The sequence below is a fragment of the Salmo salar genome, chromosome ssa16, assembly GCF_905237065.1.
Source record: "Salmo salar chromosome ssa16, Ssal_v3.1, whole genome shotgun sequence".
Classification (NCBI taxonomy): domain Eukaryota; kingdom Metazoa; phylum Chordata; class Actinopteri; order Salmoniformes; family Salmonidae; genus Salmo; species Salmo salar.
Window position 1 is genome coordinate 10,295,949 of NC_059457.1, and position 144,179 is coordinate 10,440,127.

Here is a 144,179-nt window from a genome sequence, read left to right on the forward strand (position 1 = left end):
GGAGCGGTGTACTGCCGCAATTTTTGTCACCTACTGAACATAAAAGAACAACACACTGACGAGATTAACTGTTCCCCTGAAAGAGAACGTGAGGGACTAAGTATTGAGTCATTTTCCCTTCAAAGATTACGTGAAGGACTAAGTATTGAGTCATTGTTTCAGAGTCTGTTATGTTGATGCAGTTGGTGCAGTATGCAGAATAAATAGTTACTTACCTTGAGTTCAAACTACAGAGCATGTATTGGTTGCATTCAACTGTCGTATCATACTGTGATATGATTGGTTAAGACCACCCAGGTCGTGAGGTCATTTCTTCCAGTTGATCTTGGCCAGAGACACATGAACATGCCAGTTATAGCTAGCTAATAAAGAGCTACGTTTAGTAAGGTCCTGTCAAACTGCATTTTATTATTTTGTACAAAGAGTGCAAAACACGACACAACACACCTGGTCTTCCAGGTTGGTTAAATCAAAAACATGAAGTGCCTGCGGCACTCCAGGACCAGGGTTGCCTATCCCTGAGCTAAACTGTCACACAGCAACAGGAGCACTTGACTGACAGGCCAAACGCCCATCCTCCCTCCCTCCCTACCTCGCCTCAATCTCATTGACTCTGAAAGACACAAAAAAGGGATTTGTAGAGGGGGGTCCTTGGCAGAGAGAGACCAGACTCATTATTCTCATTGGCCATATGGAAACATGCTTTTGTGTACAGAGAGAGTGTCTGAAGACAGCGACGCTGAGGGCCTGTGTGTCTGGGTGAATGGTACAGGCTGACTCTAAGCATATGGCTGTCTATACTGGCAGGAGGGTTCCACAAACAAGGCCTCTGACCTGGCACACCACCACAGGGATCCTGCAGATTTGGTCCCGAGTCCCAAATGCCACCCTATTCCCTATATAGTGCACTACTTCTGGCCAGGGCCTAGAGGAAGGGCCCATATGGCTCTGGTCAAAAGTAGTGCACTATATAGGGAATAGGGTACCATTTGCGACGCAAGCCTTGATCATGAATTGCTCCACTGGGCTTCATAGCTTGGTTAGACGCATTAGAGCCAATATGTACTTATTGGCCTCTCCTTTTGCGAGTTGGCTCGGCAGCGTCTAGCCGTGTCATCTGATGGAGGAGTTTGGTGCTTTGTTTCAGCTCTAACCAAGGTCATTTGGGATGCGGTATTCTTTAGATTGGCTTTCAGACAAGCCTTGAATGCATGATCTGCATCCAGCCTTCTCTCGCAGAGTCTGAACCCATATGTCATATCCTGTGTGCAATATGCATTTTAAACACTTTACAGCAGCTACAATGTAACATATGTGCAAGAACAGTAGTTGTAGGCAAACAGTTGTAGGAACGTGTTTCTGGTGTGTGTTTATAGTCTGATATGGTAAAGATATCAGAAAGATGTGCTGCATTATGATTAGAACAAAAGTAGAGTAAACGAGTCAGGTTGGTGTAATCACTTACTGTAGATGTTGATCAGGAGCTGGATGATGTGGTGGTGTCCGTGTATAGAGGCCAGGTGAAGCGCTGTGTAGCCCTACAGTCCCAAACAAAACAATCAGTGGTATGAACTCAAATCCCATTTTGCTCATGCTGTGTCATAAAATCCAAACATGTGTTACTATGAGTGGGGATCTTAGAGCACAAGGTCTGTGGGAAGTGCTTTGGAATATGGATTGTGAACGGCAGAGTAAAGTATTTGTAACCGGTATGTCTCTCATTCTGTCTATCTGCATCAGTCTGAATGGTTCTATCTGTACATTCTGATATCATCACTAACCAAATGACATTTCCTGCTTTGAAGTGTGAGGAATCTTTGTATTTACTCTGTCTAATGTGGGCTACTACACTTGACTCACATCGAGTCATTCTCTGGCATCATTATCATACAAACACAGTGCTCAGAAACTTGAAAGTTGTTTTCTTTGTCAGAGAGAAGTTAAGTGACAACAGGGTGAGAATTTGATGTCAGTATTGATAGAGTAATGGGTCTTTATGAGGCGCTGGAACACAGTCATGCTAAACTCTTATCACAACAGAGACTTATACTGGGCCCGGGGAGACTCTTTGATCCAGAGTACATCTAGAGAGCTATCAGACAAGCTGAAACACTGTACTGTCACTTTATTTCCTCTGTTTCTTTCTTGTCACTTTCTTTCCAAATGGGTCTTAAATACATTTATCCAATTGTCCACTGAAAATAAGTGTGGATGGATGACTGCAAAGTGATAGGATCGATTTTGAGCAGATTAATATGCTGTACATAAACTTAATGCACTTAACATACTGTACTGTATGAGTATGTATTGTGAGGTCTACATTTGTATGGGTATTAAAGACATGCTCCGGTACTTTGGCGACTAAGTATGTTTTACACCTCTGCTTTGGGCTGGATGTGTCAATGTGTAGTTCATACATGCAGAATTACTGTCTTAACTCAATTAGCCACAAAATCCCTAGTTTGAAAGCAACTGTTTTCATGAAGTTGTGCCGCGTCATTTTCCCTACATTTCCCCCCACATGGGCCAGCCCCCTAGCAATTCAAGTTCAAGCCAATGAGCTCCAGCCCCTCCCATTTGAGTGACAACTAGTTAGAGGCCTGCCCAGCTTTATCCAATGAGGTTGCAAGGTGGGCCCAACGGCTCAGTAGACCCAGCAGAGAGAGAAAGAGCAATGACGTGATGCACATATATGCACATATGTGACATGGTTAGAGCTGTTGCGGTGACTGTATTACCACCACACCAGCAGTCATGACCGCAGTAAAATTCTACGTGACCGTTGAGTCAAGGTAATCTCCTCTTATGCACTCTGGACATCATCAGGTCGCTAATGGCCTGGTACTCAGGGCTCTATTGTCCCTCTAAATGACTCAGTCATCAATGCAAATGCGATTGAAAATCACATCAAACACTTATCATCAAAACATTATGTACTGTTAAAAACTCACCTTACTGTGATTGATCAATTTGAAGAAAGATGTTCAATAACGGGTTAAAACTGAGTGGAAAACATGGTCGTTGTGGATGTTGTTGTAAAGCCTAACACAAGGAAATTGACAGCGCTTTCTAAGGTGATGATTCCTTCAAAACATCCATATTAGAGCTTATGGATAAAGCATAGGCCTATATACAGTGCATTTGGAAAGTATTCAGACCCCTTTACTTTTTCCACATTTTGTTACGGTACAGCTTAATTCTAATATGGATTAAATGTATTATTTTGTATTATAATGACAAAGCAAAAACTGTTTTTTTAGGAATTGTTGCTAATTAATTTAAAATAAAAATAGAAATACCTTATTTACATAAGTATTCAGAACCTTTGCTATGAGACTCGAAATTGAGCACAGGTGGAACCTGTTTCCCTTGATCATCTTTGAGATGTTTCTACAACTTGATTGTGGTCAATTAGATTGATTGGACATGATTTGGAAATGCACACACCTCGTCTATTTAAGGTCTCACAGTTGACAGTTCATCTGTGGAGATGGGAGAACATTCCAGAAGGACAACCATCTCTGCAGCACTCCACCAATCAGGCCTTTATGGTAGAGTGGCCGGACGGAAGCCACTCCTCAGTAAAAGGCCCATGACAGCCCACTTGGAGTTTACCAAAAGGCACCTAAAGACTCTCAGACCATGAGAAATACAATTCTCTGGTCTGATGAAACCAAGATTGAACTCTTAGGCTCGAATGCCAAGCATTACGTCTGGAGTAAACCTGGCACCATCCCTACGGTGAAGCATAGTGGTGGCAGCATCATGCTGCGGGGATGTTTTTCAGCGGCAGGGACTGGGAGACTAGTCAGGATCGAGGGAAAGATGAACGGAGCAAAGTACAGAGAGATCCTTGATGAAAACCTGCTCCAGAGCGCTCAGAATCTAAGACTGGAGCGAAGGTTCACCTTCCAACAGGACAACTACCCTAAGCACACAGCCAAGACAACACAGGAGTGGCTTTGGGTCAAGTCTCTGAATGTCCTTGAGTGGCCCAGCCAGAGCCCGGACTTGAACCCAATCTAACATCTCTGGAGAGAACTGAATAGCTGTGCTATTTTCAAAATGTGGAAAAAGTCAAGGGGTCTGAATACTTTTCGAATGCACTTTATATTCAATTGATTTATACAACTTTTTAAAATGTAGATGTTCCAAAGGCGCTCATCAGCGGCTTGTATTCGTTGAGGCCTGGCGATGCTAAACGTGTTTATGTTAATTAACTGTCAATTTAACATGAGATCGGCATTCTTTTGCATGACAATAATCGTCTGACAAAATGTCATGACCACCACAGCCCTAGACATAGCACGCAGTTTTCTGGGACCACTTTTGGCTCGTGAGTGCTACTTTCAGAACTACTGGCTAAAATGTATACAAAAGTATTGGAGAATCTCTTTAAGGTAGGTAAAAGAAAAACAGTAAATATATGTGTGGTGGAAGCTATAGTATGCAGAAGCATGTACTGTAGATACTGTATGCTGCTTTTTCAAGGTAAAGGAGACCACCCTTCACTTATACAATTTCCTGAAAGGTCAAAGCCCCTTTAGTGTGTACTTTGAGCTTTAGATTGGAGGTAAAGGGCATTTAACTAGAGGGTCGAGGGAGCAGGGTGAGATCAAGGCACAGTACATGAATTCAGTGGGAATCCAACTATGTCATTGGTTGGCTAGCTTGTTTTGTTACTTGTCCAAGACAACCCATAAGCTACTGATGTAAACACTGATGTAAGTCCACTGACAAACAGGGAGACGATCTAAACAGACACAGAATACCCTCTCCTTTCACTGATACATGCTGACTTTGCCATGTCAGTGAGTACAAGTTTCAGTTCATTCTGATTGAGGACACGAACCCTCCATGTATGATAACAGTTAATTCAACAACCCAATGTAACTTCACCCCTCTCCTACTCCTGTCTGTTGGATGCCTATGGTGGGCAGGCTGGTATTGACTTCCTTCTGTATGCCTGTTCGTATGAGTCCTCCAGTCCACACATCCTGTCTCCAAACACATGTGAGGAGGGGATATCGCTATAAGGCGTGACAGCTCTCCTTTACCATATTCATGACCACCATAGTATGGACTCATTTCAAATGTGTATTAGAATATTACAATATAACTTACCCCCTTCAGAGTAGAACACGTCGACAGTCAAATCGCCAGGCATGGGGAAGGCCAGAGGAATACGGGGAGAATTAGCAAACATCAAGAGACAGAGGCACAACCTCATTTTACACTACCAACACAGGTCATTTGACTTAGTAAATTGTTTGTCAATGCTCAATTCATATTTTGGTATTTTTGGTATTTTATTAAGATCCCCATTAGCTGTTGCAAAAGCAGCAACTAATCTTCCTGGGATCCGCACAAAACATGAAACATGACATAATACAGAACATAATACAGAACTACATAGATATAAAAAAAAAGGCAAATGTAGCCTACATATCAATGCATACACACAAACTATCTAGGTCGAATAGGGGAGAGGCGTTGTGCCGTGAGCTGTTGCTTTAACTGTTTTTTAAAACCAGGCTTGCTGATTATTTGAGCAATATCTGATGGAACAGAGGTCGATTGCAATAAATGCTCTATATAAAACTGTACACTTTCGTGAATTTGTTCTGGATTTGGGAACTGTGAATAGACCACTGGTGGCATGTCTGGTGGGGTAAGTGTGTGTGTCAGAGCAATGTATAAGTAGACTATGCAAACAATTTGGGATTTTCAACACATTAATGATTCATATAAAAATAAGAAGTGATGCATATGAAGTGCATATACAGTTGAAGTTGGAAGTTTACATACACCTTAGCCAAATACATTTAAACTCGGTTTTGACAATTCCTGTCATTTAATCGTCGTAAAAATTCCCTGTCTTAGGTCAGTTAGGATCACCACTTATTTTAAGAATGTGAAATGTCAGAATAATTCCCAGTGGGTCAACACATTCCCAGTGGGTCAGAAGTTTACATACACTCAATTAGTATTTGGTAGCATTGCATTTAAATTGTTTCACTTGGGTCAAACGTTTCAGGTTGCCTTCCACAAGCTTCCCACAATAAGTTGGGTGAATGTTGGCCCATTCCTCCTGACAGAGCTGGTGGAACTGAGTCAGGTTTGTAGGCCTCCTTGCTCGCACACGCTTTTTCAGTTCTGCTCACAAATCTTCTATAGGATTGAGGTCAGGGCTTTGTGATGGTCACTCCAATACCTTGACTTTGCTGTCCTTAAGCCATTTTGCCACAACTTTGGAAGTATGCTTGGGGTCATTGTCCATTTTGAAGACCCATTTGCGACCAAGCTTTAACTTCCTGACTGATGTCTTGAGATATTGCTTCAATATATCCACATAATCTTCCTACCTCATGATGCCATCTATTTTGTAAAGTGCACCAGTCCCTCCTCCAGCAAAGCACTCCACAACATGATGCTGCCACCCCCGTGCTTCACGGTTGGGATGGTGTTCTTCGGCTTGCAAGCATCCCCCTTTTTCCTCCAAACATGGGTCATTATGGCCAAACAGTTCTATTGATGTTTCATCAGACCAGAGGACATTTCTCCAAAAAGTACGATCTTTGTCCTCATGTGCAGTTGCAAACCGTAGTCTGGCATTTTTATAGAGGTTTTGGAGCAGTGGCTTCTTCCTTGCTGAGCGGCCTTTCAAGTTATGTCAATATAGGACTCGTTTTACTATGGATATAGATTCTTTTGTACCTGTTTCCTCCAGCATCTTCACAAGGTCCTTTGCTGTTGTTCTGGGATTGATTTGCAGATGTCCGACTTGCCAAAACTATAGCTGGTTAACAAGAAATTTGTGGAGTGGTTGAAAAACGGGTTTTAATGACTCCAACCTAAGTGTATGTAAACAAACGACTTCAACTGTAGCAGCCCTAGGGCTATTCATATTTCTAGCATTTGCATATACGTTTTGTGGTACTGGCCACAGTGAGGTAAGGGACTACTTACATGCTTTGTAGAGATGGTGAGGATTGTGTGTCATAGGAAGGGGCAGGAGGTAAGAGGAGAGCAAATTCGTTTTTAATCTTGTTCACAATGTCATTTTTCAAATAAATATATGTACAGTACCAGTCAAAGGTTTGGACACACCTACTCATTGAAGAGTTTTTTTGTTTGTTACCATTTTCTACATTGCAGAATAATAGTGAAGACATCAAAACTATGAAATAACACATATGGAACCATTTAGTAACCAAAATAGTCACCTGGAATGCTTTTCCAACAGTCTTGAAGAAGTTCCCACATATGCTGAGCACTTGTTGGCTGCTTTTCCTTCACTCTGTGGTCCAACTCATCCCAAACCATCTCAATTGGGTTGAGGTCGGGTGATTGTGGAGGCCAGGTCATCTGATGCAGCACTCCATCACTCTCCTTGGTCAAATAGCCCATACACAGCCTGGAGGTGTATTTTGGGTCATTGTCCTGTTAAAAAACAAATAATAGTCCTACTAAGCGCAGACCAGATGGGATGGCGTATCACTGCAGAATTCTGTGGAAGCCATGCTGGTTAAGTGTGCCTTGAATTCTAAAGAAATCACAGACAGTGTCACCAGCAAAGCACCATCACACCACCTCCTCCATGCTTCACAGTGGGAACCACACTTGCCGAGATCATCAGTTCAACCTTCTCTGTGTCTCACAAAGACACGGCGGTTGGAACCAAAAATCTCAAATTTGAACTCATCAGACCAAAAGGACAGATTTCCACCAGTCTATTGTCCATTGCTCGTGTTTCTTGGCCCAAGCAAGTCCCTTCTTATTATTAGTGTCCTTCAGTGGTGGTTTATTTGCAGCTATTCAACCACGAAGGCCTGATTCACGCAGTCTCCTGTGAACAGTTGATGTTGAGATGTGTCTGTTACTTGAACTCTGTGAAGCATTTATTTGGGCTGCAATCTGAGGTGCAGATATTCTAATGAACGTATCCTCTTCAGCAGAGGTAACTCTGGGTCTTCCTTTCCTGTGGCAGTCCTCATGATAGCCAGGTTCATCATAGCGCTTGATGGTTTTTGCGACTGCACTTGAAGAAACGTTCAAAATTCTTGAAATGTTGACTGACCTTAATGTCTTTAAGTAATGATGGACTGTCGTTTCTCTTTGCTTATTTGAGCTGTTCTTGCCATAATATGGACTTGGTTTTTTACCAAATAGGGCTAACTTCTGTATACCACCCCTACCTTGTCACAACACAACTGATTGACTCAAACGCATTAAGAAGGAAAGAAATTCCACAAATTAACACACCTATTAATTGAAATGCATTCCAGGTTAGGGTTAGGTCATGAAGCTGGTTGAGATAATGCCAAGAGTGTGCAAAGGTGTCATCAAGGCAAAGGGTGGCTACTTTGAAGAATTTCAAATTTGATTTGTTAAACACTTTTTTGGTTACTACATGATTCCGTATGTGTTATTTCATAGTTTTGATGTCTTCACTATTATTCTACAATGTTTGAAAATAGTACAAATAAAGCAAACCCCTTGAATAAGTAGGTGTGTGCAATGTTTGACTTGTACTGAATATATATATATATAATATAAAAAAATATATATATAATGGACTAAGGTGAACTGGGCAATACCATATCTATGTGATACATTGTGTGTCCTCCCTTTCGAGTTCAGCTGACAGTGATGGCTCTTTAATGTCAGATGAAAGCTGACTTGGGGGATAACACACACACATAGATACCCCCACATGAAATTCATCGGCAGCCAAAGAAAAAGCTACAAAACCCTCTAAACTGCCTCCAGTGACTGGAGTATGTTAAGTGAATCCAACGGTTTCACAGCTCTTAATGCCATTCTATGGATTATCGATTTTTTATTTGCTTTCTGCTTTGGCTGAAAAGCCGTTTTATCAGTGCCATTACCCCTGTAACGATTAGAGACAAAAAGTTAATTATGTAATTATAGAGCCAATAACTGACTTGTCTGGTGTACTTTGCTCTGGTAAGGATTAAACATTATCTCTCCTGTTTATTTGTATTTTTTTATTTCACCTTTATTTAACCAGGTAGGCTAGTTGAGAACAAGTTCTCATTTGCAACTGCGACCTGGCCAAGATAAAGCATAGCAATTTGACACATACAACAACACAGAGTTACGCATGGAATAAACAAAACATACAGTCAATAATACAGTAGAACAAAAGAAAACAAAAAGTCTTTATACAGTGAGTGCAAATGAGGTAAGATAAAGGAGTTAAGGCAATAAATAGGCCATGGTGGCGAAGTAACTACAATATAGCAATTAAACACTGGAATAGTAGAAGATGAATGTGCAAGTAGAGATACTGGGGTGCAAAGGAGCAAGATAAATAAATAAATACAGTATGGGGATGAGGTAGGTAGATAGATGGGCTGTTTACAGATGGGCTATGTACAGGTGCAGTGATCTGTGAGCTGCTCTGACAGATGGTGCTTAAAGCTAGTGAGGGAGATATGAGTCTCCAGCTTCAGAGATTTTTGCAGTTCGTTCCAGTCATTGGCAGCAGAGAACTGGAAGGAAAGACGACCAAAGGAGGAATTGGCTTTGGGGGTGACCAGTGAGATATACCTGCTGGAGCACGTGCTACGAGTGGGTGCTGCTATGGTGACGAGTGAGCTGAGATAAGGCAGGGCTTTACCTAGCAGAGACTTGTAGATAACCTGTAGCCAGTGGGTTTGGCGACGAGTATGAAGCGATGGCCAACCAACGCGAGCATACAGGTCTCAATGGTGGGTAGTGTATGGGGCTTTGGTGACAAAACGGATGGCACTGTGATAGACTGCATCCAGTTTGTTGAGTAGAGTGTTGGAGGCTATTTTATAGATGACATCACCGAAGTCGAGGATCGGTAGGATGGTCAGTTTTACGAGGGTATGTTTGGCAGCATGAGTGAAGGATGCTTTGTTGTGATATAGGAAGCCGATTCTAGATTTAATTTTGGATTGGATATGCTTAATGTGAGTCTGGAAGGAGAGTTTACAGTCTAACCAGGCACCTAGGTATTTGTAGTTGTCCACGTATTCTAAGTCAGAGCCGTCCAGAGTAGTGATGCTGGACGGGCGAGCAGGTGCGGGCAGTGATCGATTGAATAGCATGCATTTAGTTTTACTTGCATTTAAAAGCAGTTGGAGGCCACGGAAGGAGAGTTGTATGACATTGAAGCTCGTCTGGAGGTGTCCAAAGATGGGCCAGAAGTATACAGAATGGTGTCGTCTGCGTAGAGGTGGATCAGAGAATCACCAGCAGCAAGAGCAACATCATTGATGTATACAGAGAAGAGTCGGCCCGAGAATTGAACCCTTTGGCACACCCATAGAGACCGCCAGAGGTCCAGACAACAGGCCCTCCGATTTTACACACTGAACTATATCAGAGAAGTAGTTGGTAAACCAAGCGAGGAAATCATTTCAGAAACCAAGGCTGTTGAGTCTGCCAATAAGAATGTGGTGATTGACAGAGTCGAAAGCCTTGGCCAAGTAGATGAATACGGCTGCACAGTAATGTCTCTTATCGATGGCGGTTATGATGTCGTTTAGGACCTTGGGCGTGGCTGAGTTGCACCCATGACCACCTCTGAAACCAGATTGCATAGCGGAGAAGGTACGGTGGGATTCGAAATGGTCGGTAATCTGTTTGTTAACTTGGCTTTCGAAGACCTTAGAAAGACAGGGTAGGATAGATATAGGTCTGTAGCAGTTTGGGTCTAGAGTGTCACCCCCTTTGAAGAGGGGGATGACCGCGGCAGCTTTCCAATCTTTGGGAATCTCAGACAATACGAAAGAGAGGTTGAACAGGCTAGTAATAGGGGTTGCAACAATTTCTGCAAATCATTTTAGAAAAATAGGGTCCAGATTGTCTAGCCCGGCTGATTTGTATGGGTCCAGATTTTGCAGCTCTTTCAGAACATCAGCTATCTGGATATGGATGAAGGAGAAATGGTGGGGGCTTTGGCGGGTTGCTGTGGAGGGTGCCGGGCAGTTGACCGGGGTAGGGGTAGCCAGGTGGAAAGCATGGCCAGCCGTAGAGAAATGCTTATTGGAATTTTCAATTATAGTGGATTTATTGGTGGTAACAGTGTTTCCTAGCCTCAGAGCAGTGGGCAGCTGGGAGGTGCTGCTCTTATTCTCCATGGACTTTACAGTGTCCCAGAACTTTTTTGAGTTAGTACTACATGATGCAAATTTCTGTTTGAAAAAGCTAGCCTTAGCTTTTCTAACTATTTGTTCCTAACTTCCCTGAAAAGTTGCATATCATGGGGGCTATTCGATGCTAATGCAGAACGCCAAAGGATGTTTTTGTGCTGGTCAAGGGCAGACAGGTCTGGAGTGAACCAAGGACTATATCTATTCCTAGTTCTAAATTTTTTGAGTGGGGCATGCTTGATTAAGATGGTGAGGAAGGCACTTTTAAAGAATAGCCAGGCATCATCTACTGACGGGATGAGGTCAATGTCATTCCAGGATACCCCGGCCAGGTCGATTAGAAAGCCTGCTCGCAGAAGTGTTTTAGGGAGCATTTGACAGTGATGAGGGGTGGTCGTTTGGTTGCAGCCCCATTACAGATGCAGACAATGAGGCAGTGATCACTGAGATCTTGATTGAAAACAGCAGAGGTGTATTTGGAGGGTGAGTTAGTTAGGATGACATCTATGAGGGTGCCCGTGTTTACGGATTTGGGGTTGTACCTGGTAGATTCATTGATCATTTGTGTGAGATTGAGGGTATCAAGTTTAGATTGTAGGATGGCCGGGGTGTTAAGCATGTCCCAGTTTAGGTCACCTAGTAGCACGAGCTCAGAAGATAGATGGGGGGCAATCAATTCACATATGGTATCGAGGGCACAGGTGGGGGCAGAGGGAGGTCTATAGCAAGCGGCAACAGTGAGAGGCTTGTTTCTGGAAAGGTGAATTTTTAGAAGTAGAAGCTCGAATTGTTTGGGTACAGACTTGGATAGTAATACAGAACTCTGCAGGCTACCTTTGCAGTAGATTGCAACACCGCCCCCTTTGGCAGTTCTATCTTGGCGGAAAATGTTATAGTTAGCGATGGAGATTTCAGGGTTTTTGGTGGTTTTCCTAAGCCAGGATTCAGACACCCGGGTTGTCAGAGTGTGCTAAAGCAGTGAGTAAAACAAACTTAGGGAGTAGGCTTCTAATGTTAACGTCCATGAAACCAAGGCTTTTACGGTTACAGAAGTCAACAAATGAGAGCACCTGGGGAGTGGGAGTGGAGCTAGGCACTACAGGACCTGGAATAACCTCCACATCACCAGAGGAGAAGTAGGATAAGGGTACGGTTAAAGGCTATACGAACTGGTCGTCTAGCACGTTCGGAATAGAGAGTAAAAGGAGCAGGTTTCTGGGCACGATAGCGTAGATTCAAGGCATTGTGTACATACAAAGGTAAGGTAGGATGTGAGTACATTGGAGGTAAACCTAGGCATTGAGTAATGATGAGAGAGATATAGTCTCTAGAGACGTTTAAACCAGGTGATGTCATCGCATATGTAGGAGGTGGAACAACATGGTTGGTTAAGGCATATTGAGCAGGGCTAGAGGCTCTACAGTGAAATAAGACAGTAATCACTAACCAGGACAGTAATGCACGAGGCATATTGATATTAGAGAGAGGCATGGGTATGGGTCCAGTGAGTGGTTGGGTTGACTGGGGACACGGTGATTCAGACAGTTAGCAGGCCGATGCTAACAAGCTAACAGTTAGTAGGCCGGGGCTAAACAAGCTAGCAGTTAGCAGACCGGTGCTGGCAAACTAGCAGTTAGCAGACCGTGTTAGCAAGCAAGCTGTTGGCAGACCGGGGCTAGCAGTTAGCAGACCTGGGCAGGCAAATTTAGCAGTTAGCAGACCGGGGCTAGCAAGCTAGCAGTTAACAGACCAGGGCTAGCAAGTTAGCCTTTGTGGGACGTCGCGATGGGGGTAAGTCTGTTTTTGCCTCTTCGTGCGGTGACGTCGATAGACCAGTCGTGGAATTAGTAGGGTTCCAAGTAGCTCTTGGTAGCTAGTAGGCCGCGGTTAGCAGAATGGGCCTTCAGCGGACGTCGCGCCTGAGGAGCCTGTTGGAATCCTCGGGCAGGTTCCGTGCCCCGTACCGGCAGTAGAAGGGGTCCGGATATTGTAGTCCAGGAGTGGGCTTCGGTAGTAGAACAGGAGCCCTGACCGGGCTAGCTTTAGGCTAATTGGTGCTTGCTCCGGGATGGAAACGCTAGCCAGGAGTAGTCACCCGGGATTGCGGTTAGCTAGTTGCGAAGATCCAGATGAAAATGTTCAGAGTTTGCGGTAGGAATCCGGGGATATGGGGGGAAAAAAAGAATAATAGGTCCGTTATGCTCTGGTTTGAGTCACGTTGTTCTAACTGGCGAGAGTTTTCCGAGCTAAAGGTTAGCTGATGACCGCTAGCAGTGGTTTGCTGACTGATAGCTGGTAGGTAGTTAGCTGGCTAGCTTCAGTTGAGGGATTCCAGATCCAAAGTAAATAGAAATACTTTCGAAAAAAAACAGATCCACGCCACATTGGGTGAGGCGGGTTGCAGGAGAGTATTTAGAAGTTGAGGTTAAGGAAAATATTTTTAAAAGATATGTGAAGAAAAATATGTAAAAATATATATACAAGGGACACGACAGGACAAAGACGTCTGACTGCTACGCCATCTTGGATTATCACATCACATCATAACCAGGCAGCGGGCTGCGAGGACAGGAGATTAACACTTAGAGAGGCAGACGCTAAATTGAATTCTACAGGCCCATGGCTGTCTGAGAAGCCATTAAGTAATCACAACATTGCCCCTTCGAATAAATCCACCACCCACCTGCCTCTGCTGCCTCTCTACATACAAGACAGCAGGGTTTGTGTGTGTTTGTGTGTGGTATGGTTTTCATTTTTATTGACTGTGAAGGCAAACTTAGCCCCGGGCTGAGAAAATAACAAAGCTCTCAAATGTCTATATCTGCCCCGAAATGAATGACAAAAAGAGTATGATGTGACAGATAAAAGAGAAATTAGCATTTTTTAAATAACGAAATGACAGAAAACAAACAATGAATATTTTCACACTACTTAACCAGATAGGGAGGGATATGACATTGAGTGAAAATCCTCATGAGGTAATGCTTAACTGATATTTATTCAGTGCTGCACATTAGACAATGTCAACTGTCTTGGGGTGGAATGGGTTTAAGTGTAGCTAGAGATTGTACACCAGATAATGTATAATACAAACCACTGCCATAGATTTTTCAACTAACCTGTATTCGGCAATACCTTTTTAGTTGTCGATTCAGGCAAAGAAGTATATTATAAAAGTCTGTGTCCAGTTGCAGGTGGTTCATTTTGAATTTAGAAAATGCTCTGTTAGCAACCCTTTCCACTCACAGCCCCTGTCACCCCGTATACGGATTTTGTTATTGATAAGTGCCTAAAGTGGAATGCAGAGGCTGTACATTAACGTCAGAGTTCCTGTTCTCCGTTTCACAGCGCTGTATTGGTTTTGACTGACAGCCGTTATAAACTTGAGCACCGCGCGCGACAAGAAGATGCCCCCCCATCTCTACCGCTAATTGGGCTACTTTTGCATATTTGTTGTTGTCTGAGTGAACCAAAAATCTCTAGTTATATCAAATTATCTGGTGTTCAATCTGTAGCTAGTTTAAGTGGTGCGGTCCTTTATCAAACCAGCAGCCCAGAGTTGAGGAGAAGTTCCTTTGAAAGACTTTGGACTAAAACACCACAGGGAAACTGAAGTATAACCTCAGCAGGAATCTTAAAGAGTAGCCACACCTGTTCATGTGTGTGTGTGCGTCTGCATCTGTGGTGGACAATTGACGGACATAGCAAATGATAACTGCATGAGGAGATGTGGTAGCTGTGGTCTGTATGAGGTGCGAGTAAAGAGTCAGTGTGAACTGAAGTCATTGACCCTTCACAGCCCGACACCACCTGTCACCGCGGCGTCCGCTCACCGATTTGATGTTGACGTCCACGCCGGTGCGAGCCATCATGTCCACACCCTCCACGCTGCCTTGCTTGGCTGCCCAGTGAAGCGCCGTCTGAGAACACACACAGACAGAGAGGAGGGGCCAGTCATTCAACACTGAGACTGCTCCTACCATACGCACGTACTGACTGAGTGACTGACTGGGTGGAATCCTGACTAGGAACTAGGCTACGTAACATGTAAATAAAGCACTGATGTCAATGGGAGATTTGTGCAGAGGTTTGAGTTGAAGTTTGTTTTGTACATAACCAATAAGTAATTGTATGGTCACAGATACTATTCAATATCTTTAATGAAGGCATATTTCTTGAGTAAAATTTCAGTTAGGACTTACTACGTTTCAATGTTACAATAGAAGGGATAACCGCTCCTCACTCAGGCCAACTGTCAATTAATATAAGAAGAATTGTACATCTACACAGCCTCCACAACAGCAGTGACACAAAAAGAAAAAACATGAATGGCTCATTTAAATAAAATGTCCCTTTGAATTTAATTGATGCCTAATTTGCCTAAACAGATTTGGCTGTGAAGAATGGCCAGGCATTGTGTCTGCTCTGTAATAAGCTGGCTTAATTCGGCCCAATGTTGAGTTTATTGATGCCTCACTAAAGGGCCAGATTCAAGGACAGTTATCCAATTTCTATTGTGTAGAACTGAATGAGTCCAAATCAGATCATTTAATGTATTATAATGAATCGACTGGTAACTAGCTACACAATTAGGGAACACAACAGTCTTATGGGAGAGAAAGAGGAACACTTAGTACACACACCCACACAAACAGAGTCATTGAAGCCCATCTATAATATTGATGTTTATTCTATATACTTACAAACTTGATGTCCAATTTACGGGGATAGAAGAAAAACAAGACGAAAGGAAGGAAGGAGTGAAAGTTTATCGTATGAGCACTGCTCTAACCATTATAATCAATCACAATGTGATACATGGTGGGTATCATAACCTGTGCATCCCCTTTGTATTATGTCCGGATTCCATCCCTGTTCTGCCTTTTCTCCAGAGCAGCTATTCTAATTGTGCGCATGGACGTATTGATGTAGAGCCGGGACTTTAGCCATTCCCCTCCATCCACATTCCCAGTCGAAGCACATCAAAGTAGAGAGAGGTGAGAGGAGAGGCATGCTTTGATGGGTTCACTCTCTGACATGTCCATTCATTGACACCTTTGGTCCTATTCTGTTCAGATTTGGCATGGGTTCAAACTAAACCCTTCAATCAACAAGAGTTCCCCGTAATCTTCCTTTTAAGATTAAGATAGTCCCCATAGAGAACACAGGGAACTATAGTAACAGTAATCTTCTTGTCCTTCTGAACTGATTCTTTGTATCTTTTAACACAGAGACTGTTAAAACTCTGCACGTTTGTGCTTCCACCCCATCCCTTTCATAAGGACACACAGTGTCAACCCTGGCCTTTCCTACCCCGGCCCGCTCCCTACCAACCTCACACTGTCACTACCATGTTGCGGTACAGTAGATTAGATGAAACAAATAGAACAGTGTTTCCCACTGCTTTCCAAGCGTTTAATTATCTCTCGCCTATATATTTCATTCAGCCAACAACCGAGAGCGCGGAAATCTAGCAAAAACCAATGGCTGGGAGGAGGAAAAAAATGCTGTTTTGTCTGTCTGCGGGATAGCTAATGGGAGTTATTTTGGGTTCGGGAGCACATGCATGCGTGCGTGTGTTAATGTAGACTGACCACTGTGCCCGTCGAGGCGGGATGCTGCCAAGCTGCTTTAACCGGCCTGGTTTCATTACAAGGTGCTAACCGAGCTCTGTGATGCCTGTTGGGGTTCTTCCGTCACTCAGTCAGACTGTTTGGCCTCCCTAACGCTCCAGACACAAACTGATTAAAAACGCTTCTCCATCCAGGTCTGGAGCTACTGTCACTCACCATGTTATGATGAGCAACTGTGACCAGTATCTGACTGTCCACTTTACATCAGCTATTTAAAAAATGTAAATATGTTTTGCTGTTAAAGTTATAGGATTAGTAATGATGCACATAGTTGCTGAATACAATACAATCGAACAGTATCATATTGTGCTTCAACCAGTACCTACTGTTTACAAAATGTCCCATGTTAGTTAGCATTATAGCACACTATAATTGCATTAGATTTACTGTGGCCATAAGGTACAACCTTTCTTTTCAACAGGGTGTTTTAAATCCGGGCCCATGAATAGAGAGAAAAACCTTCTGGGAGGTATCTGCCATGCATCATGGGACAGTTTGACAACAGTGACCCTGTTCAAACTGGTAACTGCCATCCGACCGTCTGCTACCATCAGATTGGCATCTGTGGCCCTTTAGTGGGTGGTATTCTGGTACAGGGACGAACAACAAAACCAGTTCCCAATGCCCATCTGAAAGCAGCAGGAAAAAGAACATCAAAAAGGCGTAAATTCCACTTCTTCCATTTTGATCAAGTGAAGCATAGAAAGAAATGTAATAATCTCAAGTGGCAAGGGTTTACACCATTGATGTTGTTACTTCTGCATGGTGGGGCCCATGGAGCTGGTATCGGGGGGCTATACAAACCGACTGAAGGAGGGAGAGTTTTAGGAGAGGCCATATGGACGAGGTCTTTTGCTTTGGAGCCTTTCAATAGACAGCTTAGCGCTTGTTTATGCAGTCTCGCTCAATGCTGTGTGAAATTCCTGCTCTGGCTTCAGCAGTTGCCTTTCAAAGCCGGACTGTGGCAATAGGCTACCATATGCGCTGCTGTTCTCAACAGACATACCTCAACAACGTTTTCATAGCGCGTGAAATAATGCCTTTGTGTTGTAGCATACTGGTGTAGAGCCAGTTATAGAGAAAGTATTGGTTGGGGTTCAACTAAACCAAAGTAATGCTGAATTTCTGTACAATGACAGTGGCAGTGAAATTCCGTGTTTAAAACACACAAAATGTTCAAACAAAAAACCTATGTAAAAAAAAAAAAAACACTACAAAATTCATGGAATTGTTTCATTCTACGAAAAAATTATCAGTAGCTCTCATCTGGTGAGGACGGTATAGTGGTATAAATCTGCCTTCAGGCAGTGAAAGCTGTGTTTTTTCAACTATTAATTACCATTCAATTACAATATCATTACACACCATGATCATCTGGGCTCCGGCGTCATGTCTGCATCCCAAACGGCACCCTAGTCTCTAAATAGCTCTATGGGCCCTGATGAAAAGTAATGCATTATATAGGGAATAAGGTGTCATTTGGGACCTAGCCCATGACTACAGAGTGAGCTAAACTCAGTGGATACAGTCATTTGGATTCTCTGGCCCATCACACTGACTGACCGCTAATACTAAACAAAACTCAGACGCCTGAAGAAAGGCTTAATAAAAAATAACATTGTGTATGTAGGACAGTACAGTATGTTTTTATTCAGCTGTGTGTGTGTGTGTGTGTGTGTGTGTGTGTGTGTGTGTGTGTGTGTGTGTAGGTGTGTGTGTAGGTGTGTGTAGGTGTGTGTGTAGGTGTGTGTGTAGGTGTGTGTGTGTTTGACTGTAGGGTGATAGGGAGAACCAAGGCATGTCAGAATGTATGGAGGGTGTTTGTGTGCCTTGCAAAATAATTCCAGCTTTTTGTTTGTTTTGTAGATAAACATGCTGTCACGCCCTGAGTTGTTTCACCTGTCTTTGTGCTCGTCTCCACCCCCCTCCAGGTGTCGCCCATCTTCCCCATTATCCCCTGTGTATTTATACCTGTGTTCCCTGTTTGTCTGTTGCCAGTTCGTTTTGTTCGTGGAACCTACCAGCGTTTTGTTTCCCTGCTCCTGCCTGTTCCTTACTCCTGTTTTCTAGTTTCCCAATTCTGACTGTTCTGCCTGCCTTGACCCCTGCCTGCCTTGACCTGTCATTTGCCTGCCCCTGTTTAAAGAATAAACTTTAGTTTCTTCAACACTGTCTGCACCTGGGTCCTACCTTAAAACTTGATACATGTCAGAAATTGGATGTTGGTGTGAATCCCATTTAGTAGACTTCTGAATAAATGTTGCTCCTGTTTTAAAGAACAACGAGACACCAACCTTTGACACTGCCGGAGCACTATGAAAGAGCACTATGAATTATCAATGATTAGCTAATTGAAATAAAAGTATTGGGGATGTTTTGTTTTAGCTGTAAGCCAACAGCAACATTTTTGATCAGTACAGAAAGGAGGCACATGGACATCGTGAAAATGCCACTACTCACCCCCTTGGTTTCCAGCAGCAGGTTAACACAAAAGAGTTGTAGAACGGCCATCGGGCAGTACAATTCATAGGAGAAAGAGAATATTGAATATTATGGTGCTTGTTATAGTATAAGATGTCATTCCTATAGGAGTAAGTTACATCCTGGACACTCCCTGAGGTTGTGGTCAGAAATATTAACTCCTTGTTTGTGTTCAGTTTTGTCTGCAGAATTTGTCAATTATGTATTATTTGATCGTTTGAATCATTTACAAAATTCATCCTATCATGGTTCACAACAGCTGGTTGTTGAGATTTTTTAACACCTTCCACCTTTAATCTTGGATAGAATCATACGTTTTGGAAACGGGGATAACCCGTCCTTTATGTCACATGTTCTTCTCTAATCTGGCTCTCATGTCCCTCTGATAAAGGTGGGGAGTCTCTTTCCCTTCATCCCTCTATCTCCCTACATCTCTCTGTCCCTACATCTCTCCATCCTCCATCATTTTAATTCGCTATGCTAAGAAGTTTACTAACTGCTTATTTGTTGTAGCTGAAGTGTCTGATTTCCTTAAGACCATTGTTTTGTAAGTGCTCAACTCTAACGCCAGAGTTTCAGTGGGAAGGGAGGGATTGATTTAACAAGCCAGCAGACCGGTCAGATAGAAATGAATACAGACGTGTTAGCCAATAGGTGGAGGAGAGGGGCTGTCGATGCACACTGGAGAGAATGCAGTATATTTAGTGGGGGTCTGAAGAATTTAAACCTGTGTCTTTAGAGTCCACCGCCTGTTTCCCCATTACTCACTGGGTAAATCAAGGAGGCCATTTACATTTACATTTTAGTCATTTAGCAGATGCTCTTATCCAGAGCGACTTACAGTAGTGAATGCATACATTTCTTTTTTTTTTCTCCTACTGGCCCCCCGTGGGAATCGAACCCACAACCCTGGCGTTGCAAACACCATGCGGACTTTGCAAACACCATGCTCTACCAACTGAGCCACAGGGAAGCCAAGAGTAGAGGGTATACACTTAATATGTTGATGTCACACTAAGTTTCCTCTTCATCTGTACAGTTTGGCAAAGTACTGACTATTCAAGAAGGTATTACGTATTTGTTTTTGGTAAAACATCAAACTGCAGAAATAAAACAAAAAAACGAAGCTACTGTATCTGGACTACTTTTCTGTGTGAATTAGCAACGTAACAGATAGGTTAGGGCCAGTGAAAGAGGAAGGGAGGACGGTAGGAGAAATATTGGAGGCTACTTACAGTGATGAAGTCCTGGTGAGAGCGTCAAACACATGGGAATAGAGTGCAAATGTTAGGCATCTGGAAAAAAAATGGGTCTAATTTATTACCTTAATATTTATGGTATATATCATAACTTTTTCATGTGCTCCGCATTAACTGTATTATAAGAACATCCTTCAATATAAGTACCAGATGGCTTTCAGAGGATCCTTATCTGAAGATCTCATCTTTAAACAAGGTCAATGACATCAACATTGCGATCTGACAGCTTTTGTGGAGGTGAAATGGTCCATGAAAACCTGATGTCTCAAGAGAGGGCGACAAGACAGCTACTATGTGCTGGTTCAATTCTGTGTGACAACGCTTGATGGGATTGACTGATAAGGGATCAAGCTACCTTTCCTGATGTTTGTTTTTTGTCTTTCAATCTCAGTAGCCTCAGTAGCTAGATGCCCATCAACCCCATCAACAGAGGCTCCCTTATCTGATCCTAGATGAAGAGAGGAAGCTCCCGGGTGCCATCATGCTGAATCCTATAGGAGGCCAGAGTGTGTGTGTTTAGTGTCAATCCTATGGGAGATGGGCTTGAAAATGTGCCAATCAAATGCATGGCTTTGGATAGACCAGATCAAAACAGGTTTACCCTAGTCCAGAGCCTTATATTTGGTATCTTCTTGGAGGCCGGGATGGGGCTGATGGTGAGGTAGAGGGTGAGGGTTAGGGGAGGTAGTACCTTCTTTGAGGCCAGGCTGGAGTCCTGTGTGAGGAGCTGTCGGAGAGCAGCTGTGTTCCCCAGGGCACAGGATCGTAGCCAGTCCTTCTCCAGAGGATCCAACTGAATCCTGGGGAACACAGACTGAGTAGAGAGAGACAGAGAGAAAGATAATCAGTAGAAATGAAACAATGAAAATATTTTACACTTGTCTACAGTTGCTGGTAGAGTCTGACTAAAACTACACCATGCTAATATTCCCTAAAAGCTACACAAACATGATGTTTGTTGGTAATTTCACACCAAGAAGAGCATCTCTGAACAACTCTTGTCATTCTTCTTGAGAAACAAAACAATCTCTTTCACTCAGCCTATAATTATTTCACATCATTTTCACTACAATCCTCAGCTTTCTTCCAAAGCACACATTTTTTCATCCAGTCTGAAGACTCTCCCGGGCTGTGTCCCAAAGTACCTTATTGCCTACATAGTGCAGTACTTCGCTGATCAGAAGTAGTGCACTATATAGGGAATAGGGTGCCATTTCTGAATCTTTCATGAGCCTCTGCTTGCAAGGTGATGAGTAGGGAGGACAATCCATTTATCTTCACCGAGTGGAAAGGCTATTATCAGTGGGAAGTGAGGGAATTATTCCCGATAGTAAACAAACAAAGCCAACTAATAAAGTAGATAAGGATCTATATGCAGGCAGGGAATCTGTGGTAGAAACGGCAGGTACTCGCTCCAGGGCTAAAGAGAGGCAACCAACCCAAATCTGGCTTAAGCTGGCAAATCAAGGTCAATGATTAACTTGAGGGGATTTTCAGCATTCGAGGCTGAGGCAAAGACGAATTGTCAACACTGCTACTCTGAATAGTAGAGCATCAATCTAACAAACAGAGCGACATGAGTACCTTTGAGTGCACTCGCTTGTGCAAACCAATCTAAAAATATTGATGTCTTTTTTTAGGTTGTAGAATCATATTAAACTTTTCTGAAAGTCCCAGCCCCACCACCCACCCCCCTGTTATGTTTGACCTTTATCCGTGCCCGTGGGCTGGGTGGGTGGTCTGATACCATTAGTGGTGTTTATTGACCAGCAGGACAGCGTGAATGAGAGAGAAGCAGAGAGCCAGGCTTTAATCAGTGGCCTGCCAGGGAGGGCCTCTTCTTCACAGTTCACCTGTTTACACTGGCCATGCAGGTGTCAGCTCCACATTAATTATAAAATCCTGCCTCTCTACCTTTCACCCTGGGAGGCTGTCCCTCAGCCTGACAACAGCACCACAGTGGGGGGAATGGTGGGAGCAGAGAGGCAGAGTTAGCTAGAGGATAGAGGGCGGGAGGGACACTTTGAAAGAAAGTGAGAGGACATACAGTATAACAAGTGAGCATAATGCGGTATGGCAACGCCAGGGTCGTGGGTTCGATTTCAGCGGCGGCTACCCATACAGAGCGGGAATGAGGGAAGAAAAATGTATTCAAATTTAAAATGATAGTTTTCATACTATTTGTGTAACTGGAGAAGTCTCCACGTTTTTCCAAAGCCAATATACAGTAAGAGACTGTAGTAAAGTAGGTCTAATTATGGACACGAACTCCCTAGTGTTATGATGAGCATCACTGTAGGGACCCATCTCACTCTCCTACCTTCTTATGGGTACCGTTCTCTAATTACCCCACTTCCTCTCTCCCGCACCCTCTTTCTCCCTCCCTCCATCCTTCCCCTCTCGTTCAGTTATAGGAGATACCCTGCTATTTCCATCGATGGCTCCTCTCAGGCCCCTGCTGCTTCCAGTCAGTGAGAGGTAGGAGGCTGTCACAGCCAATGAGCAAATGAGTCTGTGTCCCACCACGGAGGAAGACAGGAGTGATTATGGGATATCACCATGGGAACGGCGTGGGGGAAAAGAGGCTCCATTTCATCCTGATGGCAGCTCAGAATACTGACGGCCTCCCAATGCCCCACGAACACACTGCCTGTTAGACTGCTGTTCGCTGTTCTCTCTCTCATATATGTAAACACACACTCACACAACGTTTTTGGGTAATGCATAGACAGGAAGATACTCTCTTATATTGGAATAGAATACATGGCACCAGAATGCTGAGCATACCATGACAGACGATGCAGCCACACTTCTGGTATCTTCTTCCTGGACATATCCCTCGCTCTAAAACAGAAGAAGAATCAGGAGTTAGCATGAGCATCAGAGATTTCGAGAATTTTTTTTTGTTGCAACATTTGTGGCAAATAACAGTACTATTTCCATATTGTCAATTATAAAATATTTGGACAAAAACGCCTCTGTGCTTAAATTTTTGGGTATGAACCTCCCTTAGGGAAAAGGAAAAGAGGGAATATATAATGAATCTATTAAAATCCTAAAATGATTCTCTAAATTCTCAAAGGCTTCCCAAAACACAGAGACGAAACTGCTTTCATCTTCAAACTGACATCTTTATTTCCAGTCTACAGTCAGATGAGGTCTCTAGTGATTAATGAGCAAGCTTGATTTTTGGTTTAATTCTTTCATTTTCTAAAATCCTTTGTTTCGTTTCGACCGATCAACGCTCCCTCTCTCTCTCTCTCTCATTACTATGCTGTGTGATTACCTTCAGAAACATAAACAAACTAGAGCACATCTTGCATTGTTGAGGTAAGCTGTCAATGAGGAGTTTAATCATTGTATTTCAAGACGGAGGACTTTAGTAATATACTTCTTGTAGCTTACGTGAGCACACAGGGAAGGAAGAAAAAAACCTACGGAGGACGTTGTGGGTTGTTATTAATATTAAAGGGAGACTACACTCAAAAACTATCTTTCATATGATGCAAAACGCATCATCAAGGCAAGTTTTGCTCCGTAATGAAAGTGCTCCATTGTGAAAACTGCTGACATGCATACTTTTTGGGGATTGTATTAATAGTGGACTAATGAACAAACATTTTTGAGTGTATCATTCCTTGAAACATGCCCACTCCTGCTATACCCTACTTGGTGTTACCTTATCCCCCATCCTGTCAATTCTAACCCCTCTTTTCCTAACAATACCTCTATTTTCGAAATGTGAAATGCACCAGCTCGATTTGGCATTGATGATGTAACTTTTTGTGATGACAGTTTTGGTAAACAGTATCTATCTATATATATCTATATATATCTAAAGACAAGCCTTTGATCAACCAATATATATATATATATTTAAACATTTTTTTTTTTTTTAAACATGGAAAAAAAGACCCAAGAGGGGTGGGGAAGACCAAGAGTTCTTGAGAAGCCCACCATAACACTCCCTCCCTTATCCATCCCCCAATTCTCTCCACAGCATGAGAGCATCATCGCAGAAACCCCTAGTGTTGTGATGGATGCTTGCTGTTTTGAAATGGACACGATGGCAATGCCTTGTCAGAGAGGGAGGGGGAAATATCCCAGGAGAGAGAGGGAAGGAGGGTGCCTCAACTTTCCTCATTAGCAACCTAAGGACAGATTTTCATTGTGAAAATTACATTTCTTTATGGTGATGGGTTACCAGCACATCATTAGACAGTCAACCACAAATGAAAGGGTAAAATATTCACCAAACCAAGGAATGAGGAAATAGAAATACTTGAAATTACCTCTACTCCTTTTCTCCATACAACATCACCATCCAGCCTTCCTTCCTTCCTTCCTTCCTTTCACATCCACAGCCTCTAAATATGGGCCAATGAGATAGAAAAAAATAAACTTTCTCTGTGTTGATAAATGAATGAGGCTCCTCTCCTCTACCTCGGCTGAATAAAGTGGCCAGCTCTTAGCATAACAAAGCCATTTGCCAGCCTGCCCTGCACTTCCACTCCTCTATCTGCTCACACTGTCTAAACACAGGTGTTTCACTTTCTCTTCATTTTCTCTTCTTTCTCCTCCCTCGCTTTCGAACACAATGCGAGCCCCCTTTGGATGCACTGACAGCTTAAGAGGGGGGCAGAGGGGGGCATCCGACCTCTCTTCCATTCAGGAGTAGAGGAGTAGCTAGTCTCCCTAATTAGCTGTGTGTTTACGGGGCCACTCGATTCCGTCAAGGAAACTCTACATTCTGCTTGAGCAATTAGAGTTGCGTATGAAAAAGGAGGGACTTTGTAGAATACAAAAGAAAGAAGAATAGTTAAGGACACAGAGAAAAAGAGAGCGAGATAGCAAGAAAAAGAGAGAGTCAGGGTAGTATTATGAACATATTATACAACCGCAATCTGAACAGGAAAAAAGCCTGGTCCCTTCATGTATAAAAGAGGTGTGGTATACTGAGTGGACTAAACATTAGGCACACCTGCTCTTTCCATTTGAAAGACTGACCAAGTGAATCCAGGTGAAAGCTATGATCCCTTATTGATGTCATTGTTAAACCCACTTCAATCAGCGTAGATGAAGAGGAGGAGACGGGTTAAAGAGACAGTTGAGACATGGATTGTGTATATGTGCCATTCAGAGGGTGAATGGGCAAGACAATTGAGGCTGTTCTGAGGGCAAAAAGGGGGGGGGGTGCAACTCAATAATAGGAAGGTGTGCTTAATGTTTTGTACACTCAGTGTATATCAGTGTTGTGTGTCCCCTCACCAACCTATACAGAATAAAACAATATTGACCCAAAGGAGCCTGAGAGATCCACATCCCTTTTCCATCACCAAAGCCAGTTAATGACTGACGCGACTGTTTTCAGCTTTTCTCATCGTCAAAAACAAGAGAGAAAACATCCAACAATGAATACATTATTTTGTAGTAACAAGAGAGATAAAGGCTAGCTTTGTAATTTCAGAAACTTGAAGTTCAGGTTTTATCAAGACCCTCAAAAGACAAGCCTTTGATCATCCAATTAAATGTAATTAACTGTCTTGTCCATCATAGTGTTTTCATCTTATTTGATTAAGGTATTAGGCAGAAACATTAATGCAAAATAATTCAGAAATAAAATAAAAATAAGAGTGTTGTAGTAGAAAGAGTTTTGCCTTATAATCTATAAGATTTTATAGCCAATTTCCATTTCTACGGAATTTACTTTGGGAACACCTGAGGCGCTAAATGATTTACTTTGCCTATGTCCCAAGCCATATTCCCAACATAGAGCTTATAGGGCCCTGGTCAAAAGTAACTATGGACTATGTAAGGAGTAGGGTGCTATTTGGGATGCAGTCAATAACAACAGAAACCCACTACTCTCTGGTTTTTGCACTACTTCCCTTTTAATTACTCTTACCCTTTTTTTCTCCCCAATTTCGGAGTTACAATCTTGTTCCATCGCTGCAACTCCCCTACGGACTCGGGAGAAGCGAAGGTCAAAAGCCATGCGTCCTCCGAAACACAACCCTGCAGACTCTGCTTCTTGACACACTGCTTGCTTAACCCGGAAGCCAGGAAACACCATCCAGCTGGTGACCGAAGTCAGCTTGCAGGCACCCGGCCTGCCACAACGAGTCACTAGAGCCAAACCCTCCTCTAACCCGGACGATACTGGGGCAAATGTGCACCGCCTCATGGGTCTCTCAGTCACGGCCGGCTGTGACACAGCCTGGGATCGAACCCGGGTCTGTAGTGACGCCTCAAGCACTGCGTTAGACCGCTGCGCCACTCGGGAGGCCCCTATTATTAAAATCTAAAGTTAGCCCTGCAGTCATGATTTAATAATTCGGTCTGAAAATTAAATGGCCTAAATAGTCGAGTGAGATGGAAAGGAACAAGTGGGGGCTTACAGCCTACTCTCTAATCACACAGTAGTTAGGGAAGTCAACTTTTGCTGATGCATGTCTAAGCTACGTCTATGCTACTAACGAGGATATCAACATTAACTCTCACACATTTCCTTTGGCATAATGTCCAAGGTGGTGGCACTGGCTCATTTGCCCCATAATAGTTAAGAAAGTCAATGGAGCACCATTTATAAATAATGAATGTACAGTGTTAGTAAAGGAAAGGAGGTTTACTTAGAAACATTTGAGTTATTTCTGAATACTGATACTGATTTAACTACGATAATACATCAAGGTAGCAAGTTATAAGTTGAAGATGTGTCAACACAATGACTGTTACGAATCAAGCATATCAATGGTAGTTATTCCTTCTTGGTTGAGGATTTCAATTTATGATTTGTAATTGAAAAAACCCCTCCAGCACCAACAGGCAATATAAACAAAGCAATGCCCCCCTAAAAAAAAAACATTCCTGAAAAAAATGACGCCAATAACTCTTCTGGTAACTAATGAAAAATCTCAGACACATTAACATATTAATTGAGATTTTGACAACAGGGCTGCAGCAGTGATGAGCATATTCAAATTGGGCTTTCAGGAACGCTCAAGGAGCTAAATTAAATGAGAGGGGAAAAAGAAGATAACAGTACCGTCAGCACGTACACTAGGGTCTGACCACACGCTTCTGGAGTTTAGAAAAAAGCACTTATCTCAAACCAGAGAACCCACAGCTTATGTCATCTGCCCTTCCATTCAGAGGATCTAGCGTATGATTGTTTGAGGAATGAAAAAGCCATTTTGGCGTCGGCGGGCGTGAAAGAGAGTGCCTGTTCTGTAGCATGGCCCCGCGTTGTCAAAGCCTCCGAGGGTCACCAAGGTCAGGGGAATTATGATTTGACGAGCGCTCTGCCCGATGTCTGAAACAACGATACAGCCTCGCTGCTCATTGGAGAGGTGCCATGGTTCCATATTCCCAGCTGACCTCTGGATAAAGCGGTCCTTTTTTCAGCGATAATGAAACTGGATAGCTCTGAGGTGAGACATGAATGTTTTGTTAACAAAGGAATATCTGTGTTGTTTGGTTAGAGAGGTACATCTTGGGAAGATGAGGGTCTTGGTGAATGAGAGCCCACCTAGGCCAATCTCTTACAGCTTGTCGTGGCTTTATCAGACTGGGCCCAGGTGCCATAAACACAATAGGCTATCAACAAAATGGATGCTGTCAGGAAGAAGGGAATCGATGGCAGAGAAAGCATCTGAATGCTATTCTGATATGTGCTTCAGAGCTCGCTTTACATAACACTGTAATGGCAATGACATATCACCTGTCAAGACAAAGTCACCATGAGAGTACCTGGAGGGGTGCTCTCATTTGATCTATCAGGGCTCTAACTCCTCTAGCTCCAGAATGAGACAGGGTGCACTACAGTGCCTTCTTCACCACACTGTCTGTGTGGGTGGACTATTTCAGATTGTCAGTGATGTTTACGCCGAGGAACTTGAAGCTTTTCACCTTCTCCACTGCGGTCCCGCTGATGTGGATGGGGGCGTGCTACCCCTTATGTTTCCTGAAACCCACAATCAGCTCCTTCGTTTTGTTGATGTTGAGGGAGAGGTTATTTTCCTGGCACCACTCCGCCAGGGCTCTCACCTCCACCCTGTAGGCTGTCTCATCATTGTTGGTAATCAGGCCTACTACTGTTGTGTCATCTGCAAACTTGATGACTGAGTTGAAGGCGTGCATGACCACGCAGTCATGGGTGAACATGGAGTACAGGAGGGGGCTGAGCACGCACCCTTGTGGGGCCCCTGTGTTGAGGATCAGCATAGTGGAGGTGTTGTTGCCTACCTTCACCACCTAGGGTTAGCCCGTCAGGAAGTCCAAGACTCAGTCGCACAAGGCGGGGTTCAGACCCAGGGCCTCAAGCTTAATAATGAGCTTGATGATCAGCATTCTTACATAGGTATTCCTCTTGTTCAGATGGGATAGGGCAGCGTGCAGTGCGATGGCGATTGCATCGTCTCTGGATCTATTGGGGACGTATAGAAATTGAAGTGGGTCTAGGGTGTCAGGTAAGGTGGAGGTGATATGATCTTTAACTAGCCTCTTAAAGCACTTCAGTTGCGCCAGCTGATCGTGGTGTTGGCGAAGTAGGTCTTCCTGTTCGACCGACCATCTGGGAGATGTCTCGGTTGGCTGCTGCTTCCATTCTGTGAGGCAATATTCTGTAACGTAGACGCAGGGAGTCAGGAAGCAATGTTTAATGACGAAGAACATGGAGCGATACAAAACTAGAGAAGCGTCTAACACGGAAACATAAACAATATTGCCTGGTGGATGATAACAACGGAGTGCTAGATAAAGGGGAAGTAATCAGGGAGGTGATGAAGTCCCGGTGGGCCTAATAATGAGGCGCAGGTGTGCATAATGAAGGTTGCCAGGTGTGTGTAAATATGGGTTGCCAGGCCCAATGGTTAGTAGACCGGCGACGTCGAGCGCTGGAGAGGGGAAGTGGGAGTAGATGTGACAGTTACTGAGATTTACCGCCCAAAAGTAACTCCCTTTTCCCGTGATAAATTACTGAGAGAAAGTGGTAAATTATTTCTATGAACAACATGGCGTGAAAAGGAACTGTTAAATTATATGGCTTCTCTACGGCCTCTGCGTGATGAATCATCAACGCTCATGGTGGGAACAGACAGACCATCTCAGTATGGAACGCAGTTCAGAATGCATGTAGACCAACGTATCATCTCATCATGGTAACTTTTTTCTTGTGACAAGGAGGCCTACATTTGCTACAACACCGTCTATGCTACAGTAATATAAAGACTGAATGCGCGTCTAATTTACCCATCTAAATCTGGCTTTCGGGGGTCACTTTGTTTTTTAATTGTAAAGATATTTTGTTTTTTTAAATTGCAACTGCAGAGTTTTAAAACAGCCTATCACTCGAATATTGTTTCTTTAAATCAGTTCACGTGCCAGAATTCTATCGCCGTCTTTCTCTCTATCAACTCCATTCAAATTGCATCCAAAATATATAATCCTGATCTAGATTGATACTGTATATAGCCCTATATATAAAGTGCATCCGGAAAGCATTCAGACCCCTTCACTTTTTCCACATTTTGTTACGTTACAGCCTTATTCTAAAATTGATTAAATTGTTTTTTTCCCCCTCAATCTACAAACAATACCCCATATAGCAAAAACTGTTTTTAATACATTTTTCCAAATGTATCACAAATACATAACTGAAATATTACATTTACGTAAGTATTCAGACCCTTTACCTTTGACAGCGATTACAGCCTTAAGTTTTCTTGGGTATGACACTATAAGCTTGGCACACCTGTATTTGGGGAGTTTCTCCCATTCTTCTCTGCATATCCTCTCAAGCTCTGTCAGGTTGGATGTGGAGCATCACATCTTGTTTCTCATGGTCTGAGAGTCTTTTGGCAAACTCAAAGTGGGCTGTCATGTGTCTTTTACTGAGGATTGCCTTCAGTCTGGCCTCTCTACCATAAAGGCCTGATTGGTGGAGTGCTGCAGAGATGGTTGTCCTTCTGGAAGGTTCTCCCATCTCCACAGAGGAACTCTGGAGCTCTGACAGAGTGACCATTGAGTTCTCGGTCACCTCCCTGACCAAGGCCCTTCTCCCCCGATTGCTCAGTTTGGTCGGGTGGCCAGCTCTAGGAAGAGTCTTGGTGCTTCCAAACTTCTTTCATTTAAGAATGCTGGAGGCCACTGTGTTCTTGGGGACCTTCAATGCTGCACACATGTTTTGGTACCCTTCCCCAGATCTGTGCCTCAACACAATCCTGTCTTGGAGTTCTACGGACAATTCCTTCGACCTCATGGCTTGGTTTTTGCTCTGACATGCAATGTCAACTGTGGGACCTTATATAGTCAGGTGTGTGCCTTTCCAAATCATGTCCGATCAATCGAATTTACCACAGGTGGACTCCAATGAAGTTGTAGAAACATCTCAAGGATGATCAATGGAAACAGGCTGGACCTGAGCTCAAATTCGAGTCTCATAGCATAGGGTCTGAATACTTATGTATTTGTGTGTTTTATTTTTTAAATACATTTGCTAAAATGTCTAAAATCCTGTTTTCACTTTGTCGTTATGGGGTAATTAATCCATTTTAGAATAAGGCTGCAACGTAACAAAACGTCGTAAAAGTGAAGGGGTCTGAATACTTTTCCGAATGCACTGCATGCTACCTCTTTGTGATGTAATTCAGAAACACAATGTCAAACTTTCAATGCTATTGCAGACGACACACTGCAAATTGCAAATAAACGTGGTGAAGCCCGAAAACTGCCTGGCATGGCGGCAAATATTTTACTTTTAAACTCGGACAAAACAGAGATGCTAGTTCTAGTTTTCTTGAAACAACGACATCTGCTGTTGGATCTGACAATGAATCTTCATGGATTGTCTTACTCTTGTTGGGTTCAACATTTTGAACATTGAGATGTTAAATAAATGATAGAGAAAGAAGCATAGAATCAAAGGAGAAAGTTAGGGGTTCTCTGCAGAAAGACAGAGAGCTGTGGAATGTGTTGAGGGACGGGAGCAGAGCACCGTGTTGATATAGGGAAGACAGATGGATATCTGCGGATTAGGCGAAGGAGGGGTTGAGGGCAGGAGGTGAGGGGTGAGGTCAGTTCCCCTGAAGGGAGTAATCAGGGTTAGTATCTGGTTACCTTCTTTCTCTTGGGCATAAACTAAGGATTGGAGAGAGGGAGTGTCTTAAGTAGGATGTATATAACCAATGGAGAGAAATGTTTTGCTGTCTGATTACAGCTGTACATAACCTTTGGGAAGAATTAAACTTGGTTGAAGCTTCTCTAGTGTCCGTGGGTTATTTACTCTGAAAAATAAGAACCTAACACTCTGTATCCTGATCTCTCTTTTGACGAACATATCAAAAATATTTCAAGAGCAGCTTTTTTTTCCATCTTCGTAGCATTTGAAGAATCAGAAACTTTTTGTCCAAAAACGATGCAGAAAAGCTCATCCACGCTTTTGTCACTTCAAGATTATACTACTGTAATGCTCTACCGCGTGCTACCCAGATAAGGCAGTAAATAAACTTCAGCTAGTGCCAAAAACGTCTGCTAGAACTTTGACTAGAACCAAAATATTTGATCATATTACTCCTGTGCTAGCCTGTTAAGGCTAGGGCTGATTTCAAGGTTTTACTGTTAACCTACAAAGCATTTCTACTACTTATCTCTCCGATTAGGTCCTGCCGTACATACTTTACACGTACGATATGGTCACAAGACGCATGCCTCCTTATTGTTCCTCAAATTTCAAAGCAAACAGATGGAGGCAGGGCTTTCTCCAATAGAGCAACATTTTTATTGAATGGTCTTCCTTTCCATGTCAGAGACGAAGACACGGTCACAACCTTTAAGTCTTTACTGAAGACTCATCTCTTCAGTAGATCCTATAATTGAGTGTAGTCTGGCCCAGGGGTGTGAAGGTGAACGACAAGGCACTGGAGTAACCAACCACCCTTGCTGTATCTGCCTAGCCGGCTCCCCTCTCTCCACTGTGATTGTCTGCCTCTGACCCTATTACGGGCCTGAGTTACTGGCCTGCTCTCGCTCTCCCATGTCGTCCCTAAGAGGGTGCATCATGTCATGACAGGCTTTTTTTGCTATACTTGACTTAAATGGGTTGAGTCACTGACGTGATCTTCCTGTCCGGTTTTGTGCCCCATCGGGCTTGTGCAGTGGGGGAGATCTTCATGGGCTATACCCTGCATTGTCTCTGGGTAGTAAGTTGTGCTTTGGCAAAGTGGGTGAAGTTATATCCTACCTGGTTGGCCCTGTCTGGGGGTAAATTTGGACAGGGCCACAGTGTCCCCCGACCCCCCCGTCTCAGTCCCCAGTAACTATACTGCAATAGTTAGGGCTAGAGGGCAGTCTGTCCTATCTGGTGTAATTCTCCTGTCTTATCCAGTGTCCTGTGTGATCTTAGGTATGCTCCGTCTAATTATCCTCTCTCCTTCTCTCTCTCTTTACCTAACCTCCTGGAGGACCTGAGCCCTAGGACCATGCCTCAGGACTACCTGGCCTGACGACTCCTGGCTGTCTATCTAATGTTCTCTCTCTCTATTTCGCTCTCTCACCTTCTGTTTCAACCTCTGAATACTCAGCTATGACAAGCCAACTGACATTTACTCCTGAGGTGCTGACCTGTTGCACCCGCTATAACCACAGTGACTATTATTTGACCCTGCTGGTCACATATAAACGTTTGAACAGCTTGAAAAATGATCTGGCGTAAATGACCGTGTACTCTTATAATCTCGACCCGGCCACCCCTCGGAGACTGGTTCCTCTCTAGGTTTCTTCCTAGGGAGTTTTTCCTAGCCACTGTGCTTCTACATCTGCATTGTTTGTTCCTTGGGGTTTTAGGCTGGGTATCTGTCTAAGCAATTTGATGTAAAAAGTGCTTTATAAAATACATTTTATTGATTTATTGATGAGCTTAACATTCAGGATGTGTGTTGCCCTCTTATGGAACTAAACCAGGGGAAACGTTTACATTTTTACATGTTAGTCATTTAGCAGACTCTCTTACCCAGAGTGACCTACAGTTAGTTAGTGCATTCATTTTAAGATAGCTAGGTGAGACAACCACATATCACAGTCATAGTAAGTCAATGTTTTCCTCAATAAAGAAGAAGTTATCAGCAAAGTCAGTGCAAGTAGGAAAAGTGCACGTTTAAAAAAATAAAATAAACGAGTACCTAGACTTGGACCCACGCCGCTTCTTCTGTGAGAAAATGTTGTACTCTACGGATGCTGCAGAGCATGAACCTGCAGGAGCGATTCACTGTTCTGATGTTTGCAGAGAACGACAGGGTGTTGTCCAGGGTCATGCCAAGGATCTTTGCACTTTGGGAGGGGGAAACAGTGGAGTTGTCAACCGTGATAAAGAGGTATTGGAGTGGGCAGGCTTTCCCCAGGAGGAAGAGCAGCTCCGTCTTGTCGAGGTTGAGCCTGACGTAGTGGGCCGACATCCAAGCTGAGATATCTGCCAGGCACACAGAGATGCATGTCGCCACCTGAGTGTCTGAAGTGGGAATGAGAAAAGTAATTGAGTATCATCTGCATAGCAATAATTGGAGAGACCATGTGAGGATATGACGGAGCCGAGTGACTTGGTGTATAGAGAAAAGAGGAGAGGTGCTTAGAACCGAGCCCTGGGGGACACCAGTAGTGAGAGCACGATGTGCAGACACAGATCCACTCCATGCCAGCTGGTAGGAGCGACCTGTCAGGTAGGATGCAATCCAGGAGTGTGCAGAACCTGAGATGCCCAGCCCTGAGAGGGTGGAGAGGAGGATTTGATGGTTCATGGTGTTGAAGGCAACAGATAGATTTAGGAGGATGAGAAAAGAGGAGAGTCAGCTTTGGCAGAGCAGAGAGCCTCCGTGACACAGAGGAGAGCAGTCTCAGTTGAGTGACTCATCTTGAAGCCTGACCGGTTAAAGTGAAGATTGTTCTGGGTGAGATAACGAGAGAGCTGGTCAGAGATAGCCCGCTCAGGTTTTTTGGAAAGAAAAGAAAGAAGAGATACTGGTCTGTAGTTTTTTTTAATCAGAGGGGTCGAGTGTTGGTTTCTTGAGGAGGGGAGCGACTCTGGCCATCATGACATCAGAGGAGACGTAGCCATTGGTGAGGGATGAGTTGATGAGGGAAGTGAGGAATAGGAGAAGGTCTCCAGAGATGGAGTGTGGAGAAGGGGATGGGGTTGAGTGGGCAGGTTGTCGGGAGGCTGAACATCACTAGTTGCAGGATTTAACCTGGAGAGAGAGGGGCGAAAGAGGTCAAGGAGTAAGGTGGTTCTGTGTGAGTGGGCCCAGTGGACTCAGTAGGCTGAGTGAATGACGAGCGGATGTTGTCAACCTTTTTTTCAAAGTAGTTGACAAAGTCGATCACAGAGAGGGAGGAGGGATGGGGAGAAGGTGGAGGATTAAGGAGGGAGGAGAAGGTGGAAAATAGTTTCCCAGGGTTGGAGAAGAAGAGCATGTAGAGAGGAGGGAGTGGAAGGATGAAGTTTAGTTTTTCCTCCATTTTCACTCAGCTGCCCACAGCCTGTTCTGTGAGCACGCAGTGCAGGAGGAATGGTCGAGCCAGCCGGGAGGAAAGGGGAGAGTGGGAGTTAAATGAGTAATTGTGATGGCGCATGACCATCTGGGTAGGGGCTGAGTAGGTAGGGTTGGAGGAGAGTGGGAAGGAGAAAAAAATAAACAAAATAGTAAAATTGAAAATCTCAGTTTCGGAGAAATGAGTAATAGCAGTGTTCTCATGGGTAATCTATGTCTCAGCCTTGTTGACCACCGATTGGCAGTTCCAAACACTACCAGAGACTAGGAATTGCACATGGGTTGTGCGGGCAGGGTACACTAGATTAGAAGGGTTGCAGCCACGGAGTGGGGAGTTTCTGTAAAACCTAAAGGCAGAGGAGTGAACAGGAAATCACACATACTTGACAAAATTATACAATAGCAAAATCTGATCATCTGAAATATCTTGTTTCGGCGACTGTCTTCATTTTGGGCGACAACGCGGTGAAAAACTAAGGGAGATTGAAGTACTTACACTAATTGCTGATTGCCTAGCAGAGGTGAAGAAAAATACCCCCTCCAACAGACATACCCACCAATTATCAGAAAGCTCTCACAAATTCCCTTGAAACCAGTTGAAGTCAATGGTCCAACACTTCAAAGTCACAAGTACTGAGCATTCAGCAGTTCAAAAAGCAATGATTAGGCTACTAGCTAGAAAGAGGCAGCATTTAACTAGAAAGGTCCTAGCCAGACTATACCAACAACACTTATTGAAAGACAAAAATAAACTTTGGCTACTCTTGCAGAGATGAGTTGTCTTCCCAGGCTATAGATGAGCACTGATCGGATGACAGCCCTGTAATGTGTATACATGTATGTGAGAAGCTACTCACCCTCCCTGTAATGTGTGTGTTCGGGAGAAGTCACTCACCCTCCCTGTAATGTGTGTGTTCGGGAGAAGTCACTTACCCTGGCCAGGGACACAGTGTCACTCTTCAGGGACAGCAGATCACAGCAGGCCAGTAGGTCTCCCCCTTCGATGAGGCTGGGACTGAGGTCTGCACTGAGAGGGCTGGGGCTGAGGTCTAAAGTGGTCACTGGAATCATAGCTGCGATTGCTAGTTCTTGTGGTCTCTCTGGTCCTGTTGGTATCTCTGGCCTCTCTGCTGGTGTCTGTGGCCACAGGGGTCCAGCCTCCACTCTGCTCTCAGTAACCTCTGGCGCTGTCTCTCCACCTTGATTCACCACTGGCCCCCGGCTCTGATGACACACAGGAGAAAATACATTAGTCAATGGGGAAACACACATGCACACACACACACTTGGATGCAATATTCCAAACATTTTGTTTTTAAGTACCGTCCTGTAGTAGTGGCAGTAGTGGCAGTCAGTGCCATTTAAGATGACGGAGGATGATAAAAAAAAAAATGTCTGAGCAGAGACTGCGACGAATACAACCGGTGTAGACCTTACAGTGAAATACTTACTTCACAGTAAGGTCTACAACTGTTGTATTTGGTGCATGTGACAAATAAAGGCCATGCTCAAAAAAATGTAAAGAATCATCCTCCGTCATCTCATCTTAAACGGCACTGACAACCACTGCTCCAAAGATGGGACAGTACTTAGAAACAAAAAGTTTTGAATATTGCATCCAAGTGTGTTTTTCTATTACAGCTTATTGGATGACAGTCAGTCATATTCCATTCACCCAGCTCAATGCAACATCGATAGGTTTAGACTACTACATGATACTAACATTTTCCATATACCCATGATGAGGTTACTACAACCTAGAATGAACGTTTACAACGTAGGGGCACATGTCAAGAGAATTTTGAGTAATCAAGGTGACAGACAGTGACACATTCAATACCGCCTTGCACACTCTTCCCTGCATCTAGCTGATCTAGGGTATAATCATTAGTCCAACAGGTGCAAATTTGAGTTTCTATTGTACAAATTCAGTTATGTTTATCCCTGTTTCGTTCTGTTTGCTTCCGTTTAAGAAATCGGTGGAATGAATACACCCCGATCATACGCAAACACCATTCACTTTCATAGCAGCCACATAAAAACAGCATGATCACTTTGCTCATTGTGTATACAGTGCATTCAGAAAGTTTTCAAACCCCTTGACTTTTGCCACATTTTGTTACGTTACAGCCTTATTCTGAAATGTATTAAATTAATTGTTTTCCTCATCAAATCTACACACAACACCCCATAATGCAAAGTGAAAACAGGTTTTTAGAAATTTCTGCAAATGTATTAAAAATAAAAAACAGAATTACATTATTCACTTAAGTATTCAGACCCGAAATTGAGACTCGAAATTGAGCTCAGGTGCATCCCGTTTCCATTGATCAACTTGATTGGACATAATTTGTAAAGGCACACACCTGTCTATATAAGGTCCCACAGTTGACAATGCATGTCAGAGCAAAAACCAAGCCATGAGGTTGAAGGAATTCTCCGTGGAGCTCTGAGACAGGATTGTGTCGAGGCACAGATCTGGGGAAGGGTACCAAAACATGTCTGCAGCATTGAAGGTCCCCAAGAACACAGTGGCCTCCATCATTCTTAAATAGACGAAGCTTGGACTCTTCCAAAAGCTGACCACCCAGGGCAAACTGAGCAATCGGGGGAGAAGGGCCTTAGTCAGGGAGGTGACCAAGAACCTGATGGTCACTCTGACACAGCTCCAGAGCCTCTGTGGAGATGGGGGAATCTTCCAGAAGGACAACCATCTCTGCAGCACTCCACCAATCAGGCCTTTATGGTAGAGTGGCCATCGGAAGCCACTCCTCAGTAAAAGGCACATGACAGCCCGCTTGGAGTTTGCCAAAAGGCACCTAAAGGACTCCGAGATTGGACTCCAAGACTCCAACTGTTTGGCCTGAATGCCAACTGTCAAGCCTGGAGGAAACCTGGCACCATCCCTACGGTAAAGCATTGTGGTGGCAGCATCATGCTGCGGGGATGTTTTTCAGCAGCAGGGACTGGGAGACTAGTCAGGATCGAGGGAAAGATGAACGGAGCAAAGTACAGAGAGATCCTTGATGAAAACCTGGTCCAGAGTGCTCAGGACCTCAGACTGGGGCGAAGGTTCACCTTCCAACAGGACAATGACCCTAAGCACACAGCCAAGACAATGCAGGAGTTGCTTCGGAACAAGTCTCTGAATGTCCTTGAGTGGCCAGAGCCCGGTCTTGAACCCGATCGAACATCTCTGGAGAGACTTGAAAATAGCTGTGCAGCGACGCTCCCCATCCAACCTGACAGAGCTTGAGAGGATCTGCAGAGAAGAATGGGAGAAACTCCCCAAATACAGGTGTGCCAAGCTTGTAGTGTCATACCCAAGAAGACTTGAGGCTGTAATCGCTGCCAAAGGTGCTTCAACAAAGTACTGAGTAAAAGGTCTGAATACTTATGTAAATATGATATTTCTGTTGTTTTTTGTTGTTGATAAATTAGCAAAAAACTCTAAACCTGTTTTTGCTGTCATTATGGGGTATTGTGTGTAAATTGATGAGTGGAAAAAACGATTTAATCCATTTCAGAATAAGGTTGTAACGTAACAAAATGTGGAAAAAGTTAAGGGGTACTGAATACTTTCCGAATGAACTATATGATTTCTTCTCGCAACTATCGACACGCTCTCCTCCTCTCACCTTTTTCCTTCACTTTTGGACTTCAGTGCACAACACATCAGCGGTCTGTGACCAGGCAAAAAAAAACATTCCAAGCCAAACCTTCATATCATGACTGCTAACCGCTACACACAGCCTACATCGCTGTCATATCATAGTCAACACAGCTACTAGAACTAACATGTTAGTAAACCCGCTACAATAATGCAGTACAGTATACAGTCAGAAAGCAGTTTAGCAGTTTCACCGGCGGGCCCGGTGGCAATAAATGAATCAAACCAAAAACGTACCTTGACTTGGAAGAGTTCCAGTGTTGGATAGCCATAGCCAGCTAGCTAAAATAGCATCCCTCTCTGTTTGAGCCAGGTGTTTGAGTAGGCTAAACTAGCGAGCTGCATTTGCTAGCTAAGTAAGTGAATGTGAAATTTTAACAAAAATATTACAAAATATAACAAAATCTCTCTCTCACTCTTGCTTCTCCTTAATTTTGGAGGAAATTAATTTGTTCAAAACTGTTAAACTATTGTCTTTCTCTGTCTTTGAGTGAACTACTCGCCACATTTTATGCACTGTAGTCCTAGCTAGCTGTAGCTTATGCTTTCGGTACTAGATTCATTCTCTGATCCTTTGATTGGGTGGACAACAAGTCACAGTTCATGCAGCAAGAGCTTGGAGGACGTCTTCCGGAAGTTGTCATAATTACTGTGTAAGTCTATGGAAGGGGGTGAGAACCATGAGCCTTCTGGGTTTTGTATTGTCCATGTACCCAGGAGGACAGAAGCTAGCTGTCCTCTGGCTACACCATGGTGCTACCCTACAGAGTGAGGCTACTGAGACTACTGTAGACCTCCATTGTGACGTGAATCCATTTAGTATAGTTTTATCCTAAAAGGGTAACTTTTTTAATGTTTCACTCTTCTTATTTTCATTAAATTCACTGAGGAGGATCGTCCTCACCTTCCTCCTATGAGGAGCCTCCACTGCTATGGAGAGCTATGGTTATTTTGTGAACTTCAAGGGCTGTTTTGCAGACATAATATGTAGGCCAATATCTTCTATTCTAATCCTGCTCAGATATCTTGAAGTCATTGTAAAATTAACTTAAATTCCAGATGCTCGGCTATGCAAATCTGAATTAATCATCTCTTGCAAAACACAATTGTGTTTGTCCTGAATGAATGCAAAACTAATTTACCAAAAACAAAAAATGCAGAGAGAGAAACCCACTGTCGGCACTCTACACGATACGATCTAACCCCATCAATTCCAATAAGAGACCTGTCTTTCAAATGTGCTTTCGTGTGCCACTGAATTATCATATGAGAGAGTGTTTACAACTCAACAAAATATCAGTCCGTCTGCTTGTGTGAAAGTCACTCGTTCCTATGAAGGTACAAAATGAAGCACCTGCCTGGCCTGTAGAAAACAATTAGGTCGCAGTAAAAGACAAAGGCAGCAGGCAGCAGTTTAACATCCCATAGTGCTATGATTGTCCTTTAACTGTTCCGACTGTCATCCCTCGAGAGCTAATTATCCAGACGAGTCTGTAGCATACACACACACATTGACACTTTACACAGATTCATTGTTCAATCACAGTGTAAAATGCACTAAAATTGGTATTGTAGAGGATATCGCTCCAATCAGTTTGATTTCAGTTAATTACAGTATGTCTATGTGCTCGAGTGTTTCTGCGTTGCATAATTATGACACCATTTGAAAAGAGACACCATTTGAAAGACTGGCGCCTGTCTGCATTGTAATTCGGATCTAATAGTGAGATTAAAAGTCAGGAAAAACAAGTATTTGACAGGCGGCTGGTAGGGAGCATACACCAAAGTCGGGTTTAAAAGCTTGGCCCTTCTGAGTGTCAACCAGGGATGTATAGGGTTATACTGTAGCTAGTGCAATACAGTGATACAGTGATATAAAATTCACATTTGGTGAAAGAGCGAGAGAGTTATTGTACTCACCATTTGCTCATTTAGTTTTCATGGCAGGCAATGACCAGGCACACAAACACAATGTTATCCTCCTACTGTTAAAGAGTAACGTTGGTGAGCTTTTCTGTTGAAATCCGTGGTGAAGATATGAGTTGTAGTCATGTACATCAATTCTTTTTAATTCACAACTGAGAGCATGTAAATGATCAAGTGGGTTTGAATTGGGAAGACAAACGCCAACAGAAAACAAGATGGGAGACATTTCTACATATATGGCACGGGGGGGGGAGGGAGGGACTCTAATTGGTACAGTATCTGACAAACAATATACATCAATGTTTCTCTATTACACAAATAGCACCACATAGACCATTAACAAGGACACGCAAATGAAGTGTGAAGGCAGTAAGAAACCATAGATGTGAAGGGCAGTATGGAGATGAAGAGGCAAAAGGAGGGGAAGGAGACGACATACACGATGTCGCCCAATCAAAGACAATAGAAGGAGAGCAGTGATTTGCTATGCCGCGACAGCCAGCAGCACAAAAAAGGGAAGAAAACTCCAACAACTAAATGTCAATTGCAGGGCTATTGCTAATTCCCTCTGTTGTTGAAATGTATGTTGACACTTTTTTGTGTGGCTCCCACTTTTAGTACTATTGTGGGACCATAATTGAATTACATTTATTGTGATATCAGATGCTATTGCTCTGGGTATAAAGATCAGGGGTACTGGGAGATCTCTTCAGATTAGGGTTTGGTGCCATAGCTGTTGCTAGCTCTCTGCTCATATGATTTCTCCTTATATTTTATTTGTTCCCCAGAAGTTGAGTAATTAAACGTTGAGTCATATCTGAAGTCATAGTGTCCAGGGATAATCATTCTTTACCCCGGGCCTTACACTATTTATTTACTCAATTGCTCAGATGTGGTTGCTCTGTTTATCTCCTTCATGAGTCTTAAAAAGTTAAATGGAGACTTTTTTCAATGGCTGCCGTAAAAACAAATCACACACTCCATCAAGCATGTGTCTACCGTTATGGCATTCCAAACACAATTTTTCACTTTAACCAAACCTTAAGGAAGTCGATGAGCTGAAAATGCGGATGATTATTTTTAAAGAGCCACCGAACACGTCGATTGGCAAGTGTGTATTTAATACGAGAATTCAGTCTTGGAGGTGTGTTTCCTGACCGATTCTGCGTTTCATTAATTATGTTTGTCCCCCACGAGACACTGTAGACGTGGAAACCGATTTCACTTCCTCAAAATTCCCAGAAAGAATCTAAGATAACTTTGATGTTAATTTTGATGTTTTTGCTGAGGATGTTTTAGTTGCGCAATTTTACATCTAACTAACGGTGTTCGGTGTAGTATTTCTGAAGTAAAAAAAATGTGCGACGTGTTGTCTTATGTAAACAAAGTCGGAGCTGCTGGGCAGGTCTGTTTCACAGTCTATGCTACTGCCTGCTAGTGGGCAAATGGACAACGTCAAATCAAAACCCAACCTTAATTTACCCACTGTGACGCACGGATGTTTCAAACTCTATTTTAGACAAAACTGACTACATGATCAAAATGATCCTATTTACACTAAATGTTGACACTGCCACAGAGGCCATTTTCAAAGGGATTCGTTTTCGTTTCTTTTTAAAGGAAGTCATTCTTTAACATTGAAAGCAGGAGGAGGACAACAATAACAAAAATCCCTATAGACAAAATGGCCAAATACCATGGGAAATGGCAGAATACCTACGGTAAAAAGGACATCCAAAAGAAATGACAACTGTAGATACACTACATGACCAAAAGTATGTGGACACCTGCTCGTTGAACATCTCATTCCAAAATCACAGGCATTAATATGGAGTTGGTTCCTCCTTTGCTGCTATAACAGCCTTCACTCTAGTGGGAAGGCTTTCCATTAGATGTTGGAACATTGATGTGGGGACTTACTTCCATTCAGCCATAAGAGCATTAGAGTGGTCGGGCACCGATGTTGGGCGATTAGGCCTGGCTCACAGTCGGCGTTCCATTTCATCCCAAAGGATTCGATGGAGTTGAGGTCAGGGCTCTGGGCAGGCCAGTCAAGTTCTTCCACACTGATTTTGACAAACCATTTCTTTATGGACCTCGCTTTGAGCACACATTGTCATGCTGAAACAGGAAAGGGCCTTCCCAAACAGTTGCTACAAAGTTGGAAGCACAGAATCGTCTAGAATGGAATTGTATGTTGTAGCGTTAAGATTTCCCTTCACTAAAACTAATAGAGATTGTCTATGGAGAATGCATGGCTGTGTGCTTGATTTTAAAGACCTGTCAGCAACGGGTGTGGCTGAAATAGCCGAATCGACTAATTTGAAGGGGTGTCCACATACTTTTGTATAGCTAGTCACTAGCTGCTAGTGTATGCTAAAATTATATTTCATGCTATATAGTTAATCATGCTAAAATGTAACAGGGTGGTCTGATCTAGTTCTAATAATTCCAGAAGCTCAAGGGGTTAATAGAGATAAGGATGTCTAAAGAAAGGGGATGCTGGAACAGACCCTCTCTCTCCAGATTGGCATCTTCCCCATTTCCTCCTGTGCGGGGAGGGGGAGGGGGGAGTGTGTGTGTGTGTGTGTGGCCAGGAGAGTGTGTATTCCCCAGTGAACACTGAGGCCTGTAAATTGTTTATCAGACACTAATGCAGGAGGCTAACCCTATTTGCATTCATATTAGTTCCCCCCGTACCGCCATCTGAGGGAATTACTTATTCCAATTCTTCAGAGGAGTAAATAACTTTATGCATGATATCGGTATCTTCATAATTCAGATCGGTATAGTCAATTTGGTTTAAGTGCTCCTCGGCTCCGCCTGCCGTGTGTGAGGGAGAGGCTGTGAGGGAAACTTATTTGGAGGCGGTTTGGATCACTGAACATGAGAGCGGGAAATGGATTCTGTCGTAGGAGCGCTGGCTGTAAGAGAGTTAAATTCTCACATGTTTACCCCCTCGGAATCCTTCCGCCTCTGAATAAAGCATCTTACAGTCTATAACTACAGTATGTGTGGCTTGGTTTAAACATTCTGTTCCACTGTGCTGAATAGCTACTTAAGAAACGTACCTGGACTCATTTGTAGGCCTACTTTAATATTGTTTTATTTTTGAAAGTGGAGTTTTCGCCAGAAGTGCAGGTGAGACTAGTATAAAGACAATAGTGCAAACTAAATCAAGATGGAAAACGGAGGGTCGGATAGAAAATGAACGATAGAGAGATGCCCCTTACCTAAACACACACAACCTATTCACTAAGGAGGGCTTTGTGATTTAAGAATGCATTTGCTTGAATAAGAAAATCAGCTGCAGTAGGAAAAAAAAATCTATATTATTAAGGAAGTTCAGACCATCTCTAATCAACATTGGGATATGTGGAACCAGGACATAAATGCCTTATTACCACCCTAAACCTATAAAAACATGTACAATATGAACATAGAGAAACAGATTTGAGTGGAAGAAATTAAAAAATGGTTTGATGAAACCGGATAAAGAGAGGATCGGTGAGAGAGAAAAAGCTGTCAGAAAAGCTGGGCTTTGAACATGATCAGAGACATCGTTTAAACAAAGAACAAAGAACAAATACGGAGAAGAAAGGCCTACCTGCGAGTTGGGAAAACAAAGGGGTTCAGGAAGAGAAGACATTTGGCAGTGTGAGCCGTGTGGCAGAGCTCTAGTCTAGAGTGGTGTGGAACAGTACAGTTGAAAACCATGAATATCAATGAGTGAATATTATTATTTTCCATCAGGTATTGTATCTTTACTCACCCCTTCTGTCTGAGTGATCACCACCGCTGGGATACAGCCGCCTTGTTCCCCTCCCGCATCTTCCCCACAAGCCTCATCTGTGGTGTGGTCCTGGTTTGGGTTAAGTCGTCTATCTGGGTCCACTAGGGCCTGCTCCTGGTCTGATCCAAGCAGTTTCTCTTGGTCCTGTTTTGGGGTTGGATCTGTGCAGTGTGGTAGATCCATTCCACCAGCTAGATCATGGTTTGAGTCCTGTGTTTGGTTCTGGTTCCCAGCTGATACCAGAATGGGGATGTCATGAGGGCTGCTGGGGTCTTGTGCGGGACCAAGATATACTGGATCCTGGTTCACACCACTCAGCCTGTTTTCACCCTGGTCTGCGCTATGAGCTGTGCATTGCTCCAGGTCTAAATTACATTGATAGTCCTGGTTCCCTGGTGGATCCTCATCCTGGACTGAGACCTTTATGGAAGGATCCTGTTCTTCCGTTGTGCATTTATTGGAGCCTAGTGAACGATCCTGATCCTGGACTTGATGGAAGAATTTCCGACTCGCCTGGTCTTGTGCTGGTCCATGGTTAAAAACATGCAGTGTTTCCTCATCTTGCACTAAACCCTGTTCTAGACCTTGCGGTCTCTCCTTGTCTTGTGCTAGACCCTGGTCTGGACCCGGCAGTGTTTCCTCATTTTGTGCTGGACCCTGGTCAAGACCTGGCAGTGTTTCCTTGTCTTGTGCTGGACCCTGGTCAAGACCTTGCAGGTTCAGTCTATCCTGGTCTGGTGCTGAACTCTTGCCTAGACTATTCCGCCAGTCTTGGAACTGTCTCGGTGTCATGGGCTGTTGGTGATGTTCTGAACGCCTTGACTCCCCGTCCATGTCCTGCTGGGACTCCTGGAACTGAGGTAACACAGAAGAACACTCTGTCATAGGGCACAGAGTCACCTGCCAGTGGAGAACAACATGATGCAATAGTTAAAACATACACATATACAAACGTGTGCAGCTGGGCGCACTGACACAAACACACACGCATTTGAATTCTAGGCTAAAAGCCTTCTTTCTTAAATACTGTGGTTAATGGGATATCTAGTCTATACTAACAAAGGCGTCATGTCCATAGGGGGCACATGCCTCCTCAGATTTGTCCTGTTTAAAAAAAAATACAATAATAATAATAATAATATTGTGGTTACAATTTTGTTGTTGTTTCTCTGTAATATTACTAGCCACCTAGTAATTTTATGAAATTGGCTTTAGCTAGCCCAGATTGGGAACCTATCTCCCAGCCTCATTGCTTCTTGGTATGTAGCTATTTCAGTCTTTAAATCAAGTTAGAGTAGCTAGCTTGTCTAACTATCTTAGCTGGCATGCCTGCTGGCAAGATTGGTAGACTTTAGAAAAGCAAACAATTACTACATTTACTGAATAAGTCTCAAATTACTTTCAATCTTTTATACAGATTTTAGCAGAGATGCATATAAGAATATTTCGTTTCTTAAAAAATATAACCACCAGTCAGGAGGATTTACAGAGATGTATCCTCCTGACTGGGCTACCTAGGGCTACCTACACCTGGGGCAACAGGTAGCCTAGTGGTTAGAGCCTAGGGCCAATAACCGAAAGGTTGCTAGATCGAAGCTGACAAGGTAAAAATCTGTTGTTCTGTCCCTGAACAAGGCAGTTAACCCACTGTTCCTAGGGCGTCACTGTAAATAAGAAATTGTTCTTAACTGACTTGCCTAGTTAAATAAAATACAGACAGCTTAAGAGGTACAACGGAGCCAGGGCCTGTTCACCCCACTACCATCTAGAAGGTGGAGACAGTACAAAATGTGATTTGATATGAAGAAAATACAATTTTTGGATCGAATTAAGCATAATGATTATGGCCCTAGATTGCAGGAAAATATGCTTCACGTTTGAAAAATGTATGTTCATCACCACCCTGGATTTGACGAAGGGATATTGGCAAGTGCCGGTGGCTCCGGAGGATTGCCCAAAGACTGCCTTTGCCACACCGGAGGGGCTGTTTCAGTATGTGTTGATGCCCTTCGGACTGCATGGTGCCGCTGCAACTTTCCAACGCCTCATGGATGCCATTCTACGGCCCCATCAAGAGTACGCAGCGGCGTACATAGACGATGTGGTCATCCACAGCGAGGACTGGGATAGTCACCTCCTGCGACTACGGGCGGTGCTCGTGAGCCTGGAAGCCACAGGGTTAATAACCAATCCAAAAAAAATGCTGCCAGGGTTTTTCCGAAGCGGAATACCTGGGGTACACCATGGGGAATGGGAAAATACGCCCACAGGTAGAGAAGACCAGGGCAATTCGGGACTGGCCTCGACCCCGGACCAAGCGGGACGTTCGGGCCTTCTTAGGGATAATGGGATATTATCGCCATTTCATCCCTGGATATGCAACCATTGCCAACCCCCTCACAAACCTCGTCAAACCGGGTAGAGTGGAAGGACGAGACGGAAAATGTCTTTTCAATTGCTAAACTATCTCTGTAGAATGGCTACCAAGAGAGGGGAGCTATCCAAGAAGATCCATTAAGACGGTGACAAAGCTGTGATTGTTGTTATGGTTTAAAGATAATCGTCTTGTGTTCCTGTGTCATCTAAAGAAGAAGATGTATGTTGTTCCTTGGGAGATTCTCATTGATTGTGTTGGAGTGTTTGTATTGTCACAAATCTCTCAATAGAGAACTGTGTTCAATCAAGAAAACCTACTCCTGACTCGTTTATTCCACCTTTCCGCTTTTGTGACACCAAATTACTTGGTCCGCTCACACTACCAACAGGATATTCAAAACTGTAATATCTTATGCTTTACGGAGTCATGACTGAATGATGACACTATCAACATACAGCTGGCTGGTTATACGCTGTACCGGCAGGATAGAACAGTGGCGTCTGGTAAGACAAGGGGCGACGGACTACGTATTTTTGTAAATAACAGCTGGTGCACGATAACTAAGGAGGTCTCAGGCTATTGCTCACCTGAGGTAGAGTATCTCATGATAAGCTGTAGACCACACTATCTACCTAGAGATTTTTCATCTGTATTTTTCGTAGCTGTTTACATACCATCACAGTCAGAGGCTGGCACTAAGACAGCATTGAATGAGCTGTATTCCGCCATAAGCAAACAAGAAAACGCTCACCCAAGGCGGCACTCCTAGTAGCCGGGACTTTAATGCAGGCAAACTTAAATCCGTTTTACCAAATTTCTTTCAGCACGTTAAACGTGCAACCAGAGAAAAGAACTCTGGACGACCTTTACTCCACACACAGAGATGCATACAAAGCTCTCCTTCGCCCTCCATTTGGCAAATCTGACCATAATTCTATCCTCCTGATTCCTGTTTACAAGCTAAAATTTAACAGGAAGCACCAGTGACAAGATCAATAAAAAAGTGGTCAGATGAAGCAGATGCTAAGCTACAGGACTGTTTTGCTAGCACAGACTGGAATATGTTCCGGGATTCCTCAGATGGCATTGAGGAGTACATCACATCAATATGTGCATCGATGACGTCGTCCCCACAGCGACCGTACGTACACACCCCAACCAGAAACCATGGATTACAGGTAACATCCGCACTGAGCTAAAAGCTAGAGCTGCCTTTCAAGGAGCGGGACTCTAACCCGGAAGCTTATAAGAAATCACGCTATGCCCTCCGACGAACTATCAAACAGGCAAAGCGTAAATACAGGACTAAGAATCATACAACACTGGCTCTGACGCTTGTCGGATGTGGCAGGGCTTGCAAACCTTTATAGACTACAAAGGGAAGCGCAGCCATGGGCTGCCTAGTGACACGAGCCTACCAGATGAGCTAAACTACTTCTATGCTCGCTTCGAGGCAAATAATACTGAAACATGCATGAGAGCATCAGCTGTTCCGGAAGACTGTGTGATCACGCTCTCTGCAGCTGATGTGAGTAAGACCTTTAAACAGATCATCATTCACAAGGACGCAGGGCCAGACAGATTACCAGGATGTGTACTACGAGCATGCGCTGACCAAATGGCAAGTGTCTTCACTGACATTTACAAACTCTCCCTGTCCGAGTCTGTAATACCAACATGTTTTAAGAAGACCACCATAGTGCCTGTACCCAAGAACACTAAGGTAACCTGCCTAAATGACTAAGTAACTGGATCCTGGACTTCCTGACGGGCCGCCCCCAGGTGGGAAGGGTAGGTAACAACACATCCACCACGCTGATCCTCAACACAGGGGCCCCTCAGGGGTGCGTGCTCAGTCCCCTCCTGTACTCCCTGTTCACTCATGACTGCACGGCCAGGCACGACTCCAACATCATCATTAAGTTTGCCGACAATGACGAGACAGCCTATAGGGAGGAGGTCAGAGACCTGGCCGTGTGGTGCCAGGACAACAACCTCTCCCTCAATGTGATCAAGACAAAGGAGGTGATTGTGAACTACAGGAAACAGAGGACTGAGCACGCCCCCATTCTCATCGACGGGGCTGCAGTGGAGCAGGTTGAGCGCTTCAAGTTCCTTGGTGTCCACATCACCAACAAACTAACATGGTCCAAGCACACCAAGACAGTCGTGAAGAGGGCACGATAAAACCTATTCCCCCTCAGGAGACTGAAAAGATTTGGCATGGGTCCTCCTCAAAAGGTTCTACAGCTGCACTGTTACGTTCCCCAGTTTCTGTGTTGTAGTTTGTATATTTGTTAGTGTGTTTCAGGTAATGGCTTCCTGAAGTTCTCCAAGCAGCTGATTGGTCGGCCCCATTGCTGATTGGAGAGCTGACCCCGCCCCCTCGTCAGGACGCAGCTGTCTCAATTAACAACCCCAATATAAGCCAGTGTGCTGTTGCTCAGGGAGAGGGGAGACAGAGATGATTGCTGAGAGACAAGGCTAATGGCTGAGGGTTATAGAATGTTGGTTGTTTCCAAGAATTTTGGTATGTATTGTGTCCGTTGTTGCTGAGGGAGCTGATTGGTTGTGTGTGTCAATAGGATGCAGTGTTTTGATTGACTTACATTTGTGTAATTCTGTTTCATTTGTTCCCAGGGGGGAAGGGGAAGGCACCTAGGGAGTGTTTAGGCAAGAGGCCCGCGGGCATACATATACCCGTAGTAGTTTGCTGTCTATGCACACTAGGAAAGACCTGGGCGGACCATCCCCTGTATTTTGGTTAGTGCACCAGGTGGTGCTAGTTAGGTAAGTAGTGGGTAGGCAGGTAAGGTAGGAGAGGGGGTTTTGATATTTAGTTTCTTTGCTTTGGTTCCGTCCAGCCCCTTTTCCCCAACCTTACCGCGTGAAGGAATAAATTCCCTGTTAACGGTATTCTCTGCCTTTGTGTCATCCTTGCTCACGCCTACACTTCCATACCTCTTTCACAACACGGAGAGTTAAGTTGTAGCAGGGTGTTGCGTTCCCTCTTTCTAGAGGCGTGCGTAACATAATGGGGGCTCATCCGGGATTCCATTAAACCCACTGAACCCTGCTGCACTGAGCTCTCTGTGATTTGTGATTGAGGTGTGATGGTGGTTTGTGAGAAAAGGGTGACTAGTTTAGTTTGTGGTTAGTTCAGTGTTGAGCGTGATAGCATTAGCTATTTGTTGGCTCTTGTGTTTGGTGTAGTAGTGTACAATGGCTACTTTTGATGTACAATCCTTTTTGGATAACCCGTCGTGGGAGGTGTTAAATAAGTGTCGTAAAAGTGATTTAATGACCTTGGCTGACCATTATTCATTGTCTATTTCGCACAATTTAGTTAAGGCGGAGGTTAAGAAACTAGTGTTAAATGTATTGTTAGAAGAGCAGGTGCTTGTGTTACCGCTGCCTGAACCTACTACCCCTGTAGGGGATGTTGCTGCTCCTGTAAGCCCGTCGGTTTCTGAGACCGAAGGCGAGGCTAAAGCTCCAGCCACATTGCCCCGTTTTGATCCGCTCTCCCCACTGTCAACTGGTGATGCCAGAAGGGATGTCCGTTCTATACAGTTTCAACTGGAAGCGGAAGAGAGAGCCCAAATTAGGCGAGAAAATCTCCAGTTAGAAATCTGTAAAATAGAGGCTGAAAAAGAAAGAGAACAGCGGCAGTTAGAAATCTGTAAAATAGAGGCTGAAAAAGAAAGAGAACAGCGGCAGTTAGAAATCTGTAAAATAGAGGCTGAAAAAGAAAGAGAACAGCGGCAGATGGATTTCAAAATGCGCCAAATGGAATTGGAGGCAGAGACAGCGAGGCTAGCCTTTGTTCCTACTGTGCCTGTTAGTGAGTCGTCCTCACCAGCTGGAGCTTCCAACACGTTTGACATTAGTAGGCAGATTGCCTTAGTACCTTTGTTTAGAGAATCAGAGGTTGACTCCTATTTTTGTGTGTTTGAACGTATAGCCGTAGCCTTGAAATGGCCTGAAGAAGTATGGTGCTTATTACTTCAGTGTAAATTAACTGGAAAAGCCCAAGAGGTTTTATCAGCGCTACCTTTGGAAGATAGTTTGAACTATGAAGTGGTCAAAGCTACCGTTCTTCGTGCTTATGAGCTTGTGCCTGAGGCATACCGACAGAGATTTAGGTCTCATAGAAAGTCTCCTAGTAAGACTTATGTGGAATTTGCTAGAGACAAGGGAAATCTGTTTGATAAATGGCATGCTGCTAGTAAGGTAACTGATTTCAACTCTCTCCGGGAGTTAATTTTGTTGGAAGAGTTTAAAAATTGCTTACCCGAACGCATTGTAGTATACCTAAATGAACAGAAAGTATCCTCCCTGTCAGAAGCGTCTGTGTTGGCAGATGAGTTTGTGTTGACGCACAAGAGTGTGTTTTTGGCTCATACTGAGAGTAGAGCTACTGAGTTGCCTACTTTTAGTCCCAGTCGGCCCACAGTATATCAAGCACGCCAGAAAAATGAGCGTCCCTGTTTCTATTGTCATAAAGTGGGACATGTGATTAATGATTGCTTCCTACTAAAACGCAAAACAAGGGATGCCTTTTCGTGCCAAGCCGCCAACAGGTGTTGGGCTAATTCGTACTGTTGTGAGGTCTGAAACAAAACAGGTGCCTCAGAGTAAATGTAGTTTGAAAGTCTCAGTACCCGACCGCAGTTACGAACCGTTCATTTTTGAGGGGTTTGTGTCCATAGCGAATGACGAAGCATCTCAGCGTCCTGTTAAAATCCTTAGAGATACAGGGGCGGCGCAGTCATTTATATTGGTTGATGTGTTGCCCTTATCCGACAATACATACTGTGGTTCCAGTGTGTTAGTTCAGGGTATTGAAATGGGTTTTGTCCCAGTGCCGTTGCACTTTGTGAATGTACACTCTGAGTTAATCAGTGGAATATTCAGAGTAGGGGTACGTCCTAAGTTGCCAGTAAAAGGTGTGACCTTTATAATGGGTAACGATATTGCTGGAGGAAAGGTAGTACCCATATTGGAAGTGTTGGATAAAAGTGACCACTCTCTCTCCAATGAGTTGGCACAGAGTTATCCCCATGTGTTCCCCGCTTGTGCTGTCACTCGTGCTCAGGCAAGACAAATGGGTGACGTGATAGATTTGTCAAAAACTGTTTTGTTTAAAGAAGTTGATCAAGAGGATGGGTTGTGTACTACCTCTAAGAAGCTGATCACCTCTGACAAACAGCCCGGGGAAGTGAAATCGCGCCCCAATTACATGACATTCTTTTGACTGTCACCCCGAGAAGGTGATTGAATGTCAAAAGGGAGACATCAGTCTTCGCAAGTGTTTTGCTTCGGTAACTTCCATTGAGGAAGCTAAAACTAAAGAGACTGCCTACTTTATGGAAGCAGGAGTTTTGATGCGTAAATGGGCAGCTCATGACACCGTTAGTGACTGGAGTGAAGTGTGTCAAGTGGTTGTTCCTACACCATTCCGACAGCAGGTGCTGTCACTCGCCCATGACCAGGCGTGGTCCGGACACTTAGGGATCACGAAGACTTATAACCGAGTCCTTCGACATTTTTTTTGGCCAGGTTTGAAGTCTGACGTTGTCCAATTCTGTAAGACATGCCACGTATGTCAACTCACTGGGAAAGCGAATCAAACAGTTCCACGTGCGCCGCTCTGCCCGATTCCTGTGGTGGGGGAACCGTTTGAAAAAGTGATAATTGATTGTGTAGGTCCATTGCCGAAAACCAGGTCAGGTAACCAGTTCTTACTAACAATAATGTGCAGTGCTACTCGATACCCAGAGGCTATTCCTCTACGGACAATAACGGCTAAGACTGTGGTGAAGGCATTAGTCAAGTTCTTCTCTACGTTTGGACTCCCTAAAGTAATCCAAACTGACCAGGGATCCAACTTTATGTCAAAGCTGTTCTCTAGTGTGTTAAAGACGCTGTGTATTTCCCATCAGGTCTCCAGTCCGTATCATCCAGAGAGTCAAGGGGCTCTCGAACGCTGGCATCAGACGCTGAAGGCAATGCTACGCAAGTATTGCATGGATACCAGTACTGATTGGGATGAGGGGGTGCCCTTTGTCTTATTTGCTATTAGGGAAACAATACAAGAGTCCTTAGGGTTCAGCCCTGCTGACCTTGTGTTTGGACACACCCCACGGGGTCCGCTAAAGGTTTTGAAGGAGCATATCTTATCTCCTACACCCAGTAGCGCCCCTAAAAATGTGTTGGATTATGTCAGTAAGATGCGGGAGAGACTGCACGCTGCAGGTGCATTAGCCCAAAAGTCTCTCTCCTCTACTCAAAAACGCATGAAGTTGCATTATGACAAAAAGGCTGTTGGCCGTTCTTTTGCACCAGGTGATCAAGTTTTAGTTTTGTTGCCAATCCCTGGCTCATCTCTGTCAGCACGTTTTTCTGGACCATATCTTGTGGAAAAGAAACTAAGTGACACCAATTATGTGATAAAGACCCCAGATCGGAGGCGTTCTTCCCGAATGTGTCATGTTAACATGCTGAAAGCATATTATATGCGTGATTCTCCCAACAGCTCCTCAAGAAAGCCTGTCCAGCCCGCCGTTTCCAGTGTGGCTGCGGTGGTGCTGAAGCCTGGCTGGTATCTAGAGGAGGATAAGGAGGATGGGTTGGAGTTACGCCATACGTTACAGCAGTGTGAACGCTTATGTAATTCAGAGATGCTGAAAAAGTTACCGTCTCAAATGGAACATTTGGATAAAGACCAAACTAAGGATCTTATCTTATTGATAAACAGTTTTCTCACTGTGTTTCAGGATGTTCCAAGTCGCACGTCCATCTTGGAACATGACGTGGATGTGGGGGACGCTGTTCCTATAAGTCAGCATCCGTACCGGGTTAATGCAAAGAAAAGGGAGGTAATGAAAAGTGAGGTAGCTTATTTATTACAGAATGACATGGCAAAACCCAGTAACAGCTCCTGGAGTTCCCCGTGTATTCTTGTTCCTAAGCCTGACGGTACGTCTCGCTTATGTACGGATTATCGTCGAGTAAATGCCGTTACAAAGACTGATTCTTTTCCTCTACCTCGCTTAGATGACTGCATTGATAGAATTGGCTCTGCTGCTTACGTTAGTAAATTAGATTTGCTAAAAGGTTATTGGCAGGTGCCTTTGACCTCTCGAGCTTCTGACATCTCGGCTTTCGTTACGCCAGATAACTTCGTACAATATTCTGTGATGCCCTTTGGAATGTGTAATGCACCTGCTACTTTTCAGCGGTTAGTTAACATTGTTTTTGCCGATGTACCAAATTGTACTGCTTATCTTGACGATGTGGTAATACATTCGTCTACTTGGTCTGATCATTTCGCCACCTTGAAAAGTGTGTTTCAGCGGTTGGCGAATGCTTCTTTAACCCTCAATTTGGCCAAGTGTGAGTTTGGGAAGGCTACAGTGACTTACTTAGGGAAACAAGTGGGAAGAGGTCAAGTGCGCCCAGTAACTGGCAAAGTGGAAGCAATTGTTGCTTTTCCTGCTCCCACGACTCGCCGCCAGTTGCGCAGATTCCTGGGGATGGTAGGTTACTATCGTACTTTCTGTAAGAATTTCTCGACGGTAGTAGCTCCCCTTTCATCTCTGCTTAGTCCGAAGGTACCATTTAAGTGGTCCCAGGACTGTAACTATGCTTTTGAGTCCGCTAAAGCGCTACTTTGTAGTGCCCCAGTGCTTGCCGCCCCCAACTTTGACAAACCTTTTAAGTTGGAGGTAGACGCTAGTATAGTGGGGGTGGGTGCGGTTCTCTTGCAGGAAGATGAAGATGGAGTGGATCGACCCGTCAGTTTCTTCTCCCGTAAGTTCAACTCGTGTCAGTCAAGGTACTCCACAATTGAACAGGAAACGCTGGCTTTATTGCTAGCATTACAGTTCTTTGAGGTATATGTGGGTTCCAGTGCCTTGCCTGTAATGGTCTTCACGGACCATAATCCTTTGGTGTTCTTAAAGCAAATGTACAATCAGAACCGCCGCCTTATGCGGTGGGCTCTGATTGTACAAGGATATAATGTACAGATAGCCTATGTGAAGGGCTCGGCAAATGTGGTTGCCGACGCTCTATCACGGGTTTAGTAACTGGGGAAGCGTTGATTTTTGTTATTGCAAACTGTATGTTTGCATTTTTTGTGGTGTGCGTGTTACGTTCCCCAGTTTCTGTGTTGTAGTTTGTATATTTGTTAGTGTGTTTCAGGTAATGGCTTCCTGAAGTTCTCCAAGCAGCTGATTGGTCGGCCCCATTGCTGATTGGAGAGCTGACCCCGCCCCTCGTCAGGACGCAGCTGTCTCAATTAACAACCCCAATATAAGCCAGTGTGCTGTTGCTCAGGGAGAGGGGAGACAGAGATGATTGCTGAGAGACAAGGCTAATGGCTGAGGGTTATAGAATGTTGGTTGTTTCCAAGAATTTTGGTATGTATTGTGTCCGTTGTTGCTGAGGGAGCTGATTGGTTGTGTGTGTCAATAGGATGCAGTGTTTTGATTGACTTACATTTGTGTAATTCTGTTTCATTTGTTCCCAGGGGGGAAGGGGAAGGCACCTAGGGAGTGTTTAGGCAAGAGGCCCGCGGGCATACATATACCCGTAGTAGTTTGCTGTCTATGCACACTAGGAAAGACCTGGGCGGACCATCCCCTGTATTTTGGTTAGTGCACCAGGTGGTGCTAGTTAGGTAAGTAGTGGGTAGGCAGGTAAGGTAGGAGAGGGGGTTTTGATATTTAGTTTCTTTGCTTTGGTTCCGTCCAGCCCCTTTTCCCCAACCTTACCGCGTGAAGGAATAAATTCCCTGTTAACGGTATTCTCTGCCTTTGTGTCATCCTTGCTCACGCCTACACTTCCATACCTCTTTCACAACACGGAGAGTTAAGTTGTAGCAGGGTGTTGCGTTCCCTCTTTCTAGAGGCGTGCGTAACATGCACCATCGAGAGCATGCTGACTGGTTGCATCACTACCTGTTATGGCAACGGCTCTGCATCTGACCACAAGGCACTACAGAGGGTAGTGCGAACGGCCCAGTACATCACTGGGGCCAAGCTTCCTGCCATCCAGGATCTCTATACCAGGCGGTGTCAGAGGAAGGCCCTAAACATTGTCAGAGACTCCAGCCACCCTAGTCATAGACTGTTCTCTCTGCTACCGCACGGCAAGCGGTACCGGAGCGCCAAGTCTAGGTCCAAGAGGCTTCTAAACAGCTTCTACTCCCAAGCTTCTACCCCTTAAAATAATGACGGACTGTCGTTTCTCTTTGCTTATTTGAGCTGTTCTTGCCGTAATATGGACTTCATCTTTTACCAAATAGGGCTATCTTCTGTATACCACCCATTCCTTGTCACAAGACAACTGATTGGCTCAAACACATTAAGAAGGAAATGAATTCCACAAATTAACAAGGCACACCTGTTAATTGAAATGTATTCCATGTGACTACATGATGAAGCTGGTTGAGAGAATGCCAAGAGTGTGCAAAGCTGTCATCAATGCAAAGGGTGGCTATTTGAAGAATCTTACATATATTTAGATTTGTTTAACAATGTTATTTGTTACTAATTACATGATTCCATGTGTTACTTCATAGTTTTGATGTCTTCACTATTATTCTACAATGTAGAAAATAGTAAAAAAAAAAAGAAAGAAAAACCCTTGAATGAGTAGGTGATCTAAAACTGTTGACCCGGTAGAGTATATACAGTGCATTCAGGAAAATATTCAGACCCCTTGACTTTTTTCACATTGTGTTGTATTACAGACTCATTCTAAAATGGATTAATCAACAACAACAAAAATCCCTCATTAATCTACATACAATACCCCATAATGACAAAACAAAAACAGGTTTTTAGAATAAAATAAAAAAATGTAATTAAAAATCTAAAACTGAAATATTACATTTCCATAAGTATTCAGAGCCTTGAAGCACCTTTGGCAGCAATTACAGCCTTGAGTCTCTTCTTGGGTAGGACACTACAAGCTTGGCACACCTGTATTTGGGGAGTATCTCCCATTCTTCTCTGCAGATCCTCTCAAGCTCTGTCAAGTTGGATTGGGAGCGTCCCTGCAAAGCTGTTTTCAGATATCTCCAGAGATGTTCGATCGAGTTCAAGTCCAGGCACTGGCTGGACCACTCAAGGACATTCAGACACTTGTCCCGAAGCCACTCCTGCATTGTCCTGGCTGTGAGCTTAGGATCGTTGTCCTGTTGAAGGTGAACCTTCACCCCAGTCCTGAGGTCCTGAGCACTCTGGAGCAGGTTTTCATCAAGAATCTCTCTGTACTTTGCTCTGTTCATCTTTCCCTCAATCCTTACTAGTCTCCCAGTCCCTGCCACTGAAAAACATCCCCACAGCATGATGCTGCCACCACCATGCTTCACCGTAGAGATGGTGCCAAGTTTCCTCCAGATGTGACATTTCACATTCTGGCCAAAGAGTTTAATTTTGGTTTCATCAGACCAGAGAATCTTGTTTCTCATGGTCTGAAAGTCCTTTAGGTGCCTTTTGGCAAACTCCAAGTGGGCTGTCATGGCTTCCGTCTGGCCACACTATCATAAAGGCCTGATTGGTGGTGTGCTGCAGAGATGGTTGTTCTTCTGGAAGGTTCTCCCATCTCCACAGAAGAATTGGAGCTCTGTCAGTGTGACCATCGGGTTCTTGGTCACCTCCCTGACCAAGGCCCTTCTCCCCCGATTGCTCAGTTTGGCCGGGCGGCCAGCTCTAGGAAGAGTCTTGGTGGTTCCAAACTTCTTCCATTTAAGAATGAGGGAGGCCACTGTGTTCTTGGGGACCTTCAATGCTGCACACATTTTTAGGTACCCTTCCCCAGATCTGTGCCTCAACACAATCCTGTCTCAGAGCTCTACAGAAAATTCCTTAAACCTCATGGCTTGGTTTTTGCTCTGACATGCATTGTCAACTGTGGTACCTTATATAGACAGGTGTGTGCCTTTCCAAATAATGTCAAATCAATTGAATTTACCACAAGTGGACTACAGTCAAGTTGTAGAAACATCTCAAAGATGATCAATGGACACAGGATGCACCTGAGCTCAATTTTGAGTCTCATAACATAAGGTCTGAATACTTATGTAATTAAGGTATTTGTTTCTGGGGGGTTTTATAAATGTGCAAAAACCTGTTTTCGCTTTTTCATTATGGGGTATTGTGTGTAGATTAGATCAATTTTATAATAACGCTGTAACTTAACAAAATGTGGAAAAACTCAAAGGGTCTGAATACTTTCCGAATGCACTGTACATAGTAGTATCATCCACATATTGATGAAGTTTACACATTTTAACAGATTGACCAATGGTGTTTATATAAATAGTGAAGAGAACAGGTCCAATCACGATGGCCTGAGTTCTGTCACTAAGATAATCATGAAACCATGAACAGGCGTCAGACCTCAGGCCTATCGAGGACAACTTATTCAATACAATAGCGTGATCACCAGTATCAAAAGCTTTTGACAGGTCCACAAAAAAAGCAGCACATTTCATTGTAGTGTCTAAAGCATTGACAAGATCATTAACAATGGTAGTGGTTGGAGTAATAGTGCTATGCCCAGGCCTAAGCAAAGTTGTACATTTACCAAGGACTCAAGAATCATAGCTGACAAGGAAGCCTTGAAATGTGACGATACTGATTAAAATCACTACTATCCCCATCGTTATGGAGTGGCAGCACAAGAGCTGATTACCATACTTTTGGAATATTTCCTTATAACAATGTTAAATTAAAACAAAGTGGGTTATTGAGCCAACAATGAAGGGCGCTGCACACTTAAGCAGACTGGGATACAATTGGTCAGCCCCTGTTTATTTCTTGTTGTCTATTGTTAGCAAAGCATCCAGGACTTATTTTTCTGTAAATAGCCTAAAAAAAAGCTTTGAATGTCATTTCTCTGCTCATTCAGCAAGGTTCCCCTATCAGCATCCAGCCCAATATCATTGTGAAGAGGCTTAGAAGTTATTTCAGAGATAGCCCGCTGAAATAAAATGGTGATTAAATGCATCAATGGTGGCATTTTTTTCCCCATAATGAGTGTCTGAATAAATTTGTTGTGGCAGAGAGGAGGAAGTAGAACCCTTCAGGGATTTGACAGTTTTCCAGAATTTAGCCAGGTTACAATCGGAAAGAGCGGTTACATAATAATCAAATTTAGCCTTTCTTATTTGTCTTACACAATGATTCCTCAGTGGCTTAAAAGCTTGCCAGTTCGAGCCTAAGCATGTGTTCCTGGCCTTGACCCAAGCATCTATCCATTTTATGAATGACTTCTGATGATTCTGAAGTGTACCGGGCATTCAATCTACCTTGAACCCTTCATTTTTTGAAGGGAGCATGATTCTCCACAATAGTATTGAAGACATCTGCAAAAATGCTCAAAGCTAAATCAGGTTCAGGGATATCTTAAATACAATCAAGGTCACTAAAATAAAGATCCTGTAAAAAAAAAAAGTATGTTCACTGAAGTTTTTAAAGTTCCTCTTTGTGATGACACGAGCCTTAGATTTTTGTATTCTCACATCTCTAACACAAACAACTGGGCAATGGTCACTAATGTCTTGGGCAAAGACACCAGTAGAAACATATTTCTCTGGTGTATTCGTTAAAATAATATCAATAAGAGTTGACTTTGAAGGATCTTTAGGGTTGGGCCGTGTGGTCTTAGTCAACAGCTGGGTTAGTTTTAGAAATGTACACGGCTTTCAGATTTTCTGAAGCCTGCGTTTCCCAATCATAATTTAGGTCACCCAAGATAATAACTTCTGATTTAATAAAAGAAGACAAACTAGTTACCTTTTCGAGTGCACAAATGTTAGCCGAGGGAGGACGGTAAAGACCCCTATAACAGTTATGGATGCATCTTCCCCAGACAAAGTCTTAAAGATAGCAGCTACAATTTTGGGACAAGGGAAATGGATTTCTGTAAAGAGACAGAGAAATGATGTTTAATAAGACTGGCCACTCCAACACCACTACCCTGTCTGCCAGCTGTGAACACATTCTAACCCTCAATATTAAATGAAGGTGCTATGTTAAGTATGACTGTATTTACAAATATAAAGTGAATAGTGTCTTGGTCGCGCAGTAGAATAAGAGACAGATACTGCAGGGTTAGTTGCTCAGCAGTCTGATGGCCTGGTGGTAGAAGCTATCTCGGAGTCTGTTGGTCCGAGACCTGATGCTCCGATACCGCTTGCCAGATGGTAAAAGAGTGAACAGTCCGCGGCTCAGGAGACTGGAGTCCTTGACGACCTTCCGGGCATTACTTAAACACCGCCTAGTGTAGATGTCTTGTCATATCATAGAGCTGCTGATTACAAATAGATCACCAGCATACCACATGCATTCATGGCCTCTAATATGATTGTCACGCACTCCACACCTACCAACAGTGGTTATAAGATGCAAGCCTACATTATGCTGTACCTCCCCAACTGTAATCAGTACAGTACAGTGCATTAGTGAGGGATGCTTAAAAGGCATGAAAATGCCATCTCTAATCTACCCAACCTATCTGTAGTCTATAAACTGAGAAACTGCATACGATCCACAAATGATCATGCCCAACAACCGCACCATTTCCCGCTGCGCGCGCACGCACACACACACACACACACACACACACACACACACACACACACACACACACACACACACACACACACACACACACACACACACACACACACACACCATAAATTGCACCAATAAGGAGTGCGGTCATGCTTATGATGTGCTTAGAGAGACTCCTTAAGGAGAAGTGTTTTCACATTGCTCAGGCTTCATTATGCTGAATCAATATTTTTTTAGTGTTTCAGGTTATTGACTTATTTTCATATAAAGGTACTCTTTCTTCAGGCTCACTCTGGTAATTGGTTGTGTAATTGAAAAGGGAATTATATCCCAATCTCTTTCCCAGGCGTTTTAAAAGTCATTAAAAATGTAAATGTAAATGTAAAAGTCTACTGTAAATCATGTGGCTGTTGTCTTTTAAATACTGTTTATGAAATGTTGTAAAGTCAACTTATTACCGCTATCTGTCACAGATAAATGAATGGGAGAACAGATTAATTTCAGAATATCAACACAGCATTCGTATCTTAAAGGCCAAGTGTAGTCAAAAACGTGGTTTTAATGGTGTAAGAGCTGATCGAAAAGGCAGCCTGAAAATTGGTGGGATGGACATTTCACCAGGCTGTAAATGAGTTAATAGACCAATAAGAAAGGGATTTCCAAATCTGGTAGGTTGGTGTGGCTGTCATCTAAAGAAAACCAGAAACACTGAGCATATCAAGATGTAACGTTGTTGCTTTTTCTCTCATAAGACAATGACAGAGACTGACCACACACCATGGGCCAGTGTGAAAGTGAAGTCTTAAGCTACCCACTCTAATTATAGTAACAACAAATAAGATTAACTCTACCCATGCACACAGGTCTAAGGCCAGACTCAGCAGAGCTGCTCAGGGTTGTGTTTACAATAGAAGCTTACAGTAAGCATGGGCCATATCAATCAAAACTTGTTTAGGCTTTTAGGCAAATATAATGTAAACAAATATTAAATTGCATGTTACTTGTATGGCTACCTGAGGTGTAAAACGTATTTTTTCCCCCCCATTGGTAAACCTTTCCTCAGAACGCAATAGCCAAAACGTGAATTAGGATAGGACTAGGCTACTCACCTACTGTATCTGCTCTTGTTTGAGATTTTTTTTTTTCCAGGTGTAGGCTATGGTCCGGAGAAATACTGTCCCTTTCTTTTTCTTCTGATAAAGGGTGGTCAAACTATTTATCGGACTCCATTGATGTCGATGTGTAGCCTATTCGTGGCCCTATTGGCGACAGCGAGAAGCAGAGATGTTCAACTGATAGCAGAAACGATCTGTAGAGTATGAGGATGATCTAATGTCTGTTTTCTAGCCAGCTTTCAGCACGTCACGCAACTCACAGATCGTAGATTGGCCTAATCGTCTACTGAGACGTTCCTGAGCTTGAAAATGTGACGTCACTACCTACAGTGCCAACATTCAGCACTTGGACAGTTCCCCACAAGTTATCTGTCTGTCCATGCGACTATTTCTTCTATGCCTGATTGGCTATATTGTTGGCAACTGTATTCAGGGGCAAGAAGTGTTATTCATAAACATCTACTGACAATGCAAATAACTAATTATTTGAAACCACAACAAACAATTAAATTAAACCAAATTGTAAGACTGTACAATTATTCCTTTGTTTTTATTAGGCTATCTGCTTTTACTTGAGTGTTTTTAAATGTGTGTTCTCTGGTAAATAACATATTTAGATATATGGAATTGTGATATAGCCTATATATCTGCAATTGTTACAACTGAAGAGCAGGTTAGGGATCCTGTCAGCAGCGCATACAGCGATCCCTCTCGGGTTAACGAGGAGTGCAGTTGATAATAAAATAATCTATAATTGTGTCTAAATTATATAGATTGATCTCATTTTATGTGTTAGGGTACAGATAGCCTTCACAATACTAGCTTAATGATTTGATAATAGTCTAATTCGATCTCAATTATAGCATAACGTGTGTGTGTGTGTGTGTGTGTGTGTGTGTGTGTGTGTGTGTGTGTGTGTGTGTGTGTGTGTGTGTGTGTGTGTGTGTGTGTGTGTGTGTGTGTGTTTGTTTGTTTGTGCGTGCCCGCGCGGGGGTGGAGCTGACAATCATAGAATGAGGTTGCCTATTCCTCCGCTGACTTTCCCACATCCAGAGCCTGGCAGGTTGGGCATTGACAAAGCGTTCCGCTGGAAGGCTACATGCAGACAACTTTCCCTGACAAATTGCTGCAGCAAACAACAAACCAACCAACGAAACAGTTCGCAATGTTATTGAATGGATTAGTTGTTTTTCAAACGCGAACATTGAGGGAAGGGAACTGTTTTCAGATGTGAGTTTTCGTGCGCTTTTCTTGTGTATGTGCATCTAGGGTCGAAAGTGGACATACGTGACTGACTTTAGGAAGTCACTCACCATGGCTTATCCTCAAGGCTTTCTCTTCCAACCGTCGGTGTCTCTAGCTCTCCATTCCTGTCCCCCGTTCAGTTCCAGTGTGATTTTAGGAGGACCAAGGACTGAGGAACTGGGCCGGTCGTCTTCAGGCTCAGCCTTCGCCCCATACGCGGGATCACCGGCATTCAATGGTTCATCCCCTGGCTTCAATTCTCACCTCCAGTATAGCGCAGAGCAGACGGCGGCACTGAACTCATTTGTGGTGAGTGAATACTGTACAGTTTAACAATTACACACTGTTCGATTTCGGAATAGTTATTGGGGGAAAAAATGCATTTCGTTTCTTTGAAAAGGCCTATTTGTATCCAGATTTTGTAACGAGTAAGCTGAAGTATAGCTTTCTGATAGAGGTCACATAAACCATGTATAAAAGTTAAGTAATTTATAATAAGAGCTTATGCAATGATTAGTCACAATTATTTGCAAAACTTTGCAAAATAAAAAAAATTGTGTCCAATATTGTATCTGTCATACGTTGTATAGCGTATGTATAGGCCTATAATGTAAATACATTTTTGTCCAATATTGTATCTGTCATACGTTGTATAGCGTATGTATAGGCCTATAATGTAAATACATTTTGAACTCTAAATATGATCAAAACATTTGGAAATTGAAGGTCTAGAAATTATTAATGTCCACCTTTAAGCTTTTCAGTCTTGTGAGGTCAAACTATTCAGAGAAATTCGTATCTATTGACTTTCTATTGACTTTCTAGGGTTCCGCGTACGACCCCTCAGCGGGTATCGCTGGCTCTTTAGAGTATCACCCGTTCGGTGTTGCATTGGGCTATCCATATGGAGACCCTGCATACAGGAAAAATGCTACAAGAGATGCGACTGCCACTCTCAAAGCGTGGCTCAATGAACACCGTAAAAACCCCTACCCAACCAAGGGTGAGAAGATCATGCTGGCCATCATTACTAAGATGACCCTTACCCAGGTGTCCACCTGGTTCGCTAACGCCAGACGGCGGTTGAAGAAAGAGAATAAAATGACGTGGACCCCGAGGAATAGAAGTGAGGATGAGGAAGAAGATGACAACATTGACCTGGAGAAGAATGACGACGACGAAGAGCCACTTAAGCCCACGGCAGAAATTGGGTCGAAAAATGTAGCAGGTGAGTTTAAGTCACTTTTAAAAAATATAGGTTTCCATGCTGCAGTAGGTCTAAAATATAGATTTTTTCCAGGCATTTCATTAGTTTCAAAAGTATTGGCCAATATTTATGCAATTCACTGGATAGACTTAAACATGTTGTTGCTTTCGTTAGACCTTGACAGGGTGATTAGGCCTAATCCTTGGAACGCTTTGGTCTAATTTATTATATCTTCTTGCAGTTGGGCAGCATCCAAATCCAGTGGGAATCCCCTGTGAGAAATACAAAGAGGACAATTGCGGCAATGACATGGAACCTGTCTTAATTGATCCGAATGTAAAGGACCACGGGGACAGGAGAGTGCCCGAGATGCCACGGCCCACCACCGCAGCATCTCCCCAAAACGCGGACCTTGGAGTGGAAAGGGATTCAGACTCGGCAGCCTCGGAAAGTCCACCGAGGCGTAATGACTCAGGCAACTCCAGCAATGCCACATCAGTGATTCACTCGGCTCTTCCGGCCCCGAAACCAAAACTGTGGTCGCTCGCGGAGATTGCAACTTCTTCGGATAAATGTAAAGGATGTAGTGATGCCTCTCAGACCGTGCCCAGACAATTACGTACAGAGATTCCGGGCGGTAGGCCTATGTCATCTCCATTGCGAGACGCTCCTCAGAATCTTTTCCCTCACAGTGCAGCCCTATCCAGACATGTCTATTATACGTCTCCCTTTTTCCAGGGTTACTCGAACTATCATGGCACTTTTGGACACCTGCAGAGTCCCGGATCCAACGTGGGGCCAGCGACACATTTAAATGGATTACATCAAACTATGTTACACAGAGCCGAGGCTCTGGCAAGAGACAGCCAAGCCAGGAGCCAAACACAGATAGATATTTGTAAAGACTTGAGATATGAAATTAAGAAAGGTATGACACATGTCTAGTAGCCTGTGTGACATTTGGTAAGCTATAGGCTCTATATAGACATTTATTTATTGTCCAACTGGGAAAATAAACGATATTTTCAGTGGGGGAAAAACGTATTGGGATGCAAATGAAACATTGACAATGACTATTCTTGGGAGTCCCTAAAAAGGCAACAAACAATTATTTAGGAATGTGAATATTCAATTATTACATATCGAATTTTTTTAAAGGATAATGTGGAGAAAAAAAGTGGATTCCTTTGTCAAACCACGTGGTGAATAATTATTAATTAAAGAAGACTAGTTTTATTGTAGTCTTTTTTAGAAGAAAAGTGTGTTACTTTGTCATTTCTATTGACTTTGGTTAATTTCGTGTTGCATGGCTGCAATAGTTGACGTGTGCTTTGTCAAATAATCACAGCCATGTGAAGCGCACAACTCCACACAGAAAGTTGCCAATGCCGGCAAAAGTATTGGATTACTGGATTTAAAAAAAAACTATCCATCATTGCATTGACTGCATTATCAAAGCACCATTCCAATACGCAATATGTCCTGTATTGCAATAAGTAGGCTATACATTATTCTCCAAATTCCCTCTGCATGTAGTCTAGATTTTAGTAGCCATTACTTGAAGCAACTGTGGAAAATGTAATCCTTATATCAGAAATGCTCTAGTCTGTTTTTTATTTATTTTTAATTTGAGCAGAGAGGAAATTACATTTGATCAAACCACAAAATATTCCACAGTAACCAGGCATATATCTGGGTTTTTAAAATATCAACACTTACGAAGCTTACATTTTCCGAGGCCATCTTCAAGGAATTAAGTGTGTAAATTCGAATTTTTCCTGAAGGAGGGGATTTCTCTTAATCATGGAATTGCAAGAGCCAAACAGTAACAAAACATGCAGAGAAAGGTGAGGAAAAACGCGCCACTGTGTACTAAACTCTGTGTAGGCCTACTAAATTCACAATGACTTAAAAGGCTATGTAATCTCTAAAGTAGATAAAGCAATAACATGTTTTCTATGTTAGTGATTTTTTCGTTGCTTTCTGCATAGGCTATATTTTGCTCAAAAGCCACTTGGCATACAAGTCCTTTTCGAAGCTGATAACTAACAGAGAAAGTGTGAATAAATGACATCATAAACACGTTTGTCTATGGATGTTTAAAGATTTATCGAGATGTTCTAGGCCTATAGTCAGCTCAAAGACACACCATGATCTTATGCAAACCTTTAATAGATTATATAAAAATAAACATTTGGACAATTTACATTTTCAGTAAGCTACTTAATCTTTGTATTTGTATGCACATCTCTGGTGTTGGTTTCAGTAAAAACTCAGGCTACACAAAGGCCATAAGAAGAATACATGGTATCCTTTTAAACGTTAAACTCAAATTGATAGTATATGGATCATTTTATCACGATGGCAAAATATGACAATTTCGTTTTTGAATAGTGCAGAATATCTACCCATTTAGTTTTATAGAATTACTTCAAGGTCCCAGATACACAAATGGCAGCCCATGGGGCCAAGTCCAGTCTACCACAATGTCTAAAAAAGGAGTTTAAATATGATAAATAACAGCAAAAAACAAAGGCTTATAAATCCTCAAATAATCAAGTCGTAATTGATGGATGAGTATTATTACGCCTGGCTAGTGGCTATGACATGTTAATATTGCTAAATTGGTCCATATAACGCATTCAAACGATTGGCCCATGACCACTTCTTTAAAGAAAATGATCCGTTTCATAAAATCTAAAAAGAGTCCATCTGTGTAGTAACTCGATCACACCAGAGATATACCCTCAGAACTTATTTAAGAGCGGTCCTCTGTGTAAATTGGCCAAAGTTGCATTCAATAGATAACTGCAAATGTTAACATTTTAGTTTAAGTAATCGTTTGATTGACTTTAGGGCCCATATGTCTCTCTTTCCCAACTGTGTTGTGCATCGAAGCTAAACACCACCAGACATCCGACACTGTTGGGACATGTCTCTCAACCAGTGTGGGGTCCACTCTGCATGGGATAACCCCTAAGAATGACAGATGTTAGGATCTGATGTCTCCTAACCCCCCTGCCATGCAGTACCTTCACCATCTTCTCTCCACCTCCTCACCTTCTCCCCGCTCCTCTCCCTCTAGGACCTCTATAGAAACATCTGTTCTCAGAGTTGGTCTTTCAGAGGTAGAACGCCAGGGTGAACGGCCCAGTCTCTGAGGGCAGAGGTAATGTTCTGCCTCAAAAACAAGCTGTCTCTCCCCCACATCATCCCATGCAGTACCTTTCATATGAAAATAATAGAAACAAGCCATTTGCAAGTCTTGCATTTCAATAGCACTTTTCCCAATGTTTTAAAGTGCTTTACACATAATGACTTCATGTGTCATCCTCATTTTACATATAACTTCATGTGGTGTTCAGAGCAGGGGGGCTACCCTCCTGCAAAACAAATTCCATCCCTTTTACCTCAGGACCTCGATTAGCTGAATCAGGTGTGTTAGAGTTAAGGTTGGAACAAAAGCCTGCACGCCCCCTAGCTTTCTAGGAGGGTAGACACAACAGACTGAGGCAGACGTGTAGAATAGATTCATGTAACCATAACTTTGCCTGGAGGGCCCTCTTGTGCGAGTACAAATACACAGCAACCACAGAGACACCCAATCAAAAACCACTGCCTACATTCCCTACCGAATGTGGGCTAGGCGAAGTAACTGCAGACGAGAAGCATTTTGTAGCATGCAATATCGCTGCCCCAAAATGTTTTTCATTTGTTTATGTTCTCCTAAAAAAAAAAAAAGGTCAAACAAATGTCAACGCTTGACGTTTTTTCAACAAAGGCTTGGCTGATGTAGCATGAGACCAGGTAGAAAATCCTAGATAAGTTTTCACAATATTTTATACACTTTCCTCCAGTGTTGCCATACTGAGCTCGTGATAGTGTGTGTCGTTTCCAGGTGGTGCTGTTCGCTTAGAGTCATACCTCCGGTGACCCTCACTGTTGAATGTCACACAGCAGGACATGCCTTCCATGGGTTTGGCTGTTGGCATTCTGTCAGGTACATCTGTTTCACTGTAACTCTGTTTTTCCACCCTCACGTTTGGGAATTACCTTAAAGCAGAGACGAAAAGGCAAAGCAATAAACTAGTCAAACTCTAATATCTTTGACACAGCTCTGAGTTTGTGTTGATCAAGCCCTTCCCGTCACTCGGTTTGGTATAAAGCTAAAAGATGGGTCTGGTAAATTGTAACCACACTCATGGACAGAGAATACAAGGACTGACATTGACTGACCATGAGTCTGTGGAAGACACCTTGCACTCTTAACTGTCCCCTGCTGCGAGCCGGGAGGCTGAAGCTTGTAATGGCACCTGCCTTGAAGTACTGAACCTCCTACCTCCCTTACATCCCCTAAGCAGACGGCCACGGAGTACGCTTCACCTGTTTCAGTCAGGACCACGCAAAGAGAACGCCCAGGGTCTGCCTGGATGCCATGAACACCATGGCACTCCACACTCGTGCCAAGTTGACAGTGTCATACATGAACTGTCAGCGCAATATGGACTCCCTGGTGCCACAGCAGAAAGCAACATTCTTAGACAGAGGCTCGGCTGTTGTCTCTGGTTGCTACTAACTCCTCTGGTAGCACCTAGGGCCCCGCTATTGGATCGCCCGTGGCGGAAGGCAACACAAATTGTAGGGTAAACACCGCCATCTAGTGGTGGATACCATTACATTAAAATGAGTAGAACGAGCGTACTTAAAATTACCACAACAGCGGAAATTCACTTTTGTTCAACTGAAAGACGATGCCCTGAGCTTATCCATGATGGTGTATATTGATTTAAGTCAAAGTCATAGTTTTAGTCAAAGTATGATGGGCTATACATGGGAAATCCGAAGTGGGACATTCATGGAAATCTGTGTCAATGCTGTTTCCCTTTTATAGATGACGTGCAAATACTTTTCAGACTACGTTTCATTTCAGGGCTGGGTCTTATTTGAATGTTTACCACCCACCTGCTGCAAAGTTCTTCCTCTTTGTGACTGAGCTGAACTAGAGTAGAAGGTGAAGCCAGACTGGTGACTCGGCCTAAAAAAAAAATGTTCACCCACCAAGTGAAGATTTTTGTAAGGAGGTCGATGAGAGTGTCGAATTTGGTCAACAAACAATTTAATGGCTTATTTACTATTTGATCGAATATACGTTTTGTGATGTTTCGGTTGTTACGAAAGTACAAATATAAGTACACACGAGGCATACCGACAACTTTGAGGAAAACTATTTTATTTAGGAGTTGTGCCTGTTGTGCACACGATAACTGCCTTCTCATTGGCTAGAATGGTCCCACGTGATCTTGCTTCATCCCTGCCTCTTCCTCTCTGAGGACAGCGAATCCCATTGTTAGACATGAGATATGACCAATCATGTCTGTATATACATGCTGCTGATGCTTTGTATTGGCCATTGTGAGGCTTTGAATCAGTATCAGTATTCAGGCCCCTAGACTTTTTCCACATTTTGTTACGTTGCAGCCTTATTCTAAAATTGATTAAATGAAACATTTTCCTCAATCTACACACAACACACCATAATGACAAAGCAAAAGCAGGGTTTTAGAAACTGAAATACCTTATTTACATAAGTATTCAGACCATTTGCTATGAGACAAGAAATTGAGCTCAGGTGCATCCTGTTCCCATTGATCATCCTTGATGTTTCTACAACTTCATTGGAGTCCACCTGTGGTAAATTCAATTGATTGCACACAATTTGGAAAGGCACACAACTGTCTATATAAAGGTCCCACAGCTGACAGTGCATGTCTGAATAAAAACCAAGCCATGAGGTCAAAGGAATTGTCCGTAGCGCTCCGAGACAGTATTGTGTCGAGGCACAGATCTGGGGAAGGGTACAAACATTTCTGCAGCATTGAAGGTCCCCAAGAGCACAGTGCATCATTCTTAAATGGAAGAAATGTGGAACCACCAACACTCTTCCTAGAGCTGGCCGCCCGGCCAAACTGAGCAATCGGGGGAGAAGGGCCTTGGTCAGGGAGGTGACCAAGAACCCAATGGTCACTCTGGCAGAGCTCCAGAGTTCCTCTGTGGAGATGGGAGAACCTTCCAGAAGGACAGCCATCACTGCAGCACTCCACCAATCAGACCTTTATGGTAGAGTGGCCAGACGGAAGCCACTCCTGAGTAAAAGGCACATGACAGCCCGCTTGGAGTTTGCCAAAAGGCACCTAAAGGACTATCAGAGAGAAACAAGATTTTCTGGTCTGACGAAACCAAGATTTTACTCTTTGGCCTGAATGCCAAGCTTCATGTCTGGAGGAAACCTGGCACCATCCCTACGGTGAAGCATGGTGGTGGCAGCATCATTTTGTTGGGATGTTTTTCAGCGGCAGGGACTGGGAGACTAGTCATGATTGAGGGAAAGATGAACAGAGCAAAGTACAGAGAGATCATTGATGAAAACCTGCTCCAGAGTGCTCAGGACCTCAGACTAGGGTGAAGGTTCACCTTCCAACAGGACAACGACCCTAAGCACACACCCAAGATAACGCAGGAGTGGCTTCGGGACAAGTGTCTGAATGTCCTTGAGTGGTCCAGCCAGAGCCTGGACTTGAACCCGATTGAACATCTTCTGGAGAGACCTGAAAATAGCTGTGCAGTGACACTCCCCATTCAACCTGGCAGAGCTTGAAAGGATCTGAAGAGAAGAATGGGAGAAACTCCCCAAATACAGGTGTGCTGTATGTGCCAAGTGTAACCGATGTGAAATGGCTAGCTAGTTAGCAGTGGTGCGCGCTAATAGCGTTTCAATCGGTGACGTCACTTGCTCTGAGACTTTGAAGTAGTTGTTCCCCTTGCTCTGCAAGGGCCGCGGCTTTTGTGGAGCGATGGGTAACGATGCTTTGTGGGTGGCTGTTGATGATGTGTGCAGAGGGTCCCTGGTTTGAGCCCAGGTAGGGGCGAGGAGAGGGACGGAAGCTAAACTGTTACACAAGAAGACTCGAGGCTGTAATCGCTGCCAAAGGTGCTTCAGCAAAGTAAAGGGTCTGAATACTTATGTAAATGTGATATCAGTTTAATGATTTTTTAAAAATAAATGGGCAATAAAATTATAAAAAACTGTTTTTGCTTTTTCATTATGTGGTATTGTTTGATGAAAAACTGAGTTTAAATGTATTTGGCTAAGGTGTATGCAAACTTCCGACTTCAACTGTACACACACACACTCCCCACCATTCCCCCAAAAACAAACACAGGCGGAGATATTCAATGGTCGTTCCATCCCTGAGCCCAATTCAAAGGACTTGATGTGCAAATGAGTCAGTTGTAGCTGTTTGAGAGGCATGCAATGTCAAGTCCTAGCTGATGGAGCTCAGATACACCCCCTTCCCCTGAAACAAACACGCACTGGTCCCCCTTTGTGACCATTTTCCCAAGCATCTCTGTGCAGTCAGACCTTTGATTATTTTGTGCCACCAGGGGCACAATCATTTTACCCCTCTCTGAATGTCCAAGTGTGAACCCCTCCCCATGTGTTACTGCACCTAGTGTTGCCAGCACTGCCACTACCTGGGTGGGGGCACCCCACTGGAATTCCCACCGGGTAGGTACAAGGTCATCAAGGTTCTCATTAGCAGCTCTGAGAAACTCCTTGTATATTATGCTCACTCATCCGGGGGCTTTGGCTTTGTAAGACCAACCCTGCCAAGCAGGCTCAGAATCTTGAGGGGGCAACGCTGCTTTAGTGGGTCTCTGACCGTATTTATCCTTCTGTCTTGGCTGGGTATAGGCTAATTGCAGTAGGCCTATAAAACACATAAGGACTACTCCTTAGTGTATGGGTCGCTCAGGTGGGTGTCTAGGGTATAGGATTTGGGACCGTTCCATCATGATAAGATAATAAATAAACTATATTTATAATTTATTTTCAAATGTATATCCCATATCTGCACAAAATTGAAAGCTCTCTCCGTCACAACTCCTGCTAGCAAACCAGTGGCAGATTTAGGTGTAGGCAACATGGCCAGGGGGCGGCATGGGGCGCCCGCACAAAAAAAATCTGAATGGTGACATTTGCGCAAATGCCCCACCCCCCAAAATTGAGGTAATTAAGTACGTGGAGTAATGAGTAGGATTCTGAGTTTTCACTTTCCTCTTTTGTTCTGTATTGCTCCTCAAGCAAAGGGGGAGGCCAATGACAGAGGGCACCATCAGACCAACTCCTTGAATGGTCTCCATATTGTCTAATCCTTAAGTGTATGTTCCTACACTGTATTTATGCATGGGATTTGTTTTTCAACAAGAAAAGCTCAGAAATAGCTGGAGTGCATCTTTAAAACAATATTTTAACAGTAGAAAAATCATAACATTAACCAACTTACCTAGCCTATCATAAAGCACAATATTTGAACAAATACCAACAATAAGCCAACTCTTGCAAATAACACAATAGTCAAAACAAATGACTCGATCATGGGTTTATTACAGGTTATTTTGACAAATTAAATAAGGCACGTTCACTGCATCTAACATTAAAAAAATGTAATAAAATACTTTAGTACGAAAATAATCAACATTGAGATTGTAGTGGACAACTACTACCGTATAAACCAAAACAGTAACTTTGAGATAAAAATACATCTGTACACTGATGCTAGTCATCTGTGTTCAATGTACTGTATGTGCTGGATAATGATGCGTTCAATAAATGTCAGTTCAAAACTACTGAGATTTCAGAGTGTTGCTGATAAAAACATTTTTCAAAAAAAAAATGGTACTTGTAAAGTGCAAACTCCCCATAGAATTGGTTGGGTCCTATATGGTCTTGCTTTGCAGGATTAGGATCAACTGCCATGGAGGTGAAATACAATTATCAGTTGAATGCTAAATAAACACTTTTTTTGTTGTTGCATTATATTGTTTTCTACAGGATAAATATCAGAATACACTAAAAAGTGATGGATAAACAAATTAAATATGGCAATTGTGTTATTATATTCTCAAAAGCAGTATTTAACTACAGTACTATCCATTTGTGGAGTCACTGGATTGAGCTACTGTATATAGATTTGTGCGTATACACTTATGGTTCTCTCTCTACCTACAAAGCAACCAAGATACCTATTCTAAGTGTTTGACATTCACTGGGATACAAGTGTGGCCTCACTATGCATAGTCATTCAAATGCCACACACCAAGGAGGTACATTTCGTGTTACAGATAGGTTAGAAATGTCAATTTAAGGTTTTCTAAAGGGAATAACTAACTCAGTAAAAAAAAAAATGTTTTAAATGACATCCAAACCGTAGGAGTGTAATCAAATTAAACTAAATTGCTAAAAATAAAAAAAGAGCCCTGATTTTACATGTTCGAATAAAAAACGGCCAGAGGTAACATGAGCATAGACGTTCAGATTAGCATTTTCGTCAAGTAGACAAAACAAAAACATACTGATATGCTATGTCACTATGCACTGTCAGAATGTTCTATCAACCATCTCTTTTATCAAGGGTGAGCAACAAAACTAAAATAAGCTAAAACAGAATTACATTCGCATGAAGTTGAATTAACATGTTTTGCATCCCTTTTTCATGAAGGCAAGGAGAAAAAGTGCTTTCAATAACAGTCAGGTCAACTAACTAAAAGTAGGCCCCACTCTTCTCTGGTTAACCCCAAGTTCTTACCTGACTGGGGTCTGCCTCTGCGCCTCAGAGTACCTCTATTTCTTCTACCAGTTCTTCTACCAGGTCCTCCATGTCTTTGGGTGGGCTCTCAGTCTCAGGACAGTTCCTCTTAGACTTTACTTCGGTGTCTGGTGAGGTGTGGACATTTTCTCCCTCTCCGTTTCGGTCTTTGTCTCCATTGACTTGGCTAGGTGTGTGTGATGGATCCTCGCGAGTGTGTGACGGGTCGCTGCTGGGTGTTTGTTGTGTATTTGATGGGATGTCAGGTGTGCGTGTATTTGACGCGTCGGGTGTGTGTATGTCAGGTGCGTACGTATGCAAGGGTTCACCTGGAGTGTCTGCGTGTGAAAGGTCTTTAGCTAGGTGTGTGTCCTCCTTTACCTCGGCCTCTCCTGTGTGTCTCCGGTCCCGGCCCCACTGAGGAGACTGGGGGTGCACTGTGTCCACGGTGTGACTGCGGCTCAGGGCCCTCTCTCTGTCCCTTTGGTCACCAGGCTTGGGGCTTCCCTCTGGGCTGGAGCAGATGCTGAATGGCCCACTGCTCTCCAGGGTCTCCCCCCGCCTCAGTTTCCTCCTCTCAGGAGTGGGGGAGTTGATGGAAGGCACACTGGTGTCCCTGGGAAGACCTTTCTTCATTTGTTGAACACTGGGGAAAAAAACCATCAAACAACATCCACAAGCTCAGAGGAATTGCACTGAAACATAGCAGTTCCTTAAAATGTAAGTTTATTGAAACTTATGAGTAAACTATGACAAAAGTTGTTCTGGATCGGCTTTGTGTACATAGGAACACATTTTCTATCTAGGAAACGTTTAACATCTAACTAAACAAACAAACCGCACATTGTCTCAATTGATCTTTTTGCAAAGTGTAGTCAAATTGATATTGATATCAACTTCACTATGAAGGACAGCATCCATTTTCCACAAGGGGGCACACAATCTTTTCCATGGTACTGACCGGTTTATTGACTGGGCCAGCTTCTGACGTCTTCCACTGGCATTATCCTGCTGATGCTTTAGCCGCTGGACAAATGAGTGTGCTGGGATTGAGAGAAAGAAGTAAGAAAAACTGTTCCATATCCACACCAGCATACCCATGGGCATGCCATGGTATGACAGTATGGATAGTGGAACATAGTTTGAATTATTGGGTGTTGGAAAACAAACCCCAATAATCCAAAATATGGCAGTAGTAGATTGGTCCCCAAAAAGACCAAGAGAATTATTAGGTGACAAAGTTGGTGAGAAGACTTTTCATTGTGTGTTACTTGCAACATATCTCTGTACCATCACACTCTAGCAGGTAGGTGGACAAGGAAAAAACAGTGGCTGGTGTCAATACTGACTCTCTTACCCAGAGCCCCCTTGGGCACAGAGAGCAGTTTGATTGGTTCAGCATTGTGGGAGAGTCCAGATGCCTTCTGAAGAGTCCTCAGGATTTCAGTGTTCTGAAAGTGGAACAACAAAAAGCCATTTCATAATGAATTCATTATTTCCCCCAGCTCTACGGTTGTTGGTTTAGACCTGCTACTGAAAATAATTACATGTAGACCCATACACAAAACAGTTGGTGAGGTGCTGACTAACAGAAAGTTAGCAAATCTAAGAAAAATAAAGTCGCACATACTGTACATCTTGTGCAACTCTGTTTACAACTCTGTTTAACAAGGGGTCACCTTGACCCTGATCAAACCCTTCAGTGGCTGTTAGATTCTCACTTTTCCCCTAGTCTCCACAGCACAGTCCAGTGCTGTCCTCTGTCTCTTGTTCCTCATGTGGACCAAGGCTCCAGCCTGCAGTAACAGCTCCACCAGGGCCAGGTGACCCCCTTTCACAGCCTCGTGCAGGGCCGTGTTGCCCTGGTTGTTGGACAGGTTCACTGAGGCGTTGCTCTGGAGGAAGACAATATAGAAACGTCTGATCGCACACTGTTTTGCTGCTCACAATAGGTGGCCTTTTTAATGAAGCTTAGGTGGTATGGTTTACAACGTTTAGACCAACACGGTCTCTGTCAGGCGATTGCCCTGCTATCATTTTTTCCACTTTTTGGTCCCTGACAGCTATAAAGACCCACACTTAGCCGTTTATTTCCCCAGTGTGATGGTGTTGGCCTGTTTGACCCACTAGGGGGCAGCAGTGTCAGTGTTCTGTTCACCTGCAGCAGGATGGTTGCTGTGTCCACGTGACCTCTGAGGCAGGTGTGAATCAGAGGGGTGTTGCCATAGCGATCCTTCTTATTCAGCTTGGCGTTGCACTCCAGCAGTGATGTCACTACCTGAACATAAAAACCAATGAGAGATTGAATCTTTTTCCATCTTTGCCTCAGACAATCTGCAGCAGATCTGTGTGTTCTTTCAAACACTTCAAGCTTTTGGCCCGAGTCTGCCTGGAGTCCTAGATGGAAGGGGAGGTTGGGACTATCCCGTGGTTTCTGGGTGAGCCGGGGTAGCTCAATCAACCGCAGCTAAAGTATAGTACTGTGTGCCCACCTGTATGTGGCTGTTCTGGCTGGCCAGGTGCAGTGGCGTGGCACTCTGACTGTTGCGTGCGTTGACGTTGGCCCCGTTGCGGCTGAGCAGGGACACCAGCGCCGTGTGACCATGGAGCGCCGCAACGTGGAGGGGAGTGAAGCCATCCACACTACTGCTGTTCACGCCCAGACCACTGGCCTGCAGGCACACAAACTTCTGGAGGCAAACACACACACACAACAAAACAGACAAAGGCACAAACATCAAGTTAGCTGGACAGCTCTGCAGGAACATTACAAAACTCAACAAAATCTCCATTCACCATAGCTTTAGTACTACCAGTAAGGCCCTGTGTGAAGATTGCTGTTTGTTTGCTCATTGTACATCAGAAAGAGGTTCGGTAAGTATGTTTGTCAGGGTATGGAGCCTGCAGTAGTGCTGAGACATGAGAGGGTTGTTGTCTGACCTTCTGTGATGGCCCACAGTGTGGACACTGGCACAGTGGGTGGCACAACTTAGTCCAAGAGGGCAGCCCTGCTTCCTCCTCTGGCTCCTCGTCCAACCACTCCAACAGGTACCGCACCATCTCTATGTCTCCATCGGCTGCCGCACGCAGCAACTTCTCCACCTGTCAGTCAAACAGAGAGAGGCAGCCTATTAGAACAGCAGACACAGGGCCTTTAGAAACTGCCAACATGGATCACAAATTACAGATAGTCAATCCTACAAAAACTTTGTGTGAAAGCTCTAAATATTAGCATCCCTCAATAAATAGAAAAATACTGCATCTAAATTTCACCTACCTTCCCTCCCTATTCCTGTTCCCTAAAATGTTAAGTCCCCTATTTAGGGGACTTTAAGCAGTTCTGGACTAGTTCTGACTGATATTTCTGTGTACAGTGTGCTCTGTGAATGGCGCAACATCAATTGCTTTACACTCCCTAAAAGTGCTGGTTCTCTTCATTCAAAATGCGCTATTTGCAAGCGCAGCTGTGAGGTTCACAGACATATTCGCATAGGGAGCGACACATGATATTTTCTGGCCTATCCAGACAAAGGAACGATTTCCCAGTTCCTGTGACCCTCGTAGCTGCGCATGGAATAGCTCATATGAAAACGGGAGAGTCTAGCGGATGGAAAAACCACAAAATAATTTCGCAGAACTGAAACTACTTTCTCTCGGTCACCGATGCACAAAATCTCTTTGTGCTTAAAGCAGAAGTTGTAACAAGTCTGCACACATTTGAATGGTGTCCGAGTCGCTCAGAAGACGTTTGGCAGAAAAGTTGTCGGTTCTATGAAAAATGGCGCCAATATTGTACTGTCACAAAGTATGATCATATTTATTTGACAGTTATAAAGCTGAAATATTATAGTAAGTCGTTTATAATTTGATTGTTACTATATTTAGAAAGCACTTCAGTCATTTTAAGCCCTATTGCCCCACTTTTGTTGAATAGGAAGAAAAAAAACTATCGTATGATTTCTCATATTTCTACTATGTTCTTCGGCTTGTGTCATCAAAAGTGAGTACACCTCAGCAATTTATAACCACTTACCGGAAGGGTGAGTCCCAGACCTTTCTAAAACTATGCAGCATTACCAGTTATTGTTTATGGCCATCTCATGAAAATAATTACTTTTGGATGTCTTTTTAGGCAGAAATCTACATTTTGCACTAACGCTCAAGAATTGAATTAAGAGGATGGTACTCCTCTCAGACATTTTCAGGGTCAACCCTGCCTAAAGCAGGGGTCCTGAGTGCTCTGCTCACCTCTTTGTGGAGGACCCTGTCGCAGTCGGGCCTGGCCTCAGAGCTCTGGGAGGTGGTGCTGGAGACAGAGGAACGGCGGCTGCTGCAGTCAGAGGCCTCGGGAGAGCGGTTAGGGGACTGGCAGGAACAGCAGGGGGGGAGAGAGAGCCCCGTCAATCAGCTGACCATACCACACACAGATCATGATCCGGTTTCCCGATAGAACTTAAGCTTACCAGTGTTTTAACGATGCATCGTTACTATAACGTCCGAAGATGTCACATGCATTTCCCAAAACACCACGTAGACAGAATGTTAACTAAGTGCTTAGTTGGAGCATGTGTCGATACTGATAGCTGATCTGAGAGCAGCGCTTTCGCCATTCAAATCTCATTCAAATGATTCCACAATTCTGACGACGGATCAGCTCCTAAATAGATATTATTTGGCTGCAAATGTTGAGGCGGCTTATTCTAATGCTTACCCCCTAATAATGCACTAAAATCACAGAATTGGCACATCATCGCGCTCGTTGTTTCACATCATTAAATATATTGAGGCAATTTAAGACAGTACCCTACAATAAGATAAATAAAACGTAATTGATTGAACATGAAATTGAGTTGAATATCATTCAAATACATAGGCCTATGTAGCATATACTATATTATTTTAATGCAGTGATCTCAGTTTTTATTTGAAGCATCTTTTAATCATTCGCTTGTTTGTGGAAATTGCAAAGACATTGGCGACTTTTGAGTTCGTTCTGAAGTTATCGGCGGTTACTGAGAGACCGAAACATCATGATTCTAAGTTTAGCAGAGATTTTCTAACGACCCACTTAGCTTTTCTTCGAGTGGTCTGAGGTAGTCGGTAAACAACTAGCGTTTTCAAGTGAAACTTCAACGACGGTTTTGGGAAACAGCTCGGCGATTTAACGATGCTCCTACGAAGGTTCTAACAATGAACTTAGCCTTAAGATGCTTTTGGGAAACTGGGCCCAGGCTGCTACTAGCAGAGCAAGTAAATTAGATTTCTTTGGAATATTTAGGACAATAAACCTACAGGATTCTGGTTAATGGTATTTTAACAGGTTGGCTGGTCAGAGCCATTAGTTTATCTAATGAAATGCTGTAGTCCCACTATTCTGAGTCAACTCTTCTATGTGATGACATTTGACTTACATCATTGCTATCTCTTCTGTGAGAACTGTTGTGTGTCAACTCCAACAGCGTCAAAATCTGCAAGACAGACACACACACACACACACACTATTACGTATGAGCACATGCAGTGCATTGGGAAAGTATTCAGACCCCTTGACTTTTTCCACATTTTGTTACGTTACAGCCTTATTCTAAAATTGATTAAATTGTTTTTCCTCCCCATCCATCTACACACAATAGCCCATAATGACAAAGCAAAAACATTTTTTTTATGTAGTAAATGTTTTATTTGTTTAAAAATAAATAAAACTGGAAATATGACACTTGCATAATTAGTCAGACCCTTTACTCAGTACTTTGTTGAAGCACATTTGGCAGCGATTACAGCCTCTTGGGTATGACGATTAAAGTCTTCTTGGGTATGATGCTACAAGCTTGGCACACCTGTATTTGGGAAGTTTCTCCCATTCTTCTCTGCAGATCCTCTCAAGCTCTGTCAGGTTGGGAGCGTCGCTGCACAGCTATTGAGATGTTAGATCATGTTGAAGTCCTGGCTCTGGCTGGACATTCAGAGACTTGTCCCGAAGCCACTCCTGCGTTGTCTTGGCTGTGTGCTTAGGGTCGTTGTCCTGTTGGAAGGTGAACCTCCACCCCAGTCTAAGGTCCTGAGCGCTCTGGAGCAGGTTTTCATCAAGGATCTCTCTGTACTTTGCTCCGTTCATCTTTCCCTTGATCCTGACTAGTCTCCCAGTCCCTGCCGCTGAAAAACATGCTTCACCGTAGGGATGGTGCCAGGTTTCCTCCAGACGTGACACTTGGCATTCAGACCAAAGAGTTATATCTTGGTTTCATCAGACCAGAGAATCTTGTTTATCAGGGTCAGATTCCTTTAGGTGCCTTTTGGCAAACTACAAGCGGGCTGTCATGTGCTTCCGTCTGGCCACTGTGGAGTGCTGCAGAGATGGTTTTCCTCCTGGAAATGTATCCCATCTCCACAGAGGAACTCTGGAGCTCTGTCAGAGTGACCATCGAGTTCTTGGTCACCTCCCTGACCAAGGCCCTTCTCCCCCGACTGTTCAGTTTGGCCGGGCAGCCAGCTCCAGGAAGACTCTGGGTGGTTCCAAATAATACCTCCAAACACCATTTAAGAATCATGGAGGCCCCTGTGTTTTTGCTTTGTCATTATGGGGTAATGTGTGCAGATTGATGAGGGGAAAAAAGTAATATCATCCATTTTAGAATAAGGCTGTAACGTAACAACATGTGGAAAAAGTCAAGGGGTTTGAATACTTTCCGAATGCACTGTACATGCTTGCTGTAACAAACACATACTTTATTTGCACATTTGAGCATGACAAGCTTTTTCTTTAAAAAAGGGCCCATCTGGTAAAATATTTGTATGTGACTGACTAAGTCGCTTTGGATAAAAGCATGTGCTAAATAGCATATATTAAGTGGTTTAGCAAATCAGGAGTCCTCACTCCTCACCTTAGAATTCAAAGCACACTGTAGTGGAGAGTCCTTGGCCTTGTTGTAGATGGCGGTGCTGGCTCCGTTCTCCAATAGAACCTCGATGATGCCCTCGTAGCCCCAGCGGGCCGCGATGTGCAGTGGGGTGTCCCCCTTGTCGTTCTGGATGTTCAGACGGCACGTGGGCAGGTCGTAGTACACCAGAGCCTTAACACACTGAGACACGGATGGGATAACACCGTCAGACTAAAAGCAATCTCCTCTGAACTACCATAGAGCGCGACACCGTCAGTAGAGTCTGTCATCATCCTCCATATACCTGTACTTATTTACAGCACTATCAATACAGATCACAGGAAGTTGGTGGCACCTTAATTGGGTAAGGACGGGCTCATAGTAATGGCTGGAATGGAATAAATGGAATAGCATCAAATGCAAACACATGGTGTCAATGCGTTTGATACCACTCTATATGCTCCATCCCAGCCATTATTATGAGCCATCCACCCCTCAGCAGCCTCGTGTGATATAGATACTTTCACTTCTGTCCCATGTACTGTGACTGGTTGCACTTCCTCAGCTCTATCCCTCAGATTACCAAACACATTGGCACAGTCAAAAGCTGTTGAAATTACAGATTGTGCCTTTTAAAAGAGATTTCAACTGGAGAGTGGCTCCCCAGACTGACTTACATCTTCATGTCCATACATACAGGCCAGGTGCAGAGGAGTGTTTCCATTGTTGTCCTGGGCATCTGTGTTCGCCTTATAGTGCAAGAGCAGCAGCTTGATGGGAGAGAGTGAAAGAAGAATATATGTCAGAGAGATTGTACACAGTCTGTGTAACAGAAGTATCCTTTTTGTATACAGTTTCTGTGATATAGTGTAGCTCATCTTAGCCTGGTTCCAGATCTGTTTAGGAGTAGGTAAGGCAGCACAAAAAGATCTGGAACCAGGATATAACTGTCCTGCTAGCGTCCTGTCTCACCGTGACTCCCTGGTAGCCCTTCTGACAGGAGAGGTGCAGGGGTGAGAGGGCGTGGTAGTCTGTGGCGTTCACCAGAGCTCCCTTAGACACCAACAGGTCAATCAACAGGGACTGACCTACCACGGCAAAGACAGGCTTTTTACTTTATTTAGACAGTGGGAAATGAGAACGGGATGAAAAGTACAGAAAGTGGCGGATCGGGGATTCGATTCCCCCTGCCTTTAGGGTCTATGTGTGGTCCCAAGGAAGATGTGTGGATCAATAGGCCACCCTCAGGCACTTATTAGCATCACCTACCACAGACAGCAGCGACATGAAGTGGCGTGTATCCTCGATCGTCTCGAGAGAAGGGCGTTACAATGGACGGGTCATTCAGTCTTCTGCGCGAAGCAGACAGTATTAGAGAAAAAGGGAAATGAAACTTCAAGGGGAATTACAAAAGTAGAAGAATAAATCACGTGTTCTGTTTCTATCCACTGCATTTAATGACAACAACACAGAAAGAGAATATGATTCCACTTGGAGTGAGAGAGAGAAACAGACAAGTGAAGTGTCTGAGACTTACCTGATGGGTGGGAGAAAGGGGATATCTAGTCAGTTGCACTACTGAATGCATTCAACTGAAAAATGTTTTCAGCATTCCTCTGAATCAGAGAGGTGCGGGGGGGGGGCTGCCTTAATCGAAGTCCATGTTATCGGCGCCCAGGGAGTAGTTGTTGTGGGGGGGTTATCTGCCTTGCTCAAGGGCAGAACAGCAGATTTTTCCACCTCAGGTATTCGAACAAGCAACCTTTCGGTTACTGTCCCAACGCTCTAATCGCTAGGCTACCTGCCGCCCCATCATAACAAACCTGTGTGTGGTATTGCGTGCGTGTGCTCACCCAGAGACCCGGAGCTCACAGTGATCACAGGAGCAAAGGGGGTGACACATTTTCACCCCATCCTCATCGCTTTCGTTTTCACTCAACACACGCTTGACCTCCGCTTCGTTACCGTTGGCTATGTACTACAGGACACACACACACACACGTTAAAAAGAAAAAAAATGGAAAACAATTGATTTGAAAAAACCCAAAGAAAGTTGGTTAAACAATGTTTTCATGTGAACAAATTAAATTGTTTAATGAAGTAAGGTATCCATCTAGCCAATAGACCATGATGCCCAGTCAGTGCTGGGGAAGCTACTCTGAAATCATAGTTTACCAAGCTACCAATAACTCCACACTAGAAGTTACCGCTACACTAGAGCTACCCTTAAGAAACTAAAGCCACTTTGAAAAATGTCACAGACTACAAATTGCAAGAACAGGTCACTCTGGGGTCAGGTGTTAACAGAATGTGTAATTTAGCCTACTGAACAGGACAACTGTTTGAAGTGAGAATTAGGCAGGTCCGATGCCCTCATATTTTCTTATATTTTTGCAAAAAAAGCAGTGTGTAGTTAGCTACGTCACTACATGGCAAAAATGTTATTAACTACAGAAACCACTACCAAGATTAGAATTGAGTTCAACTACCAACAAGCTACTGCAAAATGTAGATAAATTACTCATTTACTACATGTAGTTCACTACTCCCCAACACAGAGTAAAGCTTTCCTCCCCCCTAAAACTTGGTCATGTTCTCACCTCAAACAGACAGTTGATGGGGGTAGCATCGTTCTGACAGAGCAGGTTTATTTTCTGTGTGAAACGCACCTTGTCGTTCAGTTCCCCTGAGCCCTGCAAACCACAGACACAGTCACTTACTCTGCACACAGGGACTTTTTTCCCCTCACTCATTTCAGTCAAGTTCGCTCACTATTGTGGCCTGTTATGACAGGTATTGCAGTGATAAAGTGGTGTATCTAAGTCAACAGTGCTTGGATAGGATATCAGCTATAACAACGTTGTATGTGCTGGTGGTGTATAAAGCCATTTTCACAACATTGAGCCAAGTCAAGCTAGCCAGGGCCCAGGTACACCGAGTGAACAAAAACATTAAGAACACCTGCTCTTTCCATGACAGACTGACCAGGTGAATTCAGGTGAAAGCTATGATCCCTTATTGATGTCACTTGTTAATTCCACTTCAAAATCAGTGTATATTAAGGGGAGCAGACAGGTTAACTTTACTATGGTAGGGGGCAGCATTCGGAATTTTGGATGAAAAGCGTGCCCAAATTAAACTGCCTGCTACTCGGGCCCAGAAGGTAGGATATGCATATTATTAGTAGATTTGGATAGAAAACACTGAAGTTTCTAAAACAGTTTGAATGATGTCTGTGTATAACAGAACTCATATGGCAGGCAAAAATCTGAGAAAAATCTAACCAGGAAGTGTGGAAATCTGAGGTTTGTAGTTTTTCAAGTGATTGCCTATACAGTATACAGTGACTTAGGGTTCATTTTGCACTTCCTAAGGCTTCCACTAGATGTCAAGTCTTTAGAACCTTGTTTCATGCTTCTACTGTTACTGGGGAGAGAATAAGAGCTGACTCAACAAGTGGACTGCCTGAGGCCAATGAGTCGTTTACTGCGCGGTGACGCAGGCACGCCGTTCCTTCTTTTTCCTCTGTAATGAATATGCTATTGTCCAGTTGGAATATTATCGAAGATTTATGATAAAAGACCCTAATGATTGACTGTAAACATCATTTGACATGTTTCTACGAACGGTAATGGAACTTTTTTACTTTTCGTCTAGGGTTTTGCGCTCGCGCATTATGCCTTTGGAATAGTGATCTGAACGCGCAAACAAAACGGAGGTATTTGGACATAAATATGGAGTTTATCGAACAAAACGAAAATTTCTTGTGGAAGTAGGAGTCCTGGGAGTGCATTCCGACAAAGATCAGCAAAGGTAAGTGAAGATTTATAATACTATTTCTGAGTTTTGTTGACTCCAGAACTTGGCGGGTAACTGTATAGTTTGCTTTGATGGCTGAGCTCTGTACTCAGATTATTGCAAAGTGTGCTTTCGCCATAAAACTTTTTTGAAATCTGACACAGCGGTTGCATTAAGAAGTTTTTCTTTAAATAACAGTTTTTTTTTAAATCAACGTTTATGATGAGTATTTCTGTAAATTGATGTGCTCATTTACTGGAAGTTTTTGGAGGCAAAACATTTCTGAACGTTACACGCCAATGTAAAATGGGGTTTTTGGATATAAATATGAACTTTATCGAGCAAAACATACATGTATTGTGTAACATGAAGTCCTATGAGTGCCATCTGATGAAGATCAAAGGTTAGTGCTTAATTTTAGCTGTATTTCTGGTTTTTGTGACACCTCTCCTTGCTTGGAAAATGGCTGTGTGGTTTTTCCTTGTTTAGGCGCTGTCCTAACAATCTAATGCTACGCTTTCGCTGTAAAGCCTTTTTAAAATTGGACACTGGTTAAATTAATCAGAAGTTTATTTTTAAAATGGTGTATAATAGTTATATGTTTGAGAAATTAGAATTATGAGATTTTTGTTGTTTTGAATTTGGAGCCCTGCTATTTCACTGGCTGTTGGCGAGTGTCCCGCGGGTGGGACGCTAGCGTCCCACATAACCTAGTGAGGTTAAAGAAGAATTTTTAAGCCTTGAGACAATCGAGACGTGGATTTTGTATGGGTGCCATTCAAAGGGTGGATTGGCAAGACAAAAGATTTAAGTGCCTTTGAACAGGCGCACCAGTTTGTGTCAAGAACTGCAACGCTGCTGGGTTTTTCACACTCAACAGTTTCCTGTGTGTATCAAGAACGGTTCACCACTCAAACGACATCCAGCCAACTTGACACAACTGTGGGAAGCATTGGAGTCATCGTAGTGGAACGCTTGACACCTAGTAGAGTCTATGCCCCGACCAATTAAGGCTGTTTTGAGGGCAAAAAAGGAGGGTGCAAATCAATATTAAAGTTTTATACACTCAGTGTAGTGTAACGTAAGAAAGGAGCCACCCTGTGTGAGTGCTACTGTACTTTGCTGTGCTCACCATTTGTCTCTGGCTCAGGAAGTTGACCTAGCTGATGACTGTGTGAGTTCTGTACTGTGCGAGTACTACTGTACTGTAACGTACTGTCACCTTTCGTTCCTGGCTCAGGTTGAGGTTGCCCTGGCTGATGAACTCCACGGCGGCCTCGAACGACGTCAGCCAGTAGCTCAGCTCGTCCTTGGTGGAGTTACAAAAATTGAAGTTCTTGATGTAGCTCAGGTTGGCCATCCTGGAAGAGCATGCTTGTTAGTTAAACACTTAACACTGGCTTTTAATCCGTTAATTACTAGTTAATGAATCAATTAATGACTCGGTTTAATTACTAGGTCACTTTAGTAATTCATTAATTCATTCAACTAGTTTACTTGAAGTAAATCAAGTCATTCCATGGTCAGTGGTATTAGTAGGTTGAAGGTTTTATGCTGAACATCTTCCTCACCAATTGGGGATCTCCGTCTTCACCAGTAAGTACAGAATGACAGAGAGAAGATCGTCTGCACATACAGCCTCTATGCTCACTGCATGCGAAGGAAAAAAGGGAAATGAAAGGAAGAACTCAATTACGGTGGTTCCTTCGGTAACTGTAACCTGTTAACGTGACTGAGGTTTATGGCAGGGGCACACAATAGACTAGAGAGATAAGGCTCTTTAAAATGAATACATAAAAACAGCTTCATCCTACAAACATATGAGTGTTGCTTTACAGAGTTGCTTTACCTGTGAAATGCCCACACAGTCTGTCTAACCTCTGAGACAAGACAATCTTCCTCTTTCCTTGTCGTTTAGGCTTTAAATTGGTAAATTGGCTGTTTGGCCAACAGAAATTACGAGTGGATCACACCACACCACAGAGACAGGGTAAGGGTTGTTATGTGGCCAACAAGGTTTGATTTCGAAAACAAACTGGACAAACACATTAGGCCCTAAGAGACAGGATATTGTTATGCGTATGTACAGAGTTAATTATATTACCAGGCAGGGAGTGAACAGAAATTGAGGAATGGAGGACATTATGTGGGACTGTGCAGTGTTCAGTCAACTTTCCTATACACCCTGACCTGGGCGGTTACAATGACCAGCCTTGTAAGCTACTAATAGTAACTTAATGTCATCATAAAATATTGGTAAATCAGCACTTCTACACATGTAACATTTTATACCTGTAACTTTCTGGATGAAAGCAAAAATGATATTTTACTCAGAGGCCGAAGCATGACCTTACAGATTTGCATAGATGTGGTAAAGAGGTGGAACACAGACCATGGGGGGGTAGAAAAGGGACGGCGGATTGGCACACAATCAACAAATCTGATCTAACAAGGTGGCAATCAGTAATGATTTATGTATTGTAACAGGCCCACAATCTGGTTACTACAGTCCGATTTGGATATAATTGGCTGTTTCGATGCATAACATTTAGAAGTAGTTGGTTTTCAGGTTTCGAAAAAGTGACTCCTAAATACTAACTCCCGTTCCTATAAGCTGGTTGCATAGCTAGCGTGGAGAAATCGGTGGCGGTAGTCAGTCGTTTTTAACTGTATCAATGCAGTTGATTGGTGACAATAACATGAAATTGTATTGGGGTTGACATTCATATTATACTCAGATTTTTACCTCAACACAGTGTGAAATACACATATAAACAATAGCCTAAATGTATGCTGAGGGGCAATGAGGAGATTCAGGATCTTTCCCCCACACGTTTCCATGGCATTTCCACAGTTTTTTTTAACCAAGTCAGTTAAGAACAAATTCTTATTTACAATGACGGCCTACCGGGGAACAGTGGGTTAACTGCCTTGTTTAGGGGCAGAAAGACAGATTTATACCTTGTCAGCTCGGGGATTCGATCCAGCAACCTTTCGGTTACTGGCCCAACGCTCTAACCACTAGGCTACCTGCCGCTCCATGGTTGAGTTCCATTGATCTCTTTACCGCATCTATGGTACCATAACAAATGGTCCAGAATCCATTTTAAGGCATTTACGTTCCAGTGTCAATTGTGCACAACAACACTGTGTAAACCTCTACCGATGTGACATGAAATGCAGACAGAGAGACAAGAGACAGACAGATGGTATACCTGAGCTGCTGGGGGACTGCATGATGGTGAGTCCCACCTTTCTGAGGCAGAGCAGCTTGTGTAGAGGAGAGGTGCAGTGGTTCAACTGGCTCAGCTCCCTCTTGGCCCGGGGTATATTTATACTGTATTTGGTAATAGGGAAATACAACTGGGTATTGATACTATAATAGGATTCAGGGACACACTACAGGTTATATTATTGAATGGCTAGGTGATATTGATACTGGATGACACAGGTAAACATACTCCTATAGCCTATAGACACAACGGAACAGGTTATCTGATATGATGAAGATCTGTTTGTATTAGAAGTGGTATATGAGCAATATGGTGGTGTGCCCTTTTTGTTTGTGTTGTATGCAGACTTGCAAAGTTTCTCGTCCAGCATGTATAATGCGATGTCTGTATATCGTTACTTTGGACTGTAAACATAAAAGCAACCAACCTAAATTCAGATTTGACCCCCAAGTCTTTCTGCTGCAGGTCCTGCAGACCCCTGGTGGTTTTGTTGAAGGCAGAATCCTGTTGGAACAGTGATAATAAACATGGATATTAACCTTTACCGCATGGTGATTCTGAGGATATAAAAGACTGACAGTAATATCAAATTCTGTACAGACCTGGCTGGCTTCAAGAGTTCCCACAAAGTTGAAGATTAAATCATGGATACCATGATGTATATACATCTGAAAGATAAAATAGAAAATATGTATACTGACAACATTTCATAAAAACACATTAAGCATTATAGCATCACAACTCCGTAGAGCAGTTTTCAAATGTTCAATACAACACAATAGACAAAACTCTCTTACTTCCACCGCTTGTTTAAGGAGAGTCATCTGGAGCTCCTGTTTGGCCAGCACTTTCTGAAAGACAGGAGGTATAACCAATCTGGTTCAAATCTCAGGAAAGACAACTGGGTCGTGGTCCAGTAGGCACGTAGAAATGGAAAACTAGCCTGAACTTGTCCAATAAGAAACATTGCTACAGTGTGACCTACTGAACTGAAGATATGTAGATAATCAGGCAGTGTTGTCGACTTAGCGACTTTGTCACTAGATTTAGCGAGTTTTCAGACCCCTCCAGCTACTTATATTGGTAAAAGAGTATAGCAACACGTTTAGCTACTATTCAAGGCTACCCCAGCAACTTTTGGTTGATTTAGTGACTTCCCTATTTGTGTGAGTGTGTGCCCACTTGGCTGAGCCTAGCTGTGCTGCTCTGAGCACTGCTCCCTCTCTACCAGCTGCACGTGTGCCCCTTCCCCCACCTCTCTTCGCTCCCTCCCCATCTCTCTCCACTCCCTCTCTGCTGCTGCAGCGATAGAAATGAATTTATTCAATTGTTCCTTATTGTTAAATGATATCAGAGCTCTCCAGCATAAATAAGACTTTTTCTTAAAAATGCAAAAAAAAAAAATCTAAATAAGTTAACTACCATACAGTTAAAACATTTAAAATACAAATTAATTGATTCCTTTTTGTTCTCCTTCAAAACATTATTTGTTTTTGCTTTGGATAATTTTGTATTGCATGAGAGACAGCTTAAGTATGTTATTTTTTTATGTGCAAAATAACATTATGACATCCCTATTACTTCATGACCTCATCTAGTGACTTTTAGTGACAAATGGAGCAACCAACAGCTACTTTGCTTGAAAAATAGTTGGCAACCCTACAATCTAACAGTCATGTTCCTACAGTACTTACCAGGCTTGAGTCTCTCAACAGGCACTGAAGACATTTAGTATAAAGGGCATTCACTGAGTCCTGAGGGGAGAGGACACAGGTTAGAGCAGTGGTAACAGCAGAATAAATATTATATATCGCATAGTCCGGTCCAAAATTATTGGCACCATTGATAAAGCTGAGCAAAAAAAAAAAAAACACAGAAAAAATGTAATTTACAAATACTGAGCTATATTGTATGCTCCCATTTTTTTTTTTTTTTTTACATTTAATTATACTAACACAATTGGTCAGAGAAACAATTTGTTTTAAGAAGTTATAAAAAAAAAATAATGTAAAAAAAAAAAGGGGTCTAAATGATTGGCACCCGTGTTTTCAATATTTTACCTTGCGAAGTTAACGCCACTGAGCCTTTTTCTAAAATGTTTAATGCCTTCACTGACATTTGCAACCTCTCCCTGTCCGAGTCTGTAATACCAACATGTTTTAAGCAGACCACCATAGTGCCTGTGCCCAAGAACACTAAGGTAACCGGCCTAAATGACTACCGACCCGTAGCACTCACATCTGTAGCCATAAAGTGCTTTGAAAGGCTGGTCATGGCTCACATCAACACCATCATCCCAGAAACCCTAGACCCACTCCAATTTGTATGCTGCCCCAACAGATTCACAGATGATGCAGTCTCTATTGCACTCCACACTGCCTTTTCCCACCTGGACAAAAGGAACGCTTATGTGAGAATGCTATTCATTGACTACAGCTCAGCGTTCAACACCATAGTGCCCTCAAAGCTCATCAATAAGCTAAGGACCCTGCGACTAAACACCTCCCTCTGCAACTGGATCATGGACTTCCTGACGGGCCGCCCCCAGGTGGTAAGGGTAGGTAACAACACACCCGCCATGCTGATCCTCAACACAGGGGCCCCTCAGGGGTGCGTGCTCAGTCCCCTCCTGTACTCCCTGTTCACTAATGACTGCACGGCCAGGCACGACTCTAAAAGCACCATTAAATTTGCCGATGACACAACAGTGGTAGGCCTGATCACAGACAACAACGAGACAGCCTATAGGGAAGTCAGAGACCTGGCCATGTGGTGCCAGGACAACAACCTCTCCCTCAACGTGATCAAGACAAAGGAGATGATTGTGGACTACAGGAAAAAGAGGACCGAGCACGCCCCCATTCTCATCGACAGGGCTGCAGTGGAGCAGGTTGAGAGCGTCACGTTCCTTGGTGTCCACATCACCAACAAACTAACATGGTCCAAGCACACCATGACAGTCGTGAAGCAGGCACGACAAAACCTATTCCCCCTCAGAAGACTGAAAATATTTGGCATAGGCCCTCAGATCCTCAAAAGGTTCTACAGCTGCACCATCGATAGCATCCTGACTGGTTGCATCACTGCCTGTTATGGCAACTGCTCAGCCTCCGACCGCAAGGCACTAGAGGGTAGCGCGAACGGCCCAGTACAGCACTGGGGCCAAGCTTCCTGCCATCCAAGACCTCTATACCAGGCGGTGTCAGAGGAAGGCCCTAAAAATTGTCAAAGACTCCAGCCACCGTAGTCAGACTATTCTCTCTGCTACCACACGGCAAGCGGTACCGGAGCACCAAGTCTAGGTCCAAGAGGCTTCTAAACAGCTTCTACCCCCAAGCCATAAGACTCCTGAACATCTAGTCAAATGGCTAACCAGACTATTCACATTGCCCCCTCTCCACACCACTACCACTCTCGGTTGTCATCTATGCATAGTCACTTTAATTAACTCTACCTACATGTACATACTACCTCAACTAACCGGTGCCCCTGCACATTGATTCTGTACCGGCACCCACCGTATATATTCTTATTTTATTTTTTACTGCTGCTCTTTAATTACTTGTTACTTTTCTCTTATTCTTATTTGTATTTTTTTAAACTGCACTGTTGGTTAGGGGCTCGTAAGTAAGCATTTCATTGTAAGGTCTACACCGGTTGTATTCGGCGCATGTGACTAATACAATTTGACTTGAGAACACATTGGGAGTGATCTTAGACCCTTTATACAGAATTGTTCCAGATTGTTGATATCCTTCATCTGCACTTATGGACTGCCTTCTTCAATTCAAACCACAGATTTTCAATGTGGTTCAAGTCCTGAGGCTGCGCTATCCATTGCAAAATGTTGATTTTGTGGTCAAACCATTTATTTGTGGATTTTGATTTGTGCTTTCGCGGTCATTGTCTTGCTGGAAGATCCACTTGTGGCCAAATTTCAGCCTCCTTGCAGAGGCAACCATGTTTTGGGCTAAAATGTCCTGGTACTGGATAAAGTTCTACTATAAAGTTCAATGGGCTACAGGACCGGTGGAAGGGAAATAGCCCCATAACATCAAAGATCCACCACCTTTATAGTCGGTATGGGGTTCTTTTCTGTATACGTATATTTTTTCCCGATGCAAAACACTACTGGTGTGCGTGGACTAAGATCTCTACTTTCATATCATCCAACAAATGTAAATACCTGGAGTTTGCTTAACGGTATTGGCACTTGGATTGGAACCAGTGCCATGGTCAGATGACATGAAAATAGAGCTCTTTGGCCAAGCACACCAGTGGTGGGTTTTGCATCCTGGGGCCCTTGTTAAGGTCAACAGCATCATGAACTTTACCCAGTGCGAGGACGTTTTAGACAAAAACTTGACTGAAACTTCAGCAAGATAATAAAAAAAGGCTTAGTGCCATTATCTTCGCATGGTGAGGTATTGAAAACAGGGGAGGCAATAATGTTGACCCCTAAAATCTCTTTCTCTGAGCAATTGTATTAGTATAAAATAATTTCCCGATTTTTGGAGCATACAATTGAGCGCAGTACTTGTACTTATTTTACACAGTATTTTATGCTCAGCTTTATCAAGGATTCCAATCACTTTGGCTCTGACGATGTTACTTTCTCTTATACAGTACAATGCATATTAATAGTATTGTATCTATTACATTATAAATGAGTGCACTAGCTATGTATTCCAGTATACATAGTGTACAAAACTTTAGGAACACCTCCCTTAGATTGAGTTGCACCCCCTTTTGCCCTCAATTTGTCGGGCATGGATTCTACAAGGTGTCGAAAGTGTTCCACAGGGGTGCTGGCCCATACTGACTCAAATGCTTCCCATAGTTGTTGTGTCAAGTTAGCTGGATGTCTTGTGTGTGTGTGTGTGTGTGTGGACCATTCTTGATACACACGAGAAACTGTTAAGCGTGTAAACCCCAGCAGCGTTGCAGTATCTTGACACAAACTGGTGCGCCTGACACCTACTACAAAACCCCGTTCAAAGGCACTTCAATCTTTTGTCTCGCCCATTCACCCTCTGAATGGCACGCATCCACAATCCATGTCTCAAGGCTTAAAAATCATTCTAGAATCCTTCTCCTCCCCTTCATAGACACTGATTGAAGTGGATTTAACAGGTGACATCAATAAGAGATCATAGCTGTCACCTGGTCAGTCTACGTCATGGAAAATGCAGGTGTTCCTTATGTTTTGTACACTCAGTGTACGTTATCATGCGTGGAAATGGCTTTACTCGACCCTTAGATAGGTGGTTGTGAAATTGCTAGCTAGCTAGCAGTGAGCTAGTGGTGTCCATCAGGATTAGGCATGGTGCTTACAATGTGGTGTCGCAGTCCTTTCCTTTCCTGCTCTTTAAAGGAATGGCAGAAGCTGCTTATGAACTTGTCCAGTTTCTCCGCATGGCGGCCCAGAAACTCCCTGACATCCTCCACATTCTTCAGACAGTACAGGCCTGGGCTGGGGGTCACCTCCACTGAGAGAGGGAGGCAAGAAAGGTGAGAGTGAGAGAGAAGGTGAGATGGTGGCTGTAGGCATTTGTATCTGGTTCAACATTAACTAAAATCACACACCCACTTAAATACACTTTATGGCTTCTGGAGGAGAGCAGTACCTGGGCTTTGGTCTGTGTCGATGGGCCTGGTGATACAGAGGATGCTGTAGCTCTGCTCCTTCTCATTGTAAAAGGTCTCCTCAAACAGGATGGGCACGTTGGCTGGGGCCTGGAACCCTGCGCCGAGTCTGACCTGGCTGTCCTGGATGGTCAGCTCCTATCAGAGAGGAAGAGGAGGAGCAGACCCCCAATATCCTCCGTTATAGCAGAGTAGAATCAACCAAAGAGATACAGTTAGGCCAGAGAATATGAAATAGTCTGATGTTTTGGTGTAGTGCACCAATGATTCAACACAAATTCTACCATGTTAAAATAGAGGAAGAGAGGACAATGTTACACTGAGAAATTGTATACTAGTGTACTAACTGTAGAATCAAGAGATGGCTAATACTTTTTTTAAATTTAACTAGGCAAGTCAGTTAAGAACAAATTCTTATAGGCCGTCACTGGGCCAATTGTGTGCCGCCCTATGGTACTCCCAATCACGGCCGGATGTGATACAGCCTGGATAGAGACTGTGGCGTTTCCAGATGGTACTGGTCTGATGGAACTTACCTTCCCATCTACAGTCTGATATCCCTCTCCAGAGGGCTGTAAAACGTAGGTTTCAAACTGGGCTGCTGTGTACGCCCCAAGGGTTAGACTTCCACGGCACGGCACCAAAACCTGGGGGCACAGTAATATGATCATCATCAAGGTTAAAAAAAAACATGTTTCTCGTGACTCTAAGAATGGATTTATCAATGGTTTCATTGGTAAAGTTTCCACAATAAAAAAGCATCTGATCTCACTGTGACATTGCTACTTCGCCCCAGGAAGTAGCCTTGATTTCTTTATGATATGGCCTACTGCCCAGTGCCCACATGCAATCCAATACCCATGACAGCACAAACTCTTTGCTTCTCTTTTAAAGCATTTAATACCAGAGAAAATAAATCTGACATGATTCTAACACTGTAAATGGAGAAATATACACATTCATCTAACGGTTTCATGTTGTATTTGTTGCAATTTAAAATCAACTCAAAGTTCTCTCAAAGTCACCACAGGATTTTGTCGATGTAGCCTAGTTAACAGGCCTATGCTTGTTGGCCAACTGGTAAAATGAGGCTATTACAGACTAGTAAAATTACATTAGTTTTAACTTATGTTTGACTAAAAGATGCAGCTTGGTCATTCTCTCTCCCCTTGCACCTGGCTATCGGGAAAATTTGGGAAGTTTGTGCCTGTTTTTACTTTGCATATTAGAGCTTATGCATAGGTCTATGAGCCCAAGCCCCCCCCCAAAAAACAGAATTCAAATAATGATTGAGCCGTTATACAATACATAACCTACCTTATATTATGCATGGCCGAAAAACATTGTCTTTGGTACATAATTAGTCTAGCCTATACTCCAAAATTAAATAAATTCTAGCAATCACCTTGGAGTCTGTACCATCTTATTATGCATACTGGATGGACTGGTTACCTTGTGCTACGCTCAAAATGTTCTATCCATGAGTCTGGGAGAGAACGTATAGGCCTAGGCCAGTGGTCACCAACCCGTCGATTGGTTGAGCTCCAAGGCATTCCTAGTCGATCACCAAACAACTCTGTAAAAAGAACAAGGATAAAGCCTTGCACTCCAATTATCTTTATTCGTTCTGTTCCGTTGCCGGTAGTTGCACTTGATTCAGCAGCCATAGTGCCAGGAAGGCAGTGTTTTTTCCAACAACAAAAAATATATATAAATGTATTTAAAAAATATATATATCTTCCTTTATTATTTTCCCCTAACCCTACCATCCCTCCCATAATTGGAGTAAACTAATCAACAACAGTTAGGCTTCAGCTTCCATACTGTCATGACTCCAAGGCCTCCGATGAGCTTGGCAAATGGCTGACAGATAGCCAGACCCCCAGCCAGACCCTCCGCTCTCCCACGTAAATCTTATGCAGCTGAGAACCCAAAAACTCTAATGTCAAATAGTGAATATTGGAACAATATTTGTAAGATAGGAATGGTCAGTGGGGATCTAAAGAATAATCATGTCAAATTGTTTTTCATTTTGTGATGTCATTAAAAACAGTATAAACAAATACTGTAACTTGACATACAGTGTGAAAGCTCTTCAAGTTTACATCCTTTACATTGTGTAGGAAATATGAAGAACAATTACATTTTTTTGTTAAGATAGGAATGTGTTTTCAGTTTTCTAACGAGAACATAGTTAATGTGCAAAGGACATGAAAACTAAGCCACACACCGAATGAGGTCAGAAAAGCGTGTCAGTGTGATGGAACCGGCCTTTAAGGCCAGAGTGCTTAAAAGGACTCGCTAAGAATTAACATGCAGACCAGCAAACATGAAGAGTGAGCTAAAAGATGTGAGAGCGTGGTCCACACGTTGAAATGGTTAGAAACTGGAAACTCCACACAAGGTGAAGATAAAGACTAGACCTTAGCATTGCCAGTCTGCAGCTGGGCATGTAAAAGTGGTCCTAGAACCTTGACTAAAGACACAAGGTGGGAAGGAAAAAAATCCCATCTCAGACAACCATTGTCATCTATCACCAAAGGACATTGTGACCTCGGGTGTAAGGCTCTGGTTGTCCACCAATCGAGCCATTCCCCATACAAGGACTGATTGGTTTCAACAGAGAGACGAACAAAGCCATCTACACATAAATACATTGCATTTCTTACCCAAACGGGTGGCAACTTGTGTGTAAGGTATATGGTTACTGTGAGCGTTGTTTCCAAATGTACGATAAAATGTCCCTTTCCCCTCTCCATTTTCCGCAACCCCTTTTCCATATGTGTAACAAGCCATCGTATCTTGTCAGTCCACTAGAGAGGACAAGTACATTAGAGTGTCTAGTTTGAGAAACAGACACCTCACAAGTCCTCAACTAGCAGCTTCATTAAATAGTACCCGCAAAACACCAGTCTCAACGTCAACAGTGAAGAGGCGACTCCGGGATGCTGGCCTTCTAGGCAGAGTTGCAAAGAAAAAGCCTCATCTCAGAATGACCAATAAAAAGAAGATTAAGATGGGCAAAAGAACACAGACACTGGACAGAGGAACTTTGCTTAGAAGGCCAGCATCCCAGAGTTGCCTCTTCACTGTTGAGACTGGTATTTTGCGGGTGCTATTTAATGAAGCTAACAGTTGAGGACTTGTGAGGCATCTGTTTCTCAAACTAGACACTAATGTACTTGTCCTCTTGCTCAGTTGTGCAACGTGGCCACCCACTCTCTTTCTATTCTGGTTAGAGACAGTTTCCGCTGTTCTGTGAAGGAAGTAGTACACAGCGTTGTACAAGATCTTCAGTTTCTTGGAAATTTCTCACATGGAATAGCCTTCATTTCTCAGAACAGGAATAGACTGACGACTTTCAGAAGAAAGTTCTTTGTTTCTGGCCATTTTGAGCCTGTAATCAAACCCACAAATGCTGATGCTCCAGATACTCAACTACTCTAAACACCAAACACAAGTTTTATTGCTTCTTTAAATCAGAACAGTTCTTAGCTGTGCTAACATAATTGCAAAAGGTTTTTTTTAATGATCAATTAGCCTTTTAAACTGATAAACATGGATTAGCTAACACAACGTGCCATTGGAACACAGGAGTGATGGTTGATGATAATGGGCCTCTGTACACCTATGTAGACATCCCATAAAAACAAAAATCAGCCATTTCCAGCTAGAATAGTCATTTACAACATTAACACTGTATTTTTGATCAATTTGATGTCATTTTAATGGACAATTTATTTGAGCTTTTCTTTCAAAAACAAGGACATTAAGTGACCCCAAAATTTTGAACTGTAGTGTACATACACACACATATAAACTCAGCAAAAAAAGAAAACATTCCTTTTTCAGGACCCTGTCTTTCAAAGATAATCCAAATAACTTCACAGATCTTCATTGTAAAGGGTTTAAACACTATTTCCCATGCTTGTTCAATGAACCATAAACAATTAATGAACATGCACCTGTGGAACGGACGTTAAGACACTAACAACTTACAGACGATAGTCAATTAAGGTCACAGTTATTAAGACAGACAGGACTGGCAAAATGTGCTCTTCACTGACGAGTCGCGGTTTTGTCTCACCAGGGGTGATGGTCGGATTCGTGTTTATCGTCGAAGGAATGAGCGTTACACCGAGGCCTGTACTCTGGAGCGGTATCGATTTGGAGGTGGAGGGTCCGTCATGGTCTGGGGCGGTGTGTCACAGCATCATCGGACTGAGCTTGCCGTCATTGCAGGCAATCTCAACGCTGTGTGTTACAGGGAAGACATCCTCCTCCCTCATGTGGTACCCTTCCTGCAGGCTCATCCTGACATGACCCTCCAGCATGACAATGCCACCAGCCATACTGCTCGTTCTGTGCGTGATTTCCTGCAAGACAGGAATGTCAGCGTTCTGCCATGGCCAGCGAAGATCTCAATCCCACTGAGCACGTCTGGGACCTGTTGGGTCGGAGAGTGAGGGCTAGGGCCAATCCCCCTCCAGAAATGTCCGGGAACTTGCAGGTGACTTGGTGGAAGAGTGGGGTAACATCTCACAGCAAGAACTGGTAAATCCCATGAGGAGGAGATGCACTGCAGTACTTAATGCAGCTGGTGGCCACACCAGATACTGACTATTACTTTTGATTTTGACCCCCCCTTTGTTCAGGGACACAGTGTTCCATTTCTGTCAGTCACATGTCTGTGGAACTTGTTCAGTTTGTGTCTCAATTGTTGAATCTTGTTATGTTCATACAAATATTTACACATTCAGTTTGCTGAAAATAAACGCAGCTGACAGTGAGAGGACGTTTCTTTTTTGCTGAGTTTATATATCTTTTAGAGTTGAATTTGGGCATTGGTAACACTATAAACAACTTCTTCCATTGTGCCCCATATTCCTAATGAGTTAATTGTTACACAATTCATTAAATCTGGTAACAATTAAACAGTTGATACGTTAAATAACAGTCATCACATTAATTAAAGTCACGGCAATACTATATACATTTTACGGACACAGTATATTTAAGCAATATACCATATACACACACACACACACACACACACACACACAGCCAATATACCACAGCTAAGGGCTGTTCTTAAGCACGATGCAATGCGGAGTGCCTGGACATAGGCCTTAGCCGTGGTATATTGGCCATATATCACAAACCCCCGAGGTGCCTTATTGCTATTATAAACAGTTTACCAACGTAATTAGAGAAGTAAAAATAACTTTTGTTATACCTGTGGTATACGGTCAGCCAATCAGCATTCAGGGCTCGAACCACCCAGGTTATAATTTACAATAGTTATCTTTTGTTTGTTTTTAGTCCCATCCTTCAGCTCCACTCAACCCCTCCAATCTATCTCTGAACACCAACCAGGTGCGATTTCTATTTGCCATATATTTTTCAACTGAGCTGTGATGTTTTACAAAAAGTTCTGAACATTTCTATTCTCACAGATTCTACATATTGTTAATTAAAGTTTAATTTTTTTTTGCTAAGAGTATTATATTATTGATTGATTGACTATGACTTTTTAAAATCCTATTTGCAGAGTTAGCTCCAGGTAAATGTTGCAATTCTTCAGCCGTTCCTGAACCTGCGACCAAAAACAAGCTATATGGACAGTACCAAAACAAATTATCTAATGAATCCCTCTCATCGCAGAAAAATCTGCAGAGCTGGGATGGTTCTATCCCCCATATATAACATTCTATTGGTAACAAGAATTTTGTATAATAATGGTAATTGAAAAGTTTTCAACACAGTATTGTTTTGCGTATCAGTGGACTGTGCCATGGAATCGGTACATCGAAAATCTCTTCCCAACTATTTTGCAATCTATATAGCACAGTCCTTAAAATGAAACTGGTATACTTTCTTTCACCAATTGTGGTCTTTAATGCAGGGCTGACATACAAGTTCCTTACTTTCTCCCACGGTCCACTTGCTTCTTTCATTTTTACTGTAATGCTGCAATTTGTTGGTTGCAATTTTGCGTAAAGCAGACATTCCCATATATTTTTGTTAGCTGCATGTGTGTGACATAACTACACCAGTCCTATTTATGATATAATTTCCTTTTTAATACCGTTTTAATCAATTCGTATATTTCAGTTTAACCATAATATTTGTTAAACACCTATAAGCTATAAAATGCAGTTTGTCTCTTTATATCAAGTAATATTTCACTTTATCTGTACATCGGATTAACAACAATAATTGGTGCATGAGACAGAAATAACGCAGTGCAACTTGAGCTTCACAATCAGCTGGAAGACTGTCCTCATTTCTCAGTGGAGGGAGGGACGGCGAGACAGCCTCACCGCTGCTCTCTCCCGCCCCTCAAACCGAACATCAGATGCAGGCCATCAGTCCAGTAAAATAAAATAAAAAGCAAATTATTATGCTCACTCAGCTGTGCCTCAAAAGTAATACAACAAATGATCTATTAAAACGTGTGATCACATACCTAACATTTTGAAATATCTCAAAATGGTCTGAAAAGAACAACATTGGGAGGGCAATTCAAGCACAGCCAATCTACAGTGATAATGTATTGGGCATATAGCCTACTACAACCCTCCTTGCTACAGAACTGTTTTTAACAGGTTAATGTTGCAAAGGATGTTTTTTTTAAGTCATGATTTTAAAAAAATCTGAGCAGTAGATATGACCGCCACAGCCCTAACATTGTCAGCCGTTGATTGTCAAGCAAATAACTGCCGGTCTCACGGTAATTGACCGTTAATTAACAAACACATTTAGCATCTCCTGGCTTCTACGCACCCACTGACCTTGGGAACATTTACATTTTAAAAAGTTTAAATCCATTTAATACAGCCTACACCATCACAAGGCCTCACGGCCTTCGTCAGAGCTTTTGTGAGTTTTGTAAATTAGCACACTTATGTAGACCTAGCCTCACCCACATCCGTTCCAACGCATCGCATGGGGTTGGAGTCGAGGGAAAACAAATAAGTGCTACCAAATATAACAATATGCATTTCATAAATATTCAAATAAAGTGTGTACATTTACATTTTAGTCATTTAGCAGACGCTCTTATCCAGAGCGACTTACAGTAGTGAATGCATACATTTCATAATTATAATTTTTTCCCCCCGGTACTGGTCCCCCGTGGGAATCGAACCCACAACCCGGGCGTTGCAAACACCATGCTCTACCAACTGAGCCACACGGGACCCCCGTAAAACATATTCAACACGTCTGTAAAACCACAACACTTAACCAGCATGGCTACCACAGCATTCTGCAGCGATACACCATCCCATCTGGTTTGCGCTTAGTGGGACTATCATTTGTTTTAACAGGACAATGACCCAACACACCTCCAGGCTGTGTAAGGGCTATTTGACCAAGAAGGACAGTGATGGAGTGCTGCATCAGATGACCTGGCCTCCACAATCAACCGACCTCAACACAATTGAGATGGTTTGGGATGAGTTGGATAGCAGAGTGAAGGAAACTCAGCCAACAAGTGCTCAGCATATGTGGGAACTACTTCAAGACTGTTGGAAAAGCATTCCTCATGAAACTTGTTGAGAGAATGCCAAGAGTGTGCAAAGCTGTCATCAAGGCAAAGGGTAGCTACTTTGAAGAATCTCAAATATATTTTGATTTGTTTAACACTTTTTTCTTACTACATGATTCCATGTGTGTTATTTCATAGTTTATGTCTTCACTATTATTCTACAATGTAAAAAAAATTGTAAAAATAAAGAAAACCCAAGAATGAGTAGGCGTGTCCAAACTGTTGACTGGTGCTGTATAGCTGGCAAACAGTAGTGAATTTCATACAACTAACTTGATCACCTCACTTAAGTTGCTCTTTGTGCTTCTTTGTAAACAAGCGCACGTGACTGGCTCAAATAGCTGTTTTGGGAAACTAGTAAGCGTCATAATAAGAAATAATCTAACAGGCAAAATTATGAACATAATGTGCTTTATCTATTACCTAGTGCACAAGTTGACTGCAGGCATCTATAAAAAAAAAATAAAAAAAAAAAAAAGACTAATATTCAATTTTATAACCAACACTAAAATTGTATTGGAAACTCATACCGATGGTATTTCGAAATACCCGGGATACAGTATACCGCCCAACCAAGAGTTTCTCTCTACATTTCCTTCATAACGCTAAGTTTGACAATTATTTGCTAGGAGATAGCTAAGCTAGTCGACATGTTTCAGGTAGCTAAGCTACCTAGCTTGAAGATGTGCTAACAGTGCATGATGTTGGGTTCTAAGAATATGAAATATACTTATTCATGTCACTGAGGGTGAGAGGGTAATGTATAACGTTACATTATATCAGTTATCCTATTGAAATATTGAGTGCAACGAAGCGTTCACATGTGGCAGGCATTGATAAGGGGAGAGAGCCTTGGATTAGTGATGGGGGGGGGGGGGGGGGGTCGAGATCAGGTCACGTTATGGGAGAAATAAAAGTTTATGGCCCGTATCACTTAGTGTCCTGCCTAGCAGTAAAGATACAATGTTTGTACAGATGTGTAGGAGGAGACTCAGCCTAGTTGGAAGGGTTAAATATCAGTGCTTGTGTAAAAATGTTTTTGTCTGAATGTAGCTGTATTGACCCTCTGGGAAGAATAAACTTGGTTAAACTTTCATAGTGTCTGTAGAGTTATTTTACTCTGGGAATTGGAACGGAACAATAGTAAACAATAAGCCAGCTATGAAGTTAACAGTCCAATCAAAGACCTTAATCAAAGACATAAGACCTTGACTTATCTGTGGCCAATTACTTTTTAATTAAAAAAATTATTAACAGGCACCGCTTTGACTATATGCAACGCAGGACAAACTAGTTAACCTAGTAATATCATCAACCATGTGTAGTTAACAAGTGATTATGTGAAGATTGATTGTTTTTTTATTTTTTTATAAGATAAGTTTGATGCTAGCTAGTAACTTACCTTGGCTCCTTGCAGCCACAAGATCCTTTTGATGCTGCATTCAGGTAACAGGTGGTCAGCCTGCCACGCAGTCCCCTTGTGGATTGCAATGTAATCGGCCATAATCGGCATCCAAAAAGGCCGATTGTTATGAAAACTTGAAGTCAGCCCTAATTAAAAAAATAAATAAAATAAATCGGCCATGCCATGCCGATTAATCAATGAAGCACCGAAGATGGACTTTTGCTGGCTAGCTCACCCAGCAGGTGCTAAGACAATCACGCGCTGAGACAATCACACGCAACCACAGAAAATCAATGACATCTACGTTCTGTAATTAATTTTCTGTCTGCCCATCCACCACAGAAAGCACAGAGTGAGGCTGAAACGGCTGCATTTTGGAGCTGCCTTATTCAACGAAAATGTACCAAAACAATGGGAAAGCGACCACATATGCTTTATTAGATCAATCAAACCTTTTAAATAAAATGTTATTATTTGCTGATATGATATATTGTTGTGACATGAAATAACAGAATTGCATACACATTTCCTAGATATTGGTGGGGCTCCACCCCACCTGCCACATCACCACTGCTTGCCTGAACATGCTACTATTCTGCTGAGCCTCGTCCCTAATACATACATAATGTAAAAGGCTGAGCTGACCACTATATGTAGCCCCACAGCCATAGCTGTCAGTCACTCACGATGCCATGGAACTCTGCCACTCTGCTGCACAGGTCGGGTCGCTGCTTCTCCAGCGCCAGATAAAAAGGGTTGTTCTGGAGGTTCTCATCATACAGAGCCATAAGGAACTGGATCTCTGGCTCCTGTGAGGAAGAGAGGACAGTTTACAGTAAATATGTGGTGGGAGGGAAGGATTCCATAGCAGGAAATTCAGCTGACAAAACATGCATTCATGTTGCTCCAAAAGGAACAGAGATTCAGCCCTGGGCGTATGTCACGCATCACTACATCACAGGAGATCTATTTGAATGTAAACATTTTTCATTTTTATCAAAATGAATTTTTGTGCAGAAAAGTGTTCTGGAACATGTGAACTTTCATGTGCCTTAATAACAAACATGTATGTCATCTGTAAATACAAATACAATTGTTAAAACACAAGCCTAGTTGGTTTAGGCACGGAAAAAGGCAGGTACCTTCCCGCTAGCCATGCCATGACTGGCTGAGATATGCCGAGAGATGATTGGTCTGCCATGTAGCAGGCTTCTGTCTATAACATGAGCTGGTCAGTATGTGTTGGTAATCCTTTCTAACGCAGCTTTTTTGAAAAATATCACGAAGTAGAACTGGCTCTCCACTTTCTGGAGGACCGAGTTTTGAAATCAGTGGAATTAAAGTAGGATAGCTGAGGAGATGGAGAAGATTCTGCCGTTTGATTGCAAATAGTCGAAAAGAAAACACATAGGCTGTTGTAGAAAACACCTGTCTCCGGATTACGTCTTCAAACTAAGGGAAAGGAAAGGGAAACCACGGCAACCGTGACAGAGTGGGAGAAGCGTCCATCCATGTATACAGGTAAGATAGTCTAGCTTGCTACACTTTCAGATATAATACGTTTCTAATTGCCAAAAAGTAGTTTTCATTTCAAGATAAAGTGTACTAGCTAACGTTAGTTGGCTGGCTGGCTGGCTAGCTAGCGTTACGTGTACGATCTGTGTAGTAATATTATTCATATCTCAGAGACATTTGCATTGCTAGTTATAGCCTAATGTAAATATGTTCACTACATCTTCTGTATTATGTGCATATGACAAATACATCTAGATTTTATTTGATATAGTTTGTGTTTACCAGAGACGGTAATGTGATGAACATGGCCTGGACCAAAGTCAAATTAGGATATCACGTTAGGCCAACGAGGCAGTGTCCAAGTTCTAAAATTCTCTGGAAGAATGCCCTGCTTTTATTTCGTCACACTCACAACCGCTATTTTCTGTAATTAGCTCGCCATTAACTTGTAAATAATGATCTTGTTGTGAGTTCATTTTCCTGTAATAATGAAGACAAATGAGCTAAAGTGAAGATGTCAGCTATATGATACGGTCATTATTTGAACTGGCTAGCCAGCTAAATTAACATTAGCTAGCTAGCTAACAAGCTAGAAACGAATCATAACATTGTTGATAACGTTGCTTTTAGTTGCCTGGTTAACTAGATTGACATACTAAATTCATTTTTAAACGGGTGGGTTTATTGGTGTTAAAATACACCATTTATGCTGTTTTGGACCACCAGGCTGCTGATGTCATGCAGTCTGTAGTTGTGTTTATACTATTTCATAACGACAAGTTTGATGTTGGACGACAATAGAATGTTCATGATGTCACTGCGACAACTGTCGATAGACGTAGTATAAGCCAGCCTTTAGTCTTGAAGTCTTTGGTTGTTTAGCACATGGCCTCACGTGAATCCTTAAAGAGATGGGTGGTGCTAAGGCTTAAGAGGGTGTAAACGATGCTGAATGGATGGGTGTAGACAAAGGGCTCTCCAGTAGGTTTACCAAAAGATTCAAGGGCCATTTTCTCAAAATTGAGGTTACAAGTTTATCAACTTCCAAAGCAGAATTACTTTCCCATTGTTCCTCAACTGTAGTGTATGATATACAATTTTCTAGCTCTGAGTCTCTACTTTTATCCAATGTAAAAAACTATTTCAAATTTCGATACATAAGACTGAATCGAGCCGGTCGGTCACATATTAGAGTTGTTGACATGAGGTAGGTTAGGACTAAACTGCTGGTTGGCTAAGAGGGGTTTCAATATCAATAGTGTCTGCCAAGAGGACTAGTGTTGATGGCACCAGCACATGATTTGGTTGCACAAATGTTTAGTGACCTGACCTGTGTCCCACAACGTACCTGCAATCCATACAGAACCAGACTAATAATGACTAGCCATCTTTTAAATTAGCATGCCCCTGCAAGGCTTGACACTCAGGTAAATTTGCAGGTGGCACACCGGTCCAGTGCCAACTGAAAGCTACTTGCGCGGATTCAAAATAATAAAAGGCCAGGGAAAGCGGATGTTACCATTCATTTTCCTATAATGATCAACCCTCCATACACAAACAATTACATTTTAACTCGACAATATGATATTTAAATGGATTATTTGGAGAAAAAAAAAAAAACTTTTGTGCAATCTCAAAAAGGCTGTATTATATTTAGCGATTTTGAACAGTCTAACACAGTAGGGCCTGTGTTTTGTTTTTCCAGGTTTCCGAGTTCTCAGGTTTCTACTGAAAATCACACTTGTTGCTCTCAGTCCACAACAATTCTTAAACCACATCAGGAGACCACTGTTGAGGTCTTTAGTTGAACTTTAATTCAATTGCGCGCCTAGCAAGAGACCTGTTTGTACTGTACAATGTAGGCTACATGTGATGGCATAGTTTGCTAAACAAATGCCCTGCGCTTGATACAAATCATCATGATTTCATTCTGCCAGGTAGACCTACTCTGCAGTCAACAGTTAATTGGGAAGGTATTTTGGGAAAGCCTTTAGAAATGTTGATTGGTATAGCCTACATGTCCATCAAGCTGCCTCACGCTACAGAAACAGGAGATAGGCTCCTGCCCTATGGGCTGCTCTGGTTTGGTCACGGCTTAGGCCTACTTTACTTGAAGAGGACAAAGAAGCAGAGACAGAAGCAGCTAGGTCCGGAAGCTCGCTCTCCTCTTTCCTGAGGCATCTTAAAACCACAGCAGGAACAACAGGAAGATTGTCTGTCCCTCTCCAGGGTCACTTTTCACCTCCCTCACTCGCCAGCCAGCTGCCTCTCAGCTGAGCTTGTTAACGTTCTCGGAAATTAAATTACTAAAAGTTGGTTCACCACATAATTGCATGATCTCCAAAGCAGGGCGTGAGATTCTTCCTTTGTATGACTTGCTTGGGAGACCTTGTCACAGACATCAAATTTCAATGAGGCAGTCAGTCGCCCACAAAGACACACAGGAATGATCTGACTATCAGGTTGTTGGGGCGGCAGGTAGCCTAGTGGTTAGAGCGTTGGGCCAGTAACAGAAAGGTTTGCTGGATCGAATCCCCAAGCTGACAAGGTAAAAATCTGTTGTTCTGCCCGATAGGCCGTCATTGTAAATAATAATTTGTTCTTAACAGATTTGCCTAATTAAATAAAATGTTTAAAAATAACGGTGAGGTGTGACTTTTCTTTTGAGGTCAGTCTCATTACTGGTTGAATAGGCCTAATAGGAGAGAGGAGATTGTCTTGTCTGGTTGGTCTCTGCTGTGTCCCAGCTATTAGTGCTAAGAGTGCAGATGGTAGCTTTGTAGAGGACACTTGGACATGGTTGTGCATAAACAACAAATTGTATGCAATAAGCTAGGTCTATTTTGTGTGCACTGTCTTGTCTGCATCGGGGGTACTCAAGTATTATTTGAGAAGGTCTGGTCACACAAATTTCCTAGGTGACAAAGTCCCAGATGGATAATGTAATTTATCAGCGTAGTAACAAATCCCCACTTCGCAATCATCTTGTTGGCGGAGAGAAAATGTTGCAGTTTTAATTTCCACCATTTATTTTTTTGCATGAGGCAGGGATTTTTTTTTGCTGTTTTAAAGCTAATTTCCTGCAATTCTATGCATTCTTCCATGGCTTATGTGTGTTTATATGATACCAGGGGTCAAAGCCCGACTGAGTAAATAAGAAAAGTAAAATTACAAAATTCGGGACCTGCAGCCCGTATTGACCCCTATTCTGGGTTCGGATCCGGTCCGCCAGTTGAGTCTGGGGGCTCTACATCTCTGCTTGATGTGTCAAGTTATAAATGTTCTCCAATCCTGTAAATGTTTAGATGTTAGCCTCATCTCCTTTTGAATCAAAACTTATCTAAAATAAAATGTTATTGGTCATATACCCAATTAGCAGATGTTTTTGCAGGTGTAGCGCAATGCTTGTAAATATGAGATTTAGCCAGGTCACATGTTCTTCTGATGTAAGATTCCAATCAATCCATTGAAACACCATAAAAACATGTGAGCATCATCCCCAAAATGGGGAACAAAAAAAGTATGAAATCCATTCAAGTCTCATCTAAGATCAGTTCATCAGGCTACTCACTTGATTGCGCCTCGTAAACAGGCCTTGAAACGCTGAGATCAACATCATCTTTACGAATCCTAGGAATGATAATGCCATGGGGGGGGGGGGGGGGGTCTTCGCAGCAGAGAATAGGGCTCTTCTAAACCAGCCTCCTTGGAGTCTGACTGGGCTTCATAGTGAAGCAGTAACTGTCTTAGCGTGAAGGCAGCAGCACCACTCCACCCTCATCTCACTGTGCTGCTGCCTCCTTGGTATCAGATGGATGCTGCCTGCTGGCCTGAAACCCTGAAGAATGTGCCATCTAACCATGTGACCGGTCAGCTGGGTCTGAACAGCCCTGTTTGGGGGAAACCTTCCTTCACACGTGTGGGGAGTGAACCGCACGGCTTACAGCCCATTTTCCACTTCAGGAAAGCCAAGGCAGGCATTTCATGATGGGTGGGTTGGTGATGGGATCTGGCCTTTGTGAGCATAAATACAAATGTCCGTTCTCTTCAAGATAAAGGGAAATAAAGTATTGTCAGTCTGGCCTTCAATCCTGTTTGGTCACACTGTATAGACCATCACCTGTCAAACTGAATCCACAGTGGGATGAGTATCTGCAGGTTTTCGCTCCTCTCTTGTACTTGATTGATCAATTAAGGTCATCGATTAGTTAGGAACTCCCCTTGGTTGTCTAGGTTTTAATTGGAAATAACAAAAACCAGCATGCACTCGGCCCTCCACGGAATGAGTTTGACACCCCAGCTGTACAATCTAATATTGATGACAAAAGGTTATCTTGAGGCTGTCAAGTGTCCTACTTATATATATCAGTACACTCGTAACAACTTAAGTATTAAGAAACTTCTATTAGATCAAATAAACCTCAACTAGCAAATAAGCCATTCATGTTTTGGTTGAACAAATTCGACACATTGACCTCCATACAAAAACTCCTTGCTTGGTGGGCGAAACAATAAAAAAAAAAAAAGAACAGTACTTGCTGGTGGGAGACAGATTTTCCACCGAGTTGTGCCTCTCTCTTCCTCTCTGAACATACTGATAGGCTTCAGGACGAGCAGAAACAATTATCGCAATTCAAACACAAGGTTTCAAACTTACCGATTCAATTGCACTGTAAACAAATAGGAGAAAACATCATTTCCTCTGCCAAAGCCATGGTAATGTTTACAGAGTCAGACTCTCGTTTTGATTCCTCAATACAGCCAACATCACCATCTATAATATGCATCCTGTTGTTTCCATGGAAAGTCGTTTCCCCAACGACATTGCAGAGTAGGGCTATGTCATGTGCTTTTCCAACAGAATAATAAAATAACTGACATTGATATAATGTAATTTAGAGTTTTGATCACTACTTCGGTATCCCACGGTTAACATTGCAAAACTGGATATCGTTTTATGTGCCCACAAATCAAATTTTGTGGATGACCATCTTAAATTGTGCTCATCAAAGGCTTTTAAATACCACTGTTTTGTGTTCTACTTGTAGCCCTGGTTGCCCTGAAAAGAAATGGTAAAACACTTCATTGTGAGGCTAAATATATGGGCTAGACATGTAGATAAATGAAAGTCAGATAAATGAAAAGCCCATTTTTGCTGGGACTGATAGGGTTAATCCTCGCTAGCAATACAGTTTTGGAAACCCTCTCATAAGCGAGAAAGAATCTTTCAAACACAAAATATACACTTACTGTACACAATTTAGTAAAGTTGAACCAGGCTGTTTTCACAATGACACATCCTCTCACCATGCGCTCACATTTCCATTGGACACTACAATTCAACATTTCCGGCTGGATCGCAAGTGCTTCTGAAAATACAGCCGGGTGCAACTTTGCTAAACAGCATACACTAAGTGTATCTTTTGTATAAGCAAGCTTGGCATATTTGCGATTAAACACTGTTTGGGCAACATCTGGCAATAAGGGACGTGGAATAACTACTGTAATGCAATTACATTTGAGTCATAAGGACTCGTGGGCCAATTCTCATGGAAAGATTAAACGGTAAAAATCTGTCAAGGCACACATAGAATTGTGTAATTACATGCAGCAACAGTTCCTGGTTTGGGTTTTTGTCATAGATTTTTGTACAAATCAGGATTGGACGAAGGCAGTGCTTGAACTGATGATTTTCAAGCCCGGGTGCAGATGATAAACCAATTTCCACTGGATTCCACTGCCACAAAGTCAAAATTGTCTGCATTGTAAAAATTCATTAAATCAAAACAAAACATTTGGGGGGGGGGGGGATACCTAGTCAGTTGCACAACTGAATGCATTCAACCTATATGTGTCTTCCGCATTTAACCTAACCCCTCTGAATCAGAGAGGTGCGGGGGGCTGCTTTAAATCGACGCCATCTGTGCCCGGGGAGCCCATCTGTGCCCGTTGTTGTTGAGGGTTAACTGCCTTGCTTTCCCCATAGAAATGGCTGAACGAACCAGAGGTAACTCATTTCCGGTTATTAGGACTACAAGCATGACGAGCTCTACTGCATTCCGCCCAGCAATAAAACAGGAAGTGACAAACTTTCATGAGATAAGAGAATTTTACTTCTGGGTAACAGAGATTACACCACTGACCTCATGGTCTAGGAATTCTCAAGACTGACTGGTGACCTTTGACACATAGGCTACAGACTCCTTGGCCAATACTACTAAATGAAAAACTGGTCTATTGTATAGGCCCTGTAGCATATGGAGCTATACATCTAACACAATTGTCCATAACTTCCCAATAGTATCAGACTCTCAAGGTTTATTAAGGTCACTGTATGAATTGTACCTGCAAGCACTGTATTATTTAAAAAACAATTGGTTTGATATTCAAGTATAGAGTAAACAGTATGTCAGTTTCCATTGCCAAGTTAATTCTACAGAGCATGACAGCCCCGACATATATAATTTTTTCTGCATTCTTGGGGGAACTTCCATGTCGGTCTCAACCATTTTTGGATGTACAAGTAGCCCAAAAATCACATGTTGCTCTGCACCCACTCATGTGCAAATGATCATTAGGCCTATGTTCTTATTAGTCTTCCCAAGACCTCACTGTGGATAGGCTGGTCATGCCTAGAAAGAATACAGCTTTTGTTAAATTAGCTAACCATAACCGAATTCTCCTAACCTGCTATGTTAAATTCTAACCTGCTACAAAAAGTCAAAAATGACAAAAGCTGTATCCATTCTAGTCACAACGAATAGGCCAGGTGCCCCAGGGATACTATAGTTCCACATGTTGAACACTTCCAGGTAATGGCTAAACAATATTCCCGAAAATTGTGAAATGTGGTAACAATTTCGTGTGATGAGCTGTACGTGACAATCAATGTCAAACAAATGCTTGTTTTGTAAGTGGAATCAAGCAAAACAGCATTGAACTCGATAACAGCTGCCCAGATCGAGAGGAACACTTCACTCAAAGTCGTAGCAATCAAGTCAATGTTCTGCCATTTCGACATTGACCATTGGTAGAGGTTTCAATGCCAAATATGTGTTCTTACATTGGCTAGCAAGTTAGCTAGCTAACGTTAATTTAGCTAGCTAAAAGATGAGCAGCTAACGTTTTCTGTCACAACAACAGCAACCTCGGCTTGGATGGACATTCATACAAACACAATATATAGCTATGTCCGTAACGTACCTCTTTATCTGCTAAACACACCGGAATCGCATCGCAAATTGCACTTCTTCAAAAGCCTGACCGTAAACAGAAGAAAGTCTACCATTTGATGCCTGTCTGGCTGTCAGCACTACCGGTCTCTCTAACTTGATGACGAGGAAAATATTGACTAATGTGGTTTAGTCAACCAATCAGGCGCGGCAAGCCAATCCCGTAGATCCTGATACGTTGGTGAAGGCTGAGCGCTCGTGAAAACGTCAAAGGAAAGGATGACACCACCGTGCAGTGTACGAAATCTAATAACAGTATACCGCAAGTCAACATGTGGGTCCTAAAATAATATATGACTGCCCTGAGAAATCTATTTGGATCACCATCAATTTGCAGAATAAGATTGTCAAAGGTGGTTTCTCCCTCCACCCTACCACTGACTATTGTACTGGATTGAAATGTTGCATTTGTTTGGTAGATACAGAAGTTATTGTTACAGAACAACGTGATCTATATTTAAGTGTGATAAAACAACAAACATGTAGGCCACAAAAAAATGCACTGGGGTCTAGTTCTCCTCAGGTCTTTATCCTTCCAAAATATGTTTTTTCCTACCATCTCCTTTAAAGCGATAATGCTTAATTTGGTCAACGGTAAACATAGCGCTGATCTGTATTGCAAAAATAGCTCTAATTTTGCTTAATTAACTGGTCCACATAACATGTCCCCATTTTGTTTAGGTGGGGTGTGGCAAAGTTCAATGGGGGAATTTCGTGTCTCTTCAGTAGTGGGGTCTTCCTATCTTCACCAACAAATTAGAGCAGTTTGCAGCTGAAGGTGCAGCAAGCTCATTGATGGTTCGTTTTTTTGTGGCAGTTATCTTCCCTAAAGGCTGTTTACCGAAGTATTATGCTGCATTTATAACCAAGTGGGAAGGTGGTAATTACCAGTTGTGAAATCGTATTGGATTTGGATGCATTCACATGCTTTGATCTCATTGTGAAACACAGATTGGCTAATGGCCAACAAGCTGTGTCAACCATAAACTAAAAGTACAGCAATCATGCTTGGCAACAAATGATAGAGTTCAAAAACCATATTAATATATTCACAGGAGGTTGGTGGCACCTTAATTGGGGAGGACGGGCTCGTGGTAATGACTAGCGGATTAGGTGGAATGGATTCAAATACACAAAACACATGGTTTCCAGGTGTTTGATGCCATTCCATTTTCTCTGTTCTGGCCATTGTTATGAGCCGTTCTCCCCTTAGCAGCCTCCTTTCTTTTTATAAATAACGTTTTCTTATTGCATTTAACTGCTGACAATGCTGTTATCAAGGTCATTTCCATAGTAGGTGACGTCAGAGGCCAGCATGTGAAGGAAGTTGTGGCTCAGGGATGATGGACAAGTTTTCCACTAGTAATTACCTGTTGGAGGGGTGTTCAAGTGGATTTTTCCCAGTCGTATGTTGTAAATACCACTTGGTAATTATTTCTTTTTTATTAGGTGTGCTTGAAAAGCAAAATAAAACTCTACATTTCTTACATAGTCCTATTATTATTATTCTGTGTTATTGACTGTACGTTTGTTTATGTGTAACTCTGTGTTGTTTTTGTCGCACTGCTTTGCTTTATCTTGACCAGGTCGCAGATGTAAACGAGAACTTGTTCTCAACTGGCCTACCTGGTTAAATAAAGGTGAAATACATTTTTCTTATATATATATATATATATATATATATATATATATATATATATTCGCCACTCGAGAGCTGAAACGATTTAAGCTATTAACACAAAACAAACTGCCAAATGTCCAGACTGGATTTTTGATACTATGTGTACTTTATGAACTATAACTATTTTAAATTAGCATAAATTAACATGGGTTTAAATGAGAACCATAGGAATACAGATGTAGCTTTTCAAAATGAACCTGTTCCTTGGCCAATTAAGCTACAAGACAAACTTTAAAACATTCAGGCTATCCCAACTTCAAACTCTTTCAAATCTTTATTAAATATAACTATACATTTGCATAAAATAACTTGGTAACGGTACCAAGTCAATGTGTGGGGGTACAGGTTAGTTGAGGTAATATGTACATGTAGGTAGGGGTAAAGTGACTATGCATTGACAATAAACAGCGAGTACCAGCAGGGTAAAAAAGGGGGTCAATGCAAATAGTAAGGGTAGCCATTTGACTCTGTTTAGCGGTGTTATTGACATTGCCTGGTATAGAGGTTCTAGATGGCACGAAGCTTGGCCCCAGTGATGTACTGGGCCTTACGCACCACCCTCTGTAGCGCTTTGCGGTCGGATGCCGAGCAGTTCCCAAACCCAAGTGGTGATGCAACCAGTCAGGATGCTCTCGATGATGCAGCTGTAAAACCTTTTGAGGATCTGAGGAACCATGCCAAATCTTTTCAGTCTCCTCAGGGGGAATAGGCGTTGTACCCTCTTCATGACTGTCTTGGTGTGTTTGGACCATGATAATTTGTTAGTGATGTGGGCAAAATTCAAAAGGCACTCGCACATCTGAGCAATCTTGTTGCAGGTGCATGGCAACAGTTGAAACAGGTTAAAGGAAAAAGGAAACCGCACACTGCTCTTAATAGCATCACTGATATTTAATAAGCTTACGTATCGGCCTAACGGCCTTCGTCAGAGCTTTTGTGAATTTTCTGAAAACAGCACCTCTATGTAGACCTAGCCCCACCCACATCCGTTCCACGCATGGAAAGGGGTTGAAGGCAAAGGAAAAATAAATAAGTGCTACCAAACATAACAATATGCATTTCACAAATACTACAAAAGTGTATAAATAAGACGCATTGAATATGTACATAAAACCACAATGAGGACATATCAAGTTTTCATTAATCATTGGGTACATCATACGAAAAACATCAGAGTAATCTTAAATAGGGACATATTTTAAATTCACAACATAACATACATAGGCATTTCATCATTAAGTCCTTTAGGAAATAATGTCTGGAGGGTGAAAATCCAAAAACATTCTCTTTTGCTCAGAGTATTGTTAATATCACCTCCCCTGTCTGATATCTTAACTTTCTCTATGCCACAAAATCTAAAGGTAGAAATGTCATGTTTTAGGTCATTAAAATGTACTGCGACTGGATAATCCTTGTCGTTTCTCCTGATTGAACTTTTATGTTCACTAATTCTCTGTTTGAGAGAGCGGGAGGTCTTACCAACATAGCAGAGCCCACATGGACATTTAATAATGTAAATAACATGGGTGGTGGTACACGTAATGATATCATTTATTTGAAACCGAGAGAACAGAGATTTAGTGAACATAAAAATTCAATCAGGAGAAACGACAGGGATTATCCACGCAGCCGTCATACCGCTCAGGAAGGAGACGCGTTCTGTCTCCTAGAGATGAACGTACTTTGGTGCGAAAGTGCAAATCAATCCCAGACCAACAGCAAAGGACCTTGTGAAGATGCTGGAGGAAACAGGTACAAAAGTATCTATATCCACAGTAAAACGAGACCTATATCGACATAACCTGAAAGGCCGCTCAGCAAGGAAGAAGCCACTGCTCCAAAACCGCCATAAAAAAGCCAGACTACGGTTTGCAACTGCACATGGGGACAAAGATCGTATTTTTTGGAGAAATGTCTTCTAGTCTGATGAAACAAAAATAGAACTGTTTGGCCATAATGACCATTGTTATGTTTGGAGGAAAAAGGGGGAGGCTTGCAAGCCGAAGAACACCATCCAAACCGCAGCATCATGTTGTGGGGGTGCTTTGCTGCAGGAGAGACTGGTGCACTTCACAAAATAAATGGCATCATGAGGAGGGAAATTATGTGGATATATTGAAGCAACATATCAAGACATCAGTCAGGAAGTTAAAGCTTGGTCGCAAATGGGTCTTCCAAATGGACAATGACCCCAAGCATACTTCACAGTTGTGGCAAAATGGCTTAAGGACAGCAAAGTCAAGGTATTGGAGTGGCCACCACAAAGCCCTGACCTCAATCCTATAGAAAGTTTGTGGGCAGAACTGAAAAAGTGTGTGCGAGCAAGGAGGCCTACAAACCTGACTGTTACACCAGCTCTGTCAGGAGGAATGGGACAAAATTCACCCAACTTATTGTGGGAAGCTTGTGGAAGGCTACCCGAAACATTTGACCCAAGTTAAACAGTTTAAAGGCAATGCTACCAAATACTAATTGAGTGTATGCAAACTTCTGACCCACTGGGAATGTAATGAAAGAAGTAAAAGCTGAAATAAATCATTCTCTCTACTATTATTCTGACATTTCACATTCTTAAAATAAAGTGGTGATTCTAACTGACCTAAAACAGGGAATTTTTACTAGGATTAAATGTCAGAATGTCACGATCGTCATATAAATAATTGTACCAAGGCGCAGCGTGAGTTCCACATTTTAATAATAGTGAAACTTCTCAAAACAACAACGATATAACAATGTGAAATACGTAGCGCACACATACAAAACAATATCCCACAATGCAGGTGGGAAAAGGAACACATTAAGTATGATCCCCAATTAGAGGCAACAATTAATCAGCTGCCTCTAATTTGGAACCATACACATACACCAACATAGAAATAAACTAACTAGAAATCCCCCTAGTCACGCCCTGACCTAAAACACCATAGAGAACCCCGAGGGCTGTCCACGGTCAGGGCGTGACACAGGAATTGTGAAAAACTGAGTTTAGATGTATTTGGTTAAGGTGTATGTAAACTTCCCACTTCAGTTGTAGCTCCATTCTTGTGTATTTTATTTTATTCCTCAACTTGTGTTATTATTTTATTTGTATTATTATTTTTAAACTCTGCATCGTTGGGAAGGGCTCGTAAGCAAGCATTTACACGTTTAGACAAACAAACAAGCAATCGATACTACCGGTAAGAACAAACAATCGATACTACCGGTAAGAACAAACAATCGATACTACCGGCGGACAGCCAGTAGGCAGATTTCCATTGGCCCAGGTTTATTCGACAAAAGCAATGTCGTGACATTGTTTTGTTGAATAATGGAAACAGCAGCAAGACAGTTCTCTTTGGTTTCCACTAGATAGCACAGCCACAAAGTCAACTTAATTTAAGGTTAGGCATAAGGTTAGCAGTGTGATTAAGGTTAGGTTTAAAATCAGAAGTGTAGAAATGGGCATGGTTTAGCTATAATCATGACTTTGTGACTGGGGTAACTAGTGACAACCGTTCTCTCCCAGTCTGTTCCATTTTGAACGTGGTGTTGTTGAATTTGTATTTGTATTTATTATGGATCCTCTTCCAAGGGGAAGAGGATCCATAATAAATACAACATGTATTTATTATGGATACTCTTCCTGGGGTCCAGCAAAATTAAGGCAGTTTATACAATTTTAAAAACATTACTATACATTCACAGATTTCACAACACACTGTGTGCCCTCAGGCCCCGACTCCACCACTACCACATATCTACAGTACTAAATCCATGTGTATGTATAGTGCGTATGTTATCGTGTTTGTGTGTGTGTGTGTGTGTGTGTATGCATGTGTCTGTGCCAATGTTTGTGTTGCTTCACAGTCCCCGCTGTTCCATAAGGTGTTTTGTTATCTGTTTTTTTTATCAAATTTTACTGCTTGCGACAGTTACTTGATGTGGAATAGAGTTCCATGTAGTCATGGCTCTATGTAGTACTGTGGCCTGCCATAGTCTGTTCTGGACTGGGGACTGTGAAGAGACCTCTTGTGGCATGTCTTGTGGGGTATGCATGGGTGTCCGAGCTGTGTGCCAGTAGTTTAGACAGACAGCTCGGTGCATTCAACATGTCAATACCTCTCATAAATACCACTTTCAGCCAGGAGAGATTGACATGCATATTATTAATATTAGCTCTCTGTGTACATCCAAGGGTCAGCCGTGCTGGCCTGTTCTGAGCCAATTGCAATTTTCCTAAGTCCTTTTTTGCGGGCATCTGACCACACGACTGAACAGTAGTCAAGGTGCGACAAAACTAGGGTCTGTAGGACCTGCCTTGTTGATAGTGTTGTTAAGAAGGCAGAACATCGCTTTATTATAGACAGACTTCTCCCCATCTTAGCTACTACTGCATCAATATGTTTTGACTATGATAGTTTACAATCGAGGGTTACTTCAAGCAGTTTAGACATCTCAACTTGCTCAATTTCCACATTATTTATTACAAAATTTAGTTGAGGTTTAGGGTTTAGTGAGTGTTTTGTTCCTAATACAATGCTTTTAGTTTTAGAAATATTTAGGGATAACTTATTCCTTGCCCCCCACTCTGAAACTAACTGCAGCTCTTTGTTGAGTGTTGCAGTCATTTCAGTCGCTGTAGAAGCTGACGTGTATAGCGTTGAGTCATCCGCATACATAGACACTCTGGCTTTACTCAAAGTCAGTGGCATGTCGTTAGTAAAACATTTTAAAAGCAAGGGGCCTAAACAGCTACTGTCACATGTGCTCCCTCTCTGGCCTCTAGGTCACCAGGCTGCTCGTTATGGCGCACACCTGTCACCAGCGGTACGCGCATAATGGCACTCACCTGGACTCCATCACCTCCTTGATTACCTGCCCTTTTTTGTCACTCCCTTTGGTTTCTTCCCCAGGCGTCATTGTTTCTGTTCCAGCGTCATGTCTGTGTGTTGTTTGTGTTTTCTTGTTTTGTATTACATTACGTTTATTTATTAAAATTCTCACTTCCTGAACTTGCTTCCTGACTCTCAGCGCATACTGTTACAGCTACCTTGGGGAATTCCTGATTCTAACTGGATTATATTTGAGAGGCTTCCATTAAATAACACCCTCTGTGTTCCGTTAGACAAGTAACTCTTTATCCACATTATAGCAGGGGGTGTAAAGCCATAACACAAGTTTTTCCAGCAGCAGACTGATCGATAATGTCAAAAGCTGCACTGAAGTCTAACAAGACTTCTGTGACACCCGTTCTCTCCCAGTCTTGTTTCCAGGAACTGGACGTGAGAAAAACATATTTGAGGAAGAACTTGGTGTGGTGGACTTTCATCCATTTAACAACAGCTGCATTCTGTATGTCTCTGAAACTGACAATGTGGTTGGTAACAACTACAAAAGAAACCTTGTTCGGTATAGAAAAATAAATCTTCTTTTGGTGTTTGGCACTACACCATTAAACCACTACGACTTGATTATGCTGCTACAGGTAACTGCCAAAATAAAGGAAAGACTTGAGTTAATGAGGGATAAAAAGCATATTAAAAGCAAGTGCTTCCACACAGGTGTGGTTCCTGAGTTAATTAAGAAATTAACATCCCGTCATGCATAAAAATGCCCACTTGCCCATTATTTTGGCTACCATGGCTAGAAGAAGAGATTTTAAAGCGGGGTCTCAATAGAGCATGGGGGGGTTTATAGAGTGTGTGTGTGTGTGTGTGTGTGTGTGTGTGTGTGTGTGTGTGTGTGTGTGTGTGTGTGTGTGTGTGTGTGTCAATCACCAGATCTCAACCCAATTGAACACTTATGGGAGATTCTGGAGCAACGCCTGTTTTCCACTACCATCAAAACACCAAATGATGGAATTTCTCATGGAAGAATGGTGTCACATCCCTCCAATAGAGTCCCAGACACTGTGCCAAGGCGCATTGGAGCTGTTCTGGCAGCTCGTGGTGGTCTAACGCCCTAATAAGACACTACAGTCGTGGCCAAAAGTTTTGAGAATGACACAAATATAAATTTTCACAAAGTCTGCTGCCTCAGTTTGTATGATGGCAATTTGCATATACTCCAGAATGTTATGAAGAGTGATCAGGTGAATTGCAATTAATTGCAAAGTCCCTCTTTGCCATGCAAATTAACTGAATCCCCCAAAAACATTTCCACTTCATTTCAGCCCTGCCACAAAAGGACCAGCTGACATCATGTCAGTGATTCTCTCGTTAACACAGGTGTGAGTGTTGATGAGGACAAGGCTGGAGATCACTCTGTCGTGCTGATTGAGTTCGAATAACAGACTGGAAGCTTCAAAAGGAGGGTGGTGCTTGGAATCATTGTTCTGCCTCTGTCAAACATGGTTACCTGCAAGGAAACACGTGCCGTCATCATTGCTTTGCACAAAAAAGGGCTTCACAGGCAAGGATATTGCTGCCAGTAAGATTGCACCTAAATCAACCATTTATCGGATCATCAAGAACTTCAAGGAGAGCGGTTCAATTGTTGTGAAGAAGGCTTCAGGGCGACCAAGAAAGTCCAGCAAGCGCCTAAAGTTGATTCAGCTGCGGGATCGGGGCACCACCAGTACAGAGCTTGCTCAGGAATGGCAGCAGGCAGGTGTGAGTGCATCTTCACGCACAGTGAGGCGAAGACTTTTGGAGGATGGCCTGGTGTCAAGAAGGGCAGCAAAGAAGCCACTTCTCTCCAGGAAAAACATCAGGGACAGACTGATATTCTGCAAAAGGTACAGGGATTGGACTGCTGAGGACTGGGGTAAAGTCATTTTCTCTGATGAATCCCCTTTCTGATTGTTTGGGGCATCTGGAAAAAAGCTTGTCCGGAGAAGACAAGGTGAGCGCTACCATCAGTCCTGTGTCATGCCAACAGTAAAGCATCCTGAGACCATTCATGTGTGGGGTTGCTTCTCAGCCAAGGGAGTGGGCTCACTCACAACTTTGCCTAAGAACACAGCCATGAATAAAGAATGGTACCAACAAATCCTCCGAGAGCACCTTCTCCCAACCATCCAGGAACAGTTTGGTGACTAACAATGCCTTTTCCAGCATGATGGAGCACCTTGCCATAAGGCAAGAGTGATAACTAAGTGGCCCGGGGAACAAAACATCAATATTTTGGGTCCATGGCCAGGAAACTCCCCAGATCTTAATCCCATTGAGAACTTGTGGTCAATCCTCAAGAGGTGGGTGGACAAACAAAACCCCACAAATTCTGACAAACTCCAAGCATTGACTATGCAAGAATGGGCTGCCATCAGTCAGGATGTGGCCCAGAAGTTAATTGACAGCATGCCAGGGCGGAGTGCAGAGGTCTTGAAAAAGAAGGGTCAACACTGCAAATATTGACTCTTTGCATCAACTTCATGTAATTGTCAATAAAAGCCTTTGACACTTATGAAATACTTGTAATTATACTTCAGTATTCCACAGTAACATCTGACAAAAATATCTAAAGACACTGAAGCAGCAAACTTTGTGGAAATTAATATTTGTGACATTCTAAACTTTTGGCCACGACTGTATGTTGGTGTTTTCTTTATTTTTGCACTGACCTTCACATCCTACAGCATAATCTAGTTCAGATAGCCAGTGTTGTGTATGGCTGAACTACTGATATATAATATTGTATATATTTTGGTGTGTGTGTGTGTGTGTGTGTGTGTGTGTGTGTGTGTGTGTGTGTGTGTGTGTGTCTGACTGACCACTAGATGGAGTAAGATGCCTTTTCCTCATCCAGAACAATTCATAAACTTCCATTGGAACAATACCACCTTAACCAAGGCCTGTTTTACTAGAACTGATAGCAGGTGCCAACGGAAATACTATATGACAACCTTTTTCCAACCCATGTCAGGGCTTCTTGGAGCTCAAACAGAAACCACAGATCCCCTGGCTTAGTTCAATCCAATCCCTTTGCACTGAAGCATTTTGTCTCAATGGAGGAGTACTTTCTTGGCAAGGCTGTGGAAGGCCTTCTTTCCAAATCCACAGTCAGGACTGCCTTTTATTCCAGTCTGACCATGTGACCTGGGCTGGCTGCATGGAGCTTTCCCTGGCCAGTGACTTACCCCTGTGACACTCCATTCCATCCCAATCCAACAAGAAGTAACATTGGCATGCTGGCCAAAGCATGAATTGACTGAATTAATTAACTGCTACCTCAGCTCATATCCATTCTTAAAAACTGGAACTTACATTTTTGTATTTTTTTATACTGGACCTAAAAAAATTTTAACTTTACTAATTTTGGGATTTTATTAGTGTTATTACATTTGGTCTGGACAGTCTCTGTTTGCTTTTTTTGTTTATGTATTATTTCAGTTCAGCGTCATCTAAACTTTTGACCCAGTGTGATGCTGTGAACCTTTGCACTTCATAATGAGATAACACCCTGCTGGCAGTTAAACAGCAGTCGGTTAAAGAAGACTTCTCTCTCTTTCTTTATCTCACTCCTTCCCTCTGTCCACATTTCCTCAGTTACCCAGAGTGGCTCCTGTGATGTATTGGTTTTCTGCTCGGCCTCCTCCTTTAAGCGTCGCAGCACACTGTTGGCAGTGTTCGTCCTTCCTCACTCCCTGCACACAAAGCAGCCGGCCGTTTTATTGGCCTTCTAACAGGATCAGCTGAATCCAGGCCCTTTATTGGGCAGTCTGTGGTGTTAGCGAGGGAGGCAGAGAAAAGACCTGGTACGACCGCTCAATTTGGCTTCCTAAATTCCACCAGGGTCCTTTCAGAGACGAAGGGAAACATGAAGGAGACCCTCTTTGGGAAGCATGCGCTGGTGGGGCAGAGGAGCAAGTCCGCCTCTCTTTGAGTTTCTTCTTCCGAACAGTTCATCATGAGGCTGTTCAGAGTTGCATCAATAACATAACTGGGCCTAATTTTAGATACAAAAGGAAACAGAGGGGCGGAGTTGTGTGAATGGGTGTATCCGACATGAAACATATTTGCCAAAATATGATATGTTCACAAGTAAATTATTTAAAAGCAGGTACATGATTTTAATTTCTTTTTTTTGGTTTTGTTCTTGGGAAATCCCTGTCATCCACATGTTTTGTAATCTATTTACACTTTCTTTGTTCCACAATTGAAAATAGTAGTTTTATTGAAATTGATTTACCTACTTTTCTTTGGAGTCAGTTTGAGATCAATTTTCTCCTATACTGTAGTAGATATAGGCCTGCAATACCACTGCGTGCATGCTTGTTAATTTTTGCTTTGATGGGACTGAAGATAGTTCAATCAAACCTTGCATTTGCTCTTTCACTCCCTTTGAAATATTGATTAGCTGGTCAATCATTTAGTATATTCCATAATGGTGTGCGCTTGTGTTTACTGTGGTCACTGTTTAATCATTTTCTTTAACATGTATTTATTTTTATTTGACGGTCTGGTTGCAATTCACAAGATTAAATACCTTAAAATTCCCTATCAATAATATTTGAGAAGATTAAGTGAATTTGTGTACTCTGAAATGGGGGCCTGAAAACTGAGCAATCGAGATTACGCAGACACAGTGCCCCAAACTCTGATGCACGCAAGCCTCAGCTATTATCGTCGGTATTGAAACCGAACATTTGGTAAAAAGATGGACTTCGAAGTTCGAAGGGATCTCCGAGTGAGATTTAGTGAAAAACGTCCAGCGACGCTCAAGTAGTTGATGGCACGAGAGTGGGGTAGTTAGCATTCTACCCTGGACAGCGACAGATTGTTGCGCATGCGCACCCTATTCAGTGTGCATCAATACGGTGTGTGAGTTCAAGAGAGGAATTCGAGAAAGCCTTTGATATGGTCGCAGACATGGATGGAGAAAAGCGGAAAAGAAGTGTCTGCTCACGGCAAGAGCCATCAGCTGCACTGAAGATCTTGAAAGATGGGAACAACAAGCGCGACGAAATCCCCGATAGAGTGACTCTGAAAAAAGAAATAGGACTTTTAAGCGCCTGTACAATAATCATAGGTAAGGTTGGTAAAAGTGTATTGCATTTTAAAATCTATTACTTGGGGGTGTTTGGTCATTGCTTTATTTTATAAAATAACTTTGATGTAAGTTTGCCATTTACAGCCAATTTGCCTTTGCTGAATAGAACATTCGTTTTCCAATGATGGATTATGTGTCATTAAAGTCAGTATCCTATATTTGTAGTGGTTAGAAATAGGCCCATCTTCTCACCTGTCATGATAAGAAGATGGTCCTATTTCAGATGTCATGCCAGTGCGACTACATGAGAAATAGATGTGCATTAAATGTCTACCTCAATGCTTACGTGGCCAAAATATATTAATTAGTAGCACATTGGTTGTCAAGCAGAAGAAAATTGTCTGCCGAAGCAGAGGAAATGGCAGGGGCTGCTATAATAAATCGAATCCACTTGTTGAAGGGTGCAAATGAAGATATAGGCCCAAGTTACACCTACAGTAGGGTAAATGCCACTATACAGTTAGGAAGAGGTATATTTATCATGACTGATACATGTAACTTTAGTTGGTTTTGATATTCAGGGCCCCCGGACTGCTGATGAAAGTCCTGGGGTGTTTATTACATATGTTCTGACTTTAGTTTCAGAGTTACTGTTAAATGATTATTAAACTGAAAGTTGTATAAGAATAGGCCTATGCTCTTCATGCCATTTATACAGACATCGATGCTTTTCATTTACATTTACTCCCCAACCTACTCTTGTGGCTTTTAGTTAGTTACATTAGTGCCGTTTTTTTTTTAACAAGATCAGTCCTGAATTAAGACCTCAAACACGAGCAAAAAGTCAGAAATCCCTTTGAATCAGGCTCCTGCCTCCTTGTGTGTGTGGAAGAGAGACCGAGTACAGACTGCCAACTGATGAGCAATCCAGACCAGGAAGCCCATGCTAGCATCCACCCTGTTGTTTCAAAGCTATACATCTTACTCCCCAACCTGGACTCAGGGGTAGACGTAACATAGTAAATGTAAAACCGACCCACTTCAATTAGTATGATACGTTAAGTTTCGTATGGCATGTATTAATTTGTGGATGTCAATTAGGGAGTGAACATTATTTATAATAAGGGTTACATGGAGAAAATCGGACCTCTCTGAAATAAAAATGGATGGCCCTCCCTTTAACAAATATATTTTACCTAAATGCTGAACCTTTGAAAAAAAAAAAAAAAGTGACCCTCCCGTATACCAAAAATAATAATTAAAACAAAGTGGATAGCAGAGAACATGTTTACCATTTACCGACATTTCTTGGACAGACCAGAGCCTTAGATATGGATTTTTAGAAACTGTTCTTTGTTCTGTAAGCATTACATGGCAACAGAAGAATTTTGATTCACAGACCATTGTGGACAAGATTAGGCGTAGAGAGATCTCATTTATAGTAAAAGCATTGCATGAATCTATCATCGTATTTGCAGATCTGAAAAAAAATTGCTGTTTATAAAAATGTCATGCAATTCTACGTAATTTTACATATTAGCACAATATTTTTTAATACCACACAAATTACCAAAATTACAGGCAAAACATTGACAGACAGATATTTGTTCATCTTATCATATTTCTCCAATGCCAAATCAGTGCGTCTTGTTTGCAACTAAGCTGTCCCTGTTTGCAAATAATTACATCTGAGACGTCATTAGGAATCTGAGCATGGTACTTTCAAAAGTTAGGCTGACCTTTCCACCCCAGACAGAGTAGCCCTACCAATGCAGAAAAATGTAAGCTTTAACTGCTGGCTACTCTTCTTCTGTGGCTTAACCCAATGAGAGAAGGTCACAAGTGTTTCCCTAAAAGCTGTCTGGGTTTAATTCTGCATTCTGAAAGTATTCAGACCCCTTGACTTTTTCCACATTTTGTTACGTTACAGCCTTATTCTAAAATTGAATAAATAGTTTTTCTCCCCTCATCAATCTACACACAATACCCCATAACGACAAAGCAAAAACCTTTTATTTTTTTTGCAAATTCATTTAAAAAAAAACTGGATATATCATGTTTACATAAGTATTCAGACCCTTTACTCAGTACTTTGTGGAAGCACCTTTTGGAGCGATTACAGCCTCAAGTCTTATTGGCCATGACGCTACAAGCTTGGAACACCTGTATTTGGGGAGTTTCTCCCATTCTTCTCTGCAGATCCTCTCAAGGTCTGTCAGGTTGGATGAGGAGCGTTGCTGCACAGCTATTTTCAGGTCTCTCCAGAGATGTTAGATCGGGTTCAAGTCCGGGCTCTGGCTGCTGAGCCAATCCTGTGTGGTCTTGGCTGTGTGCTTAAGGTCATTGTCCTGTTGGAAGGTGAACCTTAGCCCCAGTCTGAGCGTTCCTGGGCAGGTTTTCATCAAGGATCTCTTTGTACTTTGCTCCGTTCATCTTTCCCTCGATCCTGACTAATCTCCCAGTCCCTGCCGCTGAAAAACATCCCAACAGCATGATGCTGCCACCACCATTCTTCACCGTAGGGATGGTGCCAGGTTTCTTCCAGACGTGACACTTGGCATTCAGGCCAAAGAGTTCAATCTCGATTTTCATCATACCAGAGAATCTTGTTTTTCATGGTCTGAGACCTTTAGATGCCTTTTGACAAACTCCAAGCGGGCCTTGATCACCTCCCTTGTCACCTCCCTTCTTCTTGCTCAGTTTGGCCGGGCAGCCAGCTCTAGGAAGAGTCTTGGTGGTTCCAAACTTCTTCAATTTAAGAATGATGGACGACACTGTGTTCTTGGGGAGCTTCGATGCTGCAGAATTCTTTTGGTACTCTTCCCCAGATCTGTGCCTCGACACAATCCTGTCTCGGAGCTCTACGGACAATTCCTTCGACCTCATGGCTTGGTTTTTGCTCTGACATGTCTTGTCAGAGCAAAAACCATCTCAACTGTGGGACCTTATATAGACAAGTGTGTACCTTTCCAAATCATGTCCAGTCAATTGAATTTACCACAGGTGGACTCCAATCATGTTGTAGAAACATTTAAAGGGTGATCAATGGAAACAGGATGCATCTGAGCTCAATTTCAAGTCTCATAGCAAAGGGTCTGAATACTTATGTAAATAAGGTTTTTCTGGTTTTAATTTTTAATACATTTGCAAAAAATTCTAAAAAACTGTTTTCACTTTGTCATTATGGGGTATTGTGTGTAGATTGATGAGGAAATACATGAATGTAATCCATTTTAGAAAAAGGCTGTAATGTAAAACAAAATGTGTAAAAACTCAATGGGTCTGAATACTTTCCCGAATGCACTGTATTTCCCAAGTAAAGTACATTTTTTGTCTCCTTGGCTATAGAAGGTTGTAGCTCAGCCTCTGAATGTCAAACAAACTAAACAATGATATCCCCATATGCTTCCAAGTCACGTCTTTCCCGGGTATTTTACAGCTTGTGTCTAGCATAAAGCATCAAGTAGAACTGTAGATCACTTTATATAATCGGATCTGTTTTATTTTCTTCAAAATCTTTACAATTTTCTTTAATAAAATGTAACCTTATTGCTGCGTTTAGATGGCACGAGGTAGGCGGTTGACGGCAAACCGCATGTCATTGATTTTGATGAGGGAACGATAGTAAACGCGTTGAGGCTGGCCGTGAATGCTTTCAGCCGCCACCGTACATGGGACTTGCCGCCAGAGTCCAAATATTTCAACCTTTGCCGTCTTCCGTAGCGTTGTTTTCTGCCAGATGTTGATTTGAACTGTTTGTTTACTGAAATCCCAATGGTAACGCATACCGTCGTGCTGGCTTGCTTTTGCATTAACCATCTTTCTTGCTGTCTTGTCCCGCTATGCCGACTAGTATGACGTTTTTTGCATCCCTCGTCTAAATGCAGCGTATGGCATACCCTCTCATACTCCCTTCATTTGAGTCTTGGGCTGCATTCCAAACACTTAACAGACACACCCTCTCCCCTCAGCCCTCAAATTAGATGGATGCTGCTGATGACGTATCATGACGTCTGACGAGTTTACACTTGCAGGGCAAGGGGCGAGGGAGGAATTCATTTTAAATGGACCTCCCTTGCCCGGAAAATCGTGTTTTCAGCCACTGGTAGCTTGTGGGTGTTTTATATGCGCTACAGTCAATTATGATTGCATGTCTACTTATATTAACTATATATTTATTAATATATGCCTACTCTGTGATAGCTAGCAAATGAATTAGCTGACTAACGTTAGCCTGCCTAGCTGGAACTTCTGAAGAAGGAAAATGTTTTATTTCTACCATTTCCAAAAGCTAACCAAACAAAAACATCATTACTTTTACGAGAGGTGTTTGTGCATTAGTAGCACAATTTCTAATTTATTTACATTTGTTTTTACTTACACTTGTATGTTGACTCCATATTGACCTTGAGCTTTTAAGTTTTGTCCGATGTTTCTTAGCGGATGTGCAATTGTCGCGAATTTAATTATGGGGCGTTTCAGGCCCCGAAGTGAACATAATTGTACACTCGCAAACTACATGAAAAACGCGGGATGAGGGGCTTATGTTGCAAACTTCCCTTGCTTGGCTAATCGTTTGGACCGACGACAAATATGGCCGCGGGCATTCCCCCAAGGTCATAAGGCAAGGAAGGGTAAGTGGACGAGGGTGTGTCTTTTATGAGTTTGAAACGCAGCCTTGGTTTTAACTTAGCAGCCCTTTACTGACATGGAAGTAGGCTATTTAAATAGTGCATGGTGGGTGGAGGAATTGACCGACAAATCTATGGATATTGCAGCCTATAGCCTAATTTCGTCTGTCAAACAGGTAGGCCTATCTCTTATTTATTCAAAAGGAAGAAAATGGTTCCAACACAAAGCCCTCTTGTTGTTAGTAAAGTCTAATTAAAATGAAGATGGTTTAAATGAATTATGCCTACTCGAATTTGCCTACTTTCAGCACCATGAGCTGTCCATTTCCGACTGATTGTGCCGCGGCTGCTGCTTCAAGTTTCAGCACCACAATGTAAGTTATTTGAATCTGACTTATTGTGAGGTCAATATCAAATCAAATGTTATTTGTCACATGTGAAGAATACAGCAGGTGTACCTTACGGTAAAATGCTTACTTGCAAGTCCTTAACCAACAATGCAGAATTTTTAAAAAGTAAGTACGAAGATATTTTCTAAAAAAAATGTTTTTATAATAAACTATAGTAAAACAATATATATAATAATAAATACTAAACAAGTAACACAGTACAATAACAATAATAAGGCGATATACAAGGGGTATCGGTAACCGAGTCAATGTGCGGGGGTACAGGTTAGTCGAGGTAATTGAGGTAATATGTACATGTAGGTAGGGTTAAACTCACTATGATAATAATATGATAATAACTATGATAATAATCACTACATAGATAATAATTAGCTAGTAGTAGAGGCGTGTAAAAGGGGGGCAATGCAAATAGTCCGGGTAGCCATAACTGTTTAGCAGTCTAATTGATTGGGGGTAGAAGCTGTTCATGAGCCTTTTGGACCTAGACTTGGCGCTCCGGTATCACTTACCGTGAGGTAAGCATAGAGGAACAGTCTATGATTTGGGTGGCTGGAGTCTTAGACCATTTTTAGGGCCTTCCTCTGACAATGCCTGGTATAGAGGTCCTGGATGGCAGGAAGCTTGCCCCAGGGATGTTCTTGGGCCGTACGCACTACCCTCTGCCCACATCATGGGCAATAAACGTACTGTTTTTAATCAAATCTATTATAGTAGTAGCAAGCTATCAAAGTTGACCATAGGCTATAGGCTAGTCCGCACGCAATATTGTGAATTATTTGGACTAGGCCTAATTTTAAAAAAAGAAACAGAAGAAGCCTTTGACTCTCCTCCTGAATTGGCGTTATAGGCCTACACAGCACAGCCATTGGTTAGGCAGCACACAAAACAGGTTTTGATAAGCAAGAGCAGAGCAGGCCGGGGCACAGGGTTGGCATATCCATTGCAGTGTGTAATGCAGCCTAGTTTTATTTACACAATCCCAGCAGCTATCTTAGAAAAATAACTTTGCTCTGTGCTTCTTCGAGCATGCACTTCGTAGCCTTTAGTCTATAGTCTATGGATCATTTGATTGAGACCACACTAAATAGCCTTTAGGCGCACTTGAAGGCTATTTATGCACGCCCAGCTGAGAATCAGAGATGAGGGTCGGCATCGGGCACACATCGATATGTAGCCTAATAAGCCATGAATTCTAAAACACAGAGAAATAGTGAAATTTCATCAATTACAAATGACATGACCCTCCTCTGGACTAGATGAAAAAAAATACTAAACCCTCCCCTTGACTGAAATTTAAAAAGCATGACCATCCCCCATTTTCCTCCAGGTACCCATTCTGTACATGTTAATCCATCCCTTATCCATTTTGTATGATATGTTACAAATTAGAATTTGTATAATATGTTACGAATTTGCAAAAAATATTATATGTTACCAATTCCAATTTGTTGTGGCTAACATTGGCTAGGTGGATAATGCTAACGTTAGCTAGGTGGTTAGTGTTAACTAAGCTAGGGGTTAAGTTTAGGCTTAAGGTTAGCGGAAGGGTTAGCTAAGAGTTTCATAGTAGCTAAGAGTAGTAATCAGTTGCAAAGTTGTTAATTAGCTAAAATACTAAAGTTGTCCGTGATAAGATTCGAACACGCAACCTTTGGGTTGCTAGATGGTCGCATTAACACCCAGCCAACCACCCTACTTTAGTTTTTCCCTTAAGTAGCCTTCTGTCTTATGTAACCATACCAAACGTATTTACTTTCACTATGTTACGTCTATTCTATGAGACCAGGCTTTACTCCCAGTCTTAGCATTTCTGACAAGGTCACAAACCAAAGGGAAAGCCGGTAGAGTCTAGAAATAATGTAATAGATGAGTTTTTAATTGAATTCTCGAGGGCAACGACTGAGCTCGACAGTTATGAGTAAATCATTTACGTAAGTCCAGTTATGTAATTGAGGTCTGTGCCACTTGGCTGCCTTCTGCTGTGCTACTACCCTGAATGTGTTGGTTAGGATACACTTGATCTGCATCTGAAATTGCAGCCTATTCCATAATGCCACTACTTTTCAACAGGGTGCCATTTCTGATACACCCTTGGACATGGTACAGCCATATTGGAACCCAGATCATTGTATTACTTCAACAATGCGTGTGGTTGATGTTGAAGCCTCTTGGGTTTGATGGTAGCACTTCCTACTATGTGACTGTTTGATCTGTTCCCTCACATCAACAGTATGATTGTTCTATTTCTGAAGGATGATGTGTTAACTTGCGATGATCATCAGAGAAGGTTTATTTTTGTCACGTATATTTGAATATTTGAAGAGAGAACGCTATGTCGTTTCAGGGTTTTTTCTTAGCTCAAAATGGGCTGTGGCGAGCACCCTCCAGCTCGCTCAGGGGGAAGTGTACAGAGCAGCTGATAATCACATCCCTCCCTTTCCACACTGCAATATATCTAAACAGTCCAGCTAAAGTTCTTCTGCTTTATTGTTTCCCAAAACCTTTCAACATAACTGATTAACACATGATACAGTTTCTGTAAAGATTTACCTGCAAATAGGAAGATTTTTATAATAGTCATATTGTTTTTAGCAATATTTCAATTTTTCTTGTTTTGTGTGTGTGTGTATTCTAGTAATACCTTCTCCCTCTCCACAGGGAACATAATTGGTTCTGGAATCTTCATCTCTCCTAAGGGGGTTCTAGAGCACTCGGGTTCAGTGGGTCTAGCACTGATTGTGTGGGTACTAGGGGGCTGCATAGCTGCCCTGGGCTCCCTCTGCTATGCTGAGCTGGGGGTCACCATCCCCAAGTCAGGGGGGGACTACTCCTACGTCACAGAAATATTTGGAGGCCTTGTTGGGTAGGTACCTCTCATCCAATGTGTATAGTTTGTGAGCTTATTATGAAACAGTACGAGGTTGGATTTGCTTGGTATTGGGGGTCAGAAGGGTTGGTTGAATGTTCCATTGACTGTTCAGTTCATGCGATAAACAAATTGTTCATTAAAAAACACTAAGTTGGATCAAAGCAGTGGCATATTTGACTGTTTCTCTCCCTTCCCAGGTTTCTCCTCCTGTGGAGTGCGGTGCTCATCATGTACCCCACTACCCTGGCTGTCATCGCCCTCACCTTCTCTAACTATGTCCTTCAGCCTGTATTCCCCGACTGTGTCCCTCCCTACATGGCCACACGCCTGCTGTCAACAGTCTGTCTCTGTAAGTACCATGTTCCTGTGCCTGAACTCACTTATGTAAAGGAAATGTGTTAAATTAACATTAAGGTAACCCCAAATAGATCTACTGTGTGCCCCACCTGAGAATCTGTCTTTTTCAGCCATATATTTTCTGTGTTTGAGGGGTTCCAAAATCCACTTGTCACTTTAATCTCGCTGGATTGATTGCTTTCATTTTACTCCTGCGACTCTTTCATAGTCTTGCTTGTGCCTGTCATTTTTTCCCGTTAGCGTTACGACCTGTCAAATGACCTGTCAAACACACCCTGGTAATGGCTGAAATAAGTTTAATGGAATACATTGTCTTTTCTTTGATTGGGATCTCGCAAAAAGAAGCATTCCCGCTATTCAATGTGCTCGGAACAAATTAATTAAAGGAATATTTACACAAACATTGGCACATTCTAAGATCCAATGACAGTATCGGTAATGTGTTCTTGGACCCTCCCTTGGTCGTATACTCGCGGGGCAGAAATCTCAGAGATCAATTGGTAAACTCTGATTTACCACCCCAAAATAACCCTGCACAACGTCTATTTGCGCCTCTACCGGATGGAAACTACAAGTGTGATGGCTGTGCTCAATGCAATGGCACTTACAAATGTAAATCCTTCATACACCCCCAAACAGGGAAACAGATCCCAATCAAAGGTGTTATCACATGCTCTACTAAAGCAGTTATTTGTATTTTAACTTGTCCTTGTGGTTAAGAGTATGTGGGTAAAATGAAGCACGAATTAAAAGTACGAATCTAAAAACTTGACGTACCCAGTTGCAGCCCACTTTTTGGAAGCGAACCACTCGATTTCGTACCTACGTTATATCGGCTTCGAACATGTCACCCTCCCTAGGAGAGGGGGTGACCTCAACAATTTATTGTGAAAACGAGAAGCTGCCTGGATCTTTAATTTAAAGACCCTTGCTCCCTTCGGTCTCAACATAGACTTTGATCTGAAACCATTTTTGTGATTATTGTGATTTTACTATTCATTGTAAATGTTTGTAGGGCTATGTAGCCAAATTGTATCTATGATCGTATGCTATCCATTTCTGTTTTTTATATGTTCTATTTATATCTGTAAATTAACCAATGATATCAAGGCACACCCGGCCATGATTACAGACAACTCTGTGTGTCCTTTGACAATATATAAACTAGTGACGCGCAGTGTTTGTTAATATACCCTGATGAAGACAGTTTGTCTGTCGAAACGTTGGTTATTAGGTTATTAAATGATTGCATCTGAGCTCCTAGACCGTGTGCCTCTCCTTTTCTTTTTCAAGTGTTCCACTCCGCTAGCCAGCACCTCGCCTAAACAGGTGTGCGTTTCTTTCGACCTCAAGTTTATCTGGTACAACACAATGAAATATCTCTTGCATAACCATTGCCTCGAAGCCTTTTAAAACTTTCAGAGTTGGAGACAGGAATATAAAAACAATGCATGGGTGTGTCAAATAGAAATTGGAAGGGAGAGACAGGAGGAAGGAGTGGGCAGTAAAGTTAGGGAAACAAAGACTGATGAAGTGTAAAGTTTCTGAAGGATGTAGGAAATCATCCCAATGGACAAACTATTCCTGTGGTCAAATTATGCCATGGGATGTCAGGATGACCTAACCTTCTGCTTCGTAATTATTTTTCAGTTCTTTTTCCAGAATATTTGATTTTTATCTGGTTATAGACTTATTTATTGGTTTGCTTAAAAGATATAAAAAAAACATCATTTTACAACCAACCTGAACGTCATGCCATAAAGACATCAGAATGACATCACTGCAGCCAGTTTTGTAAACCTGAGGGAACTTGTACTTAGGGCTCTATGCAATCAGATCCACTTTAGCAGACATCGGCATAGCAGTTGTTTTGGCAGTGTTGGAGGTGGAACTGCGTTAGAGCTGTCAAATCCACAAGCGGCTCCTGGCATTATACCTAAAACGGAGTCGGGTTAACAGAAATCCCATGCAGCCTTGTGTACAAGTTGGAACACTGGAATGTGAGATGGAATCTACACCTCCATTAAGATGATAGAAACCCTCATTATTTAGTTCAATAATTCTTTCTATATAGCCTACACTTTCTCGTTCTGAACTTCTAATGCGAGCAGGTGTCTGCTTTTGCTGGTTAACGCTTGATCTGATTGAACCTAGGCCTCAGTTTCAATGTCAAGTACAGTGCCTGTCCCATTTGTTGAAGTTAGAGCCAATTTTGTCGCCTGTGATTTGTGTGTTGCTTTTCACTGGGTTGCATCCCTCACTCTATTGACCATGTGGACGTGCTAGTATTACTAATTACTTGGAACCAAGCCTAAGAGTACCTGCACAGTACCTCCAATGAACCCTCTTAAGTAGAGAAAATAAAAACACACAAAAACCCCATTGTACCATGAGTGAGCAAAATGTACTATGAGTGAGCATCAGAAAAGCCAACAAGCCAACAGCGTTATGACCCATGAGGTGAAACAACAGGGTTTTTTTTGCGTGTAATCCCTTCTTTTAGGGGACATTATTCACACTTGTTTTTTGGGTTCTTTATGCCAGTGATCTGGAGAAAACGTGAGCTTTCGCTCAGCCTCTTCAGGGACCTGCCCACCTTTCCTTTCTAGGTTTTGTTCTGTTGCATTGGAAGCGGTTTGTTTTGGTGGCCTTGACAGCTCCCCTTTGTCTGTGAGAGCCAGGCCACCATGAGAGAGAGAGGCGAGCCAATGACAGTGATGGATGAGGTGAAACAATGTGCCCACCCCTTAGCCTTACCATTTACCACATTCCGGCCTGCCATGGCCACTGCCACAATATCAACACCATGTGCCCAGGTGCCCAGAGAACATGTCACAGTACTGTGCACCTCACGGCTTGGCTGGCATCCCTAATGCCACATTCCGATTGGGCAAGAGGTCCCCTATGTGAGGGCAAACATCACTTCTGACAAATCATTGTATATAACTTGGGTTTAGGGTTTAAATAGTATTTTGTTTTCTCAATGAAACGCTTAAAGTATTGTGTGTGCATGTGTGTTTGCAGTGTTCCTGACCTGGGTGAACTGCTCTAGTGTGTGTCTGGCCACCAGGATCCAGGATGTTTTCACGGTGGGGAAGCTGGCAGCCCTGGGTCTCATCATAGTGGTCGGCCTTGTGCAGATCTGCAAGGGTGAGACACACACTCACCTTCTCTATAGAATGATTTTCATTAGCGCACACTGTAGCAAAGCGTTTTGCGACTGAAAATGCGGGTTTCTTATTTAGCAAGTTCAGATAATACCTCCCAGTTTCGGACTGCTTTCTACCATTATATGCCTACTGAACATGATCCAGGTGCCGACGGTTAAACCTGTTAGGGCTAGGGGGCAGTATTGACACGGCTGGATAAAAAACATACCCGATTTAATCTGGTTACCACTCCTACCCAGTAACTAGAATATGCATTTACTTATTACATATGGATAGAAAACACCCTAAATTTTCTAAAACTGTTTGAATGGTGTCTGTGAGTATAACAGAACTCAAATGGCAGGTCAAAACCTGAGAGATTCCTTTACAGGAAGTGGCCTGTCTGACCATTTCTTGAACTTCTTTTCCATCTCTATCTTTTACTAAGGATCTCTGCTCTAACGTGACACTTCCCACGTCTTCCATAGGCTCTCAGAGCCCGGGAAAAAACAGAATGTCGTCATTCCAGCCACAGGCTGAAACACATTATCGCCTTTCTCAAGTGGCCGATCAAGGGACTCTGGGCTTATGCGCATGACCCGACCGCCCCCGCCTTTGTGATTTTTTCCTCTGTTTGCCGAAAAGGAGATTCCCTGTCGGAATATTATCGCTTTTCTACGAGAAAAATTGTGTAAAAATGGATTTTAAACAGCGGTTGACATGCTTCGAAGTACGGTAATGGAATATTTAGAATTTTATTGTCACGAATTGCGCCATGCGCGCGACACTTCTTTACCATTTCGGATAGTGTCTGGAACGCACGAACAAAACGCCGCTATTCGGATATAACGATGGATTATTTTGGACCAAACCAAAATTTGTTATTGAAGTAGACGTCCTGGGAGTGCATTCTGACAAAGACAACAAAAGGTAATCAAACTTTTATAATAGTAAATATGATTATGGTGAGTGCTAAACTTGCCGGGTGTCTAAATAGCGAGCCCGTGATGCCTGGGCTATGTACTTAGAATATTGCAAAATGTGCTTTCACCAAAAAGCTATTTTAAAATCGGACCTTTTGAGTGCATAGAGGAGGTCTGTATCTATAATTCTTAAAATAATTGTTATGCTTTTTGTGAACGTTTATCGTGAGTCATTTAGTAAAATGTTAGCGAATTCCCCGGAAAATTGCGGGGGGTATGCTAGTTCTGAACGTCACATGCTAATGTAAAAAGCTGGTTTTTGATATAAATATGAACTTGATTGAACAAAACATGCATGTATTGTATAACATAATGTCCTAGGGTTGTCATCTGATGAAGATCATCAAAGGTGAGTGCTGCATTTAGCTGTCTTCTGGGTTTTGGTGACATTATATGCTGGCTTGAAAAATGGGTGTCTGATTATTTCTGGCTTGGTACTCTGCTGACATAATCTAATGTTTTGCTTTCGTTGTAAAGCCATTTTTAAATCGGACAGTGTGGTTAGATTAACGAGAGTCTTGTCTTTAAATAGCTGTAAAATAGTCATATGTTTGAGAAATTGAAGTAATAGGATTTTTAATGTTTTGAAAATCGCGCCACAGGCTGCAAGTGGCTGTTACGTAGGTGGGACGAATTCGTCCCGCCTAGCCTAGAGAGGTTTTAATAGGACCTTCAACAAACCAATAGGAACTTGCACGTCTGTGATATTTACCCGTTTTTATTGATCAAAGAGGCTATCATGCTATTTCCCTAAAACATCCCCTCAAGACATTGATGGTGAATTTGTGTCCCTTCAGGTAACTACGAGGGACTAACGCCTCAGGTGGCTTTTGAGTTCAGCAGGACGCCCTCAGTTGGGCAAGTCGCTCTGGCTTTCCTCCAGGCCTCTTTCGCCTTCAGTGGATGGAACTTCCTGAACTATGTCACAGAGGAAGTGGTTGAACCGCGACGGTGAGCTTCTGGTTCACCAAACATTATTTTACTTTGCATTCTATTCTATTCGCAATTATCCATCCAATGCTGTGTACTGTATAACCAGTCCGGCATGAAAGCAAGCATTGTGGGGCGATGCACAGTTGTATGTTGTGATCTTGGGGTGGTATATCAATTAAAATATTGATAAGAAATGTAAGTGATATAATGCAAAATAAATATATATAAAGAGTTATATTTTTTTATATACACAATATAAAGTACACTACATGACCAAAAGTATGTGGGCACCTGCTCGTCGGACCACTCATTACAAAATCATGGGCATTAATATGGAGTTGGTACCCTCTTTGCTGCTATAACAGCCTCCACTCTTCTGGGAAGGCTTTCCACTAGATGTTGGAACATTGTTGTAGGGACTTGCTTCCATTCAGCCCAGTCAATTGCAGGTCATTCAAGTTCTTCCACACCGATCAAACCATTTCTGTATGAACCTCGCTTTGTGCACAGGGGCATTTTTATGCTGAAACAGGAAAGGGCCTTCCCCAAACTGTTGCCACAAACTTGGAAGCACAGAATCATCTAGAATGTTATTGTATGCTGTAGCGTTTAGATTTCCCTTCACTGGGAGTAAAGGGTCTAATCAAACCATGAAAATCAGCCCCAGACCATTATTCCTCCTCCACCAAACTTTACAGTTGTCATTATGCTTCGGGACAGGTAGCATTCTCCTGGCATCCGTCAAACCCAGATTCAGCCGTGGGACTGCCAGATGATGAAGCATGATTCATCACTCCAGAGAACGCGTTTCCACTGCTCCAGAGTCCAATGGCAGCGAGCTTTACACCACTCCAGCCGACGCTTGGCATTGCGCATGGTGACCTTAGGCTGCTCGGCCATGGAAACCCATTTCATAAAGCTCTCAACAAACAGTTCTTGTGCTGACGTTGCTTCCAGAGGCAGTTTGGAACTCGGTTGCGAGTGTTGCAACAGAGGAAAGACGATTTTTACGTCCTCCGCGCCTTAGCACTCGGCAGTCCCATTCTGTGAGCTTGTGTGACATACGACTTTGCGGCTGAGCCATTGTTTCTCCTAACAGCACTTACATTTGGCCGGGGCAGCTCTAAGCAGGGCAGAAACGGGTGTGGCTGAAATAGCCAAATCCAATCATTTGAAGGGGTGTCCACATACTTTTGTATATATAGTGTATATTGCATGTCAGCTGCCTTCTTACTTCCCCAACAATGCATGATTTATGAGACTGTGTGTTGATTGCATGGTTTGTATAGTATGTGGATTACCTCATCAGTACTTTGTGTACCTTGTGGATGACCTCATCAGTAGTTTGTGTACCTTGTGGATGTCTTTATGAGTAGTTTTTATACCGTGTGGATTACCTCATCAGTAGTTTATGTACCTTGTGGATGAACTCCTCAGTAGTTTATGTACCTTGTGGATGAACGCATCAGTAGTTTGTGTACCTTGTGGATGTCTTTATCAGTAGTTTTTATACCGTGTGGATTACCTCATCAGTAGTTTATGTACCTTCTGGATGAACTCCTCAGTAGTTTATGTACCTTGTGGATGAACTCATCAGTAGTTTGTGTACCTTGTAGATGAACTCATCAGTAGTTTGTGTACCTTGTGGATGTCTTCATCAGTAGTTTTTGTACCATGTGGATTACCTCATCAGTAGTTTGTGTACCTTGTAGATGAACTCATCAGTAGTTTGTGTACCTTGTGGATGTCTTCATCAGTAGTTTTTGTACCATGTGGATTACCTCATCAGGAACCTACCTCGTGCCATTTACATCTCAATCCCATTGGTGACCTTTGTGTACACGCTCACCAACATCGCCTACTTCTCCGCCATGTCACCCGAGGAGCTGCTCTCATCCAACGCTGTGGCCGTCGTGAGTAACGCTGTTCGCTTTGCTTTGCAACAAGACAAATATTGCCTGGAGTACTGTACTTTAATGGTGTCATTATTTGATGTAGTGCCCTTTAATGAATGTTCAACACAATGCATGTTCACATAAAGATGCCATTAATTTATGAAAAATACTTTCTCTGCATCAAGCTATCCAAGGCTTGTTTTTTGTCCTAAATGTAAACCTTGTTCTGCTGCAGACATTTGGAGAGAAGCTCCTGGGGATGTTCTCTGTCATTATGCCCATCTCTGTAGCCTTGTCCACGTTCGGAGGCATCAACGGCTACCTCTTCACCTCCTCAAGGTATTTGTATTTATTATGGATCCCCATTAGCTGCTGCCAAGGCAGCAGCTACTCTTCCTGGGGTCCAGAAAAATTAAGGCAGATATACAATTAAAAGAATTACAGTACATTTATAACAGATTTCACAACACACTAAGTGTGTGCCCTCAGGCTCCTACTCCACTACCACATATCTACAACACAAATGTTGTAGATATGTGTGTGTGTATAGTGTATATGTTATCATGTGTGTGTATGCATGTGTCTGTGCCTATGTTTGTGTTGCTTCACAGTCCCCGCTGTTCCTTAAGGTGTATTTTTATCAGTTTAAAAAAAAATCTGATTCTACTGCTTGCATAAGTTACCTGATGTGGAATAGAGTTGAGGAGGTCAACTCTGGGGAAAAATGTCCTCTAGGCCGTGTCTCAATCCACAAGGATGCTGCCTTTGGATTGAGACATGCTGGAAACGGAGGTACATGCATGTTTTTGAAGTTAGTTCAATGATTGTACATGGGTCTATACGTCCTATATGTTTTTATGTGTCTTTCTAGATTGTGTTTCTCTGGGGCCAGAGAGGGACATCTACCCAGCTTGCTGGCCATGATCCACTTTAAGAACTGCACCCCCATCCCAGCTCTCCTCTGCTGTGTAAGAAACAAATACTTATTTCTAGTGCACACTCAGTGGCCAACTCAATGCCGCTGTTACAGCCCTTAACCACTGTCTACGGTAGGCTTCCTCTGTATTCTATACCTCACTCAGGTATTTATCAGTTGTCCTCTCCTCTCTTCTCTCTCCTCCTTACCCCTGTCTCCGTCTATTTCTCTCCCTCTCTCTCCCTCACTCCCTTTCTAAATCTCTCTTTGTCCTGCAGTGTACTGCCACCATTGTAATCCTGTGTATAGGAGAGACACACAACCTGATCAACTATGTGTCCTTCATCAACTACCTCTCCTATGGAGTCACCATCGCAGGCCTGCTCTACTATCGATGGAAGAAGCCCAAACTTTACAGACCAATTAAGGTATTATTACTCCGGTCATGGTTCAATCATGGCCCCTCTCTGACATTTCTGTAAAGTTTACAACTGTTTTTATGTAGCAGGATGTCAGTTTGTGCTAGTTTGCATTAGAGATAAATGATTGCCACAGTAATTGACAAATAAGAGCAAACTACAGCAATACAGTGAACCTGTTCTCACCTACTGTTGAAAACTTCAGAGTAGAAGCAGCTCTTTCCTCTGTCCTCCTCGCCAGGGGATTCATTGAAAGGTGGAGCGGCACGTGACACTCTCTCCATTATAAAAATGAATCTGTTCTCATCCCTGCTCATCAGGTAAACCTCCTTGTCCCTGTCACCTACCTGATGTTCTGGGCCCTGTTGCTGGGCTTCAGTCTGTACTCTGAGCCAGTGGTGTGTGGTGTTGGGCTGGTCATCATGCTCACTGGTGTACCAGTTTACTTCCTGGGGGTGTACTGGAAATCCAAGCCAAAGTGTATCTGTGACTTCATCGGTGGGTGTCCTCTTCAATCCTGCAAATACATGTTTGTCTTAATAATCGCGGGCTCTTACTTTTCCCCAAAGTATCTGAATTTCTGAATTCAAATTCAACCACGTGTTTAATAGTATCCAACCTCCCTAAACCCTGTATACTGTATATGGCAAGTATCAAACCATTCTTTATTTCAGTAGACTCAGATATATGGCATTTAAAAGGAATCCTATTTTAGTTGTCTGGTCAGATACCTTGATGTGATGCTAAATGTGGGCCTTGTTTTCTCACAGAGTCAGCGACCTACGTGGCACAGAGGCTGTGTTTCGTGGTCTTCCCCCAGTTCGACCCCATCGAGATCAGTCCGATCGAAGAATGGCCTGACAAATCTTCCAACATTCTCTCTGGGAAGTCTTAAACTCTTTTTGCCTTCTGAAGTATTTTTCTTTTTGTATATTCTGTCACTGTATGATGACATGGTCCATTCATTTTAGTGGAGCCCCTTGTCTGGTCTTTGGTCACCTGAGACTCATATCCATTTCTTTACTGCTAAGTGGAATTGCCTGCGTTTTGATGCATGGGCCACTTGCAAATGTTTTTCTTCTCTTTTTCTACTAAGTTGTCAAGTACAAGCTAATGCCAACAGTATCACGTTTTGAAACAGACTTCATATTCCCTAAGGAACTATTTGCGCCTTTTCTGTAACTTTTCAACATTGGCAGTATTTTGGTTTTGACCTGAGATTTACTGTGTATCACTGTGCCTTATAGGGAGAAATGTGTTCCTTATTAATTAATATTATCTCTTAATGTATTTTGGAACGCTTAACGCTTTGTGTGTTCCTTATGAGAATTAGAAAAAGCACTGTGGTCTTCCATATTCTGCTTCTTGCCAGTTGTTAATTTGCCACATGAAATGGGTTCCTCGGATTTGTGAACATATTCAGAACTATCTGTGAACATAGACTTCAGAGCCTTTGACTTGATTCCTTTGGAAATTAATCTCTTTAGCCAGCAGCAGCAAACAAGATAGGTTGTAGTTGATAGTTGAGGGTCACTGTGTTTTTACTTAGTTTAATGCTTGCCATTGCCTTTTACACTACTGATTCTATGTCATACTATAAATACACACAACTGTAATGTTCACAGCTGACTAAATTACCCAAACTCCAATTTATATGTGGAAGTAAAACTCCTCACAAAATGCTTGCTGCACTTTTCTAATGTTTGTTTCTAAACTAAGATTGTAATATCAAGTTAACTTATTTTATGTTTTAATTCTACCACACTTAAAACTAAACATCCTTACATGTGCTGGGAACCTGACAAAAACATTCAAAAGGCATTTGCTTTTCCAGTGGAGTACTGTACTGCCATTGAATTTCTCGGCCCCAAACAGAGTTCTTTAACAACTATGTGTTCTACATTATGGCCAGGCCCTTGACTGTTACTGTAAAACAAAACTTGTGATTTGTTGTATTTCTTTTTTAAATAGATTTGAATTGACATACCTTGATAGATACTGTATTGTACTAAATGGATAGGTACAGTGGCAAGAAAAAGTATGTGAACCCTTTGGAATTACCTGTAGATCTGCATAAATTGGTCATCAAATTTGATCTTAGCTTCATCTAAGTCACAACAATACACAAACACAGTCTGCTTAAACTAATAACACACAAACAATTATATCATGTCTTAATTGAACACACTGTGTAAACATTCACAGTGCAGGGTGGAAAAAGTTTGTGAACCCTTGGATTTAATAACTGGTTGACCCTCCTTTGGCAGCAATAACCTCAACCAAACATTTTCTGTAGTTGCGGATCAGACCTGCACAACGGTCAGGAGGAATTTTGGACCATTCCTCTTACCAAAACTGTTTCAGTTCAGCAATATTCTTGGGATGTATGGTGTGAACCGTACTCTTGAGGTCATGCCACAGCATCTCAATCGGGTTGAGGTCAGGACTCTGACTGGGCCACTCCAGAAGGCGTATTTTCTTCTGTTGAAGCCATTCTGTTGAAGCCATTCTGTTGTTGATTTACATCTGTGTTTTGGGTCATTGTCCTGTTGCATCACCCAACTTCTGTTGCGCTTCAATTGGCAGACAGCCTTACATTTTCCTGCAAAATGTCTTGATGAACTTGGGAATTCATTTTTTCGTCGATGATAGCAAGCTGTCCAGGTCCTGAGGCAGCAAAGCAGCCCCAAACCATGATGCTCCCTCCACCATACTTTACAGTTGGGATGAGGTTTTCACGTTGTTGTGCTGTGCCTTTTTTTCTCCTCACATAGTGTTGTGTGTTCCTTCCAAACAACTCAACTTTAGTTTCATCTGTCCACAGAATATTTTGCCAGTAGCGCTGTGAAACAACCAGGTGCTTTTTTGCAAACTTCAGACGTGCAGCAATGTTTTTTTTGGACAGCAGTGGCTTCTCCGTGGTGTCCTCATATGAACACCATTCTTGTTTAGTGTTTTCGTATCGTAGACTCGTCAGCAGAGATGACGAGTCACTCTAGGATTCTTCTTAACCTCATTGAGTATTCTGCGCTGTGCTCTTGCATCATCTTTGCAGGACGGCCACTCCTAGGGAGAGTAGCAACAGTGCTGAACTTTCTCCATTTATATACAATTTGTCTTACCGTGGACTGATGAACATCAAGTCATTTAGAAATACTTGTGTAACCCTTTCCAGCTTTAAGTCAACAATTCATAATCTTAGGTCTTCTGAGATCTCATTTGTTCGAGACATGGTTCACATCAGGAAATGCTTCTTGTGAATAGCAGGGCAGCTCTAACCACTTTCTCCAATCTCGTCTCATTGATTGGACTCCAGGTTAGCTGACTCCTGACTCCAATTAGCTTTTGGAGAAGTCATTAGCCTAGGGGCTAACATACTTTTTCCAACCTACACTGTGAATGTTTAAATGATGTATTCAATATAGAAAATAAAAATACAATAATTGGTGTGTTAGTAGTTTAAGCACACTGTGTTTGTCTATTGTTGTGACTTAGATGAAGATCAGATCACATTTTATGACCAATTTATGCAGAAATCCAGGTAATTCCAAAGGGGTCACATACTTTTTCTTTCCCCTGTAGATAGTTATATACTGTAGATAGATAGATAGATACAGTTGAAGTCCGAAGTTTACATACACCTTAGCCCAATACATTTAAACTCAGTTATTCACAATTCCTGACATTTAATTATAGTAAAAATTCCCTGTTTTAGGTCAGTTAGGATCACCACATTATTTTAAGAATGTGAAATGTCAGAATAATAGTAGAGAGTGATTTATTTCAGCTTTTATTTCTTTCATCACATTCCCAGTGCGTCAGAAGTTTACATACACTCAATTAGTATTTGGTAGCATTGCCTTTAAATAGTTTAACTTGAGTCAACATTTTTGGGTTGCCTTCCACTAGCTTCCCACAATAAGTTGGGTGAATTTTGTCCCATTCCTCCTGACAGAGCTGGTGTAACTGTGTCAGGTTTGTAGGCCTCCTTGCTCACACACGCCTTTTCAGTTCTGCCCACAAATGTTCTATAGGATTAAGGTCAGGGCTTTGTGATGGCCACTCCAATACCTTGACTTTGTTGTCCTTAAGCCATTTTGCCACAACTTTGGAAGTATGCTTGGGGTCATTGTCCATTTGGAAGACCCATTTGCGACCAAGCTTTAACTTTGACTGATGTCTTGAGATGTTGCTTCAATATATCCACATAATTTCCCCTCCTCATGATGCCATCTATTTTGTGAAGTGCACCAGTCCCTCCTGCAGCAAAGCACCCCCACAACATGATGCTGCCACCCCCCGTGCTTCATGGTTGGGATGGTGTTCTTCGGCTTGCAAGCCTCCCCCTTTTCCCTCCAAACATAACGATGGTCATTATGGCCAAACAGTTCTATTTTTGTTTCATCAGACCAGAGGACATTTCTCCAAAAAGTAAGATCTTTGTCCCATGTGCAGCTGCAAACCATAGTCTGGCTTTTTTATGGTGGTTTTGGAGCAGTGGCTTCTTCCTTGCTGAGCGGCCTTTCAGGTTATGTCGATATAGGTCTCGTTTTACTGTGGATATAGATACTTTTGTACCTGTTTCCTCCAGCATCTTCACAAGGTCCTTTGCTGTTGTTCTGGGATTGATTTGCACTTTTCGCACCAAAGTACGTTCATCTCTAGGAGACAGAACGCGTCTCCTTCCTGAGCGGCTGCGTGGTCCCATGGTGTTTATACTTGCTTACTATTGTTTGTACAGATGAATGTAGCACCTTCAGTCGTTTGGAAATTGCTCCCAAGGATGAACCAGACATGTCGAGGTCTACAATACTTTTTCTGAGGTCTTGGCTGATTTCTTTAGATTTTCCCATGATGTCAAGCAAAGAGGCACTGAGTTTGAAGGTAGGCCTTGAAATACATCCACAGGTACACCTACGATTGACTCAAATGATGTGAAGTAACCTATCAGAAGCTTCTAAAGCCATGACATCATTTTCTGGAATTTTCCAAGCTGTTTAAAGGCACAGTCAACTTAGTGTATGTAAAACTCTGACCCACTGGAATTGTGATACAGCGAATTATAAGTGAAATAATCTGTCTGTAAACAATTGTTGGAAAAATTACTTGTGTCGTGCACAAAGTAGATGTCCT

At 42.6% G+C, this 144,179-nt stretch overlaps 4 protein-coding genes across 9 annotated transcripts; 2 read left to right on the forward strand and 2 right to left on the reverse strand.

Annotated features, from left to right (window-relative positions):
- Positions 1-13,638: 13,638 nt before the first annotated feature.
- On the reverse strand, positions 13,639-45,449 carry LOC106573253 (uncharacterized). The gene is made up of 6 exons (XM_045696906.1): positions 44,429-45,449; positions 35,994-36,284; positions 23,311-23,367; positions 21,215-21,337; positions 20,500-20,511; positions 13,639-15,070 (listed from the first exon to the last, which is right to left on the reverse strand). Exons 1-6 carry the CDS (start codon positions 45,332-45,334, stop codon positions 14,933-14,935), a joined length of 1,527 nt encoding a protein of 508 aa, XP_045552862.1. The 5' UTR covers positions 45,335-45,449; the 3' UTR covers positions 13,639-14,932.
- Positions 45,450-62,554: 17,105 nt separating this feature from the next.
- On the forward strand, positions 62,555-65,244 carry LOC106573254 (iroquois-class homeodomain protein IRX-5-like). Its single transcript, XM_014148158.2, has 3 exons — positions 62,555-63,087; positions 63,604-64,006; positions 64,227-65,244. The coding sequence occupies exons 1-3, from the start codon at positions 62,848-62,850 to the stop codon at positions 64,928-64,930; spliced, it is 1,347 nt and encodes a 448-aa protein (XP_014003633.1). The 5' UTR covers positions 62,555-62,847; the 3' UTR covers positions 64,931-65,244.
- A 7,167-nt stretch (positions 65,245-72,411) lies between these two features.
- Positions 72,412-111,004, reverse strand: LOC106573252 (ankyrin repeat domain-containing protein 27). Of its 5 annotated transcripts, none has more exons than XM_045696909.1 (28): positions 110,863-110,990; positions 102,831-102,953; positions 102,142-102,290; positions 93,724-93,834; positions 93,169-93,325; positions 92,876-93,030; positions 89,236-89,295; positions 88,339-88,392; positions 88,144-88,209; positions 87,969-88,045; positions 87,524-87,645; positions 85,880-85,958; positions 85,525-85,669; positions 83,111-83,203; positions 82,364-82,488; positions 81,780-81,862; positions 81,483-81,598; positions 81,188-81,280; positions 80,514-80,711; positions 79,044-79,100; positions 77,881-77,997; positions 76,573-76,734; positions 76,125-76,319; positions 75,791-75,910; positions 75,354-75,527; positions 74,990-75,083; positions 74,594-74,675; positions 72,412-74,278 (listed from the first exon to the last, which is right to left on the reverse strand). In XM_045696909.1, exons 3-28 carry the CDS (start codon positions 102,250-102,252, stop codon positions 73,657-73,659), a joined length of 3,468 nt encoding a protein of 1,155 aa, XP_045552865.1. In that variant the 5' UTR covers positions 102,253-102,290; positions 102,831-102,953; positions 110,863-110,990; the 3' UTR covers positions 72,412-73,656. The 5 variants fall into 5 exon arrangements, with proteins under 5 accessions (XP_045552865.1, XP_045552866.1, XP_045552863.1 ...); XM_045696910.1 differs by having other exon boundaries at positions 76,125-76,322; positions 85,531-85,669; positions 110,863-110,989; XM_045696907.1 differs by having other exon boundaries at positions 76,125-76,322; positions 110,863-110,989.
- An 11,158-nt stretch (positions 111,005-122,162) lies between these two features.
- Positions 122,163-140,308, forward strand: LOC106573251 (asc-type amino acid transporter 1). 2 transcript variants are annotated; one of them, XM_045696911.1, is made up of 12 exons: positions 126,580-127,118; positions 127,424-127,489; positions 130,184-130,388; positions 130,592-130,743; positions 133,776-133,901; positions 135,681-135,834; positions 137,606-137,729; positions 137,947-138,050; positions 138,583-138,679; positions 138,906-139,055; positions 139,367-139,544; positions 139,817-140,308. In XM_045696911.1, exons 4-12 carry the CDS (start codon positions 130,623-130,625, stop codon positions 139,939-139,941), a joined length of 1,179 nt encoding a protein of 392 aa, XP_045552867.1. In that variant the 5' UTR covers positions 126,580-127,118; positions 127,424-127,489; positions 130,184-130,388; positions 130,592-130,622; the 3' UTR covers positions 139,942-140,308. The 2 variants fall into 2 exon arrangements, with proteins under 2 accessions (XP_014003627.2, XP_045552867.1); XM_014148152.2 differs by lacking the exons at positions 126,580-127,118; positions 127,424-127,489 and adding an exon at positions 122,163-122,523.
- The last annotated feature ends 3,871 nt before the right edge of the window (positions 140,309-144,179 follow it).

What these genes read in the sequence shown, in the direction of transcription:
- LOC106573253 (XM_045696906.1), bottom strand. Translation starts at nt 45,334, where the DNA reads ATGACAGAGTGTTCTTCTGTGTTACCTCAGTTCCAGGAGTCCCAGCAG. An exon ending in ACACTGTGTCCCTGGCCAGG is followed by an intron (nt 23,368 to 35,993) that starts GTAAGTGACTTC and finishes CTTCTGTTTTAG; the next exon opens with AGCGAGGGATATGTCCAGGA. An exon ending in TGGCTGCATCGTCTGTCATG is followed by an intron (nt 21,338 to 23,310) that starts GTATGCTCAGCA and finishes CTCTCTACTCAG; the next exon opens with TCTGTGTTCCCCAGGATTCA.
- LOC106573254 (XM_014148158.2), top strand. Translation starts at nt 62,848, where the DNA reads ATGGCTTATCCTCAAGGCTTTCTCTTCCAACCGTCGGTGTCTCTAGCT. An exon ending in CGGCACTGAACTCATTTGTG is followed by an intron (nt 63,088 to 63,603) that starts GTGAGTGAATAC and finishes TTGACTTTCTAG; the next exon opens with GGTTCCGCGTACGACCCCTC. An exon ending in TGGGTCGAAAAATGTAGCAG is followed by an intron (nt 64,007 to 64,226) that starts GTGAGTTTAAGT and finishes ATCTTCTTGCAG; the next exon opens with TTGGGCAGCATCCAAATCCA.
- LOC106573252 (XM_045696907.1), bottom strand. Translation starts at nt 102,252, where the DNA reads ATGCCGATTATGGCCGATTACATTGCAATCCACAAGGGGACTGCGTGG. An exon ending in CGACACAGACCAAAGCCCAG is followed by an intron (nt 93,031 to 93,168) that starts GTACTGCTCTCC and finishes TCCCTCTCTCAG; the next exon opens with TGGAGGTGACCCCCAGCCCA. An exon ending in TCCTTAAACAAGCGGTGGAA is followed by an intron (nt 88,210 to 88,338) that starts GTAAGAGAGTTT and finishes TTTATCTTTCAG; the next exon opens with ATGTATATACATCATGGTAT.
- LOC106573251 (XM_014148152.2), top strand. Translation starts at nt 122,352, where the DNA reads ATGGTCGCAGACATGGATGGAGAAAAGCGGAAAAGAAGTGTCTGCTCA. An exon ending in CGCCTGTACAATAATCATAG is followed by an intron (nt 122,524 to 130,183) that starts GTAAGGTTGGTA and finishes CCCTCTCCACAG; the next exon opens with GGAACATAATTGGTTCTGGA. An exon ending in TACCTCTTCACCTCCTCAAG is followed by an intron (nt 138,051 to 138,582) that starts GTATTTGTATTT and finishes GTGTCTTTCTAG; the next exon opens with ATTGTGTTTCTCTGGGGCCA.